The 144,179-nt window shown below is 41.2% G+C and overlaps 1 protein-coding gene across 1 annotated transcript; it reads right to left on the bottom strand.

Moving 5' to 3' along the window:
• Nucleotides 1-78,717: 78,717 nt before the first annotated feature.
• On the bottom strand, nucleotides 78,718-138,328 carry cdh2 (cadherin 2, type 1, N-cadherin (neuronal)). The gene is made up of 16 exons (XM_070975179.1): nucleotides 137,877-138,328; nucleotides 136,047-136,155; nucleotides 102,137-102,357; nucleotides 98,706-98,873; nucleotides 97,259-97,414; nucleotides 95,947-96,091; nucleotides 95,431-95,603; nucleotides 93,870-94,007; nucleotides 93,198-93,383; nucleotides 91,545-91,798; nucleotides 90,642-90,784; nucleotides 89,309-89,542; nucleotides 88,218-88,451; nucleotides 87,746-87,885; nucleotides 82,865-83,029; nucleotides 78,718-80,251 (listed from the first exon to the last, which is right to left on the bottom strand). Exons 1-16 carry the CDS (start codon nucleotides 137,934-137,936, stop codon nucleotides 80,045-80,047), a joined length of 2,733 nt encoding a protein of 910 aa, XP_070831280.1. The 5' UTR covers nucleotides 137,937-138,328; the 3' UTR covers nucleotides 78,718-80,044.
• Nucleotides 138,329-144,179: the final 5,851 nt, after the last annotated feature.

Genomic DNA, 144,179 nt, shown 5'->3' with positions numbered 1-144,179 from the left:
GATTTAACTATCTCAGTAATACGGCTGAACCTGGAGTAAGATATTCGTCTCAATAGCGCAAACATCGGTTTGCATTGCCACTATTCATCACTGATGAGAAAAAGAAACAATATTGGTGCTACGCTTACTGTCGAAGAAAGAGAAATTCACCAAGACTTCCACTGACAGCTCCTGTATTGACCAATTCGATCAATATGTTATTATTATGAGCTATAGAGTTGGCTTCACTGTGCATATTGATCCAGATGTCAGGATGCTCTTGTTTGGGCCAAGGTCAGTCCATGAATCATACACAAATTGCTGTGAATAATGTGCAAATGTGACAATACAGAGGCAGTTGCGTCGCTGAATCGAGGTACTGATCGTTCAGAGGCAAGAATTACAATAAATCACCTCAAAAAATCAGCATCTTTAATGTCAGTTGACTAGATATCAACAATATTTATGGAACATTCACACCACGTATCACAAGTAATTCATGTTTTACTTTATCGCCTGTTGCCCTTATCGGAGTGTTCAAGTTCAAAGTGAAAACTTTATACTTATCATTGTGCAAAGCAACATTATGTAACTACTTTAACACAAAATACAAATTCAAAATCATTTTGATGGTGTGCTGGTTTGTAATAGGGAGAATGACGCCGCCTTCATTTCCCACTCTGAGCCCTGAACGCCTCCTCTTACAAAATATTGCTTTATGGCATTATGTCACACACCACCAACTATGACTGATTCAGGTGAAACTGGATATTTTATGCAGATGTTTTCTACTCCCCTTTGATGTCCTATGGCTGGTCTGCCTCAACTCCTGGTGATTTATGGAGTTTCCTTGTGGACAGATAGCTTCAGTTGTTATTAAAGTAACCACTAACTGCTGCTAACTGCAGCTGTTGTGGGCTAGTTAGCAGCTAGCTGACTGAGTGTTGATGCTTACACTTAGAACAGGAGCTTTGGAGGAGGAGGTTTTCCAAGAGGGGAATGCCGACATGGAGCAGCTCCGGAATGGACACCAGAGCTGGGGCAAACAGGCAACGGAGCTGGGCTCAGCAACCTCTAATGACATCATGACAGAGGCAAAGAAACCAAAAAGGACATTGATGGAGGAAGCAAAGATGGGACAAAGAGAACAAGTGTAAAGCCTGGACTGGTTTTTAATTGTTGGCAAGAGCTAAAATAAAGGGCTGCAAGACAGATGGTGATCTGGTCTTCTTGTTGTCAGACTGATATGTAATATTAGCTGGCTTGCTAAGTTATGTCTTGTGTTGCATTTGCTTGATGTTTGGCTGTATTAGCAAAGTTGTCAACTTGCTAGTTTTAGAAAGAAACAATGTAATCATAACAAATGCTCACGTACGTACGTCTATATTTAAGACAGTATAAGTAAATCTCACTAAGAAACTGTAAGGGTGCCAAATTGGTAAAAATACCAAGTCTTGAATAATGTTGCTTGAAGTCATCAAAGCTAAGAGGGAACAGAATCCTTATTTACACCAGAGGTGTTGACTTTATTCCTCTGCCTTCACCGACTTTGAGTCTGAAATGTCACACTAGCTCTCCGATTACCAAGGCCAGCAGACAGAGGAAACACCAAACACCCTTTAGTGTCATCCACCCTATCTGCTCCATCCTGCTGGGCTGGTCACTGGGATAAAGGGAACCCCTCAAGAAAACATCAGCGTCTTGTTTGAGAGTAGAATCACAAGCTCCAAGTCATGTTGCTGCCAATTGATTTAGGTTAAAATAAACTTCCATTCAAGCTACCATTCAACCTAATTAGAAAGATCAAAATCAGCAGAGGCTGTAGGACAACAAATAAAATCATGCACAGACAATGTGCATGCATCAGTAACTGAGACATTTGTCTGCATTTTGTTGCTTTTGCATTAAACCTTTCAGTTCACCTTTCAGTATTTTAAAATAAAATCTAACATTGAGTCCCTTGAGTACGTAGTAGTGCCTTTGTTATTGTACTTCCACTAATAATTTAGCCTCAGGTGGAGAGCCATTGAACATTGCTTCTTGAGCCTCAGTGCCAAGCACATTCTTTTCATTGCACTCTTTATACCCATCCACTCTTCGATGGATTCTCACTCACCCTCTCAGTCCTGGTTACATTTTATTCCTCTTCATTTTCCAAAAATAGACAGATGTTGGAGTTGGGCCCGCAAGAAGAAACATATCACTTGTTCATTTCATCCATCACCTTGTTGACAGAATGTAGAGCCGCCTGGTGGTCTAAAAGAGCAGCAAGGACAGAGACTGACTAAAGGCTGTGCATGAGCTGCCCACAGGGCAACAGATGTCCCTGGCCCTGACATTCAAGCCAACGATGAAACAACAGAAATCACCAGAGGCAAACGGAATATAAAGAGGAAGAAAACAGACCACTTAAAATCTGTTTGTTTAAGGAGAATTCCACCGATTCAACACACAAATATCAATTCACTCAACATGGGCCGTGCTCCTCAGTCAACAGTAGTAAAAAGGTTTCCACGGCTCAGATTTTACAGCCTGCATGCAAACTAGAGATGTTCAGTTTGAAAAATGCAGATGTTAACCATGCAGGTATAGTAGTATAGTGAAAGATGCTTTTGAGTTGCATTATGGGAAATGTAGGTTATGGCAAGTTTAAGGCCCATACTAAGGATTAAAATTAAGGGTATCTCAGCCTCTGATCCATTTGGACCATTAATCTTTCTCACGAAAGTCCTCCAACAAGTGTGGTACTGAATCACTAAAATACCCATTTGAAATACAAACCAACCATGAGAACATGTTCAAGTGGGATACTTTAACTATGTGTATGAAATGCAATAATAATTAACAATAGGCTTGCAATCTATAAGAATAAGGAGGAGAATCCATCCATTATTTCATTTTTTTTACCTCAGCCTAACACTGACTGTAAGACTGTATGCATGATCTTCAGTATGAATTGCAAATATTCATATTTTTGAACAAAGTTTCTGTGGAGGAAATGGAGTGTGCGCAGTTTCTGTGTGCATGCATTGTTTGTAAATTTAGCCCCAAGTCAGGAAACAGTAGATCCACCTCCACAAAAACAGAAGCCCTGCAACAAATCTGGTGTAATATTCATTTATTATCTAATGTGTTTTAATGTCTACCCGCATGATAATGTTTCAGTAAGAAGAGGAATGCCGTTAAACAGAGATTAAAAACTTAATCATCATGAGAGAGAGAAAAAACCTCTTCTTACAACATGAAACATATGAAACAGTTTTGAAATTATTTCCTCTAGATACTATGAAGAGAGTGATTAAAAAAATACATACACTGTCAATATATATGATATAAACATGATCAATGAACGTGAATTAGGTTTAGTTTGCTTTTATATATTTGAGTATTTTCCTCCTTTCTCACTTCAAGATGCTGCAGAATAACCGCATTGATCTTTCTTAAAATGATGCAGGTGCTGCGTGGTGCCTCAGGATGGTGCCAGTGTGCTTTGAAACACAGAGACCTCCACCACCCTCAGATCCTGCACAGACTCGCAGCTTTACATGCTGAGTGACAGCTTTAGTGGCATTATATAATATTAACTTAATGGCGGATGTACTGTCACAGTATGAGCTCCTTGCTATCTTTCTGAAGCTATTCATATTCCTACCAGTCTTATCCCTCTATTAACAGGATGATGGCTTAGGAAGAAAAAGAAGGCTTAGAAACTTGCAATGGTTGTGCCAAAATCACAGTTTCTGCTACTTTAGATGACCGCCGACTGTACACAAATACCATAATGGCTTAATGCTTAAAATAATGGGTTGAGAAGTATAATGGGCATGGACCCATGTGGTAAAAGTCTTAGCGTAGCACAGTAAGTTTTAATCTTTGGATGTTCAAACTGTGCATGGTTAAAAAAAAGAAAAGTCAGTTCAGTGTTAATTTAACAAGCTGTTGGTTTGGAGCATTGTTAGGTAGCTAATTGGGATGCATTGAAATTTGATAAAGCAACTTTTGCCATCCAGACACTACATCCAAGGCCATCACTGTTTGTTTGCCAATTAATGCTAGCACTATGTCACCATGGTCAATTGGATACAAGCTGCATTAAAGGAGTAGTTTGGGAAATAAGCACATCCGTTTTGTTGCCAAATGTTCGATTAGAAGGTCCTTACGACTCTCATGTCTGTACGGTAAGTTTAAGGCTTGTTCGTTAAGTTTAGCACAAAGACTGGACACACTGGGAAAGTTAGCCTAGTTCTGCCTCAAGGTAACAAAATCCGCCTACAACAACACGCTGTAGTATTAACATTTGCATTTCTGTTTGTGTAAAGATTAGACAAACAGCATATAATGTGTTAATTACTGGGAAATCTGTGGATGGAGCCAGGCTAGCTGTTCCCCCCTGTTTCCAGTCTTTGTGCAAAGCTGTTGCCAGCAGTAGCTTTATATCTACTGTGCAGTACAGCCATGAGAGTGGTATCAATCTTCTAATCTAACTCTCGGGTAAATACTTTAAGCTTATTTCCCAAAATGGCAATCTATTCCTTAACCTAATCTAATCAATTGTAAAAATATGAGGTCTCAGAAAAAATAAATGATGTCTCCTTGACACTAGTAGAGGATGCCCAAGCCATAGAATCACAATTTAATCAGCTATATAATCCCCAGTGTCATTGCACATGACCTGAGAACCTTCAATATAGCCATTAATCCTCCTAGAAATCATCCTAGAAATATCTTTATTTCTTCAAAATATATTTCCTCCTTTTAATTGTGTACCATAGGATTGGGCTGCAGCACTCATAAATTCAAATGCCTCTTTTCTCCTTTATGCCTGAGTTCAAACTGCATAATTGGTAGCCTACAGTGAGCATGCATAGGAGAAATATTTCCCTATGGTGACATATAGTTGATGCAGAACAAAAATGACATTTTCTTCCCCACATGGTTCAACTGCCAAGTATAAAGCACAGAAAATAACTTTACCCTGCTGAGACAGCTCTCGCATTATAGACCTTAACACAGAAAGGTCTTCACGCAGTTTTCTCGAACATCTAGTGCATTTTAGGCTACCAGGTATGTGTGTTTTTATGGTCGAAAGCCAAAATATCCTCCAGGCACCAGCATGGAGACATGCATCTGTGCCAGTACTTTTTCGGCAAATTTCAATACTCTCCAGTAGAAGACTCCCCAATGAACTTTACAGGGTATTGATATTTTGTTGGGGATATTTGTGCACACAGTAGGCTATGCAGTATGTGCCTGCATGCTGCTGAGAGATGGGGTTGGATTGTGAATTTGAAAAGGTGAAACTGTATAAGTCTGCTTTTTTTTTGGGAAGGTGGAAGGTAGTTGTGCTTAAAGAAAGAGGGGCTGAGAAATTGTTCCCCTGTGTAAGTGAATGTGACAGCTTCTCACCCAAGAGAGCACTTGTACTGAGCACACACTAGAGGCCAGCAGGGCCACCTGTCACACAGATCTGTGACTAAAGAACTCTATTAGCGAACAAGCACCCCGGGGTAACACACACATGCACGCACAAACACAAACACAGACCCACACACACAAATCAATATGCGAATGAATGAAAGGAGCCATAAATGTAGAGTGATTAGATAAGAAGACAATAAATATGTTGAAGGATAAGACAGGACCAGATTGACAGTCCCTTTCAATATTAATGCAGGTTTTAATGATCCCATTCTCGAGATTATATCCTGCTTGTCACCACGGTCGGCAATATCATTGCTCAAAAGAGCACATTTTCACTTTGCATGATTTACAGTGCATGCAGGGTGTGAATGCCAATGACACAAAATTTTCTTCTTAAAACATGTTAGGCGGTGCATGACCATGTTTCACTGCGTCCACACTCCTCTCGGCATATGACAATAATCAAGATGGATTTGCACTAAACCCTGTATGCTGCCACACTGTATTTGAAAAGACAAGTGGGGCTCAGTGTTGAAATAAAAATGATCTATATTTCAAATGAGCGTCAAGCGGGGGGTGAAAAGCGCACTGCAGGCTTGACTTGGCCTTTGTGCGTGCATGCATGCAAAGATTCCTTTCCATTTTATTGTCTTAAAAAAATCCTGTCAAACACTGTTTATACATAATATAGGTTACTTAATGTGCAGAGATACCCCTCTGGAATAGAATAGCCAGAGGAATTTTCCACACTGTCACTCCGTTGCGGTCAAAAAAAATAATCAGATTTGACACTGCCGCATCCTCTGGAAAACCACGACAAGTTGGGCTGTCAGGGCTCTTTTGCTTGGTTCTTGTCCTTGAAGCCTTTTGTCATTTTTCAACTTCTTGCTTCCTCCCCCCGGATAGAGTCGTGGTGATGTTTGATTTTTAAATGGCTGCTGGAATAAAATCCGTGAAATCAGGGATGATCGTTGCTGTCTCTCAAACCACTACCTCCCCATTACCTCCTCATATTGCAGGCTGTCACGTGATTATGCCTAGCTGATCCAAGGAGAGAAATTCATTGGAACAGGTGGGGCTGTGGACCATATCCCATTAGCGAGCCTGCCAAAGGCTGGTCCCTGTAGGAGTAAACCCTCCTCTTCATGCACCATAGGTACAAGCTACTGTATATAGAATCAAATTTATGGGCTAAAACCTGCTTCTCAGGCAAAAATAGGGAGGGAACGATGAGCATATAGATCATAGCTTTCATTACGTTTAATAAATCTGTAAAATACTCGGGATAAAACCCTTTTCCTGTGAGGAATGTACTTAGCCTGGAAACATTCAGAGAACAGTCATTTGCAATGAAAGTCAGTGGCTGAAAATGCACTGTAGGCTTGTTGATGTGTGTATTGGGGGTGCGTGTGAAGGGCGCACATGGCTCTGACTTTGGCTTTGACTGGCTCGGCTGTTAGCCCCTGGCTCCATGACTCTTCCCACATGGCAACACATTATGGCAACACTCTCAATTCTATACATAGTACAAGGAATAATGTCAAAACAGATGAGAGCAATTGTGCGCAGTGATCTGATAAACCTTTTTTTTTCTTAATGTAATGGACCACACTTCACACAGTAACAAAAAATGGAAAAATTATTTTTAACAATCAGGATGGCATGTGAGCGTATGATGAGATGTGTCCTACAAAAGACACGCGACTTGCTTGGATGAGTACAATAACTGAAAGCTGACATGATATGATGCAAAGCACATAGGAGACACTCGAGAGGGGTGCATATGGTTGGGACCTGCTTTTGTTGCCATGTTTTGTGAGTCTGTAGGTGGTGTTGGAAATTGACTAATTTTAGTCCTTTGTTTTGTTTTTTCAGCGGGACAACAAGCATGTCACAGTCGTGTCTGTGCATGCTCATCACATTTTAGCGTCCCCTCGAAAAACAGTTCCTGTTTTCGCCTGTGCTACAGTGCTTTCAGCATTTATTCGGTTGTGTTTTCCATATTTGGCTGTGCAATCTGGAAATCAATGAAATTTTATTTAATTTTCCAAGCTTAAGAAGTGGAGCGTGAAAGCACCAGTACTGGTTGTTGTTTGCTGTTGAAATAAAACCACCGAAGCACAGAACAGTTGCTCACGTGAGCCCCATCTAAAGTGGAACAAGCTACAGTGGAGGACTAGCTTACATCACTATTTCGCTATCGTGTATTTCAGGCAACAGTGTACTTCAACAAACTGAATATTTTAAACTTTTTTATAGTACCTTAATAATTGATCCCACAAAGTGGCTGTGAGTGACTTGATGTTAGAAGCGTCCAGTTTAGTTGCTGGTATTGATAATAAAGTAATGATATGAATGTAAATGAACAACTGAATCCCATTGGGCAACTGAAATTATGTCAGATAGCTGCCTGGCTAATTACTGTCACATTGCCTTTGTGGCAGTGCCAGAGACCGTTGAAGGATTTTAAAGTGGATTTTACTGTTGTCCTGTTTGGCTATGGTAGCAATATAGCAGTGCCTAAACTCAGTCTTTCCTGAGGTAATTTGAGAACTTGTTGAGAGATACAGAAGCAGAGTGAGGGAAGAAGCAAAAGGCTCACGGATGAGGCAAACAGACGTGTTGCCATGGCACATAATGGTTAGAGTAGAGGATCCTGTCACTTCAGGAAAACAATATCAGAGAGCTGCAGCACATTCAGTGCTGTGTCCTCCTGTTGGGTTGTGCACAGTAATGCTGTTTATTTGGGTTAAAGAAGTATCCAGTTCCTCTTATGTCAGTTTCCTACTGGCTCAGACTGAATGCTGTTGAAAGGCTATGAAAAATTTATCCAAGTTAGACTCCAGGGTCCCATGCTGAGCTGGAAAGCTGATTGAAGAAAAAGCAGTACAATTATCCTCATCAAGGGAAGAGCCTATTCTGTATTTATATTCCAAAAAGCAGCCTCACTAAGCAGGCACCAATAATCCTTTTCCCTTTATGCTCTCTTCTTCTGCCTTTACATATAAAGACACCTTGTATTCATACCTGTCCAATTTGACCTTTTCACCTGACATATTATAGTATATGATATTGTAATTGTAGCTATTATAACTACCTCTATTTACACATAGATGGGAAAGAGTGTCCTTGAGCAACACGTGCACATGAAGTGAAAGTGTTGCATTACTCTCTTGAGAGTAGTGGTGACTATGGATTCAGTTCATGATTCTGAATGTAATGGGGAATGTCAGTATTATAATAAGAAAGTTCCATCTCATTTTTCTTGACCTTTTATTTAAATACTCCCTCTGAGTGTGTACTTTACAGCAAAATCAATATGTGCATCATGGTGCTCTTTGGTCTTCATGCGAAACAATGGCCAGTGGCTACAAATTGCGCTCAGAATATTATATGCCGCAATGCGTTTTGCTAATTTATGTCGGCAATCACCATGTGAAATTATAGAGTTTTATGGTATTTTGATTATATAAAAACTGAGGTTTTCTCCAGGCTAGGAAGTGAATCAATACAACTTGCAAACATTCAGCAAGAACAAAACTGCTTCAGCCTACATAGATTATCTTAAATAGACACAGCTATGGTCTAAGGGATGTGTTTTAAGCTACTGTAGGTAGGTGCTGTAACTCCTTGTTGGCCTGTTACCCATCAGAACCAGTGGGGGAAAGACTGCCACTGAATAGCATAGTTCATTTATTGAAGTAAATCTATGTAAAACACGACATATTCATTTAGCCTGTAGGACCTGTTGCTCTTGCTATTGCTAACACATAAATAGACAGTCATTTCTTGCAGTATATATGTGGAGATGTGCAGAAATCCTTGACATTTTAATAGATTGGCACTGGAACTCATTTGTGCTGTATATGCCTCACTATATTTGAATGTGTAGAAAGTAATAAATTTGAGGGGGCACTTTTAAACTAATTGAAGAATGGCCATGCTGCATCACTGCTATTTTCCAGCACTTAAAATACTGTGCTGACTGACCCAAGAGCAGCACTACAATTGTAGTTCAATACAAAGTATAGCCTCTTCTCGTCTTACCCTGAGCCTAAACACGCTGCTCTCCTGAAACTCCCTCCCTCTTCAGCCCTAACAGACTGGACAGTTTTGTTTTAGCGTGGCTGAGCTCCAGCCTGCATCCTCAGCCCTCTGCAGATCATGATCATACAAAGCAGCATATACTCATAAGAGTGGCATCACTGCAGGTTACTACAATATTTTTCAAGCTATCTCTGTCCCCACGTGATGATGGCATGTTTAGCCTTTTCCTGCCGAACACACACTTCAATATGCTTAGCATGACGCAATCCATGTTAACCTCACCCTCATCAAATGCAGCTGCATTCCTCATAGATGATAGTTGTGAAAACCAGCTTTTCTGTCTTGCACTACTTCTTTGTTTTATAAAAGTTTAACATACTCCTCTCTCAAAAGTGCATTATTGGCTCATGTCTCTCATGCTCATGTTCCACTTTTAAGTAAGCCGTGCACATTTTGTCCTGCTCTGCAGTGACTTGAACGTCATTAGTATGAATATTGCACAACCAGCTCTATGTAGACCCACTGACATTTGGGTTGTGAGGCCATTTCTCCAGTTTTAAATATAAATGAACATTAAAAGATCTGTAGCGGTTTTGAATGAGACAGTCATGTTGCTAACATAGAGTACTATATGTTGCAAGCAATATTGTAACTAACACACACTTTGTGCTTGCAACGACACAGCATCACCATACAGCAGCCTTATACAGTATGAGCTGAGTGACAGAGGGAACATTAGTTACATCCATATTGATATTGCAAGAGACTAAACCCACTGGGAAAAGATGTAAAGAGACAGTAAATCAAATGACTTTGAAGCTAAAGGACGAGTAATGACTTCATTAAGACACCACTTAGCACTATATACATCTAATACGCTGCATAATGAAGACAAAACATGTTTATTTGTATCATGTCAAGAAAATGATTTTCAGTAAAATGTGATACAGAGAAAATATTCCTTCAAAAACCGACGCACATTTTTCTTTCCACACTGTTTATCAACTTCCATTTGTTCAGTTTCTCTGTCCCTCTGCCCAGTTATAGCCTACTCTGCACCACTTTGGGATGAAAAGGGTCTGAGCTCAATATGTTTTCAGACACTGTCCACAGAAGTGTTGGTGAATCCAAAAGATCCCTCCCCATTTGTGAGAGGAGTGAAATCAAAGCAATCTTTTTTGGCTGCACTTAAGAGGCCTTCGTCTGCTGTAACTGACCTATCTCCTCACCGAGAGGATGATTTAGAACACTGGCAGGAGGAAGTCAGAAAACAGTATCTTTTTTCTGATTTCCAGTTATATGTGGTGTGCCTCTGCAAAACATGTATTAGTAAGGCCAGCATTTTGAGCGATTGGAAATGGAAATGTACATTTGTACCTACTGCATGGCAATTTCATTAAATAGAAGAAAACTACTATAAGCTTGAATAGATTACCCTGAAGAGTAAATTTAAATAAAAACAGAATGCAATGGCATGCAAATCCCTTTGAACATAGATTCAACTGAATACAGTACAAAGACAAGATATGTAATGCTCAAACTGATCAACTTTGTTGCTTTTTGTAGGGACGCGTTTACCACTGTGTTCCTTTTCTCTTGACAACACATTTGGGATCGAGGACACTAATTGTTGATGTTTTGAAAGTGAAATTCTTTCCCATTCGACTTCAGTTGCTCAACAGAGCAGGGTGTCTCAGACATTTCTCTGATACAATGTCTAAGACAGGTTTGGCCAACAGGCAGGACAGTCAAGTGCCCGCACTCTTTTACCATGAAGCCACACTGCTGTAACACATGCAGAATGTGGCTTGGCATTGTCTTGCTGGAATAAGCAGGGATGTCCCTCAATGGATGACAGCATATGTTGCTCCAAAACCTGTATGAATCTGTCAGCATTAATTGTGCCTTCACAGATGTGGAAGCTACCCATGCCATGTGCACAAACACCATCACAGATGCTTGTGTTTCACGTTTGTGCTGGTAACATTTTGGATGGTCCCTTTCCTCTATAGCCAAGAGGACATGAGAGCCATGATTTTCAAAAACAGTTTGAAATGTGGACTCATCAGACCACAGCACACTTTTCCATTTTGCGTCTGTCCATCTCAGAGGAGCTTGGTCTGAGAGAAGTCAGCAGCATTTCTGGATGTTATTACTTCACATGGTCGAGACTTAACTTGCATTTGTAGATGCAGCGATGAACTGTGTTCACCGACAGTGGTTTTCTCAAATCTTCCCAAGCCCATGTGGTAATATCCTTTATATAATCACGTTGTTTTTTAATGCAGTGCCCCTCAGGGATCAAAGATCACAGGCATCCAATATTGCCCCATACCTGCAGAGATTTCTCTGGATTTCAGTTGTCCAATGGGATTCAGTGGGATTTTTTGAAATATGCTGCAGGCATCAAATCCAAAATAAGAGTATATTTACAAAAACAATGAAGTCAATCGGTTTGAACATTAAACATTTTTGACTTTGGACTGCATTTAGATGAATATAGGTCGAAAAGGAACATTATTGGAATCAGGGTTGTTCAGTGAATCAATGGAAACAAGTCAACAAGAAGAGGCTTCACTATGCATTAACAAAATGAAAAATAAAGGTTTTGATGCAGACTCATCAAAATGCAAACTCTACAGCCAGCACGGTCCAGGTGGGAGCAGATCTTGGCTGAGTGCTCTGCAGGAGGGCAGTAGAGCCTGTTACAGTGGCTTGAAGTAGCTGCAAGACAAGTAACACAGATGTTAAGAAAAAGAGCTACTTTCTAAATGGGAAGATGTGCAACAGTGTTGAAGAAGAGTAATTACATGCACATTACATAGGTGCAAGCCTATCAGAAAACAGTGTAAATGAAAAAAGGTAATGCCTGCACACTCACTCCATGACACAACAGTTTCACAATAATAGTGTTTCAATCCCACTACCATGTGCAACGGTGAGCATTGGAGGAGATTATTTATAACGTATGAGGACAGATAGCAGAATAGACTGGCTTATATCACAAATGTGGCCATGACTGACTCACACTGTTGAACTACAGTAAACAATCAAAAATAACTCACAAAAGAGTTACTGGTGAATGAAATTAGGTAAACATGACTCATGCTACATATTTGCACAAATAAAATATGTAAAAAAATAAGACCAGGACAGGATCGACAGCCCTGCATCTAAGAGGAACACTGTAGAAAATCCATACTTCACCACAGGTAATTGGCTGAGTCATCTTGTTGCTCTTCCAGTCTTTCATAGAAGTGGACTAGAAAGTAGTTGGTATGGTAAAACTGACATTTACACAGCCAAGAGTTGTTAGTCTATAATGACTGGCAATGTGTTCTTTGCAGAGGTTAATTGTTAAGTCCGCAGGTTGTAATCAGTTTGATGGTGTTCCTCATGACACAGCACTATACAACAAAGAACCCAAACAAGTGGTCATCTACTCTAATATAAAACTTCAAATCGAATCAACAATGTGGCTGAAGTCATTTGCAGCCTACAGCTTTGTTGCTCTGCAACAAATACATGTGACGTCTTCCTCGGCATGGTGAAATAAGTGAAATAATAGACAGCATTAAGAGCCCAGCATTAAGGAACTGCAAACGCTACATTTCCACCACGTGATTGATTGAATGTTTCTCTAAATGAAGTGGACGTTAGTCACAATGAATCGGATGTGCAGCTAGTCATGGAATGGCTCTACTTTTCGTCTCACATGAAGCACAGGGCTTCAACGTGTAAGATGGACTAGCTGTGTTTATTGGGGAAGACAAGTCATGTTCACTTGAATTTTCCCAAGCCTTTGTCAGAGTGCTACCCCCCCACCCCCACCCCCCACAATATAGAGAATAATTTATTGGGTCCTTTTCAGAAAATCTGTTTGTCAACAAAAGACTGAAAAGATGTATTCACAACAGAGATTGATGACACTACCATGTAATGAAGATGCGGTATTCAGACTTTACAATAAGCCTCTACCTATCACACCTGTCATTATTGTATTCATAGAATAACCTTCACTGAGCTGTGAATAGCAGCTTGATATCAAAGAACACCCAGCACTGTTTTTAAGTTTTCTCTATTTTATTTATTTATTTATTTATTTATTTATTTATTTATTTATTTATTTATTTTTCGAATACCAAACGTGATCAAATGCTCTGTGACTCCAAATTGCAATAGGAATGATAGAATGCAGGATATAATGAGAGTGAATACATTTTTCATTGGGCAGTATTTGCATTTTCAAACAGTCACCTCACAAACCACAGCTTTTTAATTAAAGCGCTTTGTATTGATGAAACCCAGAACAAATTGGCCTGTGAAACCTCATGCCAAAGGTGGTTTATTGGGTTGAGAACTGGGGAACAAGCTGACAACAGTGTAATGTTTCTCGAGCTGTCTTCAGATGATATGACGCATTGTACCGCTGGAAGAATTTGGCTAAAAAAAGGTTAGGCTGTGGATATGAAAAGAAGTATTTTGTCAGAAATGTTTAGGTATGCTGTGCCATTTGAATGATGCTCAGTTGGCACGAAAAGGATGAATGTGCACCAAGAAAAGCCACTACTTCCAGCCTGCACAGCCTCCATACAGAATGGACCGGCAGATTCGTGCAGTTTATGCAAAATTGTCAACCTGCCAAGACCATGCTGCAACACAAATCTTGATCCCTTTGGACTAGGCAATGTTTCCTGCTGCGCAGTGATGATGACATCCCCACCATGGCTTCTTCTCAATCATTTTGAGCGACAGAGTGGAACCTGGCATGGTGTTTTGTTGCTGTGGTCCATCCATTCTAAGATTGGACTAGTTGTCTGATTTAAGATGCCCTCCTGCACATCACTGTGGTACCGAGCTGTTACTTGCATTTTTGTGGGCCATCTGTCAGCTTGAACAAATCTTGTCGTTCTACTGTGACCTCTCCCGGCAACATTTTTTGCCCACAAACCTGTCATGGACTGGGTTTTTTTTGTTTGTTTGTTCATATTTTTTTTGCTCATGGCACAATTCCTACTGAACCCAAGCCACCATAGTGAATGAACTTCCCAGAATAGTGAATGTGTTTATATTGGAATTACTACATCTGGGATCAAACATCACACTGCATTCAAAGTTGCTTAGATCACATCCTGCTCATTCTACCATTTAGTCAAAGAGTTACTGAATGTCTCAAGCCTGTTTGCATGCTTTACACTCATGTATTATTTATATACAGTATGACTCACTGTCTGGATGAACGAGCTGTTTGTGTAAATGAGTATGTGTATTTAATAAAGTGGATAGCAAGTGTAGTGTAGATCCTTCTGCAAGAACAACAGTCATAAAAAATCTAGTCACATGCAGTTTTAAATATTACCTTGGGGCTCTACCTTTCTAAATGTTTCAATCTGTCTTGGAGCTCTGTGAGTTCTTGATGTCAGAAATGACTCAAACACTTAACATCTTAACAAAACACTGATAAAACTGGGGGGAAACTATAGTTAAAGTTCATTTTTGGAAAGGGAAAAGTATAATTTACAAATCTTTCAAATAGCAAAACAATCAGCAGCAATGGAGTAGTTTTGAGTCACGCTTGGCTCAGCGGTTGGAAAGGTTGGTCGGTCAGTCCACTACTTTGGTCCAGACTGAAACGTCTCAACAGTTATTGGATGGATTGCCATAAAGTTTAGTACTTACATTCATGGTGCCCACAGGATGAAACTTAATAATATATAATATGCCCTGATTTTGCATCTCCCGCCATCAGCAGATCTAAGTTTTCACTTAGCCAGTGAAAGCCAATCTCAACATTTCCAACATGGATTGGCATAAAATACAGATATTCAATGCTGCAAAATTATAAATCCTGTTGACAATAATGATCTCATGTCTTCTCTCTCATGCCCCCACCAAGGTGATGGTGTTGGATTTGACTGAAATGTCTCAATTACTATTGGATGGATTGACTTGACATTTTGGACAGACGTTCATCCCCAGCGGATGAATCTTAATGACTTTGGTGATCCCCTGACTTTGCATCGAGCACCATCATCAGCCCAAAATTTCATTTGTCAAATGCTTTGGTTTATGGCCAAATACCTGGAAAACTACTGCCGATCTCATCAGCCTCAGCTGTATTTTGCATTTATTGTGATTTAGCAATTGTTAGAATGGTGAATATGGTAAACATTATACCCGCAAAACATCAGCATATTAGCATTGTCATTGTGAGCATGCTAGCATCCGGCCCTTAAGTACAGAAACATATAGCTGCTAACATCTTGGTCAACAGTCTTGTTCTTTGACATTTGAAAAGTTGTACCAGATAAGTTTGTAACCACACAGCTTTTTTTGATGCTGTATAAAATTAACACATCCTCTTAGCACCATTCAACTTTTTCACATCCACCTTAGGAGTGATTTTGATCACCCTGATGATAAAACACATAGGCGTGTAGTCTTATAAGACATGTCGTTCGCTGTGAACTGAAATTAGCCCGACATGGCGGAAAAAGACCAACTACTTTGTGGTGTCTGTGTCCTGATGTCAGGAGTGGGCCTTGAAACAGAGGCACGCTGACTCACCCACTGATCCCGCTGAATGCTGACATCAAAACAAACAGACAGAGGAAATAAGCCGTGGCATTGAATCAACAAACAGCTGTCAACCATCCCTGCATTACATGACGGGCTCAGCCATGGTGAGAACAACAGAGCGTAAATGGGAAGGGACAGATGGACACGCTCCGTTTGGGTGACAGGCTGCACAGCCCTGAGAAAGGTGTGGGACAGACAGCTTTTTATAGAGAAATATGTCTGACAAAGAAGCTTACTGCAAAATCACACCGCCTGAACAGGGCTCGTAACTCTGGTGTTGGTGAAACAAAAATATGAAAGTATTTAAAGTATTTCCAAGCTGTGGAAATTTCCACGAGTAATCTTTTCCTGCATAGCATGGGAATTCGATGATCTAATTAGGCTTAATAATCAAAGCTGCAAATCAATCATTGTTCATAGTTTAAACTCTTCATCATATTCAATTTTATCATAATAGATGCATTTCAGTTTTGAATGTGCACAATTACAATGTGAATAGAAAGCAATCAAACTGAATTGCACTGGTGATGTTGTCACAAAACATGCATGCCAGCAGTCCCCTGATAATGTAGCCACAATGATTGCATGTTATCTCTGTAATGATAACAATGCGTATGCAATCTCCAGGCATGCCCCAGTGTATTCTGCAGCACTTGCATATCTGGTAACTCAGATATGGTCAAATAACATTCCCCTGAATATTTTTGTTTTAAATTTTAATGCAGGGTTTTGCTCTCTGGTGTCACTTGTTATTGATCATAGAGGAAGATATTGAAACTCAGGAAATAATGAGTGTGCTTTTGTGTTATCACCAAGACTGTTAAAATAATATCATTCCCATAGCATCACGTCAAGCTGTAGGAGCAAAGCAGGACACAGATTACCTCCTCCCATATGTCTTCTGGGAAAAGTACTAAATATTCTCTGTCTCCATCAACACCATAGATCTTCTTGAATTTGACAACTCCACTCAATTGCCCTTGTCTAATGGCTTGTATTCTGATACCGAAATGCAGAACAAAATGCAGCCGCTTCTGGGGAAACAGATGCAGACTGTCTGGCCTGGGAAATAATTTTATATGAAATTATATATTTTCTTAATAGCAATGCCAGTCACACATCTCTGATATGAGTGATCTGAGATGAACTTTGAATTTCAGAGCTGTCACAAGCCACCAGAGACGTTTGTGTTGCTGTGAGTTCTTCCTTCGGTTGTGTAAACAAATGTGGGCCATAGACTCTCACAGAAGTTTTGATGTTCTATGTAATGTTGAAGGAGCAATGCACAAACCGAATAGTCAGACATCAGAAAAAGTACAAAGATACTACCTACAAAAATATACAGTACATTCTAGGTGTCTTTGTTGCCGCTGTTATGTGAGATTAAAGGAAGAGTCGTGGTGGAGAATGTTTAAATTCCATGTTGGTAAGTACAAAGGAAAAAACTGCAAAGATTACACAGCTGTTCTTGTGAGAGGGAAGAATGATGTTGTGTATGAAAATGGATATGTCAAACATGCATTAGAACATTGTTGAGTCATACTATAATGTGTCCCAGATGAGGAAAAAGTGTTGTTTTCTGAATATTTTTTTCTGACAATATTTTGTCTGTAGGAAAACCAAAATACACTCAGATATTCTGGTTATATTAGCATATAATTTACTTTTGGTGCATATAAGCCTCGCAACACAACTTTTTATCATCTGGAAATTCAATATGGATGTGAAAATGATATAAAAATGTATTTCTAAAGCTTTTATGTTTGTTTTTCTCTCCCTGAAATGCATGTACAGACAAAAGCAGGACTCATTTGTTTTTTGTGTCAGTTGACTGTGACTGTAAAAGGAGTCAAACATTATTGGAGCCTAATGTAACTTGAGATAGATTATGATCAATGGCTGCTTTTCAGAAAACAGATTTCGGTCCCGTGATGCTCAACAGCACCAATTAATGTGCCACTCTCCTGGCAGCAACACAGTGTTGACCTAATCCTGCTTATAGTGCCGTGGCCAAAGAAGTGAAGCATTCGTTTCATATTTTTTGCTAACATGGAAGACTGGCAGACACAGCCGATGGTTTTGAATACTGAATATTATTCGCCGAACATCAAAATAGCACTCTGTTTCATTATTTACTCAAAGCTGCCATAGAACATTTTCCTTTGAAAAGAAACCAAGAATCTTTCAGGAAACAACATTCCGAGGATCCCTGGTTCCTGGCTTATTAAACTTGTAATTTGTGCTATCAAAGCATGCGTATGAATATCTTTTGTGAAACACACTTTTTGTACCGGCTGACATATTTCCAAATACCAGCGTGGCTCTGAACACCATTATGTTGGTAACTCAAGACCTGTCAAACGCTCCTCAATTCCTGAATAAATATAAAAAATTATCGGAATGAAGATACCCTGTGCATAAAAAGCATAACCAGATTTCCTGCACTCTTAAATTTTCATCTTCTTTGTGTTCCAATTTTGTATTCTGCAAATCTTTATTTGAAAGTTAATGTTTGTGTCAGAGTGCATCTAGTTAAATTCACCATATTATGGTGAAAGCCACAGGATGATTTTATCCTCTCATAGTTATACGAGGCCAGTTTCAAAATAATCTTGGCAGAAAGTTTCTCAACCCCAAGATGATCTGACTTATCCGGGTCCATTCTCGCTTATCTGGTGGATGGACATTCTTTTAAACAAAACTTTGACTCCAGGTCTCTGTGCAGGACTTCACTCTGGATACTTTCAAAGTTTGGTGATATCTATTCATTTTTTCCTCCAAACATCATGGTGTACTCTCTCTCAGATGATCAGTCTAAAAAGCTCAAGTGTAAAAATAACACGAAGCAGTGCTCAGTATCTGCACTATATCTGATATTAATGAGTGAATATTTGAATGTGTGGTTAGGTAAAAAAAACATCCTTCGAAACTCTCTGACATGATGACAGTTTGCAGATTATGCTTTTTTTCTCTTTTTGGACTGTAAATTGTTTAACAGTGACTCTGATGGTTTATTCTTTGAGTCATAAAATATTCACTGTTCAGCCTCTAGATTTATCAGCAGCTGTAAGAGGATGCCTTTTTCTTCTCTTACTTCACATGATTCTGTTATCAATTTTCCACAGTCACAGTCATGCAGTCAAGATGCTTGACTTTTTTTTTTTTTTTTACACTGCATTGATCCCCTAAGAATTCAATTATGGCCTGCCCCTATCCAGTTGGGGGTCAGAAAGCAGTGTCAACAACTGTCTCGAGGGCAAAGAATTGGGGTCCTGCTCAAGGACACTTCCACTGGTGGATGTTTGCTGTCAGTGGAGCTTGAAACTGGGTTTCCAAGTGCTTCCTGTCCTTGACAGATGAAAACTACTGTCATATAAGGTTCATTTCAAACACTCAAAAGTCCAGAAACATTGTCAAAAGTTGCCAGATGTTTAAATTATATTAGAATGGCACAAAATATAAAAATAAATCTCACTTCTAAATGAAACCTTTCCATACCGGAAACTGAATAAAATTACATGTACCTATATGCTCTGTGGTTTTTGATTTTGTATCTGTCTATCCGATGCTTGTCTGACAGGTTTCTAATTTAACCACATCTGGAAATAACTTACCATGTAAAGGGTTATGTGGTAATCAAGAGTGATCAGGCTGTCATAACCAAAAGCCTTTGCTTGGCTTTAACCAAGTTATATGTCTAATCTTCCAACCATACCGCTCTCTAGTTGCCATATAAAATATGGAAAAGCCCTTACAGAGAACATTCTGCAGATACGTTCATTATGAATGTTCTACATGATTCTGTATGGAGGAGAAAATGTATTCCAGGTGGCTTTACATGTCCCTTCAAAACATATTCTGTTGGAAATACTCGAATATAAATATAAAATGTGGGAGATGAGGTTCGTGTTTTAACTGTCATGCACTTGAATGCCTCTCTTAAATCTTGTCGCTTTGACATCACAGTCAAAACCAACTGCTTCAAATAGCCACATTAACAGCAATTTAATCAGGGCTTGGACTGCCTAACACTATTACTACTCTAATTATTCTCAAAGTGCTTGGTGTGTGAATATGATCTGATCTTCAACAGAAACATGCAGAGGTTCTGGAAGTGCATAAAATCTTAAAGGAACTCAGTCTCTTCGGGGGATAGAGACTTAACGAGCTCAACAGCCTTTGAGTTGCCTGGAGACAGTGGCAGGGTTATAAAGCATTAAGGAAGGAAATCAAGCCCCCTGAACACGGGAAAAAAAAAAAGAAGCTGCAGAGATTCTGACTAAGCTCTGGGTGGTGGCTACAGAGGCTACAGGGCTGCTGAGGACAAATGGTGAAGGACCCTGAAGAAGAGGAATGATGTGGAATCAATAAACGCTACATAATCGACAATCACTAAGGCAGTGACATTTAGATACCATATCCAGATTTAAATCTTTAGGAAACTATTCACTATAAGATACTGTTTGAGTCAGAGGCTTAGAAATGACATTTCAAAGTGCCATGCTACTGTGCAGACCATTTCCTTTCTTAATTACAGAGTAAATCACAGCAGTGTTTGATAATATGCAATGTCAAGCACTGTCAAGAGGTATATTTCTATTGCTAATCTCTTTTCATTTTTTTCTGCTTCTCTCTCTGTTCCACCTTCACTTGTCTTAAGAAAAACTCCAAAACGTGACAGTTGTGTTGATGGGATTGTAGGGTTCTGTACTGCCCTACAGGCAAAACCTTCCATTTTTTGGCACCCCTCTTCCTTTCCCCCTTATTCTTCTGATGATAACCTGGAAATCCTTCAGTTGAGAAGTCAAATCCTCATATGCCTCCATCTCCTCCTAATTTCCTGTACTTGTTACTGAGGAAGACAGTAAAGAGCAATTTAATCAGGAACATTAGGAACTTAACTTCACACCATTTTTAGCCTTGCTAGCAGCATGCCTCTAGGCATGGGAATGTCAGTCATTTGATCCAGTGCTATCTGATGGATTGGCATGCAATTTTGTGCAGACGTTCATTGTTCTCAGAAGAAGAAATTACAAATTACTGTTTCCTCTAGCATCAACATGAGGTTGACATTTGTGGTTTTCATGGATTGCCATGAATTGTGGTACAGACATTCATGTCTACCCTCCACACGAATGGTAAGAACTTTGGACATGATTTCCATTTAGAAGCATCAGCAAGTCAAAATTTCAATTTGTCCAATATTTTGGTTTATAACCAAATTAGGGGTAAGCAATAAGACTTAAAATTCATATTATGGTATTTTTCTACCTCTTTTCAATCTATTAGCGATGTAAAGGAACATATCTTAAGAATGTAAAATGATCAAAATCCAGACGTGTCTATTGGCTCCAAATGGGATTGAAAATGAAGTACAGCCGACGTGTGTTTAGGGAGGAGTAACCTGCCCCATAATGTAGGTTAATTAGTAATTGCAGTGTGATTTATTCTCAGTTAGTTAGTCAAGGGGTACGATTAGGCATCTCAACAGCATTTATTTGGCAGAAAGCCCAATGCATATTATATAAGTACAGCAGTCAGTGTACCACGGGGCATGTCTATCAAGTACATTTACATACAGCAGCAATAGAGACACATACCAATGTGGCAAGCAGCAGAGGGGGCTTTCCTGTTCCAATAAAAACAGCTGAGCTTGTGTTGCAGTATGAAGTGTGGAGATAATGTTAAGTCTGGCTATGTGGGACTACAGAAAAAGCAACATGAAAAAACAATTTCCCATATCCAACCTACAGTACTACTCTGGTTATTTAATTGGCTTCAAATGAGACTCAATGTTCACACAGTTTCTCTTGACTCCCTCAATATTAGATACGTCAATATTGTTCCAGCATGTGGATCTATAATAGAGGGTACAAGCTACATTAGCCTGGGAATGTGCTAATGACAAATTCAACAGACTAACCAGCAAAATAAACACTAAAGCACCATACAAATGGCAAAACTTGCAGATTTTAAGTTTAAGCACAGTATTGATTCATCCTTAAACAGTTTTTAAGTAAATCCTGCTTTGTACTGGGCCTCACTGCAGTCCAAAGTAAACTGATTAGTGCGCACATATTGTGTTAGAGTTTTGCAGCTGTTGTTGTGGGGACATTTCCATAAAGTTAATCCACTGGGTCTTCACTTCCTCAGATAGATGAAGACTTTTGTGTTAGCTCTTGTAGCCAACGACCAAGAAACTGGCACGCGTTGCTCGTAATGTTATCTTCTACATATTTGTGTTGCTGGAATTGGTGCTATATAGTGAAGAAAATAGTAGTTACCTGATGTAACTCCAGTTCTATGAGTGTGTCCATAGCACTCTACCCACCAAGTCAAGCACATTATTTCTAATAAGGTAAAACATTTATCATGGTAATGACAGTATTGTAAAAGTTATGTTGTGGCAGAATGTGACACCAGTGACAGTGATGAGAACCTGGATAGTGCCCACTCCTAAACCAAATACATGTAAATGTAGTTCCTTCTCATCAGTCTCAGCTGTAGAGTGTTCAGTTAGCGATTAGCAAATTTTAGCCTGCTACTACCACCAACACACTACACTGAGGTGGTGAACATGGTAAAAATTTTACTTCAACAACTTACATATTAACATGTTAGCATTGTTAATGTTAGCATGTTTTCATGGTAACACTAGCTTAAAGCTTGGTTTCCAAACAATGCCTCACAGAGATGCTAGCATGTCTGTAGACTCCTAGTCTTGTTCTGTTCCTTTTTTTTAAATTTATGTTTAAGGTTCATGGCGTAGGCTAACTGCTGATAAAAATCCTGGGGGTATGTTAACAGCTGTTGCTGTTGTTGAGCTTGAGCTCTCCCAGAAATGCTTTGTCACTCTGTATCTATGAAGACTGTTTGTAGTTGATCTTGATTTGAATATTATATTGGGTCAGTTTTGATGAGAGCATATTGTCTGAGGAAAATGAAAAGAGTAAATCAGTGGGTGAAGAAACCTTCTGGGATGATTGTATAGTCATGTCTTCTGGGAGAAAAACAAGGGAGAACCACAGACCTTGGCTAATTTGATTGGCATCTATTTTGATGGTTGCTGAAGTGTCCAGGTGCCCTCTTATCTAATTCTCTGTTCGGCTGGGAGGCTGGAGTCTATAATAGCCTCGTTATGGAAGCCTGTTAAATTCATTATGAAAGAAGGAAGCAAGAGCGACAGTGGGGGCAAGAGCACAGTTGTTCTGACATTCTTCTGGCAGAGACTCTGCAGGGGGAATTGTGGTTCTCATTTTCATTAGATTTCATTAGATAACACCTCGCTTTTCACAAGCAGTTAAAAAGATGAAATGCTATTTTGCACTTTTGCTGTGTCCTCTGCCCACACAGAGCTGCTTTCAAGACACTGTCGTTTTAGAAATGGGGTAAAAAAAAAAAAAAAAAAAAGCCTTGCTTTGAATGTTATGGAGTGGGTTTGAATGTCTCTCTATTTCCTGCATGTAGCAAACTAACAAGCAGCACAACTTAACCTGATATTAAGCTTCGTATATCATCCAAACTGCACAAATGTAAAAACTGTTAGATACAGCAGCCTACATTGTCACTGAATACATGCCACAGTCTGCAGCACCTCCTGTCTCTGCATAAATTATCATGGTTCCAACCAGATGAAGATGGCACACTGCCTTGCTTTTGGAGGAGAATATGTTAGATTGAGTTTGACAAGGAAAAATCATATTCCTGCACTCTGGTCCTGTCAGACATACTGTACATTTCTCAGCACTGAAACTACTGAAAATTGGTTTTCAGACATCTCACAAGCACAGTCACAGCCACCACATTGTCACAAGGTGCCAACATAAACATTGTAGAGATGCATCAGTGGCTTTCCAGACTGCAAAATCAAATCAAAATTGAACTTATTTATTCAAATTCAGTGTCGTGACAGTGGTGTGCAATGTCAAAATCTGCTGTAATTTGTTTGGGCTTTGTATTTATAGTGAGAACTATTATTTACCTGTTCTTGTAGGTAGCAATAGGATGCACATCCAACAATAAATCACATTCTCCCAAAGAAACATCTTTGAGAAATTGATTTCACTTTTGTATCCTAAGCCCACATTAAATTCATGTTACATTTTGTGAGAAAAAGTGTATAAAAGTACTTGTGCATGGTATGTACTGTCGGGCAGGCAGCGCTATTAAAAGATCATCAATGTGGTCATGAAATAACACATGAATAAGTGCGTGCAAACTCAGTTCATAAAAACAGATGTGATCAATGATCTTTATCTTTAATTGACATGTGCAAAAACAAGAGCAAAGGAGTTCCTGCAGTTTAACCATTTCTTTTTCACACATAGTATTTGTTATCTTCAGACCATATCTATGAAGTAAATTTACATACAGCAGCAACAAACACACACACTCACACACTGGTTGTTATACAGACACCCGGTCTGTTCTGGGATCATCACTGGCATGTCTCTGTGTTGCTGCTGAATGTAAATTTACTTGATAGACATACCATGAAGATAGTGATAAAGCTATAGGTGAGCTAGCTGAGCTCACGCTGCAGGAGAAAGTTCCACAAAAAACAACAAGAAGAAACACTTTCTGGCATCCAGCTTACTACATTATCCAGTTGTTTTCAAATGAGACTGAACATTCACAGAGTTTCTGTGTCCATCAATATGACAACATCAGTCCAACATGCCCCAGTCTGTGTGAGCAATAGACACCAGCCACATTAGTCAGCAGAGTTCAGCAGGCTAACCTGCAAAGTAAACAGCAAAGCAACATAAAGCATGGCAAATCTTACAGCTTCCAAGTATGTAGTCAGGTCATGGACAGCTGGTATTGATCCATCCTTGAGTTTGTACTGTTACCGCCCCTCCTTGAGAAAGCAGCAACATGCAGGCACACTCATTTCAGCTTTGAGGTCATTGTGAGGACACTTACTGTCACATTTCAATAAAAGATAAATTTTATGCACTCAGCTCTTCTGTCCTCTGAGGCTGGTTTGTGCAGCCAACAACAGAGCAATTCCCATACATAGCTCTTAGCTTTGTGCTTGGCCTCCTTGAGGAAGCAGTCTGAAGTGAAATGATTAGCGCACTCATGTAAGAGTGTTCACACTGTTGTGGGAACATGTCCATCAAAAATAAAGTTAATCCACCTGGTCTTGACATGCTTGACATGCTCTGATGGTGGGAGTAGATGAAGAATTTTGTGTCAGTTTTTGCAGCTGACAAAGAGGAGAAATTGGCATGCTTTGCTCATACTTTCCACATCTTTGTATAACAACGGCAGACAGCACGGTGTCAGTGGGTGGGATGGTCACCCAGCTGGAGGACGGTCACCGAGCTGGAGGTGGTCCTGTGTTACGTAGTGACACAAACAAGCAATGGAAGAAAAGGCTGGACTACAAACAAGGCCCTTCAGGCAGTTCAGGAACAGTGAGGAGAGAGAATATCCTCCTTTGGGCTCTGTTTTAAAAATTGTGGATGTTTTACATGCAACAAAAAGCTACATGACACACTAAAGGGAAAAACCTAAAAAGCATGATATGGCTTTAAGTCAGCTAAGTAAGTCACTAACATGACAAAAGTTTGCTGACATTAGCTTTTCCGAACATTAGTCAACATTTGGCATGGCAAGTTAAATTATTAGATTTACAAGAATTGAGTCAGCTAGCTAGGTCTACATTAAAAGAGATGCTACCTTTAGCAGCACTCAGAAATGAGTCTTTAAAACTTCTGTTGAGAGCTCTCCAATGGCTGTTGTTTAGGGTGCATACCACGTAACATGATTCAACTCCTGGGGGATGTTTGCTCTCTCTCCCCATGTTTCCTCTATCTCTCTCTGCATTGCATGTCAAATAAAGGTGAAATACTTTAAAAAATAATAATAATAATAATCTATGAAAAAAGATGGTAGAAGGGTGAAATCTATTCTGTATCAGAATATGGCTCATGTTATGTTCTAACTGTTGGGGAAACTTTGATAAAATTTTCAAGGCCATCCTGCATACATTCTGCTACTGGTTATTCCATTTTGAACAGTTAACTTAGGTGTTCCTTTGAGCAACTGAACATGTCTTTTAAAAGAGATTTTCTATTGCCTATTGATCCATCAGTAATAATAACCTTCTCAAACATCCATAAGAAAATACACACTGAAATCTTACTGAAGGAGGCTCAAGTGCTGATATCAAATACTGGCTCTGGTCTTTGTCCTGCAGCAACCCTCTTAAACTCCAAACTCCCCCATCTCTCTTTCTCGCTGTTGTCTTTGCTCTGATATTTCTCTGCCCGGTCTTGCAACCACATAACCTCTGCAGAATATCAATCAATCGGACTGTAGCACACTTCATCATTTGGCCCTTCAACTCAGCCTTCTCTGCTTTCGATCAAGCAATCAGCTGATTGTTCGTCAGCCTCCTGAACCCTTCCTGAGTCACCCCACAGACTTCAGTTGAAATGTCAACCAAATTAGCAGCCAGACTACCTGCGAGCATCACTAGCACACAGAAAGACATTCTCAGCCACGGCACTGCTACCACATGGAGCTAACAACTGCGCAAGACAAACAACTACACAACTGCACTTCTGGCCATCAACAAAGTTCCTGACAGGCTGTTAATGTCAAAGGTGCCTCTGTTTGAAAATCCAAACAACTCCTCTGCTGCTATTGGCAGAAGCCTCCTCCATCTCAGCCTTTTGTATGCACCCTGGTGTCTCTTTATTTCTAAGTTTATTCTCATTTGGGGATTGTATGCAGTGCCCCCCTGCATATTATTTGTTATGCTGTTGTTTTTCTATGGTGCTTTGCTCTGTTCATGCAGCAGGGAGCATCCCAAAAAGCACAACCGCGCAGCCATGTCAATGTGTGTTGGGAGCTGTATGTGCAACATGGCGTAAGTGTTCCTGACAAGTAAAAGTATTGTAGTCATTTATAATGATCAAAAAGGTTATGTTTCTAAAATTAGAAATGATCCCTGTTATTTGCTATTTGGGCTACACGGGCTCATGGGCAAAACTAGAGTTCTCCTGCATTCCTGATCATTTAGATGGGAAGTAAATATTTAATGAAATGATGTAATAGTTATCTAATCTTTCATTTGGCGCATGTTTTTGGTGTAAGGAAGGAATCCTAATTGTTGTCTCCTGAGATATCATTTTCCTGTTTCTGTAATGGCCATTGGAGGAAGACATGAACTGCAGGTTATAATAGTCAACACTAACTGTAGGATGAGCCAGTAAAGTGCAGCAACAGTGGAAGTGTCTTCTGTTTTCCCTCATAGCATTCTTGGCATTTACAGCCTTTCCCACTGGATGTTATATGCAGTGCAAGAAGGGCTTCAAGTGTAACGGAAGCTGTACAGGAAACTGAATATATCACCATCTTTCATTATTTCTGCTTCTGAGGCAAGTATACCTGTAGTCATCCTTGTGTTTTTATTGTACCACTATACAGTAATTACAGGAGGATGTTTAGCAGATAGGCAGATGAAGGGCAGATGTGTGCATCTGTGCTGAAGTGCTCATGTCAAGGTCAAAATGTGCACACACAAAAAACACAGTTTTGTAACATGTGCAAAGTTAACATGAGACACTAACAGAAGATTAAATTATAGTTACCAGAGTTGAAGGTTAGCTAGGACTACATTCAAAGTAATTCTCTTGACTTTCATTCAGCCTGAAGCAAGGTAAAATCTGCTGTCTCCAGCTATCAACAATGAAAGGAAGGTTCATGTTAATATGTATCCCAGAGTTTTTAACACCTACAAAAGTAAGCCATCCATTCAGTTTTTGCACAATATAATTCAGGTTCCTTTCAGTATGATTTGGTAAAGGTGGAGGCAAGCCATCGGTGCTACTTCATTCATTGCTATCTCTTGTATTATAAGCAGAGTGTTGTGTTAAGGCAGGATTTGGACCCAATAGCTGACACGCAGACAGGGGGCAAGGGTAAAATAGGTATCTATTGAGTGGATAATGAAGGGAGTCTCCAGGTATGCAGGAAACTCATTGCTGGGAAGCCCTGGGAATGAGGCACGAGGCACCGAGGTGGAGAGACAGCTCAGAGATACGCTGGAGAGCACAGAGCTCAGGTAGTGTGAGTACAGCGTTGGAGGCAAGAGGAGCTGGAGAACGGTGCAGGAGAACTCACCAAGCACAAAGAAAAGACACAAGAGATCAAGCACTGGTAATCAACACAAGAGAGGTAAAGGCTAAATATAAACTTCTCCTCGTAGGTAGCAATAATAAAGCGGCCAACTCTACCACTAAGCAGCAGAAACAATCTGGCAACGAGTCCTCTGCAGTCCACAGTCTTTATGCTGTGCTTGATTGTGATGAGTCCCAGCTGTGTTAGAGCCAGTTCCCAATCCACCTGGAGAACCACACCCAGCCTCTGCCAAAAAAAGGACACACAGGAACCAAAGCCCCACACCTCTCCACAGTACACAGGGAAATAGCAGAACTTTCCAAACCACCACAAAGTGTAGTTTTCTTACATTGGAGTCCAGTACTCTAAATACAAATATTAATAATACTTAATTAACAATAAAAATAATAATAATAATAATAATTGGATTCATGTATGTATTGTTGGGTTTGGTGTATTCTGAGGCTGTATGGAAGGTGGAAACAGTTTTCCTTGCAAAAAAAAAGGACAAATAAATCTAATTCTAAATCTAATGCTTATTCCAAATTTGCACACTATAAATGATTCAGCTGAATAAAGAAATGCAGCACCATTGTATTTTAATTAATTCTAGCCAGCAGGGACACATTTTCGTGCTTGTTTATGATTGTACCATAATTCTCATAGGCCCTGTACAACCCCCTCAATATGTCATGTTTAATCAGCAGTTTATGCCATGAAAAAGATGTAGGCTGGTGCTTACCTAAGACAAATGGTGCCTCTTTACGTCCCGAACTTACATCCTCTAAGTTTGGCACGCGAAGCTGCTATTCCATGCTATTCCATGTTTTCCACTGCCGTAAACAAAATTATCCTAAGGCATTTGTTCCCTGCCATAAAGTGTCTGACAATCTGTCCAATACTGTGTTTCACACAAACAGCAATTTCTTGACAGGGCTTGCTTACAATGACAGCCATAATGCATGAAGATCGAAGCTACTGTCAGGATTTCAGTCTAAAGTAACACTGTTTATGCTCATGCACAGCGGGGGGGAACAAAAGCTTGTCAGGTTGTGTGTTTCATTGAGAGCTGTTTATTACTTTTGGATGATAGGAAAACAAATTGGCGATCTACTATGACAACAAACCTATCTCAAGTACTGAAAACACAAAACCACTGAACTGTAAAAATGCTATCTTCAATTAACTCACTTCTTGTCACAGCCCCATTGTAAGTATTTGCTGCTGTAACTGTAATGTTATTAAAAAGAATAAGAATAATTCAGTTGATGGAATGGGCTTTGATTTCAAGTCACACACTCTCTGATTGTCCTTTTATTCCCTCTTTAATTCCCTATAGACAATTTCCCCCAAAGGGACACCATAAGGCCTAGTCCCTCTGGACTCACTGATTCATAAACATATCGGCCGACAATATAACTGCACATTTCTCTAATTTCTCTAAAAGTATGGAGAAGATACAGACTGACATACTGTGTGTCTTCCTGATCTCCACTGTCTCTCAGCAGGAGGGAAAGAGCCACATGGCACTCAGGTCACATCATTTATATAGCACCTTTCAAGAGCAGACATCAGAAAGTGCTTCAAAAAAAAAGTTAAAATGAATAAAACACAGACAATGAGCGCCATGTGGCTCATCGCCATCAGAGTGATATTCTACCTAAATTTATGCTCACATTACTCCTCCATCCTGCTAATACTCGCTCCATCTTCCTTTCACTTCAGTTACAACCCATCAGAGGTGGAAGAAGTATTCAAATCATTTACTTAAGTAAAAGTAGCACTGCCACAAGATAAAAATACTCCATTCAAAATTTTACTTCAGTAAAAATGAAAAAAAAAAATCACTTCAGTTAAAAGTAGAGAAGCACCGGCAAGAAAATGGACTTCATGTATCAAAAGGAAATGTAGAGTGGCTGCTGTCAATGTTATACTGTGATATTACTGAATCATTATTATCCATGTACTAATGCATACTATGCAAGCAGTAATAATTGGTTTCACTGGTCAAGGTGGAAATAATTTTGACTACTTCGTGTACTTCTGGTTTTTTAATCTGTAAAAATGGATCACATATACTGAAACTATATAGATCAACTGTGTTTTTTATGTAAGATGTCAATTTGAAAAGTAACGAGTAACTATAGCTCTTAATTAAATGAAGTGAAAAGTATAGTGTTTCTCTCTGAAATGTATAAAGTAGCAGGATATCCAAATACTCATTTAAAATACAAGTACCCAAAAAATGGTAACTTTCCACCACTAAAGCCCATCCAGCTGGCAAATTCAAGCATGCATTTCATGTTTCGATGCGAGTTGAAAAAGAAAAAGAAACATTGATGTACAATGTTTGGAAATGGTGTATCACAATAACTCCCATAATCTCTCATAATATCATTTACATGATTCTGTCATTTGTCCTAAATAAAGATTGAAATATTGTTTTCTTTGTAACCAAAATTCAAAGTCCCTATTAAAGAATACTGTATGTCTCTGATACAATTAGTTACTCTGAAGTGACAGAAAAAAAATGTTAAATACTTTTTTTACTACTAATTATTGATGGTAAAATATAACACAGACTTGGTGTAACAAGTGGTCATTGAGTAGTCTGCACAATTTTGTCCTTCAGGCAAATGAAATTCACAGTGAAATGATGCAATAAAGAGTAACAATGTTTTCATTATCAGTAACTGCTGATTTCTAATCTACTGTACAAAGGTACTGTGATTTCCCCCAGTTTCCACACAAGAGTGCCTAATTAGTAATCAGTACAAGTGCTCAATGCTGATAAAATACAAAACGATGATCTGCAGAATACCTTTCATTCTTTTTTTTCACGGGCTGAAGCCGGGGCTTTCAACAAAAAGCTACTATTTAAATCAATACATCCCTCATTACAGAATGATGAATATTTCATCACCGAGACTATTACTTCAAATGAATAATTTAACTGTGTTATATCAGTCAGAGTTGGGGGTTCAGTGGTACCCTGGTCCCTCAGCTTTTAAACCCAACCACTCATTATGAAGCTCTTTAAAACACTGCATAACCCCACCAAAAAGGTCCAGGATTCGGTTCAGAGATTGTTCTCTCTGAAAATGCCAGGGTCGCAGTTCAAACCAGCGACAGTAAAGGCATCCTCAGCTCCAATTAGTCGTGATATATACATTATACTGAGAGCGTTTTTCTTTATTATCATGAGCTCCATGAATGGGGAAATCCCATGTGGATGTATTGCTTTTGTGCTCATTATAAATACCAAAACCCCCTCATGACCTAAAACAGTAATGTATCAATTATTCAAAGGACTGAAAGGAGTAAACGTGGGTGGCTTTGGAACTGCTTCTGTGCAGTCTGGCGCCTAATAACTCTTTTTTTTTTTGTTAACTTGAAGATTTTTGTTGTTTCTTGCTTCTGCTACAACTCAATGCAACATAGAGTGACTGTAACAATCATTGTGATTGTTCTAAATTATTTTGACATGAATTCATGCAGCAATAGATGCCAGGCCAATTTGAAGGAAATATCTGGTTCATTGTTGTGAATATCACATCAGAATATAATAGAAGAAGAAGAAATCGTTTATTAGTTACAATTAACACAACATGCGGAGTTAAGCGGGGAAACTGCACACGCCATGCATACGTGAAATTCTTTCTCAGCTTTTAATCCATCCTTGGTCAGTCCTTCCTCCGCAGCAGACCAGGAGCGGTGGGCTGCCAGCCGACCGGCGCCTGGGGACCAGTTCCTTTGTCGTCACCATTGGTCAGGTGGTGATCTTCTTGCATGTTTTTAGTGGGGGTATTTTTATGGAGGATACACCGGGTTAGCACAGGGAGAACATGCAAACTCCACACAGAAAGGCCCTTTTTCCTCAAGCAGCAGGCACCGAAGGCATGGTGGAGGACACGCCACCAGTGCCCACAGCGGGAATCGAACCAGGACCTTCTAGCTGTGAGGCGACAGTGTTTCCACCGTACCACCGTGCCACCAATCATGTTAAGGATATTGCATGCACATTTTGGACCCAGAGAAACGATGCCAGTAAGGGCACCACATCAAGCAAAACATGCATTTGGGTTGTTTTTCAAAGCGATCTAATTTGTCATTGAGTTTGTTGGTCACTGCTGTTCCACAGGCGTAACATAATGCTGCTGACACATTCTGGTGGCAGGTGATGCACCTCGCCCTGCACCGCAGCTGCTTTCAAAATCTCGAAAGTTTTTATCTTTTTTTTGTTGGCTGACGCTTCTTTCCCCTCTTCCCCCTTTCCACACTTTGTCAATATTCAGCTCACACAGTTCCTGTATTGGCAGCTCATTTGCTGTTGAACTGCTTCATGATGAAGTGAAGATTTAAAGCAGTGAATTTAAATAGAGGATTTCAAGTAAAAATCTTTGAGTAATCGTTTAAGACCTAAAATATCATTCCAATGCAGTACTGATGGACTAAATTTTGGTACCCTAAACATGAGTTCAGTAATACTACAGAAAGGATAGCGTTCTTATCAGTGACATCAAATTCACTATCATACATTAAATATCGAGTGAGTAGATTTTAACCTTTGGGATTTCCGTGGGGAAAAGGGATGAATCCACTTCCCCCCCTCTGAACTTCATCAAAATGGAGATAAGAGTTCTTTCAAGTGCTGAGCTGTGCTGGGTATTAACTAACACAAGGTCAAATTCAGTGTTCATGTAAGATTATGGAAATGTCAGTCTTTTCCCTTCCTCTCAACTCAGTAGTTAAGAACAGCGACATGGAGAGCACAGTGGTTAAGTATGTCATACACAGATAGATGTGTTGATTGTGTGAGCAGCACCTATTTCAGTCACATGCCGGCTCATTTGTAGTCTTTCACTCAGACAGGTTATAATTGCTGTGTAATTACTTCCATTAGCATGAATTGCTCTTCTGAAACTTGAGTATGTAATGACATATTGTGAATTCAGATAGTGGAGCATGGGCATCACGAGCTCTGCAATCTTCTCCTTCAAAAGGCTGCACTGCCTCTCTGCAAATAAGGCCTTTATCGAATTAATTCATCGGTATCGTAGCACAAAAATCCAGTGTATCTGCAGATATGGCTTAATCCTTTTGGGCAAAATGTTGGCTGAGGTGGATAAAATAGCTGCTTCTTCTACAGGCATAAAAGACTGACATTCATGATGCATTTCAATAAGTGATATGTAGCTGTGGCCAACGTCAATTTTGTTATAAGCATTTAATCTTTGTCCAAGCGTCTCTTTTAGTCTTATTTAATGATTCCTATTTTGGAAATTTGAGTCATTTTACATTACACCACCTACTCCTCCACTGTCCAGCTGTGAGCCTTTATTGGCTGATATACAGTAAAATCAGTGTTTTACATTATAACAGTGTCCTAATATCTTTGAACCAAGTCGTTGTAAGAACTTTTGAATAGTTATGGAAAAATAATCATTAGTTCAGCAAGTGTGCAGGAGACACGTTTAAATGGCTTCATCTACATAACTAGTCAGCTTCAAAAGCTTTTTCATAAAATTTACATTAGAAACATTTTCTAAATGCAACACAGCTTCTGATTCTTGACTGCAAGTCAAATCCATTCACGCGAAAAAAAAAACAAAAAAAAATCAACCCAGTTTTTAAACTAAATTAAGGCTAATAAAAGAGGTTCTAATTGTTTGAATGCTATGTCGCACCCTGACTTTTGAGCATCTAAACCGATGTATTTAACATGGCTGGTAAATCTTGCTAACAGTGAGCCATTCATATCCTCTCATAGTCTCTCCTAGACTACGCTGATAGCAATAGTGGGAGTAACTTATCTGGATGCATCTCTCCCCGGACGCTCCCATATCTCTCCATCCTCTGTCCGAGAGACCTACTGAATGACAAACTGTACCTTTCTCTGTGGATCAATGGCTCATAAGTATAAACCAATTTCCTTTACAAACTGCACTCTGGGAAATAAACAGACACAGTGCCTGAGGAGCCTGACACTGTGTAAGCTCCAACAGCCGATTATTCATTTTAATGGTGTGAAACTTTAGCAGATATGCCAAACTTTGGAGATTAGGTTAAAAAGTAAGTCTTGCAAAAGTGAAATTCAACTCAAAATAATGTTTTATATGAGAGGCGAAAAGAGAAATAGCTATTGTACATCGAGTCTTTTTTGGACCACTGCTTTTTAAAGATTATCTCACAAGACAATAGCCGCGGTTTTACATGTTAACAATGGCAGCACTGATTAAGAGTTGTGCATTTTCCCTGTCAACTCTTTTCCAAAGTACGTTTTGATCCATTGATTTAATTTCACTATGGCGTGAAAATAACATTTCAGAGATTTTAGGCTGCCATGTCTCTGTGATAAGGGAGCACAAACTGTCCTGAGACCTGTTGATACATTCAAAGATGCTCTTACATTTGAGACTTGCGAGTCAGCTGTTGAACACATTACAAAAAACAAAACATCCTGTTTACAACAGCTTGCTTGCTTAGCCTTTTGAGATATGTAACATTATAGCTCATCAGTGCTATACTTTCCAGCTGTCAGCAGAGTATTGAAAAGTCCTTGAATGCACCACCAAAGACAGGTTTGAAAAGACAAACTGTATGCATTTTTCAGGTGCAATGTTTTGTTTTTGTTTGTTTTTCCCCCGCATGGTTGCCTTGAGACTAATACATAATACGTGTCAAAATGTTGCTTTTATAGATATTTTACTGTTTTTCCCCCCTGTTGGAATTCATTGCAAACCAATAAACAATGTTTAGCAGCCAGCTTTCATGCCACAGTACAGACTTAGCATTTCCCATTAATCCTGAAAAAGCTTTAGAAGATTTCCGGTCTTGTAGTCTGATCTGTAAAATGAGCGTCTGCTTACTGTTACTCTTACAATGGGGTGTATCTATTTTTTAACATCTTTAGGACTTTGCACTTTCCCTTTAATAAGTAAAAGGTAAATGGACTTAAAATGCTGGTTGGTATGAAGAAACTATTCAACACCCTTTGTTGGGTATGGCATTGTTCTTTCTCTTAAATTGCCTCCACAGTAATTAACAGGAGCTCTCTGATCTTCAGCATCCACCCACACCCTCATCATCTCCGTCCTTGAAGTTTCAGTCTTCCCTTTTCAGTGTGTTTTACAACTGCTGTCATTCTCAAACGCAATACTTATTTCTTTTTCTTGCCGATAATTGATTGTGCAACTGCCAGTGCCAACTTTGGATAATTAAATACAAGTCTGCATCAAATGAATCTCTGATCTTTTACACTATAGATTTCTGATAATTGAATTGTGGCTGAGTGACGGAGGATTGGCCCCATTGATTGAAGCTACTCTTGATGGAGTTTCAGTTATACACCAAATTGATTTCAAATGGCGTCCCTTCTTCTTGCTCATTTCGAAATTCTTATTTGACTAATTGGGCTTATTGAATAGTGACAAAATGTTCTTTTGGGTGTCCTGGACCTCTAAAACTAACAGCCAGATCATTCTTGATAAAGTCTCTTATATTCATTTGTATTTATTGATTTTTCCAACGATTTTGTGCTGGACTTTATGAATCTTCCTGCCTTTCTATTTTTCCTAATAGCTGTATTACCATTCTCATTCACAGGTTGTCAAATACCAATGTATCACACCCCTGGACATCTCATGCAAATGCACAAGGTACCCTTTAGCATCTGTATGAGCTACATGGTTAGACTAACTCATTGGTCAAGCATTAGTACCCGACCTTGGCAAATGCACAGTACGATCGATCAGGCAGGATGTACAGATCGGGTTGTCTTGGTGGGTAAAGTATTGAAAATCTACTCTCAGGTAAAAGTACAATTACTCCCATTTAAAATGACTCAAGTGAACATGAAAATTATAATTTGAGAAACCTACTCAAGTAAGGGTGTGTGAAATAAGTAGCGTTAATGTCGAAGTTCCTTTCTGAAGCACAGCAATTTAAAAGAGTAACAGACCAAGAGCTACAAGATAAGCTGAAGTCATTATCATAGCATCAAAGATTAACACTACTCATGAAATTTATACATAACTAATGGTAGCTAGCTGTGCATGCTCGCCCCTAAGCCTAAACCTAACCCGAACTTAAACAAACCATGATCCAGGTTGTTTGGTCGCCTTAACCTAACCAAACTGTTTCAAATTGTTAACACTGTCAGAGGCTTTCTGGCTGGCATCTTATACAGATGCTAAAATGCACCTTGTCATCTGTATGAGACACAGAGGGCCGTGACAAAACGTTGTCAGTATTTAACAACCTGGAAATGAGAACGGGTGGCTATTAGAGGCCATTATCATTTAAAGCTAAAGGTCTTTAACAGTAATGCCTTCGGAGTCACCTAAGTTAATGCTGAACTCAAATAAATATGTGTGGCTGACCATATGGTTATTGGTTACGCTCCCGCCTGCTCGTATGGCTTTAACTGCCCGTATATCTACAGAAGCCTTTTGAGCCTTTTTTCTCTTCCAACACTACTTCAGTGCTTCCACTCAGTTCTGAAGAGTTCGTTGATTGCTTTAACAGCACTTGCTTGAGTTCTCTTGATGGTATTGCTCCTTCTAAAAACAAAATTATCAACAACAAAAATCCCTGCCTTGACTAAATGAAACTACTTCAGCCGTGTGGAGAGGATGGCTTAATGTTATATCATGAATTGGCATAATGTTTCCAATTACTCGAGAATACTCATCTGCAACAGACATTATTTTGGGGGTTACTTGGGTTCAAAATACTTTTGTGTATTTGAAAGCATGCAGTACAAACATTTTCACTGCTTTGCCGTTACATCTGCTTTTTCAACCACGTCATTTACATAAATCAGAATTGCACTCTTTCTTATTTATCCACTGCTGCTACTACAACGTGATAAGTGTCTTTCTGACAATGCAAAGCCCAGCAAAAACAACCATATCATCCATTTTCTACTTGTCATCTGCTTCAGAGTTGGCGTTTACAGACTCATAGCTTTGTACAATAACTCTATGATCACATAGAATTATGATACCACAAGTTAAGCCCTGTGGTGGGAATATCCTCCTGAGCCCCTAAAGGAAAGAAGGATTGAAATGACTCCACGGACTTTAGCTACTCATCCCTGCATCTCCGCACACAGCAAGATGGCATTCAGTGAAGATTCTTGGTCTTTCACATCACAGGATATTCAAAAGATCAGAAAGCCTGCAGTAACTGGACTAGCAGTTTGATCTTGAAGTCAGTTTGCTGCTCATCAAAAAGGTTTCAATAGTCCTACACCGTCGGTCCTTAGAAATGACTGTCCAAATTGGGACAGTATGGGCAGAACTGTCATCTGTCAGCATCGTTTTGAAAAAGTTGCCACTAGAAGGACATGAAAACATAAGAAGGGATGTTGACGTCCTCCTGGAGCCTCCTCCACCAGCTAATTAGTGCAAAATAGAACATCCATATTCTTGAAGAGCAGTCGGCGTAACCAGCGCCAACACTCAATACATTATTTACAAATGAATATTAAAATATGGACAATCAAAATAAATCGACAAGGTCTGATGAAGACCTGAAAGTGTCCGACGTCAACTTAAAAGGTAATAAAGGCGTCACTGTGGCGCTCATAGTTTCATTTACACCTGGTATTAAAATGGGATCTGGGAACGTTATCCGATGATAAACGATCCGATGTTGCCTTTGTGTTTACATTTGGTCTTTTTGCATTTTCGTTATCCTCATTGAGATCGGTCCTCCAGAACAAAAATGTATGTGTGAGTAATTTTAGGTGGCGGCAATCAGCCCCAGACTCCCTGTTATTAAGCTATTCCTGTCTTTGTATGAAAAACATTGTGACAGTTTGTCCTGTAGTAGTACTGGCATGTGGGCTACTCTGTCACTAGATAAATGATATGCTTTGTTAACAGCAGATCAGCTGCAGAGATGAGTACACAGAATGCACACCATTGCGTATACAGTTATTTCTACTGCATATCTTTGATCTTCCACCCACATTGCTTTCATTTTTCATGCGGTTCTGTTGAAAAATACATCTTTTGGTGCTTTCATGGCAAAAAATATATATAATCAGATAATTAGAGGCTGTTTCTCTCAGTCTTCTCGCTTTCTTGCTCTCTAAATTCAACCAATAAACTAAACTATAGCTGAGTTAGCTAAAGACAAATGTCTGTATCAATGTTATGTTGCGTGCTAATGGCAGCATGGATTATGGACTGCTTGCCTGTTTACCTGAGATCTAAGCCAAACTACTTCCAGATGTGGTGAGGCAGATCCAATCACATTGCGATCACGAGGCATTTCCACCTTGCATCAACACACATTTTTCATTGTCAGGGTACAGATCGCATTTTATGCGTGGTGTAAATTGGGTCCTTGTTTCCACTACCACTGAGCGGCCAAAATTAATAATTGCAGGTTTAAACATTTGATCAAATTTGGGAGATTTTTTTTTTTTATTGTGGTACACATTTTCATTTCATCTTTCAAACTTAACACATCATGTTGTGGGTGTAGAGGTCTGTCAAGAAGGACAGCATACCAAACTATATGTTATTTTTCAGAACTCCTGAAAGTGCTGCTCACGATCATAATTACATATTTATAATTGCAGGATGTCGATGTTTGTTGTGAAAGACTTGTACAAAGTCATAGGATGGAAAAGAGAAAGAGGAAGAAAGTAAGATAAACTTTAAAATGTTGACGTAAATAGTGCATTTTTATGAACATATCTAGGTTACAAAACGCATTTGCAGACTGCGACAGAGACATAGGGGGAATCCAATTCGCACAGAACGCTGAAAGGTTTTGATCTCCTGGAAGAGCCATTTTCTCTGAACCTCCTACTTAATGTTTTGACACTGTTATCCATGTAAATGCTCAGCCCGGTGCTTATGCATACTGAGAGCTCTCTTTTGCACATGAATTGTCAGAGTGGTTGGAGATCATTTAATTCTTAGGAGATGGTGATTAACACATGCATTCATTTCAGGTTATGTACCTCTTTGATGCCAGTGGGGAGAGAGAGGCAGAGAGAGAGACCAAAAGAGGAAGGGGGAAAGATAAAGTGGGAGAGAGACGAGGCAGAGGAGGAGGAGAGAGGACGAGAGGGAAAGGGAGGGAAAGACGAAAGAAAGAAATACAAAGAGACAGACAGAAAGCCACGCGGGGATGGGAGAGGCAAATCCCTCACAACCACGTATTACTGATGTGTGGCAATGTGCAGGAAAGAGTCTTCATTAACACTGTTGATACTAAGTACAGCCTCATTCAAAAGCACAAAGAGCACTTTGCACCGGCAGACATTATCAACATTGCTCTTAGCTCGACAAAGGCTGGAATGAAAAGAGGCAGCCATGTATTGTACAATAAAAGCTGCCTGTAATCACGTCCCAATTTCCTCTTTAACAACATTGTCCTTCATTGACATCATGTTCAATTAAAAGCAAAATTTCTGCACATTTTTGGGCGCGGTAAATGTGGTATTTGTGGTGGGCTGGAGTGGGGGAGGGGTCTTTTTGAAAACTGAATAAACATCACTGAATAAATTATGTGCATATATGCATCTGAGAGTGAGGGTGGAGTATAATGTAATATGGGTAGTTATTGACTGTATGGAGAAAGGATTAAAGATGGGCAGATGAGACTTTGATGGTGGCTTTGCATTATAATTATAAGATTTAACCATTTAAAGGGCTACTGAGACAGTCATTATCCCCCCATGATGCTTTCAGCCAATCTCATACTGTATGGAGATATTTTCTTTGCCTCACCACACACAATATGCCAACACCTTCCTTTGGGTAAATACCTCATTGTTTTTAAAGGTCATGTCCCAAATACTGATTCATAGCTCATGCAAAAGGGCAGATGTTCTTGAATGAATCCACAGCTAAGGTCATTCACACAGAGTAATATCCGTCTATACACTGTATCTGTTATCTATAATCTTCCTAACCATCCATGCATCATATCCGTGATCCATCCATGCTTCATCTCCATGGATCAGCGGCTAGCAGCAGGTCTGATTCCAGCCCTTGACTTATGTTTTTAAGTGCAGTAGACAAAACACTTTCTTCATTATTTACTTTCTTGTTCTAGATATCTGCTGTATTATGCTAAGCATAATCCATGTCAAGGGAAATTGCGTGAGATGTGTTTTGGTTTATTTCTTGATGTAAATCTGGTGCTCTAAAGCCTGTCATTCTAGCATAGCGCCATGCACAGTACATGCTCAAATCATCTGCGGCTCTACCTAAAAACCAGCACAGCGAGACAATAAGGAGTGACAGGGCTCCACTCAAACTGTCAAACTGCAACTTTAACTGAAATAGTGTCATTACTTCAAGTTAGTGCCGTCTCTGGTTTTGCCTTTGAAATGACACTTTGGAGGTGATTCATAGATTTAAATATTCTGCCTTCACAATTAGTCACAAGAGTCTGGAAAAGGTTTGTGGGGGAGTTGTTTTTAAAACTCGTTTATGAATAATGCACAGAAAAAAGTAAGGCAGTAGGAGAGCAATACTGTATAATCTCAAGGTAGTGGGTCTAATGATTTTAAATAGCGTAAACAATTTCAGCTGCAGCCTTCAGAACAGAATTCATCGGCCTAAATCATTATTTAAGAAAAACAATAACAGTAATCACGAAACCCCAGCCCCTTACTGTTGTATGTCTTTCAGTTTACTTTGGCAGCTAAAAATTACAGCTGTTAGCTGGCTGATTTAGCATCAGTTGGTTGAAAATGTGGTCTTCAGCTGACTAATTTTAAAACAAGAACCCTGTAAAAAAGTGTCTTGAAGATGTACGTGATGATAATGTGAAAAAAACACTCAAGGATAGAGCTGCACATCCCCGGCAAAAAGCTAGCATCATCTCAGCTCATCTGCTGGTTAGTCGCAATGCAGTCTCTTGGCACGAAATGCTACAGGATTTGTATACACGGACCCAAAATTTTCATTTTTTCCAATTTTACTGTTTATATACATAATACATGATACAGCATGATAACATGATATAACATGATAACATTATAGAATATGGCATAATATTGGATATAAAGTAGTAGTAGTAGTAGTAGTAGTAGTAGTAGTAGTAGTACAGCAACATAGCACAGAATTGTATAATACAGTATTAAAGTACAATACAGTATGAAATTATATGTAATGAATGATAAAGTGATGTATGTGTGTAATGTACTGCAGGTAATAAGCTAGTTAGTGGGACATAAAAATGTAATTTTACATAGGAGCAGATTAACACACACTTCAATCCATTCCTTATAGATCCTCCAAACTCCTTCACTGCTAAGTACCTCTATCATTACTACCTCACACACGCCGCTTCATCACTTTAAGAAATCCAAAGCTTGACAGGTGTGCTGTGCATAGTAAAGGTTGCTAAGCTATGATTGGACAGTCACTGCTGCAGATCAAATTGCGTCATTATTAATGATGTTTTAGTTTACTGGGTTACTTCGACAGAACAAACATGAATTTTATTAGCTCTACTGGCAGTCTTGAAGCATTTAAACAACAGTCCAAAGGTTAAAAGCACTCTTGCTATAGTATTAAAGTTTGTGCATGAAAAAGTCTTTCACAAAACATTAAACCAGGGATACAAAGCTATAATGCCCACCATAAAACAACAAAGAGAGGTCACTGCATGAAAAGGTCTCGACTGACTTTATAGATATAGTGTGGTAGAGCTATATTCGGTGGATATACATATTCTACCCTCCTTGTCGTGGGTGTAAAGACTGAAACTATGAGTTCAAAAAGTCAGTGAAATATTGTTTTATCATAACTTCAAAAAAGTTGCCCCTAGTCTTGTTTGGATTTGAGCTCTTCTTAGCTTTTTTGCCTTGAGTGACTCACATAGAGTAATTTACATTTATATATATTTTTGCTCTAAATTTTACTGTCACAGTTGTAGCTTGGACACATGATGCTGTGAGCATTACCATAACGCTCTGGCAGAGCCACAGATAATTTTATGATAGATGTCTTTGGAAATAAAGGATGGTATTTTACCCACCGGTGAACATGTGCTTCCAGCCTCATATTTTGCTCTGGATCAAGGGATGGCGTTGAAATATTTATGATGCTGATGAGACATTTCGCCTCTTGCCACATAAAGTTATGTCCAAATGGTCTAATTTGTCATATTCTCTGCTTTCAAAAGGATGCCCTAGAGCATTCAGTGCTGCGTATCTCTTTTGCAAGGGTGCATTTACAGAAAACAAATTAATTTGTACTGCACCTTTTAGTGGGAAACCTTTTCCTATTTTACAGGAGCACTTTGACCAGCAGCAGTCTTTATAAATCGAATTACCCAGTGTCCTTGAGTGTTGATGCTTGCTTTTACAGGAAAAACGTAAAATAAATGCAGAAACCGCCAGTGTATGTTGGAGTGTAGCTTTCATTTGTTTGTTTACAAAAGAAATCCGTCCTGAATATTTCTGTTACTTTAGAAAAGAGAAAATACAATTTCCTTTCAGCGGTTGCACTCTGCTGTATCAGCTGATGACGGTGTATGGAGGAAATGAGAGGAGAGGAGCAGGAGGAAGAGGTGATGGCGCTAGTATCATCATGACTGGCCTGTCACTATGTGTGGACAAACCGTGTGGGGATGATGGGGGACAAAGGAGGCGATTAGTTGGACAGAGCACTCGTAATACACTCTCGGGGGACCAGTAAGTCAGGCAGCTCAATGCTGCAGCCAGGTTCACTGAGCAATTAAGAGAGCTGGGAGAGTCAAAGTGGCTTAGCCTGATGCTCCGCAGCTCAGTGCCAGTGCTGAGAGCAGAGGGTCACTTTCAACCCGTATCAGTCCACCTGTGTGTCTTAATGCTCCCATCCACACTGGCTAGATGAGTGGAGAACAGAGCCAAAGGGACAAGTGGGGCCAAAGCAGTACATGGGAGGAATTATTCTCCCCTTTCCCCATAATTGTGTCTGACATATCCTTTGGCTTCTTTCCCAGATCCCTAGCAATACATATATTTTTCTTTATACCCTTGTTATCCCCTGCTCCTTAATGAATTATTTATAGTAGAGAGAGTGAAGGGGTAGAGAGCTTTTCCCTCAGAGTAAACATACCAATAAAAGGAGAGATGACTGCAATAAAATGATATGGAAGGCATCATTTGCCCTTTTGCCAAAATGGGTTTCAAAGTGTTATGGGCTACGCATCACTTTTGAACTTCAAAAACAGCCAAACTCTTTAGCAGCATGATTCTCTGGATACATGTGGTCTGATTGAAACTGTAGGAATTAGTATCACACTGGTCTTTGTTGTAAATGCCATCAAAATTCATTTGCGATGCACAAACAATTTTAACTGTAATAATCCTGGCTGCTGCATAAAGGGAATCAATTAAAATGCATTTTCTAATGCAGTTTGACCTCCATGGTAGAGTAAGTGCAAACATAGTAGTCAGATTGCAGGTTCCTCCCAATTTTAGAGAGTGTCAAATATTACCCATGACTACCTGGCAATCAGAAGCACCTATAAAAGCCTTATTGTACTGGAAGCATTTCTACAGTAAGGCCTCAGGACAATGCTCAAAATATGTTTTTTTTTTCTGATTTGCTTCTTTTTCCTTCTCCACCAGTCCACAAGACAAGCAAGATTACAAGGATAAAGGCAGTGATGCCTTGAGGGGAACAATTTCCAACTTACCGGCAGCACATTCATGAGCACTCTCTCACCTAAAGGTCCTGAGAGAAATCTGTGTTCCAATTTACAGCTTCCACGAGAATGTGAGAAATAACTGTTCTGAAATGAGGAATCAAGCTCTTTGTTACATTTCATTGGAGAGGCAACTGTCAGCTTCATGGAAAGATCTCAGGGTGGAAATTGAACATCACTCAATGACTCTCCTTTTCCCCCAGCATGTACCTATGTGTTCTGAAATCTTAATTTACAACCACTCTCATTTATTCTCAAGTCCTTTCAATGATTTTCACACATGTGGAAGTGAATTTATCTGCATGAGGGTTTTGATCATTCGGACATACTTGCCTGCAGACTTCCAGGTTCAGAATTGAAGGAAAGGGCAATGATAGGTCAAAGCAGAGAGCCTGTTAATTGAAGTTGTACATTATAAAAGGGTGAGTGGGGGATGGGGGGGTCTGTTCATTAATAATTGATCAAAGAGCCGTTAAATTGAAATGTGTTTGCATCAATTAATCATCCCCCCAGATGCCACTAATCAGCCTTTTCCATTGCAGCATCATAGCAATCCTGCAGACTACACCAGTTGTGCTGAGCCTAAGCCATCATTCATCATGCATTTCTGTGCTCTTTAAGCTGGCCTCAAGTCTGTGACAGAGTGATTAAAACACTATTGCCATTGAGCGCTGCAGGCTTTACTCACAATCCCCTCTGAAAATTGGCTGCCGTCTATACGATACAGTGTGAAACTTGATTACCATGTTTCTACAAGTTATTGATATTCTTTGAACTTTAACAGGGTGGAGAGGCGTTCCGCCCAACCCTCAAAATGTGCAGTTCAATCACCATCAGGCTGGACAATTAGCGGTGGAGTTGAGGCGGTGGACAACCATTATTGGTTTGTGGACAATGCACAATACAATTTAAAACAATGACTTTAAGGATAACATCATCATAGCTCATGGTTACAGATGGCGTTATTATGATTGACGTGTAGGTAAAAAAGGTTATATGTACAGTGCTTTGACTTAATTAATCTCAAATGCATCGTCTGGTGATCATTCAAGTTACCCAAATCAAATGCACCCACAATGGGATTTAGCTCTGATGTTAAGAGAGTGACAGTGAGGCTGTTACATGCTGCATTGATTCCTCCTTAAAGCCCTTTCAATCCAGAAAGGTACGAACAATGAAAACTACTATATGATGAGATTGCTGCTGGATGTAAATACACTGAATGGCTATTGCAGAAAACGCAGACCTTAAACACTATAAAAACATGGGGGTTTATGCATGAAAATCATCAGGATTATAACTTTATGAGCCACTCCTTCATGTGACAGGAAGTCATTCGATTCATTTGAATGAATGCATCATCTGGCGAGCATGCTAGGTCACCTAAATTGAACACACCCACAATGGGATTGTGTATCCGGGAGGTGCATGCATGAATGTCAAACAGTTGCTCCAGGGAGGACGTAGTTTGAAAAATTTAAATATTGAATTCTTTTGGGGAAAAAAGAAAGGAATAAGAAAAGAAGTTGCACTTCAAGCTGTGGAGAACTTGGAACATTTACTTGTCAAGGATGGGGTACAAACTACTCTCCGTGAGTGAACCTCAACAGGCACCGCTTTGTGTGGTAACAGCATTGTATGTGTTTACAGCACGGTGTCCAAAAAATGGGTGCTGGGAGGCTGCCCCTGCTGTGGTGTTTGTATTGCTGTGTGTTGTCCATACCTGTCAGCATTAGCATTTGAAAAGGAGGAAAATTTTCCGGTGCCGCCCTGGACCATCCCACCACCCTTACCGCTGTCCACATACCTGTCACATTTAGACAAGGGTATGCACAGTGAATCCTAAAATCACTACTAGGCAGCCACTTGCTTTATAATATCAGAGCAACAAGGTCTGAGTTAACTAGTTCCTACATTAATTGGCTACAGTCAGGTGGTCAGAATCACATTCCTGTTTCATCTGCAATGCTGTGAACATCCCTAAATTATATAAATGAAAATACAAAGGCCATATAAATTCAGCACTTAGTTTATTTATGTATTATTTAGGTTAGGTTATCTACACATCACTTACACATTATGCTTCACATGTGATTTTGAGAGAGGCTACTGGCAAGAGAGACAATTGGTAGCAGAGTATGATTATGAAAATGGAGGAGAGAGAGTGTAAATGCAGTCATTGGCAGAGCATGTTTCTGTGCCTCTTGGGTGAACTTATGCTTGGTCGATTTGCCATGCTGGCTCACATCACCCTTTCCCTCCGTGTGGTACAATAATATGTGTGTGGCATATTTTACAAAAGCGTGACTTTGACCGTCATTGCTCTTCATTAAGTACGGCTAGGCCTCCTCCCATTTGGAGAGACACTTGCGCAAATTTTGAGCCTTTTTGGCAGGTAGTCCATCCCTCTCACATTCATCCCCGTCCTTCACTTCTTCTACTACTTCGTTTTCCACTTTTTGTTCTTGTTTTATTGGTGGGTTGTCTTCAAATGAGCAGCTCCTTGTTAACAGCTAATGTTGTACACACTGCCATCTTGTGCACTGGAGGGAAGATTAGCAAACACAGCCTTTGTTTGTTAGTTTGTTTAAATGGGTTACAAATAAATGGGAGAACAGTGGGAGAAAAGGGGAAAATATGGGAGGGTTGACAGGTCTGGTGTCGTTTGTTTTGCTGAAGCACTTTTTTGTTGTTGACCACGGTTTAGCTGGTTCCTTGAAAACTAATCAGTTACTCACTGAAAAAATTACATCATCAGCAAAAGTAATGTGTTACATTACACATTAGTTTCACTCCTTGTCATTTCTATTTTTGTAATTTGTAAGCAGCAGCTAGCTGAGCTCCAGTGACTGCACACAGCTCTCTAAAGGTGCTGAAAACAAAACAAGGTGACTCCTGAACGAGGGAGTACCCATGACTAACATTAGCAATCAAGGTAAGAACACAGAACATGTGAAGATGTGACAGGGGAGGGGGTTTGGACACAAGTGCAGAACCACCATAACACAGATATTGCTTAGATCAACTTTAATCTCAGACTTGGCAGGTCCAGATAAGCAGCAGCAACACAGAGTCTCCAACACAGGCAGCAAAGACTCAGGAAGTGCTGAATATCAAGTCTTTGAGGCTCCTTTTGTGTTTGGTGCAGCAAACACCAAACAGTATCGGGCAAATTAAAATCCAGGAAGCGTAAGGGAAGACTGATGGTCAGGGACAAAAGGCTACAATATGTCCAGGAGATCAGGCCATGAGAAAAAGCTGTAGAGTCTTGCATGGGAACAATGACAATCTGGCAACGAGTGAGTGTGGCACAGCAGCTTAAATACTGCAGTGATTGCTATGAGCCTCAGGTGTGTGATCAGGCGAGCGGGCAGGTAGGCCTGGCTGAGTGTGGAAAAGTACTGATGGCAGAGGTGAGCAGGTAAGAGAACTGAATATACTGTGACAAATAAGACAGCTTGGATTAAAAGGAGTCTCATTTCTCCTCTTTTTATTGTTGTTTAATGGCATAAATCGATTAATTCTAGTGAGGTTGTAATGAGGAAGGTTGTTATAATTGGTAGGCTCTTGAATGCTTAAGAAGCATCCATGGAATACAGTTTCTTTTGTTCACATAAAGAGAGATAAACACATCAAACAGCAACTATTATTATTATTATTATTGTTATTATTATTATGCATGTCTTTTTTTTATCATAAATAAACTTTTGCAATGCTGCTGTTTGCCTGGTCTTACCTCAGTTAGCAGAGGATAAGGTCATGACAAATGTGGTGTGCTCCAAAGAGTTACCTCCATCTAATCTGCCTGAAATCAAAGACCCCCATCTTTAATTAAGATGAAAGCACAAAGTGATGCCTTTTTGTATTTACTACATCAGTGAACATCGAGGTTAATCCAAGAAGGGATTATCTCTGCTGACTGAGAGTGACCACCCATGTAATAAACTCACAGGTAAGGTGACTCAGTTTCACAAGGCCTGTGGAGTGACAGAGTGGACCAGCCACAAGTCAGAACAGTCAGTCCCACTAAGCCATGCTAGGGACCGTCCCCATCATCTTTATTTAAAATTTAATATCTCCAGGCTGTGTCTCAGGCCTGATGCTGTTGACATGAAAATGATCAATGACAACCCCATGGGAAGTGCAAGATACACATCACATGATTAATGGCTTTGCCAGCTGTCATGAACTATACTGGACCAATACAGTGAAGGCTTCATAAATCATAAGTGTTCTGACACATGAAGTTTTTGTGCACTTTGTAAAAGCCAACATTTGATGCATTTTTTTTTTCTATTTCTGCTTTACTCTCAGGAACATAATAGGATCAATGTTGGTTCCACTGTTGTCTGTTTAGTTACAGTATTCTGTTGACAGTAGTGCTGCTGCAAAATGCCTGCAATCTAATGATGAATTAAACATGAAATTTAAGAGTACAAATAAGATGTCCCTGAGGAAAGTCTGTCATGCGCTGTCATACACTAATGAATGTGTCTTAAAGCTGCATTAAGTATTTACCACAAGAGAGAAGAAGGACTCCAGGACAAATTCAGAGCAATAGAGCGCTGATATACAATAAAAAGTGGGCAGGTGCATCGATAGACAGGCAGGTAGCCCATCCAATCACTTCAGCTTACAGAATTTCGACAAATAATACAAACAATGCTTCTACACAACCTCCTCTCACTTTAATATGGCTCTAATGCAAAGACAGCGACAGTGTTATCAGTGAGGCAAAATCATGCCAGATTACATACCACATTGTTTCTGCTGAATCCTTCGTGCATGTGAAGGCAATTTGATTCTGGTTAGGGAAAGGCGCACTCTGCCACCGACAATGAAAACTACTAGATGGAGAGGTAATGTAAAGACATCGAATGGTGATTGCAGAAAAACATTACAGGAACTCGTTTGATTCAATGTGTTCAAAAACATGACTTAATGGAGCTTTAAATGGTCTATAACGTTTCATCAGTAGTAATTTTTATTCCTTTTAAGTGCATGGTGTCAATTCCCCAAATTTCACTGGTGATTATTAGCTGCCCAATGCAGCTTTCTGCATTCTTCTGTGTGTTTGTGATAAACATTTTGTTGTTGTTGTTCTCTTATTATGACAATAAACCTGAGATGCCATTCTATCCAATTTTTCTGTATTTGTATTGCACACCAATCATTATACTGCCATGTGGCCACAATAACTATCTTTAATGACTGCATTAGTAAGACAGGTCACCAGGGGTACAACGTGGGAATGATTACATGTCCACCCACCAGCCACCTACACATATGCATGCACAAGTTCATTACTCAAACATGCATGTGTGTGCAAAGTCTGCACAGATACCGAGAGGACAACAACAGAAGGGGAAAGAAGGAGAGAAATAGAGGTCAAAATTAATAGAACACCGAACCTTTACTAACACTGTACAATAGAGAGGCCATTACAATTATAATTATACTCATTAGCCTAATATCTCCTCCTCCATCCTGTCCAGGATGATATGCAACTCTATTGAGATCCATCAGCTTCATACCCATTGGGACACTGTGAGCATATGGTGCGTTTAACAATGTGGAAAAAATTAAATAAATAAAAAATAACTTCACATAAATCCAAAATAATTGTTTATCTGGCCATGCCTTCGGGAAAGCATGGTATTTCTATTAAGACTGAGAAATATAAAGAGAAAAGTTACTGTCTTTGTATTTAATTGCTCACATTACTGCACAAGCCAGTAAGCCCAGTTGTCACTTTACTATGTCTTGATTGTATACATTAAATCTGGATTCACTTTTCTTATTGAACCACAAGATTTCTTTATTATTATTATTATTATTATTGTCTCCACAAGGAAAGACACGTTTTTAGGCATTAAATCAGAATTTGCCACTTTCCTAGAAGTGCACCCCTCAAACCATCTCTTCCCCTCTCTACTCACTCCAGACAACTGTTTGTGTGAATTTACCAGGTCATTTTAATCTAACGCGGCAAGGTCAGCGCACAATGAAGAGCAGCAACTATCACTGAGTGGATCTGCAGAAATTTGCCACTACTGAGAGGCAAAAACAACAACAACAAAACCAAAACCAAAAACAAAACAACAAAAACTGGAGAGACATCATGACTTTAAATGAAGCTTTTAATGTGTAAAAGCTTCAAAAATGCAGGTCTCTGTGACCTGATAAATGGAAAGGGAAAGCTTAAAATCTGTGTGTTTGTCACATTTTTTGTCAGTGTTTCCACATCCATGACTGTTATTTTGTGGACTTGGTTAGTCCTTGACATGTGACCTGTCCAGGGTATACACTACTCTGTCTCAATGCATGTTGGGATGGGATCCAGCCCTACTGGGACCCTTAACAGGATAAGCTGGTACAGAAAATGTATGGATTTCCTGGATGCAGTGGAGTCCCCCTGGAGACCTGGTGATGTATCTGTTATGAGAATGATAGGCAATCTGTTCTTACCAGTGTGTAGGGCCCCCTCTTGGTTCCCTCATGTTCGAAAAAATAATGTAGAAATGCCCCTATGGTAGATAAAACATGATACTTCCTCTACTTTGTCCTTCCAGTGGAGAAAATGTGAAGAGTGCGCTAATGGATAGCCTTAAAATGGAGAAAATGCAATGCAGTGGCCTTATGGTAGATAAAAGATGATAAAATGCCCTCTAGGGTCGGCTACTGTGCAAGAAAAGGTCATAGTGCACCCTCTAAGAATGCTTTATTACATTTTCTCCACTGGAAAGTGGAGAAAACTGGTGGTAAAGTGCCCTCTATGGTGCCCTTTCAGTGAAAAAAAAAAAAAAAAATACAGTAAAATCTGCCTTACAATTGACTTCTTAGTGCCTGTGAAGGTTATTTTTTTAAAATCTGAGTCCCATAATAAAACATTTTTAATATTAACCAGGGTTTGGAACTGTTTCACCACAAATACATCACAATGTTCTGGATTGTTTTCCCTACTGTATGCAGCTGGTGCTATCATTCCCAAACTAACAAGCGTGCGTGTTTGTTATATTATTATGTTGCATTATAGGTTAAATTGATGGCTAGTATGGGGCTTACATTGAGTGGGCTTTTGTAGCAGCTGGCACAATCAAGCAGCAGCATAAAAGCAGAAATTAACAGCCAGCAGATACTAACACATCACCCAGGAGCACATCTACATATCACAGTCAGCAGTGTCGGCAGCCTCGTAGGTTACTGATACTGCCAAGCACACAGAGCCGAGACACGTGCATGTTGGCACAAGAAGGAAATAATGTGGTGAATTGTGCTTGGAGATGTGAAGGAGCGATCTCTGGCATCTCAGAGAACCATCTGCAGCACCGGCACCAGACAGTTATCAGCAAGGTTTTCAGGGGTGGGCACCCTTTTACACTTTTAGTAGTGTGACATTATCTCAGACAGAGGAGGTGTCCCTTTAAAGAGGGAAAGGAAAAGTCCACTCCTTCACCCTCTGCCACACTATCAAATGCATCCAGCTCACCTCTCAAAGCCAACTGATTTGTCTCCAGAAACACCAAAATATCCGCAATAGATGACAGGTATTGATTTCTGGCCAGTTGTTCTGTGTTAATCAACATGGAAATCTCAGTGTCAGGAGTGCTAAATTTCCCTTGCTCCCTCCAGATGGCTTCAGATGTCAGAGGCTCTTTGGAAGTGGCATGTTTATGAAAGCCTATGTTAGATCCAATAGCATGCTTCCAATTGTACTATCCCCATATGGTGAGAGGCAAATCAACATTGGCACATGCTGAATGATTATTTCCTATAAGGAGGAGGAGGAGGGGTACTCCAACCACTCTCTCCCACGATACCAGTCACTGAAACCCCCCCCCCCCCTCAGAAATCCAGCTTGGACACTTGTTCACCTCATTTGGTTTTTCTCAGGTGGGGCTGTTAGTGGTGGAGTCTCCACTAACATCCGCCAGGCTAGCTTGTTATGTAGCAGGTAGAGAAACATAGTTGATTGCTCTTGGAGAAGTGACCTGGTTCTGAGCTCAAATGACTAGATCCTGGTATTGGTAGGGCAGTTGAGTTGCACATCAGAAGTCAGTGATGATGGTGGTGGGATGTTCTGTGTCGCCAGTCAAGCAGTGCCAACAAATTTATGCAAAGGGCGGCATTAGGGAGCTAAGCCTACCTGAGCCAGCCTGATGCTGGCCTGGCCATGATTTTATTATATGTATTTTTAACTCTTGAATTTGTTTGAAAATCAATTGTTTTAATTATGTATCAATACATGTTTTACATATTATACTATAATGATTTTTAGGAGGGGCACAAAAGCTCACCTGGACAGACATTGCCCCCCCATAGCCGCCGTGGCACCGGCTTTGACCATCTGGTAGTTGCATTGATGTGTGCATCTTTGAGTCTGAGAGCTGATATAGAGAGCAACAAACAAATGGATTCAAGGAACAATGGAAAGTGAGCTGAAAGCACAATTATTTCATCCACAAAGCCACCCTGAAGAGACATGGCTGAGCTATTAACAGGTTAGCTTTCTTATGACAAGCAACATGAGCTGTAGTGGTAGCAGCTAATGAGCAGGGCAGCAACTGAAAGCTTATAGAGAGCACGTTGTAGCGAAGGACGCTTTGGATGTATTTTTCAGTCAGTAGAGTACGTCATGTGGGAGTGTGAGAGTGCAATTTAAGTAGCCTGCCTGAACTTGCTCGCAGGCTTCTCAATTGATATGAAAAACAAAAAAAAAAAAAAACAGAAAAAGGACTGTTCCAATTTGGAAAATGATCAATTTGCTGTGGCTATAGGCATATTTATTTCCCATGAGTCATAACCATGCTTTGCATTCTGTTAGTTTTATGCTGCCTACATTCAAGACACATATCCTTAACAAGAAACTGTGATTTAAATGATTCTGAATGTCTGTATTGCAGGTTATTATACATTTATTTCATCTTATTTTTGTGCATGAACTAGCAGTTACAACTCCTCCAAGTGAGGAATGTTCAGGTATCTGGATGTAGTTAGCTACCACTGAGAGAGGTCTTACTGTCAAAGGTATATGAAAACTGCGAAACAAAATGGTGTAATCAGCACAATTATGTATGTGTCCAGCGGCTGACTTTGGAGACAGCAATAGTGTGACTGAGCGAGCCAGGACACAACATCCTCATTAAATGCTGAGTCTCAGGCTGTGAACAGGAAGACTTGACCCTTTGATTACACTAGGGCTGGGGACAAAGGCAATCCCCCAACCTCCCCCACCACTATGATTAATACTGCACGAGCCGAGCCTTCCCCGTGCTTTTTGATCATGTTAGATCATTTCTGTTATAGTGGCTTCCAAAATAAATCAATAAAACTGAAAATGAAAATATAAAAACACTGCAAGCATCACTAGGCAATGTGGGAGGGAAGAGGCTTCAATCTGGTGAGATGAAACAACTCTCATTGGACACTTGACCGTGGAATCTGCAAGCAGTTGCCTTACAGTGTTAGGTAAGTTCAGTGAGCATATCTTATTTCAATAGTAGATTCTGTAAGGCGTCACTTTCATGATAATGATATCATAACATAAGACCCATCAATCATCGTCCAACTCTGAATCACTGCAGTTCTCCATGTGTGTTATATCATGATGACTTTTCAGGGATCAAAACAAATTCCTCCCAGTGTACATCCACAAATATGTCACAATGCAGAATCTCTGAGTGCTGTTTCATTTAGACTTTAAAATGCACCAGCAGATAACGAATACTGCAGACATGACATATTAAACTATTACATTTATTCTAACAATCTAGATGATTTTGAAGCATCCGGAAAATTACAAAAACATATGGTTCATAAATTGAACATTAGCTTCAGACAGACTGAAGCCACAGTTGGATATGTTCTTGAAGGGCTTTTTTTTTTTTTTTCGTCCATGGCCCTGTTCAAGCAGATGAATGAATAAATGGAAATTCACCACAAAAGAAAAGTAGAGTTCAGCTACAGAGATGAAAGCACGACACGCTCTTTCTTGACATGATATAACAAATGTCAAAGGAGAAAAACCAGGATTAAAATGTAATATGAAGCAATGCACAAAAGAGACATTGTGAAGGCTAACTGAAGCTTCCCCCCGACAATAATATTATGTATAATATATAGATATAGAATTTGTATATATGGATATATATGCACATATGTCACAAGGCTGAAGATCAGTCAGACTTAATCTCCATAGCTCAACGTTTTTGAACAGTTTACAGTTTCTCATAAATCCAAATGAAAAACTAAACGTATGCATGGTTTATTAGCTTAATCCATTAAAAGCATAGGCTGACGCTCCTGTCATGAAACATGACAGTTCATGCTCTTCCTCTTCTTTTACAGCTTGATATGAAAGTGACCAGTGCAGCCTTTTGCAAAGAAGATGAAGTGAAATGAAATTTGTTACTGAAAGAAGGGTTCTGGCATATCAAGTGATATTGAAGAAAGATTTGGAGAGTCCCTTTAGGCCATTAAGAAACTCACAATAAAAAGCATTTGGATGAGAAATTAGGGTTAAAAAACAAAACTGCAAATAAATACTTCATTGAGCAGAGTTTCATTTGTTTATATATTCTGAAAGTGTGCTGATTTTTTTGTTTTTTTCATTCTACACTAGAGAGAGGAAAATTACCAAAGGCAGTTACAGTAAAAGCTTACATTCAGTATATTCAGTCAGTAGAAAAGGTTCGTACAGGAAAAAGCTCTTTCCTGGGAGGCTAGTGACAAAAGAGAAAATTGTACAGTAATAATCCCTGAGCTGTAAAGATACCTGAGCAGATTTTTGTGCTAATGGACAGAACAAGGAGAAGTGCTACGAGCTTTAGTAAACGTCTTGCACTTATGAATGCAATTTAAGGTCACATACTTGGCTCTGGTCTAAAGAAATAGGCAGATTGCATTTACAAATTGAAATGGCCTCTCAGAGACAGATACATTTTATTTCAGGTGACACTTCTTAATATGAATTTTCCTCATCTCTAGATAATGAACTGATAATGGAGACGAACATTTATGATAAGAGGTTTAGCTTACTAGAGCGGCACAGTGGAGCAGCAGGTAGTGTGCGTGTTGAAGACACGAAGGTTGCCAGTTCGATCCCCGGGTCGGGCCTTTCTGTGTGAAGTTTGCATGTTCTTCCCGTGCATGCAAGGGTTTTCTCCGGGCACTCCAGCTTCCTCCCACAGACCAAAAACATGCTTATTAAGTGACTAAAATTGTCCTTAGGTGTGAGTGTGAGCGTGAATGGTTGTTTGATGTATATGTTGCCCTGCGATCAGCTGGCAGTTCAGGGTGTACCCCGCCTTTCGCCCATTGGGATAGGCTCCAGCCCCCCTACAACCCCGGAAAGGGACAGTCGGGTATAGACAATGGATGGGTGGATGGTTTAGCTTACTGTCATTCTGATGTCTTTTCCTCGAATGATGACAGGATGCGCAGCCATTAACACATTAGTGCAAAAGTGCAATGTTGTTTTTTTGTTTAATTGCTCTATACAACCCTGATTCCACAAAATTCAGTACAGTTGTGTAAAGTCTAAATTAAAATAGCCAACACTGGTTCTACAAAGTGTTCCTGAGTCCATGTATTAATATCCTTTAGAAAATCATGTGTTCACAAAGTGGTGAACCTCGCTCTCTCCATGCTTGTGAATGACTGAGCCTTTCCAGGTTGCCACTTCATACCCAATCATGATACCATCACCTGTTATCAATGAACCTGTTTACCTGTGGATTGTCTTCCTTTTTTGTCTGTTTTAATTGGGGTTATTGTTGATGATATTGTGAGTCTGTACAGGGTGTTTTATTTTGAAATTCTACTGGCTTCACTACACCATTGTGGTACCTGACTTCCTGTCTTGCTCAGTCTTCTCTGTGCAGATTGAGGCATTGTCCATCAAAAATAGATTTGCCACATTTTCTCCACGGAGTGAGCAGAGATACTTGGGGCTAAGAGAGTAGCCTCCCACACAGCACTGTAAAAGCAATAAAAGCATATTTTACTTTTACATTGTAGGTAGCTAGCAAGCTAATAATTATGTTAGATGGATTTAACTCACTCAGCAGATCGGCGAAATAGCTCCTTAGATCAATACGTTACTAATGTTACTAACATAACTACATGTACTGTAAAAATCAATATTGCAACCAATGAAATAATAATCCAGGTGCACATCCTCTTGCTTGCGTAGTGTACTCACTTTGTCACTTGTCATCGCTCTCAAAAGGGTAACTGCATTCTGTTGTTGATCTCATGGTGTGTTTAGGGAACTTTCTCTAGGTTTCAAGCACCTTCCTGAGGACACAAAGTAGGGGGGAGGCGCAGCAGACACGGTCATTTGTTTTGCTTTCAAATGCTCTAGTGCGACATCTGGTGGCTGAAAAGCTCACATAGATCCTTTAAATGCTCATTTAGAAATTCAAAGTAGCCTTATTTGGTTCTATTAATGGTGAATAGTGGAATATATTATGGAATACATGAGTCTCTGATGTCACGGATATCTGAATCCTTCCTCAAACTCGATTTAAATAAGTTATTAGAATTACAAACAAAATATAGTCATTCCCAATGTTATTATACAAAAAAATCAATTGTGTCATTCACCATGTGCACACAAAAAGGCTGACTAATTAATTCTCTGTTCAGTTTTTTTAAATACAATGTGAATCTGAATTGTATACAAAGTAAAACTGGGGAATATGGCTTGTTTTTATGCAGGCAGTTGGAAAGGTGGTCCTGTAGGCTCCAATATTCAGTTTTTAGCTTTCACTGTGGTTTTGTAAAATGTGAGTAACAGTTTCATCATGTTCTCAGTAAAACAGCCTCAACACTTTGCCCACTGTTGCAACCGATTATTGCCTTGTCGTTATCTGGTGAGACCATGCTGCATGCATACCTCCTCTATGATTATTGCATCTGTTGTCATCTTTGCCGTAAAGAGAAGTTTAATAGTGTATTATTTGTATTGTCTATGGAACACAGGCTTGCTCTGAAATGTAAAATCGCAGGCACACAGTACATGCAGGACGGCTGTGGTCTAGTAATTTGTGTCCACAGAGAGCGAGCCACAGGAATGAATGCAGGCGATAAAACTGTCTTCTGTTCATCGCTGTGAAAAATGATCTGTGAACATCCTTTTGAAAGCAGACAAAGACAGTGATGGAAAAGGTGTCAAGGCTAATGTTTTGGGTTGTTAAGGCTTCTGATTTTGGTGACCAGACTCTGCCCCCTGGTCCACATGTGGCTCTGATTATAAGAGGCCTTGTGGTTTTGAAAAGCAATGACCCTAATTGCTTAAAAGCTGTTCTGAATCAGGGACGAGGAAACATCCTTCCCAGAATGTTTATTTTGCCTTCGCTGTGCCGGCTGCTTTGAAATATCTTTATATGGTCATCAAGATGTCCTGAAATCCACACGGTATGTACCAGTGCTGAGCAGCCTACATCTGGAATCATTAAATGTCACATTTGGGGGGATTTTGTGAAAGAATCGTTAGTGCAGTATAAAAGTTGAAATAAGCTGGTAGGTGGATGTGACATGATATGTATGCTAATCTCTCTTCTCCTGTGAAACATGAATAAATGTGAAATATGAATATGGAGGAGTGCCATCGGCTCCTGCTGTTTCAAAACACCTGGCCATTACGCTGCCGCATAGTTGCCACTTAGACAAGTTTCTTCAAGGTTGCTTCTGTGCTGTACCTGTACTTCCAGGCTGCATGTCGTCATTGAGCATTTAACATCACTAAGACGTTTATCTTGCACAACACAGTGCAGTCTGTCGCCTATCTTCCTGAGGATGAAATGTAATGGTGCACATTTCAAGTATAAAGAACATATCATTCTCTGCAATCCATTTTCAGAGATAAGTTCATTAAACAGCACAGAAAGAAATGCTTTTTTTTTTTTTTTTTACATTGAAGCACATGCCAGTAGCTGAAAATAAATGAAGATAATTTAAAAAGGAAAATAGATTTTTATACATTTTGTTTGATTAAGAATCGTCCCAGGGGAGCCATGCGGCTTCTCACCGCCCATCATTAAACAAACGAGCAGTGAGAGGATCAGAAGAGTTAGAATGAAAGCTAAAATCTTGGAATAATTATCATCATTCTGTAACTTTTAAGTTTCCACAGCAGAGGCTCACACTTGTCAGCATCTCTCCACGCAAGGGCAGCTTAGTACGCAGCAGACGGCTGTACTGTATGCAATTTACTGTAGGGCCGCTTTGTTATTTACTGGTTTCTTAATCACGGTGTAAGTGCTCAAGGAAGGCTTTTTTTAGAGGAAAAAAATCATTTGATGATGTGAATTATTGATGTAGAGAGAAGAAATCATCCGGGTCCTGAATTTAGACGCCACAGAATTCACACTGCACTCACCAGGACAAAAAGCACAGATGCACATGAATGCATTCAAAACAAATACACAGAGTATGCAGATGCAGGAAAGCAGGGCCATGAATGGGGCCAAATACCCCCCTAATCCTGGTGGGATGTTTTGTCATTATTGGCTCTTGTCTGAGCAAAGATGCAGGAATGCAGCATCCGGTAAGTGGTGCCCTATAGCCAACGCTGGGAGAGCCCCTGCTAGCTACCAATGTGTTCTGCTCGCAATCACAGCCTACTGAGTCACGGGCTAGTGGAAAATGCCAGATAAACATCACACAGAGAACAAGCTTCCTCCCTCTCTCTCGCTCTCTGGCAGTATAAGTGGTTTAAGAATAGCACTAGAGCTGGAGCTGCTTATTTTAAGTGACACCATGAAAGTCAAAAGGTCAAATGAAATCTACAAGGTTAGAACAGGCGAATACAGCGCTGAGTAGATCAAATGACTGAGGCACATGCCAGGGTGTGTTGTGGGTTTTGCACTAATGCAAATGCTATGCTGCATGTTATTCTGTCTCACCAACATCTCTGCTGTCATCCTCTATTATGTGCTACAGAATAAGGGAGGAAAGTCTGTAGGAAGCTGGGAGGAACTGAAACCTGAGTCAGGGTGGTGTGCTGCAGACGCTGCATTAGGACTAAGCTGAGACTTGGCTTACTTGCAGCCATCTCAATTCACACCTTCACACAAACATTCACAAAAGCTTGTCGTAATTTCCTGTGAGACCTTAAAAAGCACAGCCAGGAACGGCTCACACTGCAGGCTGCTATTGTAAATCACATGAGGGCAGCTCTGATATTTCATTTTTGCCGAACATTTCTTTGCTCATCGACCGGTGGGAGAAAGTAGCGGGTGAAACATCTCCTCCAGTTTCATGACGTATTACACAAACTCTGTGCTATGCTGCAAGTGGGACTTACACCGTGTAACAGTTTTGTCAGATATAATAGCTTTTTACTTATTAAAGTAGCGGAGAGAAAAAAGAATTCCATTTTATGCTATGCCACTGCATTCCAAGGGGAAATATTTTAATATTTTACATGCAAAACCAATATCAGCTTATTAAATACTATGTTATGCTTTTATTGAACAAACTTCAAACTGTATGAAGTAATTAAAAAGTAACTTCACCCAAACCATCTATAACATTTGAATGCGGCTTTCACATCAATACATCAGTAATCATTATTTATCAGTTAAATAAATATTACATAACAATCTGAAAAGAGCTATTTTCTGTCTATTTTGTCACACATGCTTGTGCTTGTATGTGAATGCAGGACATTTACTTGAATTTCAGTACTTCTGTTAACATCCATCTTTCCGCTTTTTTTCCGCTTAAGTAGCCTCAAGGTGGGGGGAAAAAAAACACCTTATTCCACACTGTTTTACAATATCACATGTTTAAAGTGGCTGATATACTCAAACTCCAGACTTCATGTTGTTCTAAGGCAGGATTTGGACCCAATAGCAGATACACAGACAGGGAGCAGGGGTAAAATAGGAATTTATTGAGTGGATAGTGAAGGAAAAGGGGAGAAGGGAGACGGATTGAAGCCTGGGGGTCGAGGCTTGTGGAAAGATGATCAACGGCCCGTGGATGAAGTAGGTCGGAGACACCAGGTATGCAGGAAACGCGTAGCTGGGAAGTCCTGGGAATAGCATGTGAGGCACGAGGCACTGAGGTGGAGAGCAGCTCAGAGAAACACTGGAGCGCACAGAGCTTAGGTGGTGCAGGTAGAGGCACAGATGAAACTAGGTGGTGATGGCTGTGGACTAGAGGCTCAAGGCAGGTGAAGGCAAGAGGCTGGGCAGAGATGCTGGAGCTGGAGAATATAAACTTCTACTCGCAGGTAGCACTAATAAAGCGGCCAACTCTACCACTAAGCAGCAGAAACAATCTGGCAACGAGTCCTCTGCAGTCCACAGTCTTTATGCTGTGCTTGATTGTGATGAGTCCCAGCTGTGTTAGAGCCAGTTCCCAAACCACCTGGAGAACCACATCCAGCCTCTGCCAAATCAGGACACACAGGAACCAAAGCCCCACACCTCTCCACAGTACACAAGAAAATAGCAGAACTTCCCAAACCACCACACTTTCACATCCACATTTTCCCACCGTTCAGACTGACAACTGTGGGATCCCCACTAGAATTTACAATAAAAGTCTGGGTTGAACAAGGTGCAGCAGTATAATCTAAGGATTTGAGTAAAGCATCTGGATTCTTAATAGTGTAATAAATAAAAACTTTCCACAACATGAAAGCTCTTTTAATCTGGTTTAACAATCCTAGCCCCTTTTCCTGGAGTTAAAAAAGCCACAGATGAGTTATCACTCTGCCTTCAATTATTCCTTTTCAGGCCTAGAAGAAGCAAACTTTTCGGTCCTTTTCCTCAGGACCACCTCATTGCTGTGTTGATTGAGTGCTTCCCAGCCCTCTACTGTATAGCTGCTACACAGAGCAGGGATGAGCTACTGTAGGTGCCGTCCAGTTCCTCCTCCTCCTCTTCCTCCCTGGCATTCACTTGCAGTGGCAGCCGGTGATCATGGCAACGGTGGGTCTTTGGCGGGGCCAGTCAGGTCTAGACTGGTCCAAGCTGCAGTAGTCTGCTGGCTGCAGTGCTGAGGCACTGTGTTTAATTAGGCCCATCCTGCTGAGCTGCTGCTGTTTATTTCCCCTGTGACACTCCGCTGATCTCCGCTGAGCAGAGAGAGAGTGAGAAAGAGAATCATTATGCATACACTTCTGCACAAAAGTAGCTCACATGCGCTAACTGCTATTCAGGCACACATTCAGGCAAGTTGTGCACACATACAGACTAACACCCAAACACAGCCTACTATATGTTGTCGTATGACCTGATTATATTACTTTGTTATGTATGCATTCATTTCCTGGTAGATTTCATTCGGTGAACAGTTTTTTTTTTCTTTTTGAGAGAGAGAGAAAGAGAGAGGGAGAGAGAGAGACAGTATAGCAGCTCTGCACTCCCACGTTATCACACTGCAGCAAAGTGCTAGCCTCACACACCTCTACAAAACACTTCACAAGTCCAAGAAGCTGAGCTAACAAAGTACAGTATACGCTCGATATTAGCTCCGTCATCATCTGGACACGTGATCAGACCTCAGGTGAAGCAGTTGTGTGTCACGTTTCTGCAAGCAGAGAAACGCATGTCTTCACCTTCGTGCTGCATTAGATGTCTGTACGGTAAATATCAAACTATAGCCAGCAGCAGATTACTTTAGCTTAGCCTGGCTCAGTCCAAAGGTAACTGTTGTCACCTTGAGATTGGAAGTAACTGCCTCAAGGCCAAGAAATTGTCCAGCAGAGAATCCCCTGTAAAACCCCAACTTGTCATTTTTACATCAGTTTTTTTTTTTTTATATATATACAGATTAAATAAACAAGATATAATGTGGTACTTAATGAGTTTTAGACTACCTCTCTACAAAGCTGTCTGGATTTTATCCTGCAGTTTTGTGAACTATTTGAAGGCTATTTGTGTCCACATTAGTTCTTTTGGTTGAAACCTAGCTGTCTTTGCTGTCTTCTCAGCTGGCATCACAGCCGACATCTGGGAAGGAGTGGGACAGGCAGCCCAGCAGACCAAATCATTATTTCATGGTCGCCTGGCAAAATCAACATAACACAGCTTAATGTGGGCGTACTCTTAAAGGTGGTGGGTGGGCTGTTCTGCCCTGATTCCAGCCTTTGTGCTAAGCTAAGCGGCTGCTGATGGTTATATCATATGGACCAAACGGACACGAGCTCTCGAACTCTTGACAAGAATGTGAATAGACATGTTTTCTGCTGCCATACTTTGGCAGAGGGCTGCATGAGCACATCATGTGAGCGTAAGGAATATGGCATAAATGCAGAGCCGTCTTCGTGACCTTTATTAGCGTGCACGTTTGTGTCAGAATGTGACTGTGAGGCTTCTTGGTGGAAAAATAAAAAACATTAACTCACACACCACTTTCTGTCACACACAGACAGCTGGAACGGAGTCCACGTCATATGAGGGAAAGGGCAGTATGGCTCTGTCTCTCTGGTACAAAAATCAATCCAAAAAAAAAGGAATAACCCTGACAGAAGTTAAGTTAGGCCTGAGAGTTTCTCAGCATCCCTGCAGGGCAGAAACTCCACTTGAGTTCTTTTAAACATTAGGTGTTTAATTTAAGTGCGGGTCCAGTGAACAGGAGAAGAATTACTGCTCATCTCTACTTGGTCTCTGTGCGGCAGGGAGAAGCATCAGGTCAGCACAACACTGCAGCCAAACCGGAGAGACGGAGATAGATGGATTGTCAGAAGACCTCAGCACCAAACAGCTCATGCAGACACGTTTTCCCTATGTGCAATTTAAGCTGCTTAGCAAAACAAGTGTGGAGTGGAGCGAAGATAGAGCGCTGTCCACTCATTTTTCCACCTTTTTACTTTCCTCATTGTGTTTCAGTAGCTGCAAATTGAGAACAATCGGAACACATGGCACGTTAGAAATCAGTTTGACGACTCTGGCACCAACCAAACTGTGAAAGTAGGACTGGCAGAGCAACCATATGCTCTGTGCCAGATCCTTCTTGTTACACAAACACTTCTTCACACACTCACACACACAATTATTTAGGGGAAATATGATTGATTTCCTGCTTTTAAATATGAACATCCACTGTTGCCCTCTAGTTGTAATGGCAGACAAACCTGCAGCTTGATGTGGGATGAAAAACATACAGATGGCAATAGCTTAGTTGCTTTTCTCACAGTTATGCTGGCCTAATATCAATATCAAGGTCATTTAGATGTTTACGTTCAGATGAATAGCTTGTGAATCTATATTCCAGCTCCAGGTGTTCAACTGTTATGGCATCACAAATGACATTTTTGCTTTCTGGTTTCAGGCAGCCTGTTCCCTTGGCCTGAAAGATAATAAGAGAGTATTTCCGTTGTTAAATGGAACAATTTCTCCTCTTTAGGCTAAATATATATGAAGAATAATTCATGAGGCACACTTCTTTAGTATCCGCCTTGGTTTGTAATTCATTGGCCGCATGGTGTCTTTGCGCCTGGATGATAAAGAAGTAAAAAGGGCATCCAAGAATTCTTCTGAAGTGCACAGCTGTGTTCATATCAGTCGTATATGAAGTATAACGAGGGACCTCCTTGTCACTGTTACCTGTGATAGACTCATCTGACTCCAACTCACAGGGCTAATGGATAGATTGCCCAGCGGGATACAAAGGAGAGACATTGTTGTGTGAGGCTACAGTGCAGCCTTGATATTGAAATGGGATGCATAATGGTGGATTTATTTGTGGTGTTAATGTATTTGAGAGGAGCTCATTTGTCTGTCAGCAAACATACTTGACTGGAGAGGATGGAGATTAGCCGTGGAGTCAATGTGACCTTTCTGCCCGTCATTCCTCTTTCCTTCTCACTCTCACTGTCTGTTGCACCCAGCTTTGGTATTTTTCTCAAACGAAGTGACCGTGAACTTGTATTAAGTAGGGTCCTTGGCAGCGGTGGTGTTTTTGTGTTGTGACAAAGAGCAATCTCAAAAGAGAGAGCGTTTCTTGATCCAGTGCCTTGGACTAGAACATTTGCAGAATGCCTACAGAAAGGAGCTGATTGCTGCCTGTGTACACTTAACCTGATTAAAAAACACACTTATCATTGCACAGGCATACAAGAGCGGTCAAGATGAATCCAGCTCCTGTAGCATTTTGTTTGCTTTGGCTTGTTCTGATAAAATGTAATAAATATGGAACAGATAAGAAAATATGAGATGCATGCAAAAATTGTTTCTCTGGAAGGTCCCACAGCCTTAAATGATCACAAATAACAAATGATAAATAATGTAATACCCAAGGTAGAATGATGATACTGGGACGGTTTTATTACACCCAGTTTATCTGTGTTTACATAATGTTTGGGAAGACTCTTCGAAAGACAAACATTTATTTAGTGCCTTGACAGGCATCAGAATCTGAAGCCAAAACAGATTCATAGCACAAAACCCTCTTGCCAAATGTTTGTAAAGATTAGCCACAGTCTAACTGGCAGTCTAATTATTTTTGATTGTACATTATTAGCAGCTCTCTCAGTACACATTTCTGTGTCTCTCGTTTGGCAAATGAGGCCCATTGTTGATTTCCTTTTTCACCGTGTCACCAGAGTTCGGAACAACACTGTTGGCATTGAGAATGATTGGAAGAAAAAAGAGAGCAGTGACAGTCTCGAGCAAACAATCTCAGCATGATCAAAGCTGCTGAGTGGAAGAGAACACTGTGTACAATGATTGGAGAGAGGCGGGAGGAGGGGCGGCGTAGTGAAACAGATCACCTCAACACAAAGTTCCTCTGACACTGCACTTCATGGGATGGAATCACGGGGTTGTAGTTACATACCATTAATCATAACAACCACACTAATATCAAGCATGAGCTTCGCAGCCCATTGTGTAGCTTTGCAGCCTATTGTGAGACTTTGCAGCGAGCTGGGAGGTGATAGCTGTAACTGCAGCATAATTAAACAACAGCCTTTATTTCCGCAGTTATCCTTTTATTACCTGGGGTGTGACAACAGGCGGCAACAACAACAGCAAAACAGATGTAACAATGTGAGGTCATCGCCGTGCATTGTAATCAAACTGACAAGGTAACAACCTTCACTTTGTATCGCGTTCACAATGTGCCTACTTGTACACAATTACCACATTTCTCCCCTGCAGTGAGCATCGCCGGTAGGAGAAGTGTCCCCGCAGAGGGAGAAAGACATGTGACACCCACACCCACCAAGCACTGTCATTAGACACTGATTGGAGGCAAAGCTCAGCAGATGACTCCTGTGTTAGGTCTAATGGTTGCACATTGGGATGAGGAGCTTATGGCAACAGGGCAAGTTAAAACATATAATGGGTATGGTGGAATTAAATAGAGGCAGTTAACTGGTGTGATTTAGAGATAACCAAATTGGCTGCAAAGCTGTAAGTAATGCTCACTGATTTGCAGCATGATGTCATCCTTTTCCTCCTCATGCAGCAGCTCGAGGCTTCTCTGATCATTACACAAGCCCCAGAATTTGGAGAGTTTGGAGAGTTCAATTAGAGTTTGGCTAATATGGTTTGGTAAAAGGCAGCATTTTCCCTTCTCACTAAAGGTTTGTTTACATGAGTAGTTTTTCTAAGGATACAACTAAACGAGGCTTTTACTTAATATTGCTATCTGCTGAGAAACACAAAATATATATTTTTGATCTCAGCGTGAGTAATTTCAATTATATATGTGAATACAACTTAAAATTTTATGGCCAAAGAATTCTGGATTTGACCCTTTACGATAGAGACTCAAACATTTGGGGATTAAAAATTGACATTTTGGGCTCTTGTTTTAGTGTTTATTGAGCATTTTCACAGTAAAAACAAAAAAAAAAAAAGGTGACCGGTCAGGGTGAGGGTGAGATATTTTCACTAAGGCTTAAATACTGAAATTAACATACATCAAGATATGACATCATTAATTTAGGGATGAAGCCTTTCAGTGAATTCAGTGAATGTTATTTCTGAATCTGAAGCATCAGTTTAAATCTACATCAACAGAATTATGTCTCTGACATAAAGATTAAACATGTTTGTTCCTATGCTCTTTCTTCACTTTATGGTCTGAGCTTGAATTCAGCGGAGGATTATGAGGTTTTCGATGTACAGTATGTGTGCCTTTGTTCAAATGTGTGTGTGTATACAGCGTGTGTACCAGTCTTGACATATATGCATATAAGCTTGTATTCAGCAGACACTTCTGGGTCAGTTCCTTGGCAAGATTCTAATCCAATCTGTTCCCTCTATGTACAATTAAAACACAGCTCTGAAATCCTGTACTGTGTCCTAATTATATTTCTCCAAATGTTCCCAGTAACATTTCTGCAGTGCACGCTCCTCTCCCCCTCCCCCCCATTTCTAAGTTTGGGTGACAGGCATCTGAAATACCTGGTTTGACTGTACAGCTTTTCACAATGCCCCAGATCCATCATTGCAGGGCCATTGAGGCTCATTGTGTGCATCCATTAACTGTATCTATGGTGGAACCTTACAAAGGGCCAGCTTGAAGAGGGTCACTGGTGCATGGGCCCCCGCCATCATAAATCTGGTGCAGTCCAGAGCTGAACCTCCCCTGTGCTCGACTAATGGCGCTCTAATCGCTGGTACCACTTCTTGGGTGGGACGCAGGGGTGTGTGTGTGTGTGTGTGTGTGGTGGGGGGATGGGGGCTTATGAGCGGACGGGGTGTATAAAGCGTTACTCATTTGTTTCCAAGCTCCGAGACCAATGAGCCCTAACTAATCACTCGGCTTTCTGTCTTTTCCATAAAAGTGTTTCTGAAGACACAAATTAGCCAGCCGTTTTAGAGACACTTCCTTTGTCAAGATATTGATATTAATCATTGTCTTCATCCCTTCTCCAGCACAGTGTTAATATCCATATGAATAAAATATAGACTGCGCACAAGGGATGGTCAGACTCCTTCTCTCACTTGCTTCATTGTTCCTCATTATTGAAGTGGGTCAGTGCCTCTTCACCTCTCTGCTCACCTGTAGAAAAACATATGGATTTAGAGAGACTTGAAATATTAATGCACCCATAAAGCAGGGAGTACCGTTTCTACTACCACATCCTTTCATAAATAAAAGTTTAAGCTTTGTTTCCGCGTCGGAAACCCGCTTGATAAACATTATAGTTAGTAATATGTTCAGCTATGCCTGCAGACTTTTGAGGCCATTTACAATAGTAAATCCTGTGAATTTACATGTTGATCTATGTCGATGATTCACCTCTAATTATCACAGCACTAAATGATAAAATAGTGTAACATAATTTGTAGTAAATTGCAATAGCATCCCCTTAAGCATTTCTTAATTAGAAGAATGTGTTAATTCATTTAGCTGACAAAGTTCAAGAAAAATCGGCTTTTTATCAACATTTTTCCTTCTCCCCTTCATTGATTATGAAGAAAGCTGTGTCAGATTGTGAAAACTGGCATTTGTACCAAAGTCATAAATTGTTAACTTGTGTAATGTGTTTCCCCGCTCTCTGAATGCTGAACAGAATCATGAGCATTGCGCAGGTACAAATGTCACTAATTCGCCTGCAGGTTCCTGGGAATGGCAAATTTCCTTGTGCTGTATTAACACAGTCTAAATTGGGTTATTTTAAGAAAGCTAGGCAGCATATGAGGAGATTGTTTAGCACCCAGTGTCCAACAGTTTGTCATCTGTAAATTGGGCAAATAATTTACATTTTATCCTTTGCTTTTTTTTTTTTCCCCTTTCTCTCCGCCTCCAACTTTGTAGGCAGCTCAGAACATCTCCCACTGGAGTCTGTGGGTGTCCTTTCAAGCAGAAGGAGCTCCTATTGGTTTTCCCATTGCATCCTACCCACACACATCCAAAGGTTCCCGTCTCTTTGCCAATCAGTCCCTGCAAGTCCTGGCAGCCAGCACAGTGTCTGAAACACCAAAAAAAAAAAAATGTGTCCACCTTAATACTGTCCCAGGGTGCAGCGAGATGCAGAATACTGGTTCTGGCAAAAAGAGAAGAGTTTCTTTGCTTAAGGGGCCCCAGTTGTCCTCTTTCCCCCATATGGTGGATGATCAAACCTCAGAGGAAGATTCAAGTCAAGTGCTTAGAAGACAATGGCTTTTTCCTGCCAAACACGGCAGGATTGCTGGTGGAACGCAGCCAGTCATATTCTCACATCAATTACACCATTTAGATAATAGACCACTGCTTGATGTCCAATCATGGCGTTTATTTATGAAGCCCCAGAGTGTTCAATATTAGACAAATATATATGCTATAAATAATCACATGGATAAACTGTACATACACAACATAACTCACAATTTAATCAATAATTTGTGAGTTCAATTGTAGAGATTTTTGTTTCAAAATGCAGCGTTTTATTTTATATCGCCTCTTTCACTTAACTTTTTGAGTCAGTGTTGCGTTTCATGACTGTGGTGTTCTTCAATGCTAGCAAATTTAGCGAGCTAGCTCCTGTTAGTTACAGCAACAATTCCAAAGTAATTCTGAATCAATTAAGGAGACGCTATGACTGCAAGTAAAGACATACAGAAAACATAGTAAAACTCATACAGTGACAACCCCCTCCTTTTATAGCTACAGTTTGATAAAGCTGCACAGGCTAACTAGCTAGTCGTCTAACTAGCCAGCTCTAGATTTTCTGGGGTCACTTTTTGCTATCAGGAGCTAGCTAATATTGCTAAGAGTGGCTCTTTGCTTTGATGCCCAGTAATAAATGAAGCCTACACCGAGCCTAGCTAGTTACCCAGTTAGGTAGGTAGCATGTGCATGTCCTTGTTAAGCTAACATGTCTGTGTACTGTGTTCACTTACACATATACACATTATTGCTAACTGGCTAAAGTTGGTAATAGTTGCTTATTTATTTGAAAACTTAGTTCAACACTTTAGGGCTCCATATTTACTCACTTAAGTAGTCTAACTCTAACCATGTAGCCATAATTTGAGACAATGCAAAGTATGTACAGGTGTGTATTTTGCTCTTGGAATACCATTGTTAGCATCAAGAATCAAGATGACCTGTCTTGGTATTGTATGGGAGTGTGTGGCTGTCTCCACCCGGTTAATTGTAACCAAGCCCTAACACTAGCATCCACTCTTTGGGAATTGCTTTAAATATACTTTTTTCACAAACAGCAAAATGCAAAGGCATTCTTAATGATGCATTGTGTTCTTTTCTCCTCATGACTTTGTGTCACGGGTTTAAGAAAATATTTTCTCTGATGCAATCTATAGCAGTAACACTTTATTATCAGCGAGCCGTGTGGAGTAATACACCAGAGAAACCCATATCAGATATTCATCTGAGGTAATTTCCAATGTGTAAACATGGATGTCGCCCTTGATAAGGTTGTGCCCAATAGTCCAACAATGATGATAGATGACCAGTGATCCACCCGTGTGTTATTCAGTGCTCCTTCGAACGTGCTCATCAGCTGAAGAAATTATCATTCCGCTCAGGTCCTTCTTCTGCATGCCAGGACAAACGGCGGGAGCTCTGCCAAATATTAAATACATATGCAAACAATAAGGCGAACAAATAAATAAATAAAGTGAAATATCCATGCCTACCTGTTGGTAATGATTTCAGGATCACTCGTGCATACAATGTGCTTTATTAAATGGAGTTCCTTCAGTGTACTTAAAGGAATTTCTCTGTGTGCATTCAGTTGGAGATCAGATTATCTGTGATGCTGCACAATTGCTCATTTTAGAGCTGGTGGAGGTTTTGTCAAAAGAGATTAAATGATTATATGGGTAATCCTTTTTCCGTCTCTCTTTTTGTGTAAAATACACTAAATATACCTAATATACACATTTATGTCTGTGTGCTGAAAACACAGAGCAGTCCCCAGGATCATTTCCCCAAACTTGTGTATATTTTCCCCGAGAAAATATACACAAGTTCAGTACCCTAATTTGAATTTTTATCACAAATACCAGTTCGCAGATGAGGATGATACATTCACGCTTCACCGTGCAGTTCAGTTAAAAGGATATTTTGATGTTTTAGAAATTATTTGAACTTTCCTTCTTTCTTTCTTTCTGAATATCCATGTTTTTTTTTTCTCAACAAACTTTGTGTCCTTGTGCCTTCTAAACTTTCATCAGCACAAAATCTACATGACCAGCTACTGGAAGCCACAGCAGGCCTGCAGAGCCATGACAGCTTGCTCCAGGTCTCATAATGATATCGTAAGAAGAAATCCACGATGAACCCAGAAATGCGGGGTAAGAAATATGGACTCATTGCTAAAACCCACTGCAGAATAATGAAACTATAAAACCAGCCATATGTGTCAGAAAGCAGACAGAAAGAATGGGACAGAGACACAGGTAAAAGAGGGAATCAGGTGAAGGACTGAGACAAGGTTCACCTCTTTCTTATTATAAGGTGTGATTGATCACAGTATCATGCCATTAATGGTGTTGGAGCTCACATCGAGACAACGGGATAACAAGGTCATGGTACCACATTATTGTGCAGTGCTGTTCCTCAACAGGGTAGCAATATCCTCCACTTCTGGCTCACACTTCAAAATCTTTTCACTCAGATTTACTTGTGCTATTATTAGAAATTTGGATTCTTAACTATATAAAAATGTGGTTAAAATTCTTTCGAAAGCCCATTTAGCATATGAATGTTTCATGACTGCTTCCCGTCCAACTACAACTAAGGAATTATTGGCTTTGCATAGTCATTTCGTGACTAATGTGTCTTAATGACATCTCTGTGGTTCCTATTTAAGACACTAATGGGCAGTAACGGATCTCAAACCGTGGTGTGTTATATTAAATTAATTATTGATCGCAGCCTCATATGCAATTGATGTCTCAGTCCTTGGATACCTTGTTATTGATGTCTCTTCACTGAGGTTGTAAAGCATGTCTGAAGCCAAAATGCATCAGGCTGTGGAGCTTGAAGCAGACACACAACATGCACAGACATTTTCAACTGCAATGATGTAATTTGTAGTCCATATTGAAATGAGGGAAATCAATGAAACAGACGCATAGAGTTGCATTTCCAATGACCGGCTCAGCTGTGTTGTCAATACGTGAGGATAATGAGCTGAAATTTTTATGCTCTGTATTAATGGTGGGCATCATTTCCGCCATATTTTACACTTAATTAGAATGAATTTGTGTTATTGTTACAACATTGCCTGTGTAATTGAACAAGGAATTGTGGATGTAAAGAGCTTCACAAGGTCGTAAGACATCATGTGAATGATCACAAAGACAGTAAGGCAGGGAATTAAACGAGTTAACGGAATACTAAATGGTTTCATTTGACAATTTAACTCCATTTAACGATACATTTCATGTTTGGGCAGCTAACTGGAGCCTGCTCTGCTCACATCCTGCACTGTGCTGTATGTATTTACTCCATATTTGCATTTCTTGGCTGTCTTGTGCTGCAAGCTGCTGCCAGACATTCAAACAGCAGTATGAAAAGGCACGCTGGCATTGTTGTTTCTTTGTGTTGTTGTGCAGTCTTATTGTTTGTGCACCTGACCAAAACCACTTCCAGTATGTTCTACATACTGATAATAAAGTGGTTCTGAGTTCTGTGTTTGGGGCTTTAAAGCAATGAAGATGATTTATCCATCTTGGCAGGCATGAATTTACGCTTGTTTATAAACTGAAGAGTTTATGGAGTTCTTAGCTTTGGCACTGCTGTCTTCATCTGTTTTTTGGTGCTGCTTTTCTTTTACAGACAAAATAGTCTCTCCACTGCAGGAGAAAACAAAGCATCCCAACATTGTATCTTAAAGCCTGTGTGTGTAGGAGCTTTAAAGGTACGCTATGCAGGGATTGTAAACACAGCATTTAGATTTGTCCCCTCAGTGCCACCAGAAGCACACATCCCCTGGCCCTGATGGTGGATGCCAGAACACACACACAGCCCAGTGTACCACCCACAGCATCACATGCAGCCACTCCAGTGCAGTGTACCTGATCGACAAGGAATCTTCAATATATGTTAATGGCATTGTTTGTGTATATGAATGAACAGCTATGCAAATAGTCAGATTACTGGGTCTAATCAGCCAGCGAGTCCCAACCGCACCTGTCATTGGATGGCGTCTACACACCCGCTGCCTGAAGGTTGCAGCCCAGAAATGCCCTGAACACAGCAAAATGAGAAGGAAATGAGAAAGTACAGGCACAGGGCAGATAAATACACCGCCACACACTTCTAGTGGGTCATAAGTGATGATTGATTATTTTTGCATGAGTCTGTACTTATTGTTTGGGAAAATCCTGCAGAGTATATGCGTGAGATACAACCAGTTTTGGACAATAAAAAAGACACTTTGAGATAATACGACACATTGTGTAAATATAGATAACCTGCCAGAGTGTAAAGGATAATCTTGACCCTCCTAAGTTCAGTAAATGTTGTAACCTGAATGTCCCAGGGTTGTAATAATGTCAGTTGCAGCGCGAGTGAGGCAGTCTTCTCACTGCTTTGGTTGAGGCTCCTTCTTTGTGCTGCTAGTCAATCCTGTTTTTTTTTTGTTTTTGTTTTTGTTGGGGGGGGGGCTGCTAAAAATACTTGTGTGGACAAACAGAAAGCAAAAGAAAAAAGAAAGACGGAGAAAGAAATACATATTCTGTTGCGATGACATGAAGCAACCAAGAAATGTTCTGAAATATTCAAAACTGGAGGAGCAGCCGCAGTTTTTATTTCCGTTCTCATTCTCCCGTCAGTGTGGGAGTTATTAAGGTGTTATTACAACTGTGACATGACAGAAAGGTACTTCATGGCTGCAGCCTGAAAAGTCATTTCTATAATGTGAAGACTGTGTACCAACATAAATCAACCTAGTGTTTCATCTAGTGCAGCGATAACTGGATGTATTTCTTTTTATCTCTTCCATCCACACGAGACATGCAGATGAGCCAAGGACTCCATGGCAATAAGGCCCAATGTGACACTTGTGAAATCTCCCGAGTAAAATCTGTGCTTGGCCTTAAGACTTCTAAAGGACACAGCTTGTAAAAACTTCCTGCGACAGAGAGCAGAGACGCTCCTAGTATAAGCCACCCGCCTTTTGAAGCTCCTCTCCTTTTAGAATTGAGGGGAAAGGGTCAAATCAAGAGAAGAAGGCATTTGTAAAAAACGATGGCTTGAAGAGAGATTAGCCAGCGTAGGGTGGAAACTCATTTAACATCATCCAGTCGTCGTGTAAATCTGTTTTTACACCTTTTGAGAGTAGCTGGGGCAACGTCATATTAGCATGAAATACCAGTTTGAGCTATTCATTATGTCATGGGAATTTTGTCAATTGAATTTAAAGTGTTAAAAAGGATTAAAGGGAGCTTATAATCACTGTATTTATCATTACTTAACCAAGCAGATGGTTTGACAAATATGTCAGAGTTGACTAATGATTTTCAGTTGCTAATTCATCGCTGTGTTACAGTAATGAGCTGTAATTCATCTATTGTATGTATTTTACAGACGTCAAACAAATAGCAGGCTGATTAGCTCGGATTGATGTGCGCTCTCGCATCACATCTAGCATTCTTTGACGATGTGTGAATAAAAGCTGATGATCTTTAAGACTGACTGTGCTCTGGAAGTTTTGTTCCTGCCCGGCTGATAGCTTGTCACTCCAGCCCTCGGCTATCCGTGCAAATGGGTGACTACAATGGAGTCAGTAGACAGGAAAGACTGGCCTACCCAGTGGCCTCTTTTCTCCACCATATAGAAAATAATAAAACGACCCAGTTGTACAATCAGCAGCACATTGATCTCAGGGCCGGCTAGCCTTCAGCACATTTATTAGCCGCTGATCATGGAAGTCCCTCACTAGTCAGCAGCAAGTGCACAAAAGCAGCAACATATTTGTTCTCATTCAAAGAAATTATCTAGTTACTGTGTGGATGTGGCCAAGGGACATAAAGCCTTAATGACAAGAGGGTGACGGAATGTCAAGTGTTTAAAAGCATGAATAAATCTAGAGCCTCTCAAGGGTGTCTTTGTTTCCCCTCGTCTTTCCTTGCCTTCCTCTCTCCATTTTTGCAAATTGTGCTTCACAGGAGAATAAAAAAAATCCCAAAGTATTTCTCTAGAGTGCACAGTCGCTATTTGCCTTTGCTTAATGTAATTGTTTTTTTTTTCTTTTTCTAGTTGGTGTCATGTCCAGGTTGTGACAAAGAAGGAAAGTGTGAGCGTGAGCGTGCGTGTGTGACAGAGAGACGAATGGAAAGTGAAAGAGATGGCCCGGGTGTCTGTAAATGTGCGTGCGTGGTTTATGATTACATGTCCTTTGTGGAGCACATCAACCATTCATGCAAGAGGAACCACGGTGGGATGAGAAATTCCTTTTGCGCACTCGCAGGCAGCAGAAAGTGACATTGAGCGTTCATATACAAGCTGGAAATCTCATGCTCAGCCGATATGCATCTTATGAAAGAAACAGCGTTCATCATTTTCATCTCAGTGCGCCCCCGACCTCGCACCCCCTCCCTCCTCCCCACTTCTGTGACCACGGTGTCATGGCTGTGTGCGGACTGAGAATAATGGCGTGATGGGCCCTGATAAATGAGGGCTGATAAATCAGTATCGTGAACAGAGGCAGAACAATATCTGGTGAAACAGAGGGAACGCCAGTGGAGAGATATCTGGCTGCAGTCAGTGAGAACACAGGGAGCTGTAGATCAAGGCTGGATGTTGGTGTGATTGAGGCGTAAAAAAAAACCTGGGACTTGAGAACAGGTCCATTCCACTCTCTGAGGATGAAGAAATCCTAACAAATTGATCTAATATTACACTTAGAGGGCAGCAGTGTAGAAATGAAATTGATTGATTCTACACAAGTGACTAGGTCCATACACAAATACATTAAAGACGGCAGAAGCCCGATGTGTGCACACTCTGTCATCCAGCTTAGTTACTTATTCATTCGAAGGTAGCATGCAGGGGCTGGGAAACCGTAAGAAATATGCTCTTGCTGCTGCGGGCCAGAAATTTCTATCGATAGCCTGGGTAGCATCCATCTTCCCAAAGTCCACCAAAGGTCAGGAGCAGCATAACTTAGAAGCTGGTTTGCATCGGATTCTAGTCTGTATTCTGCATGTTTACTGACAGTCCCCCCGCGGAGGCTGGATGGCTCTGTGACACTTGCTCAGCCATCCACACACACACACACACACACTGAGGAGCTGAGGATGGCTGTCTTGTAAATCTGCGATGGTGAGGGGGTGTTGGTGAAAGCATTGTTTCACAGTCAATAAAAGGGGCCCTGGGGTGCTTGTAAGAACAGCAATCTGCAGCCATTTTCCAAAGAGGACATCTAGGGAGTACTCCAGGGTTATAAGTTGAGTTCCTTCTCGTATTTGGAGTTAATATTTCGAATAAAAACTAAAACAATAATGTGCCCAGCACATATTGCAGTATCTAATGGGAAAAGATATAGAGTCACTGGAAAGCAATGTGCACATGAGAGCCAGCATTCACTCCAGGATAGACAACAAAGCCCACAATGCTAAGCCAACAAATGACAACACATTCATTATTTATCTACCATTTTGTATTCCTGAGGTGTTTGCTTTTTTTTTTTTTTTTTTAATGTGCATTTTGTATGTCAAAGACGTTCACATAAACTGGCAGATGAAACAATGTCATCCCCATCCAACTTAATTAGCTAAATAATTTTCTGCATACTTAAATTCCCTTGCATTACTATTTTTATCCATTCGTCAGCTAGCTAAAATGTGCAAATGAGATACTATTTTGAGCAATTATTTCAACCATCCTTGCCGGTACCATATGGCAAATAAATGATGAAAATATGCTGCTCACACAATAGACATTCTAATTACCACTCAGTCAGTCAATGTCAGTGATTATAATCCTCAAAATACATTGTCCTTTAATTTCCCACATAATATATTCCAGCATCAGTCTAACTGAAGCAGACTGCTTTCCTTGCATTGTTTAACAGTCTGTAACACTTCATGTCTATAAATGGTACAGAACTGGATGTTTTGGGTGGGGATAGTGGAGGAGCTGGGTAGCGGCTGCCTTTATGTCCTGGGCTCTTTTAGATTGCCAGCTTTCCTTCGGGGATAATCCATGTTGTGAAATTGAAGTGCAGTGCTGGAATATCAATTCTTTCTTTTTTTTTTTTTTTCTGCTGCTGAGGGTTAAAAAATGAAACAGGACTTGACTGCTTGGTGGATATGAACCGGTTGGAGCAATCTGAACATCAAGATGACAATACGGCGGGGTGGGGGAGCCTGTAGAGCACTTACATCTGGAGAAGAGGCGGCATTAAGAACTGGACAAATGTACACTGCAGCACTGTGCTGCAACCAGAGGGGTATTTATCTTTTATGTGGGATTTAAAGGAGTAGTTTGACATTTTGGGGAATACGCCTATTCGCTTTCTGGAGGAGAGTTGAAGGGAGATGAAAAGATCAGTGCCACTCTGCAATCTGTCATCATCTGTCAATCAGCCAGCAGAGTGTTTGCTTGCTGGTTGCAGCTGCAAACAGGGGGAAACAGCCAGCCTGACTGTCTGAAACATAACAAAATCAAACCGCTACCTCCACGGCTGAAAAATAAAGCCAAAAACTGCAGTTCCTCAAATGGCCACTTGAGGCTGCGAGTCAATCCCCTCAGACCCCCATATTAAATCAGTTTTGGTCTCTGTAGCTCATATATGGGGGATGATTTTTTTATGCACCTCACTTATTTCAATTATATTAAGTTTGTCATAATTGTGGTCATGGCCACTTTGAGTGACAGCCAAGCGCTAGGTTTCAGCAGCCAGGCTTCATTTGGCCCGCCTCAGCTCCACCCACACTCCACCTCTTTGCCCATTTTTGAATTACCCTCCGGACTGTAATCTTGCTGACTGTAGCTGCAAACTGGGAGAAGCAGCTAGCTTTTGTACAAAACCCATGTAGCAATTCTTCCCCCCACTAAGAAACAGTCTTCCAATGAATTACTGTAAAATGGCAAATTGTCCTTTTTGTGTGGATTAAATAATAAGCTTTGGAGATGCTGGGAACATTTATTACTTCAGACTGCCAGCTAAGCTAAGACAGAAACCTCATATTTAACAGACACGAGAGCGGTATCGATCTTCCTATCTAACGCTCCAAAAAAGCAAAAGAGTCGAACTATTCCTTTAATGTTGTAAAATCTTCCTCTGAAGGTATTTCCTGCTTGGCTGCACGGTTGTTAACTTTGGGCATGTATAAGCAGTAAAAAGAATTTGATGGAGCCCCTTTGAGATGTTGAATTACGAATCACATCTGTGCCTGCCGGCGATCAAAGAACATAAAGTAGTTAGGCAAACGTGTAAGTGGTGTAACGCTTCTATTAGGAAAGCAGAAACAAAGGGAAACACATTAAAACCAGCCGTCTGGTTTGAAAACCTCAGTGTTAAAAGAGGCAATTTGGCGAAAAAAATGTGAGTCAGTTGCAGTTGAAACAACACCTCGAGGTCAGACAGTTTGTTGTTTAACATTTCATCCGACTGGGCATGTAAAATACTGTATTGCTTCTGGCAAACAGAGTGCATAGCTATGCATTCTCTGAGATAAGTGATATGCACCAGACAAGGTCGTTTAAGTAAGACGAACCACTCGCCTCATGCAGGATGTGTGAAAACTACCAGTGTTCTTAAGGGGTGAAAACAGTGCTTTTTCATGCAATGGTCAATTTTAAGATTTTTGGCAATTTTGCTTCCATAACAAATCTTCTTTCAGAGAATAATACACATTCAGGTATTTTAGCTCTATTCTGCTCTGGATATTTATATAGATCAGTGCATATTTAATGCATCATTTGCATATTTAAAAATCATATTTCAGAAAAGCACTAATACAAAAAATAATTGTCTTAATATAAGTAATCAACTGGGGAAGTTTCATGGTGATATCTATTAGACTTTTTTTTCCTTTAGTCTGTTCACCTGTAGTGTCTCCCAATAAGAGGTACAGGATGTGGAACTGATTAACAGAGCAGCTACACTGATTACACCAGCTGAAAAACAAAAGGCAGGTATGGTTCACTGGTTATTCTCTAATAGACATTCATTGCGTTTTGTGTGAGGACTACAAAGCTAAACTCCTGTCTAATTTGGCTGAATTAATAAGCCATGTCCACATCTATTCAACTGGGTGCAAGCGGTGAATTCTAGATCCCGCAGTAATAGAGGGGAGAGGGGAAAGGAAGGGCAGGTGAAGGCTAAACGACCCACGCCCCGTGACTTTCGTCATCTAAATTCACCGCGTGCTTGATGGCTAAACAGATCATTACCACTGCTACCACCAACACGTACAATACACACACACACACACACACACACACACACACACACACACTGATTTCTGTCTTCATCCTCACACATGCCGCAGCAGCACAGAGTCCCTAAGGGCAGTTTTTGGAGGTATTCTTCATTTTGAGGTCAAGTCCAGTCTGACCTACAGTACTTTACCCCCGACAGCAGACAGGTGCTGGATGGATTTGACATTTTCCTGAGCTTCTGACCTTGACTTGGCTTAGGAACACACACACACACACACACACACACACACACACACACACACACACACACACACACACACACACACACACACACACACACAGTGTTACAGAATAAGCTTATTGTTTACGTCTCAGCCTGCAAGCCACAATACTTATCTATGGACTTGTATGGGCCTAAAGCATTTTGCTTGTACAGAATGTGCGCAAACAACAAATACAGTAAATAAGAGTATAAATTATTTATTCTCCCCTCTGGAAAAACATCGTACAATGAACTATTTTTTTCTTTTTATAGCTATTGTCCTTTGTGATAGATTGCACTATTTGCAATCTAATTAAGCCTCTGCAACAATGCTGAGTAAAAACAAATAAATAAAGAGGCAGTTTTTAGCTCCAAAATTAGCATTTTATTTAGATGGTTGGGGTCAGAGATGTATAATTTGTTTTCCAGTACACATGGTTATCCACAAGGCTTAAGTCAAAAACCTTTTCCAGTCTTAAAGCTGATTCAGTAATTAGTGCCTAGCATGTCATCCCACCCCACCCCCCCCTTTTTGGTACAAATTCAACAGTTGTGCTGACAATATCACTACTTTTCAATTTTTATCAACGTGTTTTTTTTTCTTGTTTTATACAAAAAAACTCTCTTAACTTCTACACATTTAATGTCACCCAGATTTTTATTTTTTTCACTTTGTAAATAAATTTGGGAAACAACATTTTTCATTTTTGTTGTCATGAAAAGATAAAAACATGCAAAAAACTTGAATTTGTAGTCCAAATCAAACATTTACAAGTTTGGAACCTTTTGCACTTTTTCATATACTACATCAAAAGAAAAGGATAAAGAAAAAAAACATTATGTACACACATCTTTTTACAGTGAAGTAAAACTTGAAAATATCAGATGATGACTAAGGCAAATGAAGTGTACATAGATTAGACCAAAACACTTTTTTTTTGTTGTTTTTGCAAAACACTACATCACTTCAGAAAAAAAAAGAAAAAAAATCTGCTACAAAAGTATGATTCATAACTCCCTTTATTTGCAACCAGCTGCATAATTTTAATTTTTTAGTGAAAAAAGTCTAGAAGTCTAGCGTACTGTACAGTGCTGCTCTTAATTGTTTGTCTTCCCATCCAAGCTGACAGAGATGATCCTTCATTTCTTCATCTTTGTAGTTTATTTAAATAATCTTCAACAAACAGGAGCATTGGGTAATCAAAGGAAAAAAGCATGTAGAAGCATACCAGAGTGTAACATACTTTGTTTGAAATCACTCCAAAAGTCAGTACCATTAAAGCCTTGAACATAAAACTAATCATTTAGATCCAAAAAAATGTACAAAAAGGCACATTATATCCCAGTGCTTCTGTACTGTGAAATTCAAGTGTAACTGAGCGCATTCAATACCAACAATCCAAGTGGTGACAGTCCACCAGTGTTCCCTCCCACATCCGCCATAACTGGACCACAGCCTATGCCTAAGCTTTCAACAAGCATATGTATGCGTAGACTACAACGATAAGCCTAGGTTGGTTGTTTTTGAAAAAATTTTCTGAATCAATGTTTATTTTTTGTTTCTTTTCTGTCACAGTTCCATCTCTCAGGGAATATCAGAAGCTGTCCATGTCCATCAACAAGAAATCTTTCCTTTTCTTCATTTTTTTTTTTCTCATCTTTTCATCCTTCGAGGAGTGGCTGTGTGTCCTAGTCATCACTTCCACCGTACATGTCTGCCAGTTTTCTAAAGCGAGGGCCCCAGTCGTTGAGGTAATCGTAGTCCTGGTCGCCCCCGCTGCTGGAGGAGTTGAGGGAGCTTAGGGAGCCAGCTGTGGAGCCGCTGCCCTCATAGTCGAACACTAGCAGGGAGTCGTAGGGAGGAGCGGTGGGGTCGTTGTCTGCTGCCTTCAGTCCCTTTACAGAGGGAAATAAAACCACAGTTAGATGAGAAGATTAAGCCACGTCTGCACACCAACACTGTCTGCAATAAGGAGGCAGCCCACATCAACACAACTCCCGCCCCCCTACTGCAGCACACAAACAGGCTAATCTATCCTAAAACCAGTCAGTGGTTCAACCTCTGCTTGTTCAGGAAATAAGATTAATCAGGCTCTGGTGTTCCTGTGAGTTTCCTCTGTGTTCTCGTCAGGACTCTCCTGATGTTTCTGGGATGTAGGATTATCTGCTGCTTGATCAAAAGCCAAGAGTGAGCATGACCAGCTGCCTCAGATGTCTGGAATCATCTCCACTCCCCCCACTGACCCCTGTGTAGCCCCCTCTTCTCTCTTCAAGGGCCTTTGGTGAGCAGTACACCTCTCACACTGATATTTTGTCATTTATCATCTATAGCAGAAAGCGGTATCTTTAATAGATCACATTTATCAGACTCCTGCTGAACATTAGCAGTAAGCACTGAGCTTAACTGAGGCAGAAATGACGGGAGCATGAGTGTGTTTTCCACGAATTCGAGTCTCTCCATGTTATCTCGAGGCTCATGGTGCTCTTGTGGGTGGCTCTGTTTTGAAGATTGTGCTCAACACTCCTAGAAATCCTCATAGCGTCATGAGAGGTCCTTATGGATTGTTATTGATTTCCAGCCCCGTTCCCTAACGGGACTCAGGAGACTTGATGGATTGCTAATCTAAGAGTTGAGATGTGCTTTGGCCATGAACCTCGTTGGATCCAAGCCTAGTTTTCTTCTTCTTACCGCCACAACTGAGGTACCCAACAAATAATAAATGAATTAACAGAAGTGGAGCAACAGAACGCTGAGAAACGAGACCTCAGCTCATTGGGAACTTGTCGAAGATTTATAGTTTCCTCCATGCTGCCATTATAGCGCTGAAATGCTCTCAAATAAAAAGATGGATTGAATTAAAGTGCCTGGGCACTTGGCGATTATTTTCCACTTGTTAGCTTCCGTTAAGTATTTGCTCAGGGCTGTGGTGCTGATAATTTGGTGGGAAATATGACAGATGGATCGTTCATTACAATTACAACCATTACCGCTCTGGTGGTTATAGCCCCCTTCCATCTACAACCAAAACCCCACTGGCAGTTTCATAAGGTTAGTCAATCACAGAACTCTGCCTCGTAATTTCATTTTAACTGAGTCATGTGTGCCGGAGATAATCACGACTCTCAGTGAAATGGTGAACTCTCGTCAGTCTGTCTCACAGTTCACAAAAGAGACACTGGTATTTCTATTTGGCTACCTGGCGCTGTGTCCACCTGTGACCAACAAAGGTCATGTATCTAATGCCCCCCGCCATGGGAACAGACCAGGAGCTGACGAACAGACGTTTGTTTGTCCGACTGTGAGGTTAAAGTACTTATGTTAAACCTAAATTTTTTTGTCCCTCTAATTTAATTAAGAGCCACAGGCTCCCGGAGTGTGTGCACATTACAGGATGGAGATCAGACCCCTTTCCCCTCCCCCATCCCTCTCTGTCTCTGTGCTTCTCTGGCAGCTAGCCCTTATCAGTTGGGTCAGATTCCAGCTCCGTGTGAGCACTGGAGCTACCATGACTGAGCTTTAGCGACTGTCAAATCTGGGACTAAAAACAGATCCAACATTGCCTGGATGCAGTGAGCGTTTTCTGGGTCAGGATGCTCAGACTTGAAACGTCTCAGAGGTCTTGTGAGAATATTAAAATGACGAGTCTGATGAAGGATGGTGCATTGTGAAACCGCTCTTCATTGAGAGTGCAAAACATTAAATTCCACTCAATATCAGCTGTTACGACAAGTGTATTAGGTGTATTCATGAGACACGGAGAGAGTGAAAATGAGTGGTGCCTGGGTTAAGGGATCTGAGAGATAGATGGTCGGGGAGTGGAGCTGAAAGAGCAAGTTCTAATCTAAAAACATGGGCGCCATCCAAAAACTCAGAGAGAACTCCATTTGTAATGCTGTGAAACTCTTGTCTGTTGGAGCTTGTGAAAAATACATGACTGCTCTTTTCATTTTACATTCTCCCTTCATGCTGGAGTCAATGATGGCCTGAGGCAAACGAGGGCACTCTGAACAGTGCACTCCGATAGAAAGCCAATGTATTGCTACTCTCATCTTCCATGTCTATGCTGACACATCTATAACTCTACTTTGGCAAAAAGTGAGGAGAAAAACAATTACATCTAAGTGAGTTAGCATCATGTACTTTTTGGACTTTATGCATGTCTGAGCGGATATGTGTGAAATGAGAAAAGTTTCTACCTTCTGCTGGGAAAAGATGAAAACAATTCTAATAATAATTGATTCAATTTGAAGTTTTTTTTTTTCCTCTCTCTACAAGGCAGCGCACAACTGCTTGATACTGAGTCACAAGAACCAAATTGTTTATTTAGATACAAGTTGATTATAAGAAAGTCATTCAGCTTGAAAATGAAATTCAAACTTTGTGACAGAGCTGATCCTTTCATTTCAGCTCTTCTTCTGGGATTTTATTTCACTACACAACACGACAACCTCAGTTTGTGCAATAACTCTGCAGGCTTTGGCGCTGCTGCTGCTGGATGGTGCATTTACCTCATTGATGAAGTCTCCGATATCGCCAGGGTGGGGTGCTGCTGACCTCATGGGGTACTGTGGCTCAGGGTGGAGGGGTCTCTCGTCTAGACGGCGGATCCCCACCGGCTTGATGGCATCAGGCTCTATCGTGTCCGGCTGCTGCAGCTGACTCAGGTCATAATCCTGTGGAACACATAGACAGATGGGAGTTAGCAGAGCAGCGTGACGAGACCCCAAACTGAGTGTGATTATTTAAATAGGTAAACACATCCTGTGCTGCACAGAGGAAGAGCGGTTCAACTGAGTGGAGAAGATTTTAAAGTTAGAATGCGGCGGGAAGAGTTGAGGGAACACAAGGGAAACTTTAATCTTCTTGTCTGTGAAGCACAAGCCCAGGGACAATTTGACACATTAAAAGAGCCAGCACTGAGGGGGTCCGAGCTGAGGACCACATCATACGCTGCAGAGTGTTTGTACTTGTGCAGCGTGCTGCAGGAAGGATGTGCAGGCGACTGTTTTGCTCTAATCAATGCCCAGACACGGGATGGTGGATATGCATAAGCCATTGCTAATCCTATTAACATTACCAAGGCAACCTGAATGGCTCGCAGTTTGTGCAAAGTCATGGGCAGGGAAGGAGGAGGAGAAAGAGTGAAGAGAGGAGTTAGGAGAGAAAAAGAGGCTGTGGTGAGGAGCAGAGCTGAGCTGAATGACGGGATGGTATCACGGTGACAGCAGATATGATAGAGAAAATGCCATTTGAGAATCAGGGTGTGTGCCTAATAAGCGTGCATGATGGATTGTCCCTCTTTAGAAGACTTTCGGTAATCCATCCATCTCTAATATCCCCCTTCAAAATTGTCTTTGCTCAGTTGCACATGTACCTACACACACAGACTCATGCACGCTCGCTCCCAGAAGAAAAAAAAAAAAAGACTGCAGACGTTCCAATGTAAAAATAAACATGAGCATAAATATAAACCCTGTGATGATGCAAAAAAACCCCAGATATACAAACACCACCCAGGCACTTTACAAACACCTACTCAACTCCACACTAATAAGTATCATCTCAAATCTAAAACAAACACATTGATTATTCATGTCTAATTTGATTTCATGGCAGTAGCCCCTGACGCTAGCTGGAGAGCAGCAGTCATCACACATCACACAATAACATCATCCGTCACCTTTGGTCCATTTCAGTCTGACTCCTGATCGACCTTCTCTGAGGTCACATAGCGGAGGGGTCAGGAGTTCGGTATAGCAATTGCAACAGAGGCACATAACGGCTGAAGCAGGAAGGCCTAATGACATAGCAGCTCCCTCCAGGGAATTAACACCTCACACCTACACTGGCCTGACGAAATGGTTGCCCCCGGCAATCATGACCCACATTCATACTCAGCATTGCTAAGCCTTCTGAGACGTAACCGAGCAATTTAAAACAGAAGTGAGTGTGTTACTTTAATAGTTTTGGTCATAATTTCTACTGGTAATAATGACATTGGACACACTTATTTAATTCTGGAGGCTGGGAAAGCAGCAACATCACCAGAAATGATTCCAATGGAGCGGCAGCATTTCAGTTTTCCTGTTTAAAGAACTGACAATGGTGAAAAGGAAACTGACAAACGCAAAACAACTTTCTGCTGGACGACGGTCAAATACACTATGGGAAACACATCGAATATGAGAGGCCATTTGGCACATCGCCACCCAGAAATGCTCAAATCACAACAACAAGGGAAGCATCTACGCAACAGTCTGAGAGGTGAGCGAATAACAAGATGCAACATATAGCCAAAGAGTTAAGGCTGTTTTCTGTGGTCGACAACGATGAATTTCAGAGGTCAGTAAACGCGGCAAAGCCAAAGGACACAGTTATGCCAAGGCCACACTTTAGCCACACAGTGACAGCAGCTCTGTACCAAGAGACAAAAGCTAAAGTGACAGAGAGCCTTAAAGAAGCAGAGAGCATCTCAATAACCACAGATGGGTGGACCTCACGAGCTGCTCAGAGCTACATTACAGTCACAGCTCATGTTATGAGCAGCGAATGGGAAATGAAACGTTTCGTGCACACTGGACTCAACATAGCTGAGGTTTTGAAATCTGCTGTTTTGGAGTGGGAGCTCGACGTGAACATAAACAACAATCATCACGTCATCACATTGTTACAAACAATGCATGAAATATGTGTGTAGAGGTGAGAGAGGCCAGACTATTCCCACACACAAAGTGATCTTTACACCCTCTGAAGCTCACCTCACCAGACAGACTGAACGCAGGCTACGTCAGCAGTCTGCTTGGTCGAGCGAGGTGTGTGGCAGCATTTTTTCACCACAGTTCAACTCCCACAGCTGAGCTGACCACCAAACAGAGCGATAAACCCGCCAGAACATAAACTGATCATGGATGTGGTCACCTGATGGAAAAGCTCTTTCCATTATTTTATTAAAGGGCTGCTACTGACTGCTGCATTGTGTTTGTTTTGTTTGTGCTAAGTTAAACTAAGTTAAGCTTCATATTTAACCATATGGTCAAACTCTCTGCAAGAAGGCAAATAAACATATTTCTCAGTATTTTGAACATTTAAATATGACCATTAATGTTTCTTGTCCTACTGGACTTAAAAATGGTGATGCTGAATCCCAAATCAATTTGGAGCAATTGCTTCATTTTGTACATTGTTACAATAATTGAAATGCTGTCCAGATGTGCAAAAATAAGCCCCAATTTGCAATAAACTGTAATTATCCTGAGATAAAACTTAAGAAGTTCCAGTTCCAGTAACATTCTAAACTTGTTTTTATCTCTGGTGACAAATAAATGAGGCACTCTCTGTGTAAACAGGTCTGATTTGTTTTGTCTCACTTACTGCAAGAGATGGGAAAACAAATCAAAACATTTCTCAAAGCATGCCTCCACCGCCACACTGTCTCTGGTTAATGTGCATCAAATTCTTTGGAGGTCATTTGGAGAAGCAGATGACTCACCGTTGTCTTATGTCATTTTATTTTTTTCACCTGTGAACAACTACTTCTCAATTTGCTATCATTTCTGCATTCTTTTTTCCATGTCCGGGGAGCGCGGCCTGATCAGCTGTCTGCCTTTGATGAAATGAGTGCTTCACAAACCAATACAAACCAGGGCAACGGCAGCAGCAACCAAAATCATATACTCTGAAAGCGCCAATGGTCTGACACTTCAATTTCCTCCCCAGCGGGAGATAGGGAGAACAGAGGTGGGCATTATAAAGACCACATTGCTGGGAAAGTAAGGGCCATTTTTTACCCAACACTGACTCTCTCGATTCCACAGACAAGACCATTTTCTGCTGGCGTCCTGCCCTCCTCTGTGCCACTCAAAATGGAAGCTTGTTTTCCCCTCAATAAATTGCTGTACCCGCTTGTTTGCCTTTGAGGGCCTTATATCGTGTTTCCTTTTCAACATGTTCTGGACCACAAGTTTGTGCATTTTGTTATGGATGAGTGTGTGAAAGTGAGGAAAAGAATACACAAGTGGGTGCGCTCCCTCCTGCCTCATTGCTGGCTGATGTGTAATGGCTTTCCAGTCATATTGTTACCTTAGACAGAGCTTCATTATTGTGCCACAACAGATGTCTATCTCAAAATGACATCAGCTTACCAATTACAAGTCTCCGAGGCTAATTTGGCACTGTGCTGGGTCAGAACAGGGTCTCCTGCTCGTTTCTGCTATACCTAAACCACCGGAGCACTTCAGCCAGTAGCAAGAAAATAGCCCATTCGGTATATTACTTCCTTTTTTTATGAAATGGTTCCCTTCTGCTAACAAGGGGTCATTAGGACAATTGAATTTGTGTCTGTGTGTGCGTGATCGGTGCAGGGGGATAAAGAGATGTGACTTTATTGACGCCCGTGGCACTGCATTTCCATCACATGTGTGTGTTTGTGTGTCAGGATGGTGAAGCGGGAACCAGCTCCAGCTGAGGAAAGACTTCCAGTATTTCCAGAACTGATTGGATCAAAATGTGTTTTTACTGATTGCACAGTTCGATTCCCAGCCCCTTTTTAGGAAAAAAAGGTACTATTTCCAGTCTTACTCCAGATTGTGAATGACTGTGAAATGTCTTGGAGCAGAGCCGGAGACAGGACGCACTGCAGGAGTTTGTACGCTTGCAGAAAGATTCGAGGTGGTCCTCTTTGTGCTTAAGTTGCTTCAGTTATACAGAAACTGCTGCTGCATACTGTAGATGTGACCTGAATGTTTCTCCCTAACAAAGACCACACACTGGCCTTATGTCACCCTTTCAGAAACACTGTGCAGCTTCAGCTTGGTATGCAGGGCTGAGAGTTGGTAGACAATTTTCTAAAAGTGTACCAATATGATAACCAAATTTCCCTGCTGAAAGTAAAATAATACTTAAGAAGCATGTGGACACTATGTAATAAAACAAGCCGAAGTCCAGGAAATGTTAATGTTATCGAAACAGGCTAAGGCCCAATTTTTAGTTTCTGCATCAACGCTTGTCACAGTTATTCCTACAGAACTGTAACTATTCTTGTCTAATTAAATAACACTCAAAGTTATAGCTTGTAAAGAAAGATGTTATTTATGGACGCATTGATGTCACATCTTTGATTACAATGGTTTGGTTGGGCTGGTTTGCTAGATGGCACCAAGGTTCTCAGAATCCTGAATAGAGCTGGTTCAAGAACCAGAGCTAACTTAGCAGAAAAAAGCAGCATGGACAGAATTTTCAGTGTAAAATAGCCCAAACTGTTCTCACTTCGGCAAAATAATGTGTGTTAATGCAGGACACCATCGCTTATAGCAAGAGGCAGATTGAGAAAAGAGGTTCTCAAGGCCTTTGAAAAGAGAGTCTGCACTTTGTGTTTACCACATCGCCCTTACCTGATCCTCTTCTCCACCACCTTCCTCATCATACTTGAGAATGTTGTCTCTCACATCATCCTCTGGATCGATGAGGAGCTGCTTGGCCTGGCGTTCTTTATCACGACGCTTCATCCACACCACAAACAGCAGCACAAGAACTGATGGACAAGCAGAGATAGACAGAGAGACAGAGAGACAGAGAGACAGACAGACAGACAGACAGACAGACAGACAGACAGACAGACAGACAGACAGACAGACAGAGTAAGAGAGAGAGACAGAGAGATCTCACATTACAAAAACATAACAACTCACATCATACAAGTGTAATCGGATCCAGTGTTTTAGAGCGTGGATGTGGGCCTGATCAAGGCTATCTTTTTGGTAATCCCAGAGTAATCTAGTGGTATCTCGGATAATATTTAGCTGTCATTATAATCTGTGTGTGTTTGTGCGATGTGCTGTTTGAGGGAGGCACTGAGACACTCACTGAGGAGGATGATGATGCAGAGGAGGATGGCGATGATGGCACCAGTGCCCAGGCCGGCCGCCATGATGTGTTGCTGGTCAGTGCAGTCTCCATTGATGTCACACTGGCACACTTTAATCCGCAGATAGGAGGTGTTGGACATGGGCAGGTTGCCTGAGTCTGTGATTATGATGGGGATCTCATAGATACCACTTTCAAGGAAGCCTATCCTCAGGCTCACCTGAGCATAGTCACCTGAGGAGAAAAGACAGAGAGAGTGTGTGAGTGATACACGGCGGCTCCTTGTCAAAGCAAATAGGTAGTGAAACCAGAAATTAAGTTGCTCCGAGTATTTAAAAACAAAATAAAATCATGTTTCTTTATCAGAGGAGCCTTTCAGGGGGGATTAAATCAAAACTCTGAATAGTTGCTCGTATAGGCCGTGTTCACAGTGCGATTACACTCCTATTACCACAAATAAGCAGCATAAATTCATACCTGGAAGTTGCATCAGCATATCTAATCCAAAACATGGCCAGGATTTAGATTTGGAGCTTATAAATCTGCTGAATACCTTTTGATAATGCTGCTTAGGCGAAATTCCCAGTAGCGATAATCCAAACGCCATTATCCTATTAAGATATATTCACTACTTTTTGACTCACGCTGTCTATTAGCTAACAAACAACAAATTAGTTCTTCCACTCATGAGTCTTCCTTCAAATTAGCATAAACAATTAATGACTGTTTGGTAGTGTTAATGTAATATTACAGTGCCTGTCCCGGCCCTGCCTGACCCCTCTGCAGTGTGTTATTTACACATTTGCACAAGTGTTGTTCAAAAGGATCAGAGATCAAAGTCTCAAGCTTTAATTACCAAACAGACTGCTGAACATAATATATTTTACAGTTTTCCTTCTAATTATTTAACACCATGAATTGAAAAATGTTAAAAAAGGTCGTCTTCTCTTCTTTCATTTTCCAATGACGAACAGAGAGGAAGGCCAAAAATGTGAATCAATGCCAAAGGAGGATTAGTATATTATGTATTAATATATAATATGAATCTGAGGTTACTGATGTGAAAATTGTGTGTGTGATCTGTGCCTTACCGCTGATTCTCGTAATGGTCCAGTTTCTCCGAACATCAGAAGGCCGGTGGGCCAACTCAAAGGCAAACGGCCCAGCATTGGGGTTCAGGTCTCCATCAAGCGCAGTGATGTTGATGGCATTTGGCTCTGGCTTTTCACATATCTCTGCCTCCTGAGGGAACACTTTGGGAGCATTGTCGTTGATATCCAGCAAGTAGATCTGGAGAGTACCTGTACCACTTGCTGGAGGTACACCTACACGAGTTATAAAAAAAACACACACACACACTCAGCACATACATATTTATGGGAAAGTGATTTTTTACAAATTTACATATGGATAGGAATATATACTATTGAAATGCCATCTCTCATTTTGCAGTCATTATGTAGTCAGCAGAGAAACGTAAAGTATGGAGTTTATTCTTTGGGTCTCATGCTGTGATAAGACACTCTAAACAGCTATTTACTCGAGTGGGAGAAGACCCATCCAAACTGCATACTGATCTGAGAATCTAATCTCAAGTGAGGAGGTAGACCAAAAGAGAGAGGTATCAGAACATTTGGACTATGTGTGTGTGTGTGTGTGTGTGTGTGTGTGTGTGTGTGTGTGTGTGTGTGTGTGTGTGTGTGTGTGTGTGTTGCGTGCGCCTGGAGAACGTCTTCCTGACGAAGGACACGGGATGGGAATACTAAAGCAGACAAACAGAGCCCACTGTCGCTCCTCTCAGGCTCCTCTATGTATTCACTCAGCTAAGAGGCTTTTTTACCATTCAGGCCACGCTCAAAGGAGCTAGTCATCCAATCCTGACCCATTAATGCTGAGAAACCTCTTTATTGGTAGAGTTTTTAAGCCTATTGGCCTAAGCTATGCTCCACAGAACAGGGTAAACCTGAACAGAGGTAAATCCCACCAGTGCAGAGAAGAGGTGAATATATCCACATGCTGGATGGTTCTGGGACTGCTAGCACATTAACCTTCAACTAAGGTGGTCAGCGTTCCAGACATGCCAAGTGCCTGGTACAAGGTTGACCTTCAAGCACGGTGGATGTCTTTGCAGCTGTAACTGAGATTTTTTTTTCCAACAGGCTTCAACTGAAAAACATCACAGAGGCAGTCAAAGTGATGCTAGGTGGAAAATTGACCTTTGAGAGGTGGGCTACACTAGACATCCGCTAGGCTTCCTTTTGAAAACGCAGCATTATCTCCTCCTGAATGCTCTAACAATAATGGCCTGGACTAGAGTGCTTGCGTAACAGCCTAGCTAAAACACCTAGACCATGTAACCAGTGCATCACCGGAGCTCAGCAAGGTATTTTTGGCAACTGCAGTACCACTTGAATGGTTACACACCATTGTCAGAAGCCAGGAATGTCGCATTGTACAAACTGTTCTTCACAAAGGGCGACTCTCGGTCCAAAATGGCAATTGTCGTGATACGACCAGTGTTTGGGTCAATCCTTAGCCAGTTGGCTGGATCTGAGAGTTTGGAGTATCTGAGGGAAGAAAAGCAGAGTTTTACACAGTGATTCAGAATCCTTACTATTCATTTGAAGCTGAATTTCAGGTCAGACGTTATCTGCAAGTTCTTTTTTATTCTGGAGTATTGAGCAAAAAAGGTCTGTTGTTTTTTCCAAGATGGAAATCTTGGTGAATTTACTCTCCATTTCCAGTATGGCATCCCTTTCTTCTAAATATGCTTTTGTTTTTATTTGTTTACACCGAATAAATATTTTAGGCGTCATGCATTTTACATAATTATTCCAACTTTTGAGAGCAGCCTCACAGGGGAGACCAAACTGGCTTGTTGTTATCAGTAGCGCAATCTAATTTGTAGGACAAACCGTGGAATTACAAAGCTAGCTTATTTCACATGGAGTGTTTTCAGGCAGATAAACTCTTCCACGGCCAAACAGCTGTGAGGCAAGACTTCTGAAGATGCAAATGGAAAAAATAGGGTTTGTTCATTAAGAATGAGATGGTGGCATGCTAGCTGCGGTGTTATTTGAGCAGGAGGGATGCAGAAAGTGGCCAAGGTGGCAAGTCATCTTAAACCAACTGGCAATCACATTGCTGTTTTGATTATTTTAGCTAAATGTGTGCTAAGTAAACGTCTATGCTGGATGTTTAAGGGAGAACAGACACTGAAGCTAACTTTAAAGGCGGGGGGAATTCTTCAAATTCTCCATATCTGTGAACTAGACAGTCAGAAAGCACTCAACCTTCATCCTATTTCCTCTTTACTGTAATATCTACCTGATGCTCTGCTGCATGAAGCGATCAGGGTCCTGTGCAGTGAAGGTGGTCAGCGTGGACTCAGGCATCATTCCCTCCTCCAGTTTAATGAGTTTTGGGTTGGGCTCGAAGTAGGGGCTCTCGTTGACATCTATCACTCTGATGGAGACGGTGGCGGTGGACTGACGAGGAGAGTGGATGCCTCTGGCCAGGGGCACCTCATTCCTCGCTTCCACTGTCAGCACATATGTCCTACTGATTTCATAGTCAATAGGCTGGAGAACAGCAAAGAGAGGGTATACAGAGAGTGAGTCACCCATCAAAATGCAGGATAAATAAACAAAAGAAAATCACATTACATTTTTGGTAATCTAAGACTGGTGAGAGAGCAGCTAAAAGAATGAAAGCTTTTTCTTCCTCTTGCCTGAAAAACCTTATTGTGAAAGCTCACAATGGACAGCGAGACGAGATAAAGAGACTGTATCCTTTTGTGGTCAGTTGAACGATACACAGCAGCAAGAAAGCTGCCAATCAATAAAATCTGAAATGTGCTCTGAAATTTGAAATTGTCTTTTAATCATGTGTTACAAATTTAAATTTTTAGAGTGTATTAAACCCATTATTACTGCGGTCTGCCCAAACTCTGCTGTGAATCTGTTGCTGCTAAAACATTATCCAAGTGTGCCAACAAACTCAAGTTCCTTTATGGCAGAACAAGGATTTGTTGTTAAGAAACTTCTTGTGTCATTATTGATGCAGTGCCATCTCGATTATGCATGTTCTGCTTGGCACAGTGGTTCGACAGCTAAAATTAGGAACAAACTGCAGGTGATGCAAAATAATATTATTCAGTATTTGCTAAACGCATCCCCTCGAACTCATCTTGGTCGTGATGAATTCAGCTGGGTAGGACTGCTGCCAATACAGCTCAGAGTAGAACAACAGAAGCTGCATCATATCTGCAGTACTATCAATGGGTGTGCTCCTCAGATAACAATGGTCCGTACTCAGCACAGCTATGATACCAGGGCCATTGCATGTTCGTGTAAAGTGCCTTGAGTGCATAATGCAGTCAGAAGTTCTTTTTTTTCTCCACACTGGTGCCATGTTGTGGAAAAGCCTTCAGTTACAGATGTTTTTAAATACGAAAGGGGCTTATTTCTTAAATTGTGGTGATGTGCTTTTGTTTTTCAGGATTGTGTTTTAATGCTGGATGCTTCTTCGTGGTTTTCTTTGTCTTAAGCATTTCGGGACCATGTTGGAAATAAGTGTCTTCACGTCATGTCAACCCCTGACATGCCTGATAATCTATAAATGCATTTAATTGGTTAATCAATCAGTAAATTTAATTGTAAAAAAATTCAACATATGTGATGAATCTGCTGCAGTGATTTTTTTTTTATTTTATCAGTACTAATATCCTATGAGTCACACACAAAATGCCTTAATCCCTCAAACGACTGGACAATTGGATTATTATATCATATTCAGTGTGTATTATAAACAACAAACTCTCCCAATATTCAAACTGACAGATATTAATCTAATTAATCTCATCTATTTAACATTAATCTTAGTATCAATCCCAGCCCCCCACATCTGAGTATAGTGAGCATACATCCACTCTGCATTTCCAAGGGATTGAAGGGGTGGAGTTTGAAGAGGAGGCCTTACCTTGACGACCGTCACCAGGCCCTCGTTAGTGGTTGGATCAGTGGGCACGGAGAACCTGCCGGTGGGGTCACCCCCGGTGATTTTGTAGACGGCGTTCCAGGCCGGCGTGTTGGGCTGGTCCTTGTCAGTCACCGTCAGATTGGCCACAATGACATTCACACGGTTTTCAGGCACCTCACCGAAAAACTGCATGAATAAACCATGAACGTACAGAGCAGCGAGCTGTTAGTGATACTGCTTTGGCAGCAGAAAATACACCGAGCCCTGCCTCTCACAGCACAGCAGGACCAATCTTGGGTAAATAGACATCTGAGGTAACTTATCATGTCGTCATGGTCATCTCATTCCCTGTCCTCCCCTGATAGCACAACGGTAGCATCACAAATTTCAGTGATTCGCGAGCACAGTAAGTGCCTCTTTCACTCGGGCAGACACCCCCGTAGTTGCATGTGTCAACATTTGGAGGGGGATATAACACTTTACGCATGGCTGGCTACTTGTATATCTGTATGGCTTCGGAAATGCTGGGCAAGCAGAACTAGGTAAGTGAGCAGAACTGACGGTTGACTGCATATATATCCAAAATGAGTGGAGTGGAATGGGGGCCCTTGTGCTGCTTTCCTTTGGCTATGTTTGCTGTGCTGATGTCTCAGATATGAGTTTGTTTCTTACCGTCTCAGCAGTAAACTCTGGCGGGTTGTCATTAATGTCGGTGACTCTGATGACAGCAGTGGCTGTGTTGGACAGGCCGTACATGGGATTGCCCTCCATGTCAGTGGCCTGGATGATCAGCGTGTACTGAGGCACTTTCTGGAGGGAAAAGGGAAAGAAGCCATAACAGGATTAAAACAAAGCTCTTTGATCTTTGAACAACGTTATCAATTCTATAACCGGGTTTGGAGAATATGGACTTACTCTCTTATCTGTCCTAACTTTAACTCTGTGGTTATTTTGTGATGTTGTTTTGAACTCCATTATATTCAAAGATGTCTCCTAATATTCTGCCACCTCAGGCCAAAACATGACAAAAAACATTCAATATACTGCAGTTAAACACAACACTGCCACAAACTACAGCCTCCAAAATGACCGAAGGGTTGCATCCACATCTCTCTCACAGCAAAAATGGAACATATAAAGTTTCATAAACATTGGATTTATTTCTGGACAACTGTTTAACATTGAAAAAGACTGCGCCTAAGTGTGCCTAATAAGCTGGTAACTCACTGTACATCAGTATTAATGTGTTCAGCTAAAATGAAACAAATCGGAACTGGCTGGCTTCTTAATTATGATGACTAATGGTGGCTTTTTATATAAATCTGATTTATTCTCTAGGGGGACATGAGTTTACGTGTGCATGTGTGAAACTTGCACCTCTGCTATATACCCCATCATGAAGCTAACAAATGACTCTTTTCACATTAAAAGCCACTCAGGTGACGGACCAGTTGCTAGGTAATGAGAGTTGGGCAAATTACTTTCATGGTGGCAACTGGCGGACATAAAACGGCGGCCCCAGGGCGGAAGTGATTGAGCAGCCACCTAGCCAGATTGCCCTCACTAGAATTGCACCAAATGGCTCCAGCTTTCTATATTATTTTATTTATTTTCTCAAACAGCCATGAGATCCAATTAAATGACAGAGTGGTAGCATTTACAGCACAGGAAAGAGAGAGAAAGAAAATGCAGGCAAAGCCTCTGCTTTACAGAAACAAAGACAGAGAGGGCGAGAATGAAGGACGGAAAACATTTAGCTGCTCGGTGATGCACGCTGCCTCCTTGTAAGAGTAAATAAGTGTGAAACAGCCAAATCTATCCCCACTTTCTTATTTAGTTGGCAATCAGCAAAATTTACTTCAGCTCATTAGTTCTCAGACAGTCTGGATATTAGCAAATACACTCAAGTTGTGTTTTGACATCATATTTTTAAAAATGCATAGCCCATTTATATAAACATGGAAAACTAATGTTGTTATACGTCTACAACAGACAGCAAATGCAAGACAAAAAATTAAAGCAACAGAATGGATGGTGATGCTGATGCAAGTCTCACTTCAGTGCCAATATAATGATTTTATTTAATCAATCTGCATGTACAGACACTACATAAATAGTGGAATGGCAGCAACATTAAGGCATATTAAATCAAGATAAAGAAAGCTAAGTTAGAAACTGATGCACCAGAAGGTAAAGATAAGCAAGAAGGAAGAAAAGAAGACGTATCACACACCTCTCTGTCCAGGCCTGCCGCCACTGTAATGATGCCTCCTGTTTTATTGTTGATGGTGAACATATTGGAGGTCGGACTCTCTGGGTTCTGAGACAGGATCTTGTAACGCAGCATCCCATTAGCAGTTTTGGGGTCATCTTTGTCAACAGACGTTACTGTCATAACAAAAGTTCCTATGGGGTAGAAAGACAAATACACGATGCAAATAACTTTATGACATCTCTCTATTTATTTCTTCTTTTACTGGCAATCAAAGACATTAGAAGTTGAGTGAACAGTGCTATGTTGAACACTACCAGATTTACAGCTTTGTACTATAGACAGCCATTGTTCTTTCTTGTGATCTTAAAATATCAGCAACCACTTTAATACAGTGGAAGCAAAATTACCAAAGTGGCCACCCCAGGAATGCCATCAATGCTGTTTGATCTGCTAACATCACAGCGGCATGTGAAGCCGGAGGCTCAGACTACAGCCGATCGGTTGCTCATACAGTGTGAAGATGTGGTATATTACCTGGCTTGGAACCCTCTGGAACAGTGCCGTTCCAGATCTGATGAGTGAACTCGGGTCTGTTGTCGTTCATGTCGATCACATTGATCACGATGTCAATGGGGTTTTCTACCTGGTTGCCGTTCAGGTCCACTGCATGGGCTCTCAACTGGAGGAAACACAAACACATCTGGACTGTGGAACGGCTCGAGCTTGGATGATTCTCCACCATTCAAAAACAATCCGCTGCTGGGACAAACCAGTCCCTCAATGCCGCCCATTAAAGTGCTGCGATAATTAAGCTGATGAGCCATCACCGAAAACAGTTTACTGTATGTAGAAGAGCAAACAGTTCTGAAAGTCCTTGTGACAAAGAGGAGATAAAAGTTTTTAGAAAAAACATCTTTCCCACAAACAAATCAGATACCTGCCAGAGTCGCCAACAACACAAGCCTTTTAGCTGCATTTTTATGGTCGGCTCATGAAACAGATGCTACTGTTGCCTACACTGGGTCAGCACAGGTTCACTTCTGCTTTACATAAACAACTCTGATATGCTGCATTTTTTTGCACTTCAAGTGCGTCTTTCCTGCACACACACCACCACAAGATTAGTGCCTTACACAAGATTTCAACTCACTCACATCTATATCTATATTTTGATTCCACCCATTCATGCTCTAGAATAAATATAGTTAGTGCAGCATATATTGCAAATCTGCAGGCTATGAACAGTATTATATCATATACCTGGAGTACCTTGCAATCTCATTCCAGTGTAAGTTAATTAATGAATCATACTATGTGTGTCAAGTGCATTCACTTTAGGATTGCATATAGCATTAATTGAACCAGTATGAGTATCTGTGAAAGTCTTTTGTTGTGAAAGTCTTTCATGATTTTCACGTTACGTAGACAAGTAGATGAATATGCTGAAGTCTATAATTTCATTTCACCTAAAACCTTGCTTGTTGTCTACTAGTTTATGTTAACGCGTATGAATTTCAAGACCACTTCATTGTAATGGGAGAACCACTGACGAATATAGCAGCTCTGAAGGAGCTGGAGGTCATCATAATGTATGGAGCACACACGCAGTTCAAAAACATCATGTTAAATCTTTAAAATTCTCAGACGGATAAGTCAGGTTTCCCGGGGGGGGGGACCCTGGCCTTCAGTCTGAGGTTACATGTGACCATTGGGCGCTTGTCAACTAATGGGAATGTACAGCTCAGCTAGACAGAAATCAAGCTTGAGAAACCATTCGAACATAAAATTACATATGATATCATTAAAGAGGGTTTTTTTTTTTAATTAACTATTGTTTGTGACTTACATGGAAGCTGGGGATGTGCTCTCGATCCAGGGGCTTGTTGACAGACAGCTCTCCAGAGATCGGGTCGATGATGAAGATGCCGGTGGGGGGCTGGTCAGCGCCAGGGCCTGTCACACTGTATCTGAGGGACCGGTTTTTGTCGTGGTCTGACCGGATCTGTGGGTATAAAGAAGTGTTAATGAAAACTTCAAAACAATGCTAACTATATACTGACTAGCACTGGGTTGTTGGGGCTGACGTTCCGTTTTTAGACAACACATAACTTAATAAAAACATTCTTTCAACAATAACAGAATGCGTTACAGTTACAGCTACTTAAGATTAGTATTCTTTAGCTCTTCGTATTAATCGATCAGTTCTTTAAACAGTAAAAAGTGTAAATGTCCATCGCAAGTTTGCAGATCCAACTCTAATGCCTTCAGATCCTTTTTTCTGATCACCGGTCAAATCCAAAACTATTAAATTTCTAGTAATACGAGAAACAGAAAATCTTTATTCATCTTCAAAAATTGCTATACAGCTTCCTGCAGCCTGACTGATTTATTGACTTATCTTTTCTGCACCAATCACTGTATTAGTTTAACAATAGGTCGCAGTGTATGTAAAACCGTGCTTATAAAGAGTGTGTGCGTGAGTGTAGTATTGAATTTCTGTCTTGGCTGGGCTGACTATTCTATTTGCCATGTAAGCCGAGACCCTCTGTGCCTACAGCCTGGATCCATGCTGAGCACAAAGAATACTTCCTCATCTTGATATCATCCACTAAAGCCCAGAAACATCCCGTCTAATATGGCCTGATTAAATATAATACACACAAATAGCATATACAGGACTTAACACTCAGTAAGGAAGAGAGTTGAATACGCTGAAAAAGGATCAACTTCTGAGCTGTCCCGAGTATTGCTAGTCCTCTGTCAGCCACCCACACTCAGCTCTGACCAGAGAATTGATGCAAATGAATCGGCCCGTGTGTGTCCTTGAGCCAAGATAAAAGAAGTGTAATATCTCAACAGGCAACCGAGGAACAATTGCGATGGTGAGCACTTCAGATTTCTCTCTACTTCTAAATAATGCCAGGTTACATTGGTACCGACTGCCCCTTGAAACAAAAGATAAATAATACAGCAGGAAAAAATAGCCCTGACCTTTAACAAAGTGCTGTAAATATGAAGCATTTTGTTGAAGGCATAAGGCTCATGTCTGTGACCCTGTGAGTGGGAGCTCATGGCAACAGGGACCTACAAGGTTGTCATGTCAGGCAAAAAGCATTTTCTTTGAAGTTGTGAGGGTGGTGTGTGTGTGTGTGTGTGTGTGTGTGTGTGTGTGTGTGTGTGTGTGTGTGTGTGTGTGTGTGTGTGTGTGTGTGTGTGTGCGTGTGTGTGTGTGTGTATGTGCGTATATGTGTGTATGTGTCTGTGCACATATGTGGTTGGGTGAGCGACGTTACCCGGACAAGCTCTTGTGGGAATGGGCCTCGTGAGTTCTCTGGGACATTGATTGGGGGGATGACCCAGTCTCTCTTCATGCGTTTGAGTTGGCTGTCTGTGTTTCGTGATGGAAACGCTATTTCCTTCAAATCCTTGGACATAACTGGAGGGACAGCAACTTCCTGGACCTGTGAAAAGGATATGATTTAGTTCAAGACCTGCATGATGAGATCTGTGCAACATTTTTAGCCATGCTAGTGGCATGACTCTATGGCAATGTTGGCTGGTCAATGTTGGCTGGTCAATGTTGGCTGGTCAATGTTGGCTGGCCAATGTTGGCTGGTCAGTCCATCGCAGACTGAAATATGTAGCAAGCAATGGATGCATTGCTGTTTAGTTTTGCACATAACTGACATAACTAACATGGCTGCTGACACTTCTTAGTCTTGTCTTAGTCTTTTCTGATCGTGTAACCACTGAAAGCTGCAATCAACAGCAGCACGTGCCAAACCACATACTGAAGTGACACCTCATTGCAAAGAATGGCACTGTACGCTGACCAATGACCCTTCCCTTCTGGTTATACAAAAAGCAAATTGATGTGGCGATAAAAGGAACGCCACTTTCTGCAAAACCTAAGGAGCTCTTCCAAATGTCACTTAATGCCTATTCAAAATGTGTGTTCAATCACACCATCCCTTCTTCTTTGACATTCTTTGTAGCTAAAAATATCTATAGTACAACATGTGATGATATGCCTTGAAAAGCTTTGGTGTGGCTACTGTTCTGCTACTGCCGCACACCGCCAGCACTGGTTTGTTTTAAATGGCAGACCTCTTCTTATGTCCTGATAAAATGCACCCACACAGACAGACCAGCTTCCATAATGGATCTGCCATCCTCCCTCGCCTGTAATGAATGAGATTTGAAACAAGGGAGGATGGTACCTGCAAGCCAGACACTAAAGACACAGATGGCTCAAATTGCCTATGCTGCTCCAGAGACTGAGGAGACTGAAGTAGTGCCAGAAAAAGTTAAAATAACCTTGAACAGAACAAGGCAGGAAGGAAAACAGAAAAACAATATGTGAAATCTGTCAATGTCAATGAGTGATGGCTAGGATTTCAATGGAACACTTTTGTCCCTTGAAGTATTTTCTACTACTGTAGCCTGTAATCATCTGAAAGTTGATTGGTTGTGAGGTAGTCAAGTCCTACAAACTACTACAAAGTGTCCCATGCAAACAGAAATTAATTACCACTTTGCCACCTTATAACGTGACCCACATCCCACGCTCCCCCTCCTCTAACATCTGGGGAGCTGTCGGAGAGCTTCCACTAATCATGTTTGAAATCCGATTATACTGCTTTCACACATTGGAAATGCAGAGAGGCAGGCGGACAGATAGCGAAGGAGCATGCTTCAGAAATATCTATTACCCTATTAAAATGGGTGCGAGTGAGAGCAGTAATTATTTGCAACCTGTGTCTGGAATGATGAATGGCATGGTGGGTTTGTTCAGCCCAACACGCATCTATCTCTGGTGTGCTGGAGGTCTGCACCTATCCACACTCTCTGAGCGTCCTCCATCTTCTGAATAGGAGTCTACTTCAGAGTCCGGGAGAGTGTGAGGCTGAGTGATGGCCTGAGTGTTTGTGAGTGCGTGGGAGGGATTAGACATTTGTGTGCATTTGCCCTTTTAGGAAAATTCTCTCTTTCAGATGTTGAAATGTTTTCCCCTCACGAACTGTGGTGGAGCTCAGGTTCTAATAGAGGTGGAGATAGTGGGACCCTCTGATGTTAATGAGGATATTGTTTGGTTGTCATTGATTAAAATGTTTCCCCAAGGCTGCCGCATTCATGGACTAATAAAAAATGTAATCGCTGATGTGATTAAGAGATGCGTGATGATTCATGACAATAATTATGCTGTGGGGAAGACAACCGCTCATGACCTCATAAACGTGCATGATACGGGAAAGTCAATCCCTGATTTCATTACGGACAAATTAGGGCAAACCCAAGAGCTCTGTACAGATACACATCTGAATATGGCTGCTGATGATACAGCTGATAATTTGTGTACGCACATACAGTAAATGTGAGGTGGGGACTTTTATTTAAAAACTAAAAAAAATCTGCTGAAAGACTATGTTTACCTGCTTGGGACAAGAATGCATTTGCCTTTGACCAACCTAGAACAGTGACTGATGGTATCATTAAAATCACATACCTGCAAGAGTCCCTATAGTAAATGAGTGTCAGTGGCTAACGATGGTGTTTTGAGAAGCCATGAAATCATTACCGGGTACAAGTTTAATTTCAGCTCAGCAGACCAATGGGCCTGCAGTACTGATGGTAACTACACATAACTGTCACTACTATCTTTTAATCTGTACCTGCATAAAATATTGCCCATCTTTCCTGAGATTATCTGCTGTGCTGCACATGTAGAAATGGCCACTCGTGGCCATTTGCTTCAGTGTATTAGAGAAATAAAAAAGAAATGCTCATTGTTCTCTGTAAAACAAACACGATTATTGCATTTGGGGATGCTCATTAATACACCGGAAGGCTAATGACTGAAGATCTCAAAGCAGTGATTATTAAATATGTGCATGTGGCCCATTTATAACCCTACAGAAAGGGACACAGTTGAGAATTGCATGTGTGTGTGTGTGTGTGTGTGTGTGTGTGTGTGTGTGTGTGTGTGTGTGTGTGCGCGTGCGTGCGTGCGTGCGTGCGTGCGTGTGTGTGTGTGCGTGTGTGTGTGTGTGTGTAGTGTCAGTCCTGTAAGTTCAAAGCAACAGATATTATCTAATTCAGCAGGATCACATAATCCACTGGCACTGAAGTTAAAACCTCTACATTAACACGGCCTTTTCATTTCCTGGTTACAAGACTGGGACATGTGCAGTGCTTTTTTTGTGCGCTTCCTCTGATCCTCAGCCAACCACAATGTTGACATATGAGCACATGGTCATTCTAACTAATTGCAGATGACTGCACAACACGTCCAGTGGAACGGTTAGTGCAGCGCTCTACAGCTCAGACAGATGCTTCCTGTCGTCCAAAGCACTGAAAGAGGTGTGTCCCCTTTTGGATGATAAGGCAATAACCTCACAATCACAAGGCATGCTCACTGAAATCAACTTTATGAGGAGCTATTTTGCATCTGCTCTTGCTACCCACTGACCGTGCTGAGTATATGTTTGTGCTCCTAGTAAATTGACACATTAAGTTTTAATTAGCAAGCATCCATCCAGTCTCTCGGAACACCTGCTACAATTTACGGAACTAGTCATCTGTGAATGTGCAGTATGCCGAGTAAGCGTAAGTTATTTGTTGTGAAAGGAGAATTGATCGTTCCACCTTTCCATGGCAGAAACATCAGTCAGACAATCAAAAAATCAGTCAGAAAATGTTATGGAAGCGCTTAACATATATTCACCTGCTGGCTGGAGTGTGTGGAGGGCACCAGCCTGACTTGAGTCACCCATTGCTGCTGAGTGGTGGTGTCACTGGCCTTGATCAACAACGGTAATGCAGGGAGCGCGGAGTGCTGAATACTCCTGGCAGCATAAACTTCTCCGTTGGCCTCTATCCGGAAGTCAGACGGGTTACTGCATTCAAACCGCACCAGACCACCTCGGCCACAGTCGACAAACCTCACTGCAAGAGACAGAGACAGACAAATTAAAAAATAATAAAATAAAAATAGCCCAACAGTGAGAGAGAAACCTTGGAAAAAACATACAGAGACAACGGATGTAGAGGACAGACACACAGACATACAGACAGAAGGTCCACAAAGGTTTTCTGATTCTCCTTCGCACTCATGTATTATTCACTTCAAGCTGTGCCCCAAAGGTATTGCTCAAAACAGGTGCAGTGGAGGAGAGAGTTGGAGGGAGAGAAAACTACAGAAAAAAGGGAAGTGTGCCCCTTAAGGGCGATTAAAGAAGAGCCACAAAGCCAAAACGTTACATTTAAAACCCCATGTGTCAATTAGACTGTCTAAATGACCCGCTATGTTCAGGTTTGAAAAACATACACAGCAAGTATAAACATGCTTAATTCTGCTCGGAAAGTCTTGTTTTATTTCCAGCTAAGTCCATCGCATGCTAGCTTTGTCCCCTATGACATACAGGGATGCCTTCCGCGGATGACTACAGATCCTCAGCTCCTCAGGAGACAGAAGTGAGTCCACGTGATGTTTATTTCATCAGCATGTTCACACAGAAAACACACCGAAACTCGCGCACGCATACATACGCTGCAGACAGGTGGCTCATGGGGGCTTGAGTCCCACCGGTGCCTCAGTGGCAGTGGTACAACACCAGTTCATGTTACAAGTGAGTGACAGTACAGCACAGCCTTCACGTAGCTCTTGCATGTACACGCACGCACACACACACACGCACACACACACACACACACACACACACACACTCAAATGCACACCTCAACACCTTAGAGCTTCATTGAGTGATCCTGTTGTGTGGATCCCCCCCAATCACGTTTGTAGCACACAAAATGGTATAAAGGGGAATATAAAAATTCCTCCTGGCCACAGAGATCACAACAATACCATATATCGTTTGTGTGGAGGCTCTGCTGGTGCCGCTTTGAATTATTAAAGGAGATGTGGAATTACTTAACAAAAGCCTTGAAGGATGGTGCCTAATCTTCCTTTGTGCTACTACCTTGGGGACCCACTGATGTCTTCAGAGTATTATCTGCACTCGCACATCAGGTTCCTCTGGGCTTTGGGAAAGGATGCAGACGATCAGTTTGGGGTCCAGAGGAAGACCCCAGGCTTCATTTTATAGTATCACCCAAACGCATGCAATCAATTCTCCATAAGTGCGCCACACCCTACTATAATCCTGATTCAAAAGAAAAATTTGGGTCACTGTGTAAAAATGTCAAAAAAAGAATGCAATCATTAGTAAATGAACTGTGTTTATCAACAACAGCTTTATGAAGTGTTCCTGAGCCCATGTACTAATATGTTAATAATAGCACGTGTTCATAAAGTGGTGAACCTCGCTCCATCCTTGCTTGTGAACGACTGAGCCTCTCCAGGATGCCCCTTTCATACCCAATCATGATACTATCACCTGTTACCAATGAACCTGTTTACCTGTGGAATGTTCCAAACAGGTGTTTTTGGAGCATTCCACAACTTTCCCAGTCTTTAGTTGGCCCTGTCCCAATTTGTTTGTGAATGTGTTGCTGCAATAAATTCAGAATATAAGCATATATTCACAATAATCAATAAAGCTGATGAGTAAAACATTAAATATATTGGAACTGGGGTTGCACTAATAAGTCTCTCAGTGATGATGGGTGAATTTACACTTCTTCCGCTTCCACTTCCACTTCCACTTCCACTTTTCTTGTTGATTGTAATAGCAGACAAGGCAGATGCTTTCAGGAAGATGCTCTTGGTCCCAGTACTGACAAATATGTCCATTTTCTCACAGAGCAACTAAAGGCAGAATGGCTGCAAGCAACAAAGCAGCAGGAAAGGGAAAGTAAAGTGGAGAAAGAGAGAGAGAGAGAGAGAGAGAGAGAGAGAGAAAGAGAGAGAGAGAGAGAAGGGGGGGCACCAAAGGAAGGCTTGGAAACTGGCATGCAGTGCACTCACAATGTATTCATCTTGATGAATGAAAATGCAATCTTGTTCTACTTTATCAAAACCCAAACACAGAGAACAAATCTTCTGTGAGGACCATATGCTCCATTCTATTACAGTTACTGCATAAAGATTTAAACACTGACAAAACAAGAAAACAGCACTGCAAATTTTTTTTAACCTGAAGAATCGCAATTCATCTAAATATTGCTCAACAGCATACAAGGTGAAATCGCATTGCAGGAGAGCCAGCAGTCCTAATAATGAAGATGGAAGATGACAAGATCTTCCTCCTATCTTGGAATACACTTGATATTGACCAGCTCTTTCCTGGCTGCCTTTGTTAAATTACCCTTGACCAATTAGGTTTTTTTCTCTTTGAACCTGGCAAAGCTGACATCAGATATATGACCTTCTGTCTCTGAAGGTTTTGCCTTAAAGCCAGCCGCCTGTAAACTCAAAGCCTTCAGGCAATCACCAGCCAGCCCAAGTCAGCAGATACTCAGACAGATGTAGAATACAGAGTAAGGGACTGTCAAAATACCTCACAATACAGCAAAAGTCAGTCCATAGATTCAAGAAGTTCTCCCGGAGGTTCTCAAACCATTCTGACTGAGGTGCTAACAGTATATAATGTTTTTAAATATCTGTAAGTGGAGCTTTGACTGTTATGATCAATCAATTAGAACTAAATGCTAAGCATTTGATAGTTTTGGCTTCTTATATATGAACATTTGCTGCTTTTTTCTGTTTTATATCATTGTACATTAAATAACAATATAAATTAGCTGCAGCTGAAAAAAGCATGCCCTCGGGTATGAGTTTGGGTAGTGTTCATTAATGGTTAAAAGGAACTACTTCTGCATTCTTCTAACAGTGCTATTTCAGCCAGTTCCTCTCCCCCTCGCTGTATTTAGGGGTATTCCAGTCAGCGCTAAGGCAATAAGTAGTAACAGGAAACCAGTAATGTAACACAGACTTGTCTGGCCTCAAAAAGGTAATCTATGGACTACAGATGTCCATCTGGCTCAGCTGGTTCAAGACATTTTTTTTTAAAGTACATTTGCGCTATTAAGTCACAACCTATCACTCCTTATTACTCATCACTAAACGCATTTATATTCTACAAATTGTCTGTCTGTCCCTTGACCGTACATTTTTGTGAGCGTGTGCAGTGTGCAGCAGTGCACTTGACAGCAGCGCTTCCCCTGTGAGTTATTTTAGCCCAAGCCTCTTGTTGAGCTGAGCTCCAGCTCTTTAACGTTGTCTGAAATTTGGCCATCAGGGCACCTCTGAGAGGCCCTTCAACAGTCAGTCCCCTCGGCAATCACTGCACAGCTCCCAGCAGGCACAACCATTTCCAATGATAATGAATGAGAATGTCCAACATGTGTCTATTCATTTATCAGACACACTCTGGTGGCTTATAAAACCACAGAAATGTCCAGTGTGGTACCGCTTAAACCCTGGCTGCTGCAACTTATCTATATCTAGATGTATTGGCTCCCCAAGGTAAAGGGCTAAAAGAGATCTTGGCTGCCACGCCCTATCAGACATGTCGTCATGGGCACAATGATAAAGGCCTTTGGTTTGGATAGAAATGCCGATGCAGCAAGAGGGGGACTGGGGGTTGGGGGTTAAAAAAAGAGGGGAGGAGAGAGAGAGAGAAGGAGAAACAGGCCTGTCAGCAGAAAGGCCTGTCCAACTAATGCCCTGCACCGGGGCCCAAAATTACCTCCGGCTCAATGATCCTATTCACAGCTTAGATGCCCCCCCTCACTGACAAGCAACACAAAAACCCCAGCTAACCTCTCCGTAGTGCCAGAGTGCCTCTCTATTGTCTGTTCAATCACGTGATAACTCTAACTCAGACAGACACAAATAGTTAGAGAGAGATAGTGAGAGGCAGAGAGAGATACATTTAATTTGGAGCATGGAATGCAGACTCCGTGACTGCACGGAGGCAAAGAAAATGTTCCACAATCTCAGCTTTTACACCCGCCTGCCAAATACACTGGCTGTAAGTGAGCAGGCTGAAAGTCCCTCTAATGTGCTGTAAATGTGACAAAACTCAAACCTCTCATGTGAGATCATCCCAATATACCATCACTCATTTCTTGGAAGTGAGGTCACTGACAGTTGAGAAATACTCGGCATAGGTGTTTCATCAGTGGCCGTGGATAAATGCAGAGCCAGGCAAATACCCCAGTGGCAATCCACCCACCCGACCCTGGCAAATAGTACAACACCCCTGACAAAATGCATTATTCACAAATGAATGTGACCAGGTTTAGTAGAGTGGACTGCACTGGCGATGAGACAATGCAATATGAAGCAGAGGCTCCAACTGAATGTGCTGTGTGAGACACCCATGCCAGCACCACTGTTTATAAGATCCTGTTAAGCCCCAGTGGAGCTCGCACTCTGGTACCTCAATTCAAACTGCTGTGATATGAAATTCTAATCCAGTCCAAAATTGGGGAGAACATGCCAAATTAAGGTCAGCGTACAGACTTTGTGCCCGACCATAAAAACATCCTTCATCGTGTATTCTGTAATTGCCCAATTATTACACAAACTGCTAAAAGCACAATACACGAATGCTTTTTAAACTAAGATGGCTGCTTGATTTGCGTAATTGTGCATGCATATTTTATTTTTGTCTCTCTGAATGTACTTTTTTTCTAATGTTACTATTATGAATGCATATTGTACAGCTTCAAGGCGAGTAAACAAACGCCATTGTGCAACTTATTAAATCCTATTCTTCACAATTATGGCTATTTCTATGTAGACTAAGTAAGCCATCCCATGGAAAATGATTGTTTAGTTGCTCTCTGATCCGATGCACTCAACAAGGATGCATTTGCAATTTTATTTTTAAAACAGATTTATAAACGAGGCACATTTAAATGGATCATTTAAAACCTACGATCACAGTTGTATGAAGAACTGGGCTGTGAAAGCATCATCAGTCCTTTTTAATAAAATAAGCAGCTGTGGTAGAGGGGTTGCGGTACTTGCTGTGATGCTGTGTTCCACTACTGAATCTAGAAATTTCTAAAAAAAAAAAAAATACATTTAAAGAAGCTGGGAGGCAGAGATTAGATTCATGGCTCCTGGTTTGATTTGCGGTCGGGGCAGACATTTACATGTTCTCTCCATGTTTGTATGGATTTCCTCTGGGCAATCCGGTTTCCCCTACCATCAAAAACATATATGTTAGGTTAATTCTGCAGACACTGCCCTGGACCAAGGCACTGGCCTCAGAATTGGAGTTGGTCCTCGGGCGGTGCACAGCGGCTGCCCACTGCTCCCAATACTTATGATGGTTTAGGATTTCACCATATGTTGCATTGTGTATGACTGTGTGTATGTAACAATAAAATTGGTTTATTTTATTTCTGTCTTCAGAAAATAGGGTATTCTTCAGAGAAAGTAAACTGTTTGTAGCTGAAGCTTGGATCTGGGAATGATGATACTGCCTTTTGCCAGACTAAGCCCTTGAAGGCGTTTTACTAATGCACTGCACTTCAAACGCACAAAGCATTCCATGCATTTATAGCTGGGCCTCAAATATGTAAGGGATTTGAATGGAAAAAACATGCAGTGTTTGTACTCTGTTCGGTGTCTCTAGCAATTAAGAAAACTAAAGCGGAATTGCATCAGAGCATAAACACATTTAACAAGCAGCTGGCTCATTTTCCTAGCCTGATTGCAGTGACCATTCCCCCAACACTTGGTTTATATAGTTTATGCATATTGCTGGAGCTATTTTTCCTTCCTAAAACTGCTTGATTAGAAATTTATGAAGAGGCCCTCAAAAAAATGTCACGCACGCACACACACACACACACACACAGGTGAGCACACTGAGAAATTTAAGCAGCATGGACATCTGAGCGGCTATAGCTATGTGAGCTTGCTCAGTCTCAAACAAAGAGATTTTGAAACTGCCTTGATCTGGCCAACTGGAGAGGGAAATTATTTTCCTTTGTTTTGACATATTCTTTTTTTCTTTTTACACTTTTCTATCACATTAAGGGGACAGCAACCATGTTTGACAACCATTGTATTTAAAGGACAATTGCAAGGTAAGCAAATGCCCCAACAGACCGAGAGTCACCTCCACTTCCTGTCAGGTACAAAGCTTCTCTATTACATCTCAGCAATTATTAGCCTTAAGGAAACTACCATTACCCCCTCCTGCGGCTGCCCCATGCCTACACATCAGCTGCACGCTTCCTAGATACCTGCTGAGTTCTGACTAAGCGAAAACTAGCCCAACATAACCAACCACTGTGAGCTTCCTAAACAGACAGTGAGAGCCACTTATTCCAGTGGCGAAAGAAAAACAAACAAACAAACAAACAGAAAATGCATGCTGACAGTTTGGCTCTTTTGAACACGTGATATTTAACCTTTGAAAATTAGCAATCTCGATGGGTTAGTAGTGAAGGGTTGTGCAGGGGGACGTCACAATTATTCTCCAGCCTTTGTTGGGTAAATGAAATGATTCTGTGTTTTCCAGTACAATGACAGCCGAGCATTGTGTGGATTACTGTGTCACTGGAGCCAAGAGCTGATAAGACTAAGCTACATCCTTCTGCAGTTATCAGCGCATAGCTACTGGGATTTGTTCTGTGAGTTATTGAGACGAGCGGCTTGATACAGAGGCTTTAGTGGGGTATTAAACTGACCACATTACCAGGATGTCAAACACTTAACTCTTCATGATGCCTTTCAGAAAAGCTCTGTGACCCCTGTGAATACTTACAGGTGAGGCTCACTATGACAAGCATCACAGTCATATGCTGGTAAATCAAACTGGAAAATGGTGAAAGCCAGAAAATGTGCCTTTCAGAGTCTTTCCTTCCTGCATCCTTCAGGTTCAAAGGACAATAATTGATATTTGAAAATTTAAACTTATAAAATACCGCTGACTGCAATGGGACTAAGTGTTAAGTAAACGTGACAATATAATATCAGTGTATCTCTGAATCTCGTAGCCTGCAGTCACAGTTGGCAGAACCCCTTAGATGTAAATCAGAGCTTTATGAAATGAGGTGTTGAACTTCATGACCATAAGCAGCTCTTCTCTGACCTACTTGTGTCCTCTCATCAAAGGTCATAGGTTTTTAATTACTCTCTATACCCTTATTCACCTTGAAACTGCTTGGATTGGTCACTCTGTTCAATCTACAAAGGCTTTAATGATTAATGGAGGGAAGGAAAAGGGACAGAGAACAAAAGCAGGCAGGGGTAAAATAAAGCAATCTGTGTGAGGCTGGAGGCCAGTGCCAGGTTGGGACACTGAGATGCCTTTTAGAAATCAGACTGTGAATAATAATCCATTTAAGGTGTCCACATGCATCACTTTTTATTGTTCCTGTATTACAGAGGTCATTCTCTGGCGACCATACACCGCGGTAATACACATTTTAGGGAATGCTCCACTGCACCGTACCATCCATCTCTGCTATGCCACGGTGCTGATACAGTGCTGCTGCATCTCAGGCATTTTCAGCTAGATGGAAAGTTAACTCATCTCCGAGCCTCTCGCTGGGTGAGAAATAACCATAAATATTTAACATCAGATATTGATCGCTTTCATTTATTATATATATCCACTGCGATGAAAACAAAGACACCACATAAAAAGAGAGAGCTTGAGCGTCATGCACGGTCAGATCACTCAGGAACATGAATTAATTAAAGTAAGAAAACTTGTCCTTTTCATCACTTTTTATGCATTTTGTTGATGTAATATCAGCTTGGTGGAGAGCTTGAGTGTAACTGCAGATTCCCCTATGGTGCACTCCGGCTGGAACGCGGCAATGATTGCAGCAATTCCAGACAACGCTTGTGAATCCACCAGAAGCGCCGCACCTTGTTTCAGAAGTGGCTGTCCACGCTGCCCTGCTAAAATATATGTGCCTAGTCCATTTTAGAAGGCAGCCGCACCAAGCGCCACAGAGCAGATCCAGATAGAGGAACAGCATACAGAATTCGGCCAATTTTCAAAATAAAACAACCTTTTCAGACTCCCAGTCATTTAGGAAAAGGAAAGAAATATGACCTGATAAACAAAGAGCTGTTGGTGTATTAGTTAATTTCCCGTAAACATATCCAGATATAAAAAGTCTGAGAGAAAAGAGAAAAGATGACAATAAAACTGAAGCAGCCAATGGCTACATCAGCTGATCACCATGAACTCCCATGCCTCTGGTACCAAGCTGAGCTGATGTTTTCTGAAAAGGCTGATCACGAGGGCTGAGCACTAAAACTGCCTTACTGCAACCTGTAATGTGACATTATTAGGTCCTTTTGATCTCTGAAGCACAGACTCAGAGCAATTTAGTTCTTCCCCTTGATCATTCCTGTCAAAATACCATCATAAAAGTCAAAGAGACAAAGAAGGAGGCAGTGACCAATGATGAGGTAACCTCTGCTGGCATGTTCACTGGTTCTTGTAAGACTTTTTAATCACAGCAGCAGAGTGGGTCCTGTCTCTGATTTGTTGCCAAGAGGAGAAACAGAGAAATATATCTCTCTGCACACAACCATCATTGTTCCACGGGGACAATCATTATCCAGAGTTTCTGGTGGAAAAACAGACAGGTGACTTGTGCGAGGATGTCAATGTCTCATTCTGCTTTCACCAAGTGGAAAAATAATAGCGCTAAATCATGCATAGTGAGGCTATAGCTTCACTGTCCCTAGCTCAAGAAAATATAATCTGTCAAACTAACGCTGTGGCTCAACATTGGCACAGCATCTCTCCCATCTTAACTGAGTCAGAGTGCATGTTTATGGAAATTATATCAACAATCACTTAAAGGTAGTGCAACAAGATACCCATTTATTTTCGAAAGGGAGTAGAACTGTTATCACTGCAGAAAACACACTATTGGTGTGTCTGTGGTTGAAGATGGCTGGTGCCAGACAGAAAAGCACCAGTTTGTGTGCAAACTTTGCACGTTTTAGTAAAGGGTGGAAACATATTGTTTCAATCAAACGGTGACAGCACACGTGTCATCGAGTAACAAACGGAAGGTGTATATTTAGCCACATCTTGTGATTTTATGTCATTGGATGAGATTTTTTTGAAAGAGCTCTTTGAGCAACATGAATACTCCCAACATTGAACAGCCACCGTTCAAGCCAACAGCATTTAAATATTTGATACGAAAATATTAGGTGGCGTATCCCTATTGGGATGAGTATGAATAGGCGGGGTATCACTCACTCATTCGGCTGTGAAAATTGAACTCAGTAATAAAAATTTGATCTTAACTTTTGTCATAAGTACAAGTATTTTTGCATTTATCAGATTCCACATTGTCTGAAGACAGCTCAGAGACGGACATGACCAACAAACTAAACAGATCATTAAAACTTTTCACTGGACAAAGGCTGTGCAAATTAATGTTCGAGAAGCTATGTCCCAGGAGACGGACCACTGCGGAAGCTAATTTGTACGTTATCAAATTTGATAAGAATGAACACAGTTGTATATTAGGACACGATTACGTTCAGAAAATTGCCTCACCTTCTGTGTCATTGCTTGACATGGAGTTAATTTAATGCTGAAAAGAGGCAGATCCAGCCATCGTAAATAGCGTGACAGGTGTAGGCACCCTCTCTTCATACGCGACACGCCCCATGCATAGCTATACAGCAGCACGTGGTTAATACTAATCCTAAAGTCGTTCAGTGCTTTCTGTCTCGTAATAAATTCAACCATCTTGTTCGCCTCACTATATTCAAACACACTTAAACTTTCATTACACGGTGGTGAATAAGCGTCACGAATGACCAGCCAGAGCAAACACAATGGCAAGGACATCATGTGATATTCCAGGCAATGTAACTGAGTAATACACATAATATTCCAATTTACATGCACTACTTCTGATTATCTGTGCAAAGAGTCATATTCACACATTCGCGAATGACCAGAATTCAAGGCTGCTTTTTACAATGAGTGAAAAAAAAACTATCCTATGAATCTTATCATATGTAACAACTATGTAGAAAAAATGTAGTACAGGGTGAAACAGGAAGGAGATTTTATTTCTATGTTTAAAGGCTATGCACACACTACACCAAGCAAAAGTAGTTATCAGGGTTTTTTTTTAATTATTATTTGTCTGACATTAATCTGCCTTGATGGATGCTTCGTTTTCGGCTTTGGTGCCCTTGTTAAGGTGGACTTCTCTTTTGCATAAGATTCTTCTGAGTATGTTAAGTTTGATGACTTCAGCAAGTTTAAGAAACTTCACACTATGTTTAACCTGAAGTGAGATCTAATCTGCCAAAATAAAGCCAAACACTCCAGACAGATCATGGCTGGATAGTTAATATGCCTTTATGCAAATTAAATTTCAACTATTTTTGTAGCAAAAATGACTAAATACTAATTAACAAGAAAGTGATAGCTAATGAAAAAGGCATGGTTTGTGCATCCTTGCTACCTTCATAGGGAGTAGGACTTGGCGCCTGCTTTGCATAGCTCCGTTGTCAATCAAACCCATGCAAATGACTAGCTCAGGTAAAGACTGATGCGGTCCACTGCATCCAATTACAAACCTAACCACACACACAAACAAGCCATTTCTGTTCACTTTTTTCCCCCTCTTTAACATGCACACGTGGACGCGTGAGCACACACACCCGCACACATACACAGTTTTCCTTTATCCTTCTGCGTACTCCAAACAGAACAGCACAGCAATCTGAGCCAGATTTTAGAAAGTGAAGGGTTTTAAACAACCCAGAGTGTCTGCAAAAAAGAAAAGACATGGAAGGATGTGATGCACCCACCTACGGTATAAGATGTAAAATAAAAGCTGTAAGAAAATGCACGGGGATCTGGGACCAGTTCTTGGGGCCATGATGTCATGTGTACCTCAGTCACAAGTTCATGCTGAGTGTTTGAGAACAAAGCTAATGGAATTCCTCCTTCTCTGCTTTTTCCTTTGGAGAAGTCAGGGCACGAGGAGAAACAAGGAGAAGGCATGTGAATCCTCTTTGGCTGGGAAACAAAGCGGCAGACAAGGGAAGATGAGGCTGACGGTCTCTAGAGAAGACTATTATACTGTAAAATAGAGGCTGCTTCTGCGTCTCTCTCGAAGTAAAGAAAAATGATTCACCGAGTCATTTGCGCACACACACAAAAAATATATTGTGTATATTCTGCCTTTCTGTTTACACCAGCGTCTGTAAATTGTACAAATGTGCACGGATGTGGTAATCTATTAAAATATTCCTGGACAGATGGAGAGAGACATTTATTTTAAATCTCAAAGCAAAATAAATATCAAAGAAAGAGAGGGAGAACGCGGAAAAAACACTCCTTTATTGAAGAGGCAATAAGGATATTTAAAAGCTTCTTTTTCAAGCTAAACAAAGCAAATGAGTCATCATGGTGGGCAGAGCATTACAGTCACGGCGGCCAACCATTATCCTCAATTTACTCACTTGCCCTATGCCACACACCCCGAGACACTCTCTAAACCGCTTCATAAAGAGCAAAACAAACCAACATATGGAAAAACCCCAAGGCTGCAGAGTCACTGGGTTTAGAAACCTGCTTCCTCTGAAAGGTTGGGGAGGAGAGAAAATGTAAGAAAGAAAAAAAAATCCATCCTCAAAACAATGACAGCAAGGAAAGAGCTTCTTCTTCAAAGAGAGGGATTAGGGCAGCTGCCAATACACAGGGTGTGCGCATTTGCCATTGCACGTTTGAATCAATACGTGTCAAATTCTGCTTGAAACACAATTAGCCCGCGCTTAAAGAAAAAGACGAAAAATACACAGAGAGAAGATTAAAGACAAGCCCAATGTTCCTCTCAAAAGCTTTCACATTCAACACATACACAGCCTTTCAGACACATGACAGCTTGTTATGTGCTGCTCCAGTCAGAGAAAGCAAACAGAGAGGAAAGCATGCATTTGTATGAATTTACAAACGCTGTCTTAATGTGTCAACCGAGCTTATCCCTTTGTACTGTGTTGGTTCCTGAAGATATCAAGCAACAACTGAGATGCTGAACGCAGCTCGCTAAGAACCTGCTTTGACCTGCTGGGCCCTCCCCCACACATAGTATGTGATCAAAGTGGAGGAGGCAGGTTATTCTATGGATTGATAGTGGTATAAGATCCATCTGCACGGAGCAATTAATGTCTATCTGAAGGCTGAATGAATAGCATTCTCAAATTGATAGCACAAACTTGTATACTTCCAGCAGGCAAAGAAATCAATTTGAAAGCTTTTTTCGATTGTAAGCAGTTTGTAGACTTTGAGAACTTGAGTTGTTCATCTGAGTTGGAAATAAAGTTGGCATGTTATGTGATACAGACATCTCGTGCACGATTCAGAGCTGTTATTGATCCATGTTACTGATTTTTTTAGCTTTAACGCAGAAGTTCAGCCTCTAACGGTCAATGCAGCATCAATTTGTAAGAGAGACACATCTTTCTATTAGGGCTGCTCACTTTCATATGCATGACTTGGTTTTTATTTCTGAGCAGAGGCAATTTAACACAATCCAACCCGACAAATTGACATACTGCATTGGAGCCTTGCCTTTACATAACGCGGTGTGAGCAGCATTAAAAGCGAACAAACTAGTTGTTAATTCAAAAACGTTTTCCATCAAAAAATGAATGCAGTCTGAAAAGCATGTATACACGTCTGCAATCTGCAAAGCAGCTCATACAGATAAAGAATAAACATAATTTTCCTTATGTGTGCAATATCTGTGTTACACATTGCTAATAGCAATGGATATTAACAGTCCTTGAAGAGTAACATCTGCAAATGCAGCATCAGGTGTGAACAATTAGTCTTGGCATCAGTCCAGCACAAGGAAGTGTCTCCCCTCACATGCATTATCTGTGTTAGGGGACCAGTAGAGCATTACCATGTGGGGAGCATGGCTGTGTGACTGGACTCTGTGAGAGGAAAGCACTCTTACTCCCATGTAATCAGCTGAACTGAGTGGGTTCAGAGAAGGATCTGTGCAGCTGTGCTTTATTACAGACACAATGAGTCCCAGATTAGGGGAACTGGAAGGAGGAGGGAGGGAATGGGGGGGGGGGGGGGGGGGGGGGGGTGAAAATGACTCCAAACACATCTGTCCTCAGTTTGTCTGCAGCTATAACACCAAACCACAAGCATGGCCATGTACAAATCTGTCTCCGCTTGGAAAGGCCGCCTGCGGAAATGTTTCTAGACCTTGGGTTTTTAGCGCGAGGACTCGTGGGAATAGTCTGCCGCCTCACAGTGATAGCAGCGTTTGCCAGGGTCACACCAACACTGACTGTGGTGGCATGAACAAGCAGGTGGCACAAACATGTGAATCACTGCGGACAGCTTCTGGTGCTGTTGGGTGGTCTCAAGGAAACCATCAGTTTGGTTTTATAGTGAATGATGAAGTCTTTTCCTGCTGTCCTTTTGTCTATTTCTTTGCTTTAAAATGTCACAATAACAACCTGATCTGCCATTAAGCGGTGTAATTGCTGTCCAATTACACACTGGTTTCAGGCCAGGCCTGACAGCGCAGCTACGCGATTGTGAAGTTTCAAACGACAAAAATGCAAGCGATCATAAAGCCTCCACCTGAGTCACCCTGGCCGACCCAGACAGAGAGACAGATAAGAGGGAGGGAAGTGAGATGCCATGTTTGGTCGGTGCTGCCCTATCATTCTGCTTCAGTGGAACCTCGCAGGCAAACAAAAATGCAGGTTCACAGCGTGTTATGCCAACAGAGGCAATATTCACCAGGAAGACATCCCACGACCATTAGGGCTTACTGGAAAAGCCTTTCTATCCCCCCTTAGAACAGCTTACGCATAAGGACTGATTAAACATCAAACCACACTGTTGCACCCTAATCCACCACACAATTCCTTATGTGCCTCCCTGTTTGTCTCGCTTTCTTCCTTCACATATATACATAAGCAGAGACGGGCTGATTCCTAACACTGTTCAGATTAATCCGACAATAAGTGTTTCAAAAGTGGCAGCAGGACTTTCTTCCACAGTTGAAAAGATTTTCCACTGTTACACATTACTTACTATCAAGAATCAAGCTACAGCTAACTTTATGATGAAATCTAACTTTTGTTTTGATGGACAGCTTTTTCATTGCTGTGGAAAGGCCAACGTTGGGGTAATTTTAAGTTGGCAACAACTGTCCAGCAGACACATGATACAGGCAGAGTGCGGCACTGCTTATTTGTTGGTCAAGTTGCGAGGTTGATTTGTTTCAGGTGGGGTGCTATTTACTTCAAAACTCCTCTGCTCCGCCTGCAGGTATAAGAATAGCAATTCCCTAGACTGGAATTGATCCTATTTTTTAAAGTGTATGAACAAACCAACTGGACTGATGGGGGCTGCATCACTTGGTCTGTGGCTGGTTTTATTACTTACAAGGCTTCTCATCTGAGGCTGCTCTCCCCACTTATCCACATACCTCTGATTCACTGGAGTGGGCGCAGGAATTATGTTTTTTCACTAGCTTGATCTCATTACTTTCATTGGCTGATAAAACCCTGTGCTAACAGTGGGCTTATTATTTATTGTTTTGAACAAAGTCTATCTGCACCAGGTGTGTGAGCATGCTCATACAGATGCAAGGATTTAAACAAGCAGTCCGGGGGTGATGATAATAATAATAATAATAATAACCTTTAATTTTTTTTCTCATAACTTCTGTGTTCAGGTATGGCACAGCTGCTTATTAACTAATATGATCTCCTACTCTATTTCCTCTAGGACCACACTAGACAGATCCAGCAATACACATGGACACTCAAGATGTACGGCCTAATAACTCACATTATATGAATTCAATAGCACATGTCTATAGTCCTGCATGGTTGTTGATGAGAGCAGTAAAACAAACTTTAATATCCCAGTGTGTTAGAACTGTTAATGATCAGTGCTAAGGGCAGTTAGGCTGTAACTCACTGTCCACGGCCACCTTACTGCCAATGGAGACAGTAATTCTCATCCTAACACTATACGTGAACACTGAGGAGATGTCCCTCTGCAGCATTCATAAATAACATCCCTTTGGCGTTTTTACAAGCTTACCAGCTCTGTGACGTCAGCACTGAACTTGCAGATTCCTAAAACTCACCACATGATCTGATTCATCATCCCCAATTGTTTTCTTTTAAAAGCGGCATGACATGACCGTTTTTGAAGGTTATTCATCAGCATGTGATTTGGCAATCTGAGGGCAAATAATTCGTTCGCAGAGGTAGGGCTTTGGCGAAGCTGACGAGTACAGCGAAATATGGCAAACATGGCATGCTATATGAGATCACAGACTGCTGGCCAGCTGTGTCTGTTGATGCTGTAGAAACTCTTTCAAGCCCCTTCAACATGTGGTTTGAATCAAGTACATTTGAGTCATACTGAGCTTTAAAAACAAGCAAAGGTTCCATGTATTTGCAAATACTGGATTAATTAAACACTGAAAAACATACCATAAAACGCATCTTGACGTGGAAAAATGCTGACACTGTTCTTATGTGACCGCATTTTTCAAAAGCACAATTCAAAAGAGGAAAAAAAACACTTGGCCAACTGTTTTGAATTTAAGTCTAAACAGCATTTGACAGTGAGGTTCACTGTAACAGCACAGTCCCATCTATTCAAAATCAAGAATTTCACTGTATAATGTGGTGCTGAAGTATCCAGACACATTTTTCTACCTCTGAAAATACTGTTCAGGTGGGAAATATTCAAAAAATCAAAGTGGTTTAAATTAAATACAGCTACCACGGCCCACCTCTTACAAATGTTCAGACACAGACAGACATTAGCCACCAGCTACCAATCACACAGGGGTAAAATTTAACCGCATCTTTAGTTTATTGAGTTTGAAGGCCATCCTTTCCTCAAATGCATTATTCTGTTACACTGAGCAAAATCAACATAAAAGCAGAGAAAAAGGTGTTAAAAAAATACTGAACACTGAGAGCCATTAAGTCCAGCTGTGCAACTTCCATTACTGGTGTCAAACAGGATGCTGTTATATTCATTAACCCCGGCGGGGAAGACTAAAGACAGCAAACACAGCACATCGGTCAATAAATATGAACTTTTTGTCTTGGGATCATGTTTAAAACTAATGAGTCACTTGACTGGAGACCACTGTCCCTCTGACACTCCATACCCACAATATGAAGCTATTACTATCCTATTATATGTTATACAGGTTTGTTAATCATCGCCACATTAATTAAAATGGCTCACATTTATAGACGATCTGATTCCCTCTATGTCTGACGTAAATGGAGATTGCCACCACTATATAGTACAATAATGCTGCATGATAACTAGTGTTTTCTCTGTTTCTCTGGTGTGAAACGTAAAACGTCTGTGACCAGAAATGGACAGTTGATGCGCTCAGATACAGTCTGGGAAAGGGCGTTGTCCGTGAACCTCAGCGTGTTGCTCCATCTTGTGTTACATACACCCCCCATCCTTTGTGCACAGGGACAATAACAGCATTTGGGGGGGGGGCAGGGCTGACAGGGGGATCTGGTTACCTTCCCACTATCATAACAACATATGGAGGAAGCTTGCTTACATGACAACAGGTTCTTCCTCCTATATTTCTCTCTATGCTTTTTAGACGCCTCAGGACACGTTTTGTTAAGCAGTAAACAAAAACACATACAGGAGAGAGAGGGCGTAGTATAGTAAGACATCGTGTTCACAAAGAAATCATATCCACTTAAAGAAAAGCGCGCGTAAGTGTCACACTGGCTTCAATCGTTTCATTGTATCCACACTCACAAAAATCAGTGCACACATACTCAAAATAAACTGCGTGTGTGGAGGAAAATAAGTGTCTCATCCCTCTGTTTTGTACACTCATTTACATAATGTGGGTGTATAGGGGTCAAAGATCATCCCCATCACAAATCCCTTTGAGTGAGGACTCACAATGGGCAGGAGCTGAATGCTTTTAGCCTAGCGGCAAAGGGGAGAGCGGCTCCTCCCTTGGTGCTGCGTTCCTCCATCCCTAAACTCGCACCCCTGCTTCATCCCATTGTTCACTGAGTTCACCATTCTAAAACAGTCATAGAGCCTGCACTGCACTGCAACCTGAAGCAGTTTGCATATCAGTTTTCGACCAAGAGTAAAATGAGGTGTGGCATAGAGGAGAAGAAACAGAGTGAGGCAGAAAAAAACCTTGTGAAACAACGAGGCAGAGGTGGGGGGTAAAAGCAGAGAGCTCTACTCGTCACTGTTTTATTGTATCCTGGTCTGTGGCAGAAACTGTTGTGCTTCTTTCAGCTGATGCATTAAAAGACCCATCCATTAGAAACAGAGCTCAGTGTAGTCCCTGCAGACTGGCAAAGTGGAGACACTTTCCACTGTGCTGGCCAACACTCCTAAACCCAACTAGTGTAAATAAGATTTCCATTGGCACTCATTATGACCAGCATACAAACACGGCCATAACATTCCACAGAAAAGACAACAATGAAATTAAAGACATGGCGGGAAGGAGGATTTTTCAACACCCACCAAGCGTAGCTAAGCAGAAAGTTTACTACCTTTCACCCTGAATAACATTCAGTGTTCATTATCTGAAAATGTGTAGTTCACATAAAGTTCATTCACCATTAATTGGAGAGCAAGGCATTTTGAGGACATTAAGTCAGATTCCTTTCTTGAAAAGTACAGTTGTTGTTCTCCGGTTGGGACTTGAACCTCAAAGACGGCTATTGTGCCGGAAGCCTAATGATTAAGTATGCAGGTTTCTGTCAAAATAACAGCAGATATTATAGAGTGTCTGCAACTGGGACACTAGCAGGTACTGTGTTACATTCTGAGCTGGAAGGCCTGGGCAGGAAGGGGATAACGTGACAGCTGTAGCGACCCAGGATACCAGGAAGACCTGGAAGCACAAACATTTGCCTTTCTGCCTCACTGGAATCCACATTAAGAGGTCATCGGCATTACAGAAACCCCCAGACATGACCCGGTGGCAGCTGTGCATGGGAGTTTACAGCCCCAACACAAACAAGAGATAGGGTGTTCAGAGAGGGATGGGTGCTGCCATGCATGTGCAGCATGACACTGACACACTACCCCTGACAGTGTGCCTGCAGTAAATCAAATTAACATTCATGACAGCCAGTTCCTTAGGACCAAGTACACATTTACGTATATTTACTAAGAAAGAGGGGCTAAGGATGAGGAATGAGGCAAGCGGTAACATGAGAGACCCCATTTACATTGTAAATCAATCGGAATAACATCGCCAGGGTCATGTGATCTTACACCAAATACTGAAATGTTTGATGTTGTCCTTGCATATGTCCCACTCAATCAAGCTAAGGTCTTCTGCTCAAGTAGACCAGTGGGAGCTGAGCTTTTAAGATCAATGTAACATATGGAACACACCAAAGTGTGAGGGAGTGGCGCCCAAGGGTTAGATTTTTAACACAGACAGGCAGCTGGTGCTGTGAGCTACGACAGCAGAGAATTCGCATAGGAATTCAATTCCCCTCTTTACGGCTGTGGAATTGTGGGCAAATTGTGGAGCTTCTCTGGTAAGAACATTAAAGAGTTTTTTTACGGGTCTGCTAGCAGAGAGCAGGTCATTTTAATGAGCGACAATGTCCAGCCCATGCTCCTCCTCACTTTAAATGCATGTTGCTTCAAAGCCTAAGTTGGACCCTCAGCTGCATCGGGGGACATCTGGCCCCGCCATCTACAAACACGGCTCTTAATGGGCAATTACAAAGTCCAGGGGCCTGGGAATACGCTTCGATTTATAGTTCCAATGTATCCAAATCCAGAATCCTCTGTCTATCATGGCCACATTAGGTTATATGAGACAGGAGGCCCATCAGACCTAATAAGCCTTATCCTTTCCAGAGGATAGCCATTAAACTCCCCCCTACCGTGCCAGCCCAGCCATCAGCTTCCAGTCTAGTAAATTAAACAAATGAATGGCGTCCTCAGTATTACAATTAAAGCATAGAATAACATGAAACTATGAAGCTCATTAAAGCTCTACTCCATCTACACTCCAAGCAGAGCCCGGGAAAACTCAATTAGAAATCATTTATAAGGCAGACATCCAATGTGTGTATTTTGTTTCAGCCTTTCAATGCCAGGCTCATATTCAGTCCTACTATATGCCCGTGTCTGAGCTTTCTTGATGGGAGGGTGAGAGGGAGGCAGGTTACACAGAGCCATTTGAGTTGCCCCTGACAACCCATGGCTTTTGCCAAGTTGAGCCCTCTTCATTTAAGTTCCCCTCTTCTTCACTTCACTCTTCTTCCCTCTTTTTTTCAGTTGGGGGTCTCCTGCTTTTATTAAGCCCCCTCCCCCTTCCGTTACAAACACAAACGCGTTATCCATGTCAAATCCATTGGCGACAGCCCGGGGAAGTCAATATGGAGCCAATAGATTCTCTGCTCTCGCAGTGGAACTCCTGAGGCAGGGAAGGCAAACACAGCTGAATCTACCACGGACAGCTCAAAACAACTGTAACTTCTTTTTTTAATCGAAGTCAAGAATGTATTTTTAGGGACAAGATGGTATTTTAAAAAAACGATTCAACTGCTATTTCTTCAGTCTGTTTTTCTTCCTATCGATGTACAGGTAAATGAAAAAATGTAAAGCCTCCGTACTGAAATGAAAAGCTGGGCATGTGAGAGAAAAGAAAGAACCTCTTCTGTGTTTGAGTGTTGGTAAGCTCAGAGCCATTGAAAAGGGGATTTTTGCACAAACACATTAATCTGTGTACTTAATTGAAGTGCCTGAGCAAAGAGAAAATTCGGCAGACAAAGAACAGAACAATCGGTGAAAACACATCGTTCCTCCGATTTCAATTTGGATGCATAAATAAAAATACTGTTCAGAAATCATTCTGTGCAGTGTGTGAAATATCAGCTCAGGAGAACAAAAACACACTGCACAAATAAATATAGTATCATGCCTTGCTTTCTGCAGTCTTTTTTAGCAATTAACACCTGCCAACAGCCTTTCACCCTCCTGTCCTGAGCCGCAGGTGTGAGGAGAGCAATGTGTGACCTGATGAAAGACACACTGCCAGCTCAGTGCCAAACAGTCATTTCCCCTCACTGATAGGCCATTCTTTATTTAGCATAGCCTAAGGAGGTATGCTTAGCCACTATACAGACTAAAACACACCGGCACCAACACTAAAAATAAACCATTACCACCAGCACAGTCCACTGGTCACACATTAACCACAGAAAACTAGCTATTCGCTGCCTGATATGATAGTGAGTCTCAGAATTAAACACATCAGACAGAAAACAGAAGAGGGAAAAGACTGAACATGGCATGAAACTATGAATCACTACCTGTACGGCACTACTTCCCCCACTCTTCCTTCTGCTCACCCAATGGCCAGAACTCTAGAAGTGACAGTGAATACTAACAACGCGAGCTGGTGTCTCCTGGGCTTTTGTACAGCAGGCACGGTACAGAATCATAAATGAGCGACTTTGACGGAAAACGCATAGGCTTACAGAAAAAAAAGGGGTGAAGGATGAGCAGCAGAGGAGGCAATGAATTTAGAGGTTGGGGGATTTTCGATATGACAGGGGGTAGTTATTTGCTGGCAGCAGCAAGCCCTTTACCAACAAAGGGCCTTTCATATTTCCTGTGAACAGAGACAGAGACTCCCATTAATCCCGGAGGGAGGGCTCATCTCAGGCTTCTCCTTCGCACATAAATTACTCTTCTTATGCCCTTCCTCCCATTACTGCTCAGTGTTTACAGCATAAAGAGCAAAGAAAGAAAGTTAGAGGAACCAGCCACACATCTTTAATGCGTTAGGCCACTCTTAAAAACAGTTATGTCGGTGCTAATTCATAACACATGTGCCAACATTTGCTTTGCTCCAAGCCACAGTCAGGAAGCTGTGGCAACCCCGCTCTCTATGTCCCTCCTCTCATTCTGTCTCTCTATGTCTCATTTCTGTCCATATTTCTCATATGGGAGGAGTGAAAAAGCTCTGCCCAGCTGTCGCATTTTTGAGCAGATGAAACCCGCTCTGACGGGCAGAGAACATGCCAATCCCCACTTATCCCACACAGAATGGAGTTTAACAGTGGTGCACAGCTGCCTGCGTACACATGCTTAGACCCCTTGGTGGTCTGGTGGAAGGCATGATAAGCGGCTAAGGAACCCGTGTGGCACGCTGAGAATGGATTTTCAAGAAATGGAGGGGAGAAAGAGAGAGAGAGAAATGGGGATGGAAATGGAGAGAGAGTAAGAGAGAAAAAGGGTAAAGAGGGACAGAAAAACTCCCACTTATGCATGTGCCCAGTATCTGGACCGCCTTATTTCAAAAAGACATAAATCAATGGAAGTGGAATTGCATTTTCCAAGTGCACTGCAGACGGACCAATAAATGAAGGCCGGGGATCAGAGGATAGGCTGAGGAGAGGCTAGACACTGCATTGGCTGTTTCATAGAATACTGTTCCAGCTGTCAGCAGGATCCAACACCTAGTGCTGCACTCACACACAGTCTTTAATGCCTGCGACAGCCCTGTTCGCAAGGTGCTCAGTGTGAGAGTGCTCTGCTTGTTAGTTTGTCTACCAATAAAAGTAACAACAGCTACACTGTTGAGATTGTACTGATTATACTTGTGAGGGGCATAAAAATGTGGAAGAATCATCTCATCTTCACACTGGGATGACTGTCAAACGTATCACTCAAAATAGTCATTTACGCAGTTGCACTTCAGTCCCCAGCCCCTGGATTCAACACTGCGAATAATTGTTAATATTCAAGTCTGAAGTCATAACAATGTGGCAGCATTGCATGCTTGCATGTACTATATCCGTAGTCTGAAATCTCAAACACAAAAGTGGATTTTATTGTACTCCATCTTGTATCATCAAATATCTATTACTGAAAAGCCACAGATTGCTTTCGACATCAACATGTAGCCTCCTGTGGGCCGTGAATCTTTCCTCTTTAGATTGGTTTCATCTACGAAAAACCCAGAAATACACAACTTCAGGTGAATGTGTGACAAAAAAAATAAATTTAATATACAGCATTATAGCTCATGAATAAATATTATCTTTTAATCAACTACCCAATCTTCCAATAGACGTATAAGAGAACAAAGTGTACTACTGTTGTCCACTACAGACACTGCACAGAATAAGCCTGGTAAATACAGAACAAAGCCCTGTTTGTGTCTTTTGACCTCAGCTCTCCTAGACAACACATTCTTGGTAGGACAGAGGGGAGACATTCAAACGGGTTCACCACAGTTGTTTTTCCGCTATTTATCCAATAAGATCCCCTTTAGAAGACAGGCTGTGTGCGTGTGTGCGCACTGGGGGTGGAGGAGTTGCTTTAAACAAACACTAAATACTGAAGTAATAATGCCATGTCAACCTGATGGTTTATGGTCTTGGCAAGGCATCCGCAGCACACTATTTAGGACTGCTCTTGGTGAAAGGAGGTCTTTGTCGACTAGTAAGAGGATTTCTTAAGTTTATCTGTTAGTTGATTTAACTCCAAAATGTTTGCCACAAATCGAATGAAACCCTGTTGACTGCTGGGCTACAGGGAGCAGCCGTGTTGTTTATCATCAATGCTTGTGATTGACAGCTTTATCAGCCACTGACAGGGATTTTAAAATTGCATACAGTACTACATCAGAGCATGGTGAGCGTAACCAGCTCGAGTGGATTTCATTATCCATTACACCTGTAACCACAGCAACACCTGAAATGATGAAACATGCCACGGCTACCTTTTTATCAAGTGTTTTTTCAACTTGCCTTGATTGCTCAAACAACCAAAGGTGTGATTTTATCCATCAGGCTGTGCAACACCAACACTTGATGACTTAACGCGCTTTTCCTCCTGACAAATGCATTACCTTTAAAGAAAGTGCTCGGTGTAAAGAGCAGCATTTGGTCCCAGGCCACAAAATGGCCCACAATTGGATCAACAAGAGTGAGCTTCAACTATTATGTTGTCGACTTCTAGCTGTCCAATAAGTTTACAGCACATACTGCAGAATTCAAATATCTGTATCCACACTCGAATTCAGCTGAAAATTTCAAGGAATCTCTTTACTTTTCTAGTATTTGGTGGTGATCCTCCTTTTTTACATGAACTATGAGTGAACTTAAGCTTTAGAATGACATCCATGTTTAGCTACAGCATGATCATACCCTAGGTGCATGTCCCCCCCCCATCAGCTGGCACCCACTTCTCCACAGTCACCGCTCGAGGTATAAGCTTTTGCGATATGGAGATTGTCAGGTTCAAAATAGCCCTCCCACTCATACATACCCCTGCTGCCCACAGGCAAAGATAATGTTTTTTTTTTCCATTTTGCACACACTGTACGTTTTGATAAGTAGCCCACCTAAGCGCGCAAATAAGTCCCCCTGACACACGAATATGGATTGCATTGACAAACAGCACTCTCAAGCACGCAAAATTCGCATGCATTAGCCCTTTTACCTCATCCTCTGGGTATCTCGTTGCTAATAAACAAACACTTGAAAAATTCAACAAGCTCCTCTTAATTAATACCGCAGTGGAGGATGGCTAAAGCAGCATCAGTGATTCAGTCACTGTTCTTGTTCGCGAAATGACGTTATAGCTCAGCCAACTTGAAATTTCTGAGGTATTCTGTATGAACAGAACAAATGTACAACATTAAAAATGTCCTTTAAGTTGGACCTCATCGGGGACGTCCTCTAATAACAAAACACATTTATGGTACAAGTTCTCTCTTTTCATCTATTGCTTATTTCCACTGGGATGTGATTGTGGTCCTATGTACAAACAACGCATCAGACAGAGATAGGCTTCTCCAGAGTCAATAAAAATGGTTTTAGTTGAACCCCATAAGGGACCGGTATGATTATAAACACAAGTAGTGGAGCTGGAAAAATAACATCATAGCATGTTGATCCAATATAAATGCATGCCTCCCCTGCCTCCCACCAGGTTTTACAGACTGGGAGCTCTGAGGGAGGACTGGGCAGAAATAACATGTGCTCAATCTTCTCTGTCCACGGCTCTCTTTCTCCACAGTCCACACAACATTCTTTGCATGCTTCATTTTATTCAAATGCTTTTCTGCCTGTTCGGCTTTCCTCCTTTGTCTTACAGCTACAAAACGTACAAGTAAATCACAAGCAAAGGGCCACAAAGACAAAAAGATTTGCGAGTGAAATAAAACTGTGAAAGTCTTGTCTAGCAGTTCAAATCGCCTTTACAAAAAAAACTTTGATTAGGGATTCCGAGTCCACAAAATCCTTCATCTGATAATAATGACCTCGGTTCAAGATGTGCTGCTGTAATGTGTTTTGTGCTCCAAGTGTTAATCCTTCAGGCATTTCACGCATCGCACCCTGATCTCTCCCAGACAAATTCAGGGGAACATTATGATTCAGTGTAACTGCTGCTGTATGTGCTCTCAATTTCCACTTTGGCAGAAGACAATTGGTCAACCAGTGTCTGAAAGTAATGATTTAAATGCAAGAGAAACTGGGGGATAAAGTTGTCCCCTAGGTTTGATTCAAAGCCCAGCTCTTTAATAAGCCCAATTCATTTTCTTCATGGGTCTGCCTCCTTCTATCACTAGTGACAGGCGTGAAAGGTCAATAACCTTGGCTCATAGCCCTCATATGGTTAGCAATGCCATAAATTAATGGTTGAGGCCGGTATTCCTAACTCTTCAAGTCAGCCGAAGGAAGCTTATCTTCTACAAAGGTCACAGTGCTTAGAACACTTAGTGTGAGAGTGAAGGGCTGACACAGGACCTATATAAGATTGAGTGTATTGCACTCTGCTGGAATCAGATGGAAGGTGGGTAAGTATTCGGAAACCTCTGTTAATGTTGTCAAGTTTGCAGAGTTTGCACTGTGTTATGAAAAAAGGACAAAGAACATTAGCTGAGGCTTTGGCATTTCTGTCAGTTTACAGAGGAAATGTTATGGCTTTATTAAGCATCATTTTTAATATTGACATAGAGTCAAATAGCTCTCTGAAATGAGGAAAAGGTATACTTTATTTGCTTTACTTATTATGGTTAAAAATAGGAACACCTACACTGTAATGTAAAGCCTGCAAAAAGCACTACCTTGAAAGTTTTGGTTGACTACTTTTTCTCCTTCAAACACCAAAATTTGGGGTGTTACCTTTCAATGCTGCAGCTGGGATTTACCTGCAATGTGCTTTTGACAGTCATCCTCACCTTATAACCTAGAAGTCCGCAAAAGAATGTGACTTTGGTAAAAACAGTCAGAACTGGGCTGGATAAATGAACTACTAGCAGGGTTTCCTTTTTGATCTCAATTTGCAATTTAGGGAGAAATCAGGAGTATTTGGTTTAGTGCAACTGATCTCATGCTAATCCAAACACAGTGAAATCATTGTCATGTACAAATGAGACTTTAGTTAGGAATGCAAATATTGATTTTCATACAACTAATCATGCAGCTCTAACAGACAGCAGCCCCCGGCTCACAACCTCACACAAGATTCTGCTTGCTCAAGAAAAAAGAGCAGAGGGCCAAAGAAAAGGAGAAACTAGCAAAGAGATTTAAACCATTCGGAAGGTGAAGAGACCCAAATGTTTTATTCAGGACTATAGATAAAAAAACTAAATATTTGACTTACATTTGTCAGGTGGCAAGAAGGAGAACTCTACTGGGATTCCTATGCTGCTCTAACTTTTGATGGATTTATAAAAGAACACTGTTTGCTGAGATGTTAGCTATAAGACCGGAGAAGCAAAACAGCTGCTGTGAAGTCTGTGATGGAATCTTGCTGTCACTTGTTCACACATTGTTTAGAAATCTCTTGAATTTTGTGCAACTTGATGAATGAACACAGCCTCTTCTACCAACTCATTTTCTTTCATTGTGCCTACATCTTCAGAGTAGTTTACAACAAGAGAGATTCAAATCAAAATGGCTTTGTTATTCACAACTGTTATGCCTTATGCATGTGTCCATACACCCCATTTGCCCAATACACAAGGTTATTTTACGCAAGCTAGACTCAAAATGTTTGAGGAAATTAGCAGACCTTCATCTTGTAGCAACAGTTATACCCTCCAGTAAGATTCTACCCCCCTCCAGCCCCCGTCCTGCTGAGCAGGCAGTGCTACAGGAAATAAAGTGGCGACATGCTGCACGCTCTTTAATGCCTCAGTAAATATCGACAGAGGCAGAGATAATATAAACTCAGACAACGCGGGCCGCAAAGCGATATGTTCCTCACTGCCATTGTGTGCACTCAAATGGAGGCAAGAAATTGCTGCAGGTCAATCATAATATCCGTGTGGTGATGGCAGACGCTGGTGTCAGCAAGGCCTAGTGACAGTAGATCACTTGAGACAAGTAATATGGTGGGCTACATATGCTTATCTGATGAGTCAACAGTTTGGGTGGAGGGGAGAGATGCAAGGCAATGTTCCCAATCACCAACCCAATCAACATTCAATTAACCGATTTATTTACTACAAATTAAAGTAATGATGTTTTTTATCTTGTAAGAAAAGAAAAAAAAACATTAATACCTCTCACCCTGTATTGCACGTCCCTGGAATGATACGATCGATCAATACTTAAAGGACCTTATATCCTGTCTCTCAACGGACATGGACACACCAAGTTATCAAAAAAACACGTCATAGTAAACACTCAAAAAACACCACTGAAATCACACATCACACTCATGACTGAAGCCGTGAAGCAAACAAGGTCACTCCAAGAAACAAGCTCAGTCGCGGAATAAAGGACTAAATGCTACAGTACTGTGCTTGCGTTACTCAATTAAGTCACATCAATCACTGTACAGAGCCAGGGGAGCTCCTCCATCTTAAAGCTCACGTGCAGCAGGGGGAAAACGGAGGGAAGAAAAGGGAGTGGTGGATGTGATAGAGGGTTGGATAAAAGGAGAAGAGAATGTCACGGGATACGACCTAACGACTCATCAGAGGCTAGTGTCCAGAGAGGCGCTGGTGCGTTGAAATTGAAGCCTCCGCCAGAACACAATAGTTGGCGTGGCCTGCAGGAGGTAGACGTCTCTTCCCAGGCAGGATATTGGCCTTTGTGAACATGGTTACAGTATCTGGGTCAATTAACGTGTCCCTGCTTCAAATGTCTCTTTTGTTGTCAGAAGAATAATAGTGTGCCAATTCATGTAGCCTCTTGAACACAGCATGAGGTTTTTAAATGTGAGCTATGTGTGTCACTCGCATACGGAAAAAGGCTAAACATAAGGCTAGTTCTGTTTCTATTTTCTACATATGCTCAAACTATCTCATTAATATATTCATTTGAGTGTTAGCTTCCCTCTTTGACCCTGCACACAAAGACGTTGTGTCTGCCTGCTGTCTGCTGTTCAGTGCTGTTAAATCTACATCCAGCCGCTGAATGCGCTGCTGTCTAAAAGCAGCAAAGCTGAGGCTAAATGAAGCTAAACGTATTAACTTGCAAACAAAAGATTTAAGAAGAGAGAGAAAGTAGTGGGGACTGGGAGTGGCTTCCCTTCACGTGTCTGTCGATGGAAAACGTGAAGCCGAGGTACTCTACAGTCTCATCTACCTTAACATAATGAGAAAAACAAGCAAGGCAGAGGGAAAAACTGAGGGCAAAATCGAACGGGGCTATTGCACAATAAACGGCTGGGGCAACACTGCAAACAGAGCTTTCTTTGTAGAGACAGGATCTGTGAAAGAGATATGGAGTTGTTTGCTCTACCAGCCAAAAAAGGCTGTCCCACAGAAGAAAAATGGCAGTGGAATCCACAAATCAGTCCCTAGAAAAGTAAACAGTCCTCTCCATAGTGCTGATGTATTGTCTTCTAGGTGCAAGCTGGCATTTTCTTTTCCACACTGGTTCCAGCATTTCACTTGTGAAAAATAACACTAGCCTAGTTATAAGAAGGCATATATGCAGAAAGTCAGGTCAATACAGCTATTTATACACGGCCTCATTAAATAGCGGGGTCATCTTGTGCACTTCCTGGGTGTTCTTCACATTAAATAGGAAACATCAGAACCAGTCTAAACCAAGACTGAACCTAGCTCCCTCTTGTGTCGTGACAAACAGGACAGGTTTGTTTTAGAAAAATAAATACATCTTCTCTCTTTTGACAGTCTTTTTAGATGGAAGCACACACATCAACTTGAAAACCTCAGTCATACAGCATCACTGACAAAGGGGCCCAGGTGTGATCTAGAGCCAAATAACCCATAAAGCCCATCTAACCTTCACATGACTGTGTGAGGAGCAATATAGTGCAAGGTCTGCTTTTCAGATCTGTATCCAGTCCCGGTAGATCATGATAGACAATGAAATTTTGATTTAACAAATCTAGTTACACGTAACCTTGTGAAAAACAAAAGACGCTGTACGTTTAACGAGATTATACAGCATGGTCTGACTGCTGATTTTCAGTCACATCCCGTGTTGATAGAGCCAGTCTAGGTCAATTATTAGCCCTTACCAACAGCTAGTTAGAGAAGTCTCTGTTACCAGGATCCGCCCATACACTTCTAAGTGCCGCCTGGGTTGAACAAGGTAATTATATGCTAAGGACAAACCCCCCACACTGACACAGGCATGAGAGAGGAACACCTTAACTGCTGCCCAATGTCAGAGCCACACACTCTTAGGTGCCAATAGCACAGGGCAGGGCCTGCAGCTGATAAGAGCGATATGAACAGAGGTGATGAGAAGGCATCAGGATAATGTCAGTCCTCCACAAAATACTTTATCTACATTTCGGCATTGTTCAAGTACCTGTCTGCCTCCAAACATGTAGGGCTTATTTTCAGACTACACTTTAGTTTGATTCAGAATTTGGAGGCTACAAAGGTCATACATAAATAAAAGATGTCCTATCCTGTCCGAGCAAGTTCAGAAAGCACACCCACATATTAGCCACAGACGGCTGCACTTATAACTTATAACTAACATTATGATTGCATTTTTACGACAGAGCCTTAGGACTGCTGTGATCTTCTGACAAATGGTTGTGGGGGCCCTACCACTAGCGCTCGACCAACTCTGCTGTCTTGCTATACTGTAGGCAAACTGCAGGTTTCAAAAAACCATATACTGCCAAGATTCAATCTGCCGTCACAATATGTGGTGGTTATCTAGGCCATGGCACTCCCAGGAAAAAAACAAGACACAGTGACGGGGAGATGAAAATAAATTTATGCAGGCTGATAACAATAAAGAATAAAACAAATTCAACCCCAACCCGCTGGTGATGCTTTAGCTGGGAATTGGAGCGCAGCCTTCATTACAACATATTGATCACTGCAAACAAAGACCCTGGATTCATTGATCCACTTCCAGAAAAAAAAAAGAGGGGGGATGGGGTCAATGAACTGCTCTTACGAATAAACTTACAGTGAAACTGCTGCCTTAGCTTATAAAAATGGAGATCTGGAGTGTGAAACACCACCAAAAAGAAAAAGAAGGTCATGGGGTCGCTCCTGGCGTCCCGCAATGACAAAGAGAATATGTGAAACATGTAGAGGCTGCTATACAATTAAAGAAGAAGAGCTTCACGGGGTCTCATGTTGCTCTTCATTTTTCTCATCTGCTGCATGATGGCTCCTCTGTACTGGAGGATCTCATCTTGAACAGGGATTTGAATATTAAGAAAGTCATGTCTGGCTATTGAATTATTCAGCATTGGCACAGACATCAACGCAGACCTCATACACCTCAAACATAAAGATCTGAACGGCAGACACTCTTTTTCTGACACTGTGGGCTTCAGCAGATTTTCTCTTCCCGACTATTCCTCAACCTATACTGAATATTTCAATAAACAACAGAGCTACCTAAAATTCAAATTGCAATGTTCCAGAGACAGTCCCTTACAGTCCTTGGTGCGTACCACCAGGGCTATAATCGTTATTTACTGTCCATCATTCTGCTGGAGAAAAAATACTGACAGACTTGCTTTGCAGAGTGCCTGAAAACCCGGATTTTGGAAATTTGCCTTTGTCTCACTCGAGTGATGAACGATCAACTTTGTAGGTCACAACAACATGAGGTAGGGGTTCCACGCATTTGAGAGCCTCCCTGGTGACGGGTCAGGACCTCTTTGGCTGGTCTTTCATTCATCTATACCTCACCAGGAAACCCCCACCAGCCTCATCTCAAATGTGTGGGCAGTAAAAAAAGAGTATGTTGCTGAGCACTTGGCCCAGTTTACAGGAGTGGGTCGAGTAGGGTCACGTCTCACCAAACACTGGGGCCCCTTAAACACATCTGAGTGGCCCCAGCTGTACCCAGGGCCATCAGAATCTCAACAGAGCGCAGAGAACCAGAACAACATAAAAATGGGTTCAGACTGTGCAGAAATCAGGATTTCGTTAATACTATGTTTTTCTGGTCGAAAGGGTGAAATTTGGTTTGTTTAAAAGGTTTGCCTTACACAAACACAGGGAAGAGAGGTAATTATACTTAATGATAGATTAACTGAAAATCCTGAGATATATATATAGCCCAAGAGAGGCTTCCAGTTCATGTTCTCGTTGCTGACGTTGACATTAATTGCTTCAATCACATTATTTAACTGGTCAACTGTAAACCCCCCCCCCCCCAAACTCATCTCTGGAGCCGGCTCACTGGACCCTCTTGACACGCTCATATTTAAAGCACTTGAACCGAGGCTAAAGCAGACTATAGACATACTTCCCTTTCATCACCAGTGCTCACATAATTGTCAAGGAAAAGGAGTCAAACACAGGCTGTGGGGTGGAGGAAAGAAAAATGAAAGCAGAATAGATGGTTGGGGGTAGGGATGGCAGAACAGCAGCATAAGAGAGTATATTAAGCTCAATTAGGCTTTTGGGCTTTTCATTAACCCAGTTTTTAGGGAGGGAAACCTCTGCTGAATAATGCTGCAAGTCTGACTCACTTTGCAACCGCGCTTTAAAGGGCTCATCTGGAAAAAAAAAGCTGCACAATGTGTGTCAGCTCTCCAAAGCCACCAGAATTTCATTAGACACCCAGGGGCAAACCACCCGCAGCCGCAGCCTACCTGAAATTAAATGCAATTTAGTAAAACAAGTCACTTTATCAAGCGACTAAACAAGATAAGAGGAAACACTGCACGAGCATTAAAAGACTTCAGCTGCTTTCATTTGTATGATGGTCTGATCATAAATAACTATGTTTGGTCTTTTCTCTCTACTCATAATCAAGCAAGAGCAGATATTCCAACATTAAAAGCAAGGTCATATATGCCTCAGAGGGTGGACAGTGGGTAACCTCCGTTGTGGTTTTGCATCTGCAAACAATGAGCATAGCCTCCCTTTCATGGATCACCGGAGAGGACTCATTGAAGAACAATCGCCCTTCCGGGTTTTTCCCTTTAACTTTGAAGTAATGCATTTCAACAAATCTATCAAAATCAATGGGACATCACCTGGCCAGCAAACAGTTAGAGTTGAACTTACACCCCCTCAGAACGTAATTTAATCTTAGACTGAAACTGCTATATTAACTGGTTGGCCACAATTGCCATCATCAAATCCACAGGATGTCTTTAATTTACTGCATACAATGTCAGCTGTTTACATGTGAGCTGCTACCGTTTCCTGGTTCTACAGACCTCAGGATGTGTATTCTCTTAATCAATAACCATGAAGAGACTCCAATTAGATGGGACAAAGATATCTAACAGCTCACCCCCGCTGTGTCTCTTGCATATTCTGAGGTCAAAAGCAATACAATATGAGCACAACAGTCTCATATTACTGACACCTTACACAGCACATCATATTTCAAATAAGCTAACTACCCATCAATAACTTAAGGAGATGTCATTGGAATTAGACTACTGGGTTATTTATAACATGGCAAAGGCTATGTGTTCATATTCCAGGTACAGTTAATAAAATGACTCCAACAAGATTAATTCAATGGCTTTCTATTCATTAACTAAAGCCTTTCAGGGCACAATTGACAAAGTTAATGAAATGCGAGGAAACTTAAAGCATTAGCCCGCTACATGCGGCTATAGAAGCATCAATTTGACAAAAAAAAACTCAGCTCCTGGTCAAAGACAATATGCCAAAACAGCATGGTGAAAGGAAAGTTGAAAAACTTCAGGCATACTCCCCACGCTGTGGAGGCTTTGTCTTTCAAAACATGCCACAGGAGCTTTTCATTAGAGAATGTGGTTTCATTAACATCATCCCACGCTGCTGAGCCCTGCTGCATTACAATGACACAGGAGTACCCCTCTCTGTCAAGGAAATCTCCACAGAGCAACAGCTCACTGGGGGAGGGGACGGTAGAGAAAAGAGGAGTGGGGGTGGTGCAGGGAGGGGGGCAAACAAAAGGGAACCTGATTACCCCCGGTCACGGCTCATCCACAATCCAACAGAGGGAAATCCATCACCTGCAGGATCAAACGGAAACTTGTGCACAAGGTAAAGCCCAGTGAAAGCTGTACCCACCCACCTAAACACTCTCTTCCCTCTTTCCTTTCTTCTCTCGTCATTGCTACCCCACCACCACCACCACCACCTCTCTGACTCACACCGACGGCACTGTGCAAGTTTTAGACACACACTGTGAAATCCAACACAAGTGAGAATGTTTTCTGGTCCAAATGACCTCAAGGCTCTAACCTCTCGAATGGCACACTGGTGATATAATCCAGTTTTTATTACCATCTGTACGCCTGCATTCCGTTTCACAGTAGCTGCATCCTCATTTTGCTTATATTAAACTTCAAAGAGGCAGTATTGGTCATGCCTGCTGCAATGTAATGGACTACTGCAAAAAATCATTATTTTCCCCTTTTTGTTTGCACCAGGTTATATGTTAGAAAAATACAAACCTGCTGCAGCTAGGTTTCCCACAGAAGGACAATTGCTGTAACAAGCATTTTGAAAGATACTTAAATTGCTGTTATTACTGCCATTGAGTGGGCTTAGCAGTGTAACACTGCAATTTGACACAATACCATATTATTCTAGCAGGAATCTTTGGGCAAGAAAGTGCTTAATGTAAGAGGCAGAGATCCTTCTTGCATATGGTTTGAATCTGTATTGAAGTGATTAAATTAGGACAAGACAAATGCAAAATAATGACACATGATAGTGGAAATAATTCAATTCACCAGCACAAGGAATTGAAATTTTAATAGCTTGGCTATTTGCTTGATTAAAGTTGCATAAGTATTCAAATGTGTGAGTAATTGATTTTTATTCATTGCAATAAGAAGGGCCCCTAGTGCAATCAACAAAGTTTTCCCACTTTTAATGACAAAGCCAGCCAGTAAATATTCGTCTCAACAAAATGCAAATGACAAAAACACTAACTGTTTAGCCACAATATATGACCTAGCATTTAAGGAACAATCCGGATATGTTTGTGCGTGCTTTGCAGGAAAACACAGCATGAGCGCAGAACGGACAGGAGCTATATAAAGTTGAACCACATTTGAGCTGGTTTACAAGGCAAACTACACGACTTGCAATACCACACAGCTACACTGAAGCTAATTGTTTAAATATGTCAGGCTTGTTCTGATCCTCCCTGAAATGTTAACACATGGAGGCAAGCTCGCACAACTGATATGCATGCCAACACACACACTCAAACACAGACATAACAAGGATCCAGCACGGAACAGAGCCCCAAATATTTCCCCACTCACCGTTGAAAAGGGGCTGTCCTTTCTCTGTGATATCTGGCACCACAACCTTGTACACATCTTCAGAGAAGCCTGGCCTGCATGGTGGGGTGCCCCTGCCCTCTGCTGCAATCTGTGATGGTGGGGGGAGGGGGACAGGAGAGGGGGGGGCAACAATGAGTCATAAATCAACCTTCAAAAATGCACTCCTTTGCCTCCAAAAACCTCTTGGTCACGTTCTGAACTCCCCACAGTCGTACAAAAGCATCTGTTGTTTTTATAGTGGGGACCGCAATTAGGATAATGAGGCCAAAAGGGTTAAGCATTAGCCAAAAAGCATGGCTAGGCAAGAACAAGCTCCATTTGTCCCCCAGGAGGGGCCCAGGCACAGCGAAGGGTTATGACCAATTCTCTCGGTCGGCCCCTCTGATCAACACAACACCCAGGACAAACACTCCACTTTGAAGTACAGGATCGAGGGAATAAAAAGTAAATGCTAACGATCTACTGTGGTGGGAATAAATATTTCTGTGTAAATGTCTGAAAAACAAGGAATAACAACTGCTGATATCTTAAGAGAGCGCGAGGCCTTGACTATGATCAATATAGTGCTTTTTTATGCCTCGTTTTGAAAAGGAAAACTGTGCTTGAGGTTGTCAGCACAAAAGATTTAGGGAATAATGGGTGGGATGCTGCAAAGAAAAGAAAAACCTGTGAATCACCGGCGCTGGTGTTTCCACCAAGCATGAATTTCTCTGAGAAAGACAGCAATCACCAGCCGTGAGAAGTCACAAACAGAGCAAAACTGAAGAAACCGCTCTGGTGTCCAGGCATGTCCAAAAGCACACCATCACACAACCCCGGCATTGATTCAGCTCCTAGGAACAAGAGGCCTGGCCCGATTTCTTTGCATGCTCTCTCAAAAGAATGTAAAACGAGAGGAGCCCTGCTGAAAAAGAGCATTGTGGGTATCCGTGCCACTTGCCATTCTTAATCAGAGGAATTTAAATGGAAAATGCTTGCAGACTGGGGGGAGGAGCAGAGCTGGAATTCTAGGACGTTACAGCAACAGCACCAGGATGTACATTTCTAGAAATTAGTGTTAACACAGAGCTTCAGTGCTTTACAGTAATTATTTCAGCTGTAAAATATATATATATATTACATAATTGTGGCTGCTCTGAGGACGTAGTTTTAACTAAGCAGCCGCACAGTCATGCAAATAAATTATTTCCACAGAAACACAGGCAGTTCCCATCCTGGTGGTTGGGAATCAGTCCGTGTTACATGTAGTTAGGCTATATATAATTTGTGCGACCACAATTTTACAGCAGGCTACTTTTCATTGTTGCTCATAGCGGCTTTTACCAGAGAGGCAATTAACTCGCCGGGGGGACAGCGACACGCTGCAGTAATCTACATAAATATTAAACCTAAACTAAATATAACCAAGTGAGAACTGGGTTAATGTGGTCCTGTGTCGCTCAGACAATAAAACATTCAGCTGTTTGAACTCTTACTCTTACGTCATTGAAATTTTTTTTATTCTTCCTGCTGAAATAATTAAACGTTAATTTGAACGTGCGCAGTTTTTAAAAAGCTAGCATCTCGTGCGCCTACAAAAGGACCGTTAGCTTGTAATGTAAGTTAGCCTAACTACTATTACAGCCCGTGCTCGAGCTACTTTATGGTGAATTTTAGGCGCATTCATGGTGTTGTTTCCATGTAAAGTGCCTGTTGGAAGGCGAGCGGCTCGGGCGGGCTCCTAACTCCACAAACAGCATCGCTTCAGCACAACAACAGCCTAAACTGTCCGGTGTAACTCCTCGCGAAGCCGCTCGGAAATCACATTACCTGCAGTCCTGCCAAGACCGCCAGCAGGAACAGACCGCTGCCCTCGTGTAGTGAGTACATTGGTACGGCCGCGACTGCTTAATTCCCCGCTTCGGAATCCGTGTCCAAAAAAAAAAGAAACAAGGAAAAATTAAAAAAAAAAATATCCGTCTGGCTCAAGTGTGGCCGCGGTGAGAAGGGTCCCTCTACGACAAAGGCAGGAGCAGCAGCAGGAGCGGCGGCGGCAGCATGTAGCAGCCTCCTCTCTGTCTATCCAGGCAGTAGTGAGGGAGAGCGGTGCCTGGTACTGAGGCTGCTGCTCCCTCCCTCCCATCCAGTCCGACACAAAAACAAAAAGAGCCCCGACCACTAGTCTATAAACCGCCCATCTCTCTGTCTCTCCCTACTGGCCACACAGCCAATTTCACTGCTGGGACGGGAGCGGGGTCCCTCATGTTAGCCATCATCCCAAATGACAAGAGTATTATAATATTCACTCATAAGAGCCCAGTTACGCTCATTCGCAGTGTGTGGTAGCCAGTGTTGCATTCAAGGTCTTAATGGTCTTAATGGTCTTATCCCGCATTTTGGCATAGGCCACGCGTGTTTTTTTCTGTTTGTTTGTTTGTATTTATTGTGTTGTATTATCATTGGTGGAAGTAATACTACTAATAGTGCTGTATTTTTTTTATTTTTTTTAGTAGTAGTAATGCCACAGTATAAACACGATAAAAGCCCTGCATTAAAAGTTGCTTAGGTAAAGGTATAAAAGTATGTGCTCCTAAATGTACCAAAAAAAAAAAAAACACTTGTTATGAATAATGACCCAATTCAGAACAATGTGTTGTATATTTTCATCTTTTTGTACTTATGTTATATTACTGGATTATAAATTGTGACTCATTATATGTAAGCATCACTTTAATGCTGCAGCAAACAGATCTTGAGTTGATTTCAGCTCATTTATATACTCCTGGGTAGTTTACAGTAATTTGTAATAATACATTATAACTTATTAGTTCATTTTTCTGAATCATTAATCTGTATCTGCAAAGTAACTAACATTATCAAATAAATGTGGTGGAGTTAATAGAACAATATTTCCCTCTGACATGTAGTGAGGTAAAAGAATAAAGCAGCATAAAAGGGAAATACTCAAGTCAGAATAAGTAATTATAAGTACCTCAGAATTCTACTTGAGCACTTGAGTAAATGCTCTTAGAAACATTCCACCACTGCCTATATTAGACTGTATTTTAAAGTATTTCAACTGTGGCTGGTTGCTTAAATGCAAAACTGCTGAGCCTTTGTGAGCATTTCACATGAATAATCATATTTGAAAATCTTTACTGCACATGTATTTGTTATCGTGTTTAATTCTTATTATGCTTGATATAATGTTATACTGTTTATTTCCTATTAAGTTTGATTATTCTGGCTCTAAATGTAACCTGTGCTCGCCTCAACTTTGGTGTTCACGGAGGAACCATAAATGCAACAGAGGGTCTGTTTGGAGTTTAACACTGAAAGACAGTGTATTTGGATAGGTCATGAGGTAGGAGTTAAACACCAGAAACAAAGGTTCCTCTGAGAGAAAGTTTTGGCTCTGCTAGTTTGCAGTAAGAACAAGCCGGGTCTGTGGGAATAATAGGCAAGGTTGCAACTGACAGACGGGTCAGGACAGAGTTTGACACAGGCAGACCGCCCTGGTTAGAGAAAGTATCAAGAGGATGGAGAGACAAGATATGACAGTCTATTCAGTGTGCACTTCATGAGCAAACCTTTGTTTTTTTGTGCGGTGCTCTCAACATTAATAAAGTGTGAAACACCATCAGAGATTTTTGTCTCATTCCTCTTATGTCAGAGCAGAATTGCAGAAGTACCATGACAGCATCACTAAGCCGTCCTTCCAGTCCAAATTCAATTAACACTCCAAAGACAATGTCTTACCATTTCAAATTACAACACCCTACAGCAGTTTTACAACATGTTAAGGTCAGTTTTGAGGTCACCATTCATTGGCTTATTATCTGGTTTCATTTATTCATGCACTATTATATTTAAATGGGACTCTCAACTGAGAATGACAGAAATGCCAAGAAATTACAAATGATCAAATCAGACACTGCTGCATGTCAATATCTTACAACTTGTATAAACCATTGTGGATTGTCTGTGTTTTAGCAGTTTGAAGCCGTCATGGTAAAGAGTAGCGTGTTATTTCTGACCATGTTACAGTCAGTTATATGTGCTGTATATCTACTGTTTATTGATTTTAACTGTATAGTTATTAGCTTCACATTCCTCTGAGAAATAATACTTTTTGAACGTCATGGACATCAGCAATTCAGGATTCAATCAGTTGTCTCTCAGCCTGCATAAAGAGTAGCCCAGACTCTATTGATCATTAGGTGGGAGATGTTGATCACATTGCCCTTAGATAATTGCTGTTTACTGCACATATGATCTTAAGGATTATTAATTGTCAATGCTTTGCTGCTGAACCTGTGTATGCGTTTCCCTCTATCTCTCTTACACACACATATATGCATGCATGCAGTCCCCCCTCATTGCAGCTGAATAAGACCACTGTTTCACAAATGACTCTATCACTGTGGAATTTGGGATTTTGCATGCTAACCATTCATCTTCGCTTAAGTGTAGAGTCCGCAAGTAAAGCTTTTTTCATGTTCCACTAAAATATGCAATGAATAATTCCCTTGCATTATCTTCTCATGTGATACAGCCTGATGAAGGTTAAATTACCTTGGTTGTGCTGCTGACACCTAATTAACTGCCGAGAGACGGCTGTGTGGAATAGATTGCATCTGTGACACGGAAATATTTCAGTTTGGTAGACGAGAAAATACTTATTCTATCTCCAAATAATAAACAAGGGCTGACTTTCGGTTCACCTCCTCCTGGGCAATCTGTTGTTTTCCAAGTTATTGGCGTTTTGAGGAGCATGTGAGTATGTGATGGGAGCGATGCTGCTCCCCTCCTACTACCAATCAAACCATTCGCCCCTGAGAGTCTGCTGTAATCCTAAACAAACACTAAGCACCATCACATCCCACTTACAGTCAGCACACACACACAGGAAGAGAGTTTTTGAAAGTGCTCACTTCTTGTAATAAGTGACTCATGTCACTTCACACTCTTGTCATTGATTAGCACGCCTGATCGTCCATGTTTTAAAATAATTAGGCTGTCTCTTTGGTGGAAATGAACGTAATCAAAAGAAGAAAGAAAGTGCAACAAAATTAAGATAAGGCACTTAGCCCATCAAAGACAGACTGTTGTGGTCATGGTTTCCCAAGTCAGCTTTCCTAACAGCTATTAAGAAACAGGACAAATTCATGCTTTCACCAAAGGCAGTCTGATTCAAACATGCACTTCTTTTATTTGCTGTGGCAGAATTGGGCAAGAGATCAAACGGAATGACCTGTTGATAATTGATATCGCGTCTTGTACAAATTGTAAAATTTATGTAATCTAATCTAATTTAGAGTGGGATCAAAATGCCCCATCTCTTTGATTAATGCAGAGGCGGTTATCTTTCATCAGTACTTCTCTAAGCAGGGAGGGGAGGAGGCGTTGGTGGGAATCCAATTTGGACTTGGTGCATTCAATCAAACAATATCATGTTGCATGATTCATAAGACCAATCTGAGACCCCCCCACCCCCACCCCCGAGACCTCTGTGCACAGCACATACCTGAATTTGGCATGCTGTAAAATGTGCAATCAAAGGAGAAATCTACCATCAAGGTCACTGTGCAGTCTATGGTTAATATATTCTGTGTCCCAGGCTGTCTGTGCGCAGACAGATAACATTGTTTTGCAGGAATGTGTGAGGCAGCTGTGTGATGCATGTTTTTGTCGTGGTGCTGACACTGCGGTTGACTCTTATAAACGCTGGTGTCCGAGGGCTGGTGGCCTGGAGGAGCCCTTGATTCCACACTTTTTACTCTGCACAATTGGATGCAGCATGGAGCATTGCAGCACGGTGGCCTTGATGACACGGGAAGAAAAATGGACGAGGTCAGCAACACTTTCACATCTGCGGCACTTCTTCATGCTGACTTTGTGTTGATACAGGAATATCACACAGTCCACCCCCCTCTCCCACACACAATAATTCAAAGCTCAGTCACTTCCGCTGTAAGCCAAATATAGATGACAATATTCAGTGACACACATACATGCAGCCTCTTCCATTTGAATTTATTGCCCGCTTATGTAAATTGACAGAGCTGCAGTATTTTGAAATGACACGGAGCCTCAGCATTCAGTCAGTAAGAAAGAGTGTAAACTCTTCTGGTGTAAACACACATATTTTGACCCCACTCAACTATTGGCTTATTACCTTGTCACTGGCAATCTCATGCACGTCAAAGGTTACTTTGGAACAAATTAGTGAGTGGAAAGGAGCAACCTACTCATAAGCCATTATCAATTCCAATCAAGATTCATTGTTATGCATTCAATAAAGGATCTCCAAGGACCACAGCAATGCTCTGATTATTCTCCTCTTGTGCCAAATCGCCTCATTCAATCTTTTATGCCATTTGAACAATGGAGCCAAATAGAGTCATGCAGGCATTAGGGTGCACACACACACACACACACACACACACACACACACACACACACACACACGCTGTACATGTAAACGTAGGGGGTGTGTCTGTACTGTGCATGTGTAAATCATGTCTGGCTGCCTGATGCTGCTTCTTGCTTTCACACATTTTTTTCTAGCAAGGTCACAGCATGTCATCCTCCGCAAATGTAGTGCATGACAGGTGATTCAGACAAAAATACTGCATGATTACTTGAAAATTTGTAACCTTACAAAGGATAATATTTTATTGTATGCAAAGTGACGAACAGTGACGGGGACATGCGTGAACATTTCCGCTGAGCGTTTCCTCTGTAATTTCTTGTGAAAAGACATGTCAGTAAAGCAGCTTGGTGCCACCCCCTTGTCGACAAATAAAGGGAATATGCTGCTTTGCGATCTCTGGCAGCAGCTCTGGCATCATCTACTGAGTCACAGGGCTCATACAAGTGTGTGTCTGCCCCAATTTAAGGATTGTAGCTTTTGCTGGGGGCCACATCTGCCTGCTGTGTGCTGGTGTAGCACACAGATCTAATAGTGATTGATTGCCTGATTAAGGCAAATTGTGTTGAACTCCAGAGCAACCCAAGGAGAGAAGAAAGCATCTTTAGTTACTGATGCAATAAAAGTGTGGTTATTGATTTGTATCGGCGCATGTGTGCTAAAAGGTAGTTGTCTCAATTATTTATTGTTCACTTGTTAGTGTATCTTGTATTTTCTTTTAGACAAACCATGTCCAAAGGTTATTTTGCATGTAAATTGTTTGTTGTTCATTTGTTCGTCTGTTCATTTGAAAATGGCTTAAAAAATAATTCAGTTGGTTAGAATAAAATACAGCATATTATGGTTTATTCAGCTGTGACAAGCATGTACTGTGCATATGATACTAAAATACAGCAATTATATGACAGTCTGCACTAGAGGAAGTGGCACTGTTGTCTTTTTTTAATCAAACCTTAGAGTCCATGGTCCTGCTAGTGAGCAAAATGCTAATATTAGCATGGTAACGTGCACAGTGCTAATGCTAACATGCGAGAACATAATTCACTGTCTGAGTTTAGCGTGTTAGCATGCTAACCTTTGCTAAGACACAAGAAGGCAAAAGCAACTAAACAAGTTTCTGTTCCTCTCCCCGGCACTGAAAGAGAAGATAATAAATGGCTGCAGTGTTGTTATCTGAGTTTTCAGGGTGAAACTGAAAAGTTTTGCTTTAATAAATTGTTTTATCTTCTATACATGGCAGGTCGGTCGGTCAAGTGCTTGCACACACATGTGCAGTTACTCGCACTTACAAGTAAGCCCACTGATAAACAATCTAGAGTTATTTTGAGAGGCTTTTTTTAATCATCAGTCACATGTTTTGAATGCACAGGCACAGAGCGGGCTCCTTTACATCAATGGTACAGAAGTACAGCAAAATCTTAATGTGCAATACAAAACAGCATCACCTCAATGACAAGCTCATCTCACGCAAGGTGACAATCATTTTCAAAGTGAGGCATCACAATGTTTTTCTGTCTCCCCTCGCTGTTATCCACATGAGCAAAGTTGACCAAATCATTATCACAGCTTCAAGTGTTCAATATTCCCACCATAACATTCGAAAAAAGGCAGCATGTGTGCCTGTGAAGCTCCTGGCAAGCAGAGTGCCTCTTCGGTATTTGCAGTTCTAAATTTATTTCCCCTTATCACTATTGATCTGC

This window comes from Chaetodon trifascialis, chromosome 11 (genome assembly GCF_039877785.1).
Source record: "Chaetodon trifascialis isolate fChaTrf1 chromosome 11, fChaTrf1.hap1, whole genome shotgun sequence".
NCBI lineage: Eukaryota > Metazoa > Chordata > Actinopteri > Chaetodontiformes > Chaetodontidae > Chaetodon > Chaetodon trifascialis.
The sequence above is the reverse complement of the archived record's forward strand: the minus strand, read 5'-3'. Positions and strand labels throughout refer to the sequence as shown.

Coding starts and splice junctions, on each gene's coding strand:
- cdh2 (XM_070975179.1), bottom strand. CDS start 137,936: ATGTACTCACTACACGAGGGCAGCGGTCTGTTCCTGCTGGCGGTCTTG. Junction 96,092..97,258: donor AGCACATCCCCAGCTTCCAT/GTAAGTCACAAA, acceptor TGTTTCCTCCAG/TTGAGAGCCCATGCAGTGGA. Junction 80,252..82,864: donor TCGGAGACTTCATCAATGAG/GTAAATGCACCA, acceptor CCCTCTGTAAAG/GGACTGAAGGCAGCAGACAA.